Below are 144,179 nucleotides of genomic sequence, written 5' to 3' on the forward strand. Positions count from 1 at the left end.
CCAGAGTCCGCATGGCCATTGTCATGAGTCATGTCAATGGAGGCTGCAACTCTCTACATCAAAGATATTTCCGCACTTAGCTGCGCCACCAATTAGTGATGGAGTTGGACTCCTCCATCCTATCCGCTATTGTGGAGAACGTGCGTGAGACCTTTTCCATTATCTCACAAATTTGGACCTGTACCTCGAACATTCTCACTCTCAATGATGTCCCTCGGGGTTCATCATCTGGGTCCAGCTGAGCAGAGCTTGAAGACGAGTGCGCCTTCTGATGTGGACTCTCCACAGCTGCCCCTGCCACCAGTATCTGCTCATGCACACTTGTGAGTGTTGAATCACCAGGTGACAACCCAACTATCTGCCTAACAGGACCCACCGAAGTGCGAGTATCTGCACTGGTGCACGGCTGGATGTGATGTGACGGTGCACCCTCAGAAGGAAAGGAGCTCCTCTGAGGAATCGCCCTCTTCCATGGTGCCTGCCTCATCATCAATCCTTGAAGGCCCTGGAAGAGAACATAAATCAATACTGAAAAATCATCGCAGAAGTTAGTTTGCAATGAGCATGCTGCGGTCTGCAACGGATCAATCATTGAAAACATCAATTTGTGATGTGTGTGGAGGATGTTAAAGTTCTGTCACCAGCCGTTTGTGGGTTGCCAGTCTTGTCATCTCCGACAGCCAGGCATGCAACCGTGTGACTGATTTCTAATGCCTCCTCCTCCGCATCTGTCAGGGCCACGATTTGCGGTGGGATCCCTCCACTTCTACTCCTCTCCCTTACATTTTGCGCTTTCTTCTCCTACAAAGGGAGAAAGAACAAACGTGTGAGTGAGTGAAGGTGACATATTCACCCGATGGATGCATTGCTTTGGGTGAGGCTTAAAATGAAGCAGGTGCATCAGAGGGTGACTATCAGACAGATTCGTCACATTGCATCAGGATTGGGGTGAGTGGGAGTGGTGGGTTCACAAATGGGGAGGGGAGGAAGTGCACGGAAAGTGCAGGTAAGTTGATGTGAGGAGTGATGTGATGGAGTAGGCTTGGCAAGACAGAGTGAGGGGGGAGGTTAATGTACACCACAGGATGTAGGTGAATCAGTTACTGTACTCACTTTACCTGACCTGGTTAGGTCATTAAAACGCTCCCTGCATTGCATCCGTGACCTTGCCACCGTGCTCCTGCTGCTAATCTCCTCCGCCACCTCCAGTCAGGCCTTCTTGGTGGCAGAAGCAGGGCACTTCCTCCGGTCAGCCAGGTATAGTATCTCCCTCCCGCTCTTGACACCAGCCAGTAGCAACTCAAGAGAGGAGTCGCTAAAATGGGGTGCTGCCTTAGACCCGTGATGCTGCATTTTTCAATTTTCCTCCTTTCTCCTTCAAAGTCCATGGTTGCAATGGCCCTTTAAATCCTCCAGTTCACAGCACGTCATTCGCACGCGCAGTACGCCCGCTGCGCAGCTTGGAGATGCGAAACCCGGAAGCAACATTAAGGGCCTTCAATTTAGTCGCGATCGCTCGAGCCGACGCGCAGAAAAATGTTCCGGGTTTCCCACGCGGCTGCACACCCACCCGCTGACTTCCCTCCGCCATGTTAAAATCATGCCCATTGACTCCACCGGTGTCTGGAAGTCCATTCCATGTATTGATTGCTCCTTTTATGAAGAACTTCGTACAAGAATCTCAGTCTTAAATTTACCTTTCACTAGTTTGAACCCGTGACCCTTGTCCTACTTTCACAATTTAATTTAAAGTAATTTTCTGGATTTACTTTTATCCAGACCCTTAACTATCTTACATACACTTCATTGATTTCAATAACTTGTGGTCATAACCACTGCTCCCATTTTTTTGGACAGCGGGTGTCGGTAATGGTTCTGCTGTTGCCATTTATAGCTCCTCTAGACCCATCTTTTGTTTCTTTACTTGTCCCATTATCACCCTCCTTGCCTTGCAACATCATCACTTAATTACTTCTGCCCTCCACCCTATCAGAGACCTTCCCTTTTGTTCTTTCCCCGTTCTCTCCCCCCCACCCCCCATTTCCCTGGCTCTCTGTAGTTGCTTAAAAACTGTTCAATCTTTAACTTCTTCCAGTTCTGAAGAAAGGTCATCGCCCTGAAACCTTATCTCTGTTTCTCTCTCTCCACAGATGCTGCCTGACTTGCTGAGTGGTTCCAGCATTTTCTGTCTTTATTAAAGAAAAGAAAGACTTGCATTCATATAACGCCTTTCACATTGGTTGGATGCATTGGTTATGATCTTCCAAAACTCTCTAGATTCTGGAACGGTTCCAGTGGACTGGAAAGTAGCAAATGTTACCCCGCTATTCAAGAAAGGAGGGAGAGAGAAAACAGGGAACTACAGGCCAGTTAGCCTGACATCAGTCGTCGGGAAAATGCTGGAATCCATTATTAAGGAAGTAGTAACAGGGCACTTAGAAAATCATAATATGATTAGGCAGAGTCAACGTGGTTTTATGAAAGGGAAATCATGTTTGACAAATTTATTAGAGTTTTTTGAGGACGTAGCTAGCAGGGTAGATAAAGGGGAACCAGTGGATGTCGTATATTTGGATTTTCAAAAGATATTCGATAAGCTGCCACATAAAAGGTTGTTACACAAGGTCAGGGCTCATGGAGTTGGGTTAATATATTAGCATGGATAGAGGATTGGTTAAAGGACAGAAAGCAGAGAGTAGGATAAACGGGTCATTCTCAGGTTGGCAGGCTGTAACTAATGGGGTGCTGCAAGGATCTGTGCTTGGGCCTCAGTTATTTACAATCTACATTAATGACTTAGATGAAGGGACCAAGTGTAATGTATCCAAGTTTGCTAACGATACAAAGCTAGGTGGGCAAGTAAGCTGTGAGGAGAACAAAGATTCTGCAAAGGGATATAGACAGATTAAGTGAGTGGGCAAGAAGGTGGCAGATGGAGTATCATGTGGGAAAATGTGAAGTTATTATATTCACTTTGGTAGGAAGAATAGAAAAACAGAATAATTTTTAAATGGTGAGAAACTATTAAATGTTGGTGTTCAGAGAGACAGGTATAGCAGGCAATTAGAAAAACAAATGGCATATTGGCCTTTATTGTATGGGGGTTGGAGTACAAGAGTAAGGAAGTCTTATTACAGTTGTGCAGGGCTTTAGTGAGACCTCACCTGGAGTACTGTGTACAGTTTTGGTCACCTTATCTAAGGAGGGATATACTTGCCTCAGAGGTGGTGCAACAAAGGTTCACTAGATTCATTCCTGGGATGAGAGGGTTGTCCTATGAAGAGAGGTTGAGTAGAATGGGCCTATACTCTCTGGAGTTTAGAAGGATGAGAGGTGATCTCGTTGAAACATATAAGATTCTGAGGGGGCTTGACAAGGTAGATGCTGAGAGATTGTTACCCCTGGCTGGAGAGTCTAGAACTAGGGGCCATAGTTGCAGGATAAGGCGGCGACCATTCAAGACTGAGATGAGGAGGAATTTCTTCACGCAGAGGGCTGTGAATCTTTGGAATTCTCTACCCCAGAGGGCTGTGAATCTTTGGAATTCTCTACCCCAGAGGGCTGTGGATGCTGAGTCATTGAATATATTCAAGACAGAGATCGATAAGATTTTTGGACTTCAGGGGAATCAAGGGATATGGGGATCGGGCGGGAAAGTGGAGTTGAGGTTGAAGATCAGCCATGATCTGATTGAATGGTGGAGCAGGATGGAGGGGCCGTATGGCCTACTCCTGCTCCTATTTCTTATGTTCTCATGTTCACGACCTCAGGAACATCCCAAAGGGCTTTACAGCCAATGAAGTACTTTTTGAAGTGTAGTCACTGTTGGGACGTTTTCACTACCTTAAAGGCGCTATATAAATGCAAGTTGTTGTAATGTAGGGAATGCGGCAGCCAAATTGCGCACAGCAAGATCCCACAAACAACAATGTGATAAAAGACCAGATAATCCGTCGATGAAATTGTATTCACACAGCATTAATTTCGAAGCCTGTGTAACATGCTCCCAGCTACCTTTTAATTGTTAAAACAATTGATACTGTGCGACAGAAAGGCACCCCATCCTTGCAGCGTCTGCAATGTGGCCTTTCGTAAGCTTCCCAACTAATGCCACACTGAACAGCGAAAGCAAAATCACATTCATTCTCTCGGCCATACAATCACATCCTTGTGCCACTCTTGTTCTTATCCACATTCCGGCAGTAATGGATTTGGGATATGCTGATAGCCCTGGGAAAATTAGACATTAGCGCGCCTGCAAGAAATGGGCTTCCAATAGCCCGTGACAACACTGGGGGGAGAAAAGTGGCCGAAAAAAACCTGAAATATATTACTTTTGATGCTTATGGGCAATGTTACAGTTTTTTTTTAAAAAAAAGCAATGACTGGAGTTGGACGCTTTTACCAAGATATTTGCACCTGTTGAAATTCCCATTGCATTTATAAAGAGTAATTTAACAAAAAAATAAGATTTATATCTCGCTCTCCTACCGGTGCCTTGCTATTTTCCCACTAACAGTGTATCTAAGGTGCATTGCCCTAATCTCCTAGATTAAGAACTGCTGAAAGATTCCCCTCCTTGTATATTGTCTTGCGCGCTTTATCTCCAAATCAAATATTTTTGTTTTAAAGAAAGGACACAAGCTTCGTGTGTTTCAAGCCAATTTCTGATCTGCAATCTATTACATATTCACTAGCAATCGCAATTCTGTCTTGAGATAGACCAGAAAATAAAAACAAACGAAATTCTGAATGAAAGTCGTACCGCTTTCTCACGCTTGTTTTTAATCTACCGCCGTCTTATATCTTAAAAAGGTTTATTTATGTTTTATTTATTTATTCACCGGCGGGCCTGACTTTCGATTGAAATGGATAAACTGACAGCGAATTGTTGAGGCTAAAACCGTTCTATTTCAGAGCACGGGCGTTTATATATCTCCGCACGATTTTTGCAATAATGAAAAAAAGTGATAATAGACACATTTTATTTCCCAGTCTGATCTAAAGAGACAATTTGTACTTGTAACGATTTCTAAAGGCGTGTTGGGCTCTGGAATTATGTCACTGCCGCTGAACTCGTCTGGAGTCTCGGGGCTTTCACACTTCTCCCATGCAGCAGGGCAGCTTCATCAAGAATTAGTCCCTATTGTGTGTGAGAAAAAAAAAATTCAAGCACACTTCTCCCGGAGATGGAGAGCGTGAAGGAGTTATTCCAATCGAGGAGCAATTTAGGCTGTTAATTCATGCAAAATGTGTAGACACCAGATAATCTTTTGTTAAAAGCATTTTATTTTCTCTTCAACACAAACATGTCCAATCTCTCAAAGGTCCCTAATAACGGTTTGCATAAACCGCGGATATTTATTCCGAATTGTTAACTGCATGTTAATGCGTTTTTAATCGAATGTTGAAATTGCAACCTAACCTCTTTGTAAATAAATAACATTTAAGGAAAGAAAGAAGTTGCATTTATATAGCGCCTTTCACGACCTCCCAAAACATTTACAGCCAATGTTGTAATGTCGGAAAGGCCACAGGCAAGTTGCGTACAGCAAGATCCCACAAGACAGCACTGTAATAATGACCAGATAATCTGTTGTTTTTAGCCATACTGTTTGAGAGATAAATATTAACTCAGAGTATCTGGAGTGGGGCTCGAACACATAATCTTCTAGGCTCAAAGGCGAGAGTGCTACCAATGAGCCACGGCTGACATGCAGCAGATAAAATACACATCAGAATGAAGTTGTATGACTGCAATTATTTGCCTAGTAGAAACTTTGTTTTCTGTTCACTGGGATCACGTCCAGATACGTTGACAATTCAATTTATTATTTCTGGGTCACATTGTTGTAAAACACCTACATCTTTCAGACTTGTTATACAACCCAGGTACAGGCTATTACTTAAACGGTATAGCTGGAGGGAAAAAAAAATACAACTCAGGCACAATATAATGTAAGGACCGCTGGGGACTGCCTACAACCCACTCCCAAAGTGGAATCTGCTGAAGCAAAAAAAGGACCTTTGTTTTCCTTTCTCCTGCCTGACAACGCGCAAAATCCAAGACAAAGCTTGCAAAATGTCCTCACGGCAGAATCTCTGGTCCCTCTTGGCTCGTTTACAATCGGCCCCTTCTCGTGACTATTTGGAAATGTCCTTGCATGAAAACCTTAAAATCTTAAGTCAATTCCTTCCTCCTATAAAGTGATGCCAACTTGACCACTGGCTGCAGTACATAGTTAGGAACCTAAAGGTGTCACTCTGTCTATATAGATAGACCCACTAAATCCTCTGCATCAAAAATATACTCTCATACACCAAAATGGATCGCAAGACATTCCTTTTTTGTGTGCTTTTCACAGTCCATTGCTTCCCTTTTTCTCAACTCATTTTCTTTTTGGGTTTCTGTTTATTCCATAATTTATTTCTATTACCTTATGACTGAATGCGTGCATTTGGAAAAAAAATAATAAGCACAAGCAAATGAATCATTTAATTGAATGCCGATCTATCTATCCATCTATCTATCCATCAGTAAGACAAGATGTTTTGACTTTCATTATGGTAATTATCTCGAGCTGACTTCTGAGCAGTAAAGCAGCCACCCACACATTAAGAGCTTAATTACTTCTGACTGCAACTTTCCCAATGAAATGTTGACTCGTTTCAGGCACAAACGCGGAGTGTTGAAACCATCTCACTCCAGACGTGTTTTCTGAATAGAAAGGCCGACATCAGGTGTAGTCTTTGAGAAACGCAGCTAATGCTAGATCCTAGGCGAGACACCGAAGGACTGGTTTATATACGAAGCGCGTTATCCAGAATATCGTGATGAATTTTAACCCATTGTATTTAAAAAATGCATTGTGTGTGTGATTGTTTTGGCTTTGTAATTTTTTTTTATTCGTTCACGGGATGTGGGCGTCGCTGGCAAGGCCGGCATTTATTGCCCATCCCTAATTGCCCTCGAGAAGGTGGTGGTGAGCCGCCTTCTTGAACCGCTGCAGTCCGTGTGGTGACGGTTCTCCCACAGTGCTGTTAGGAAGGGAGTTCCAGGATTTTGACCCAGCGACAATGAAGGAACGGCGATATATTTCCAAGTCGGGATGGTGTGTGACTTGGAGGGGAACGTGCAGGTGGTGTTGTTCCCATGCGCCTGCTGCCCTTGTCCTTCTAGGTGGTAGAGGTCGCGGGTTTGGGAGGTGCTGTCGAAGAAGCCTTGGCGAGTTGCTGCAGTGCATCCTGTGGATGGTACACACTGCAGCCACAGTGCGCCGGTGGTGAAGGGAGTGAATGTTTAGGGTGGTGGATGGGGTGCCAATCAAGCGGGCTGCTTTATCTTGGATGGTGTCGAGCTTCTTGAGTGTTGTTAGAAACAAGATGTTAAATTTACAGCTGGTACTGTTATACCAATGCTGAATGGGTTTGTACCAATTCCACCCCCGTATCTGCTATTTTTAACATAGCTCTTAACCCTTCAAAAATAATTATGGAAGGGTTGAGAATACATTTACAAATACAGAACCACAGTTATGTGATACCAGTAAACTTTGGGATGATACGTGTTTGTTAATGACACTGACGTCACCATTTAGGTAGGTGCAATGCAATTTTATTCTTTTATAAATCAAACGTGCAATTATCATTAAATATCTGGGCCTTTGTTAATTTCGCTGGTTGGCAGGAATTTCGCGATCAGGTGAATTGCAATGGTCCATTTTCAGTATCTAGGATTGGATTTGCAGACGTCACCGAGAATGTAAAAGGCAATTTAATATCACAATATTGTGTGTTTGATGTCGTGTCTGGGTCTGTTGTATACTAATTGATAGAGATTGATTACTATGATTAGTCAACAACTCCTTTATCGTTGTTTCATGCCACTACCAGGATGGTAGAAGGCAAATTGGATGGACCATGGACTTTTTTCGTCTAGCGATTCCTATGTTCTCATGTTGATACTGAAAGTTTGGGATTAAAATTCCTCTTAACGAGAAACAGAACAGTGACTGCTTGCCTCTGTAATTAACCTCCTGCTGCTAACATCACAGGGATTTTTTTGAGGGGGGGGGGGACTTTGAAAGGTGTAATTTCTCGGAGTGGGATTCATTGCTGGTTTGCTAATTACAGGGTGAAACGAGAGTTCTGCTTTTCGTTAAAAGAGGAATCTCACCCATCTAAAGCCACCCTTCTGAGTTGTTCTTCCCTGTGAGTCTGGGAGCGGTCTGGGCCTCTCATTGTGTGTCTGTAATTTCGCACTGACCAAAATCACTCACAAACTGAAGTCACGGAACAAGTTAGTCGGGAGGTAAAGGCATGGGGCAGTGGAACATTGGATTAGGACCCTGACAAGCTGCAATGTAAAATTGCTCATGAAAGCTTGCACTGACTTCCCAGATAGTGACAAAAAGAACGACTTCAGGGGGGACAAATGTAAAGAATCTTACAACACCAGGTTATAGTCCAACAATTTTATTTGAAAATCAGGGGGGGTGGGTGTCAAGGGGGCTGTTTTCTCTGTCCCAGTCTGATCTTCTCCCTAAGTCCAGCTTCTTTCTCTTCCTACACATCAGAACAACTCTCTCCTTATGTGTTGGAGTTTCTCTCTCTTTGTCCGACTGTTTCTATCCCCCTGTGTGTCTGAACTTTTTCTCTTTTTCTGCACTTCTTTCTCCCTTGCCTGTATTTCTGTCACTCCGGCTAGAACTTCTCTCTCCTTACCTGCCAGAACCTTTCCTTTGCTCTTTGCCTGCTCTTCTTTCTCCTTCTCCCTCTGTGGATCTCAACTTTTTTTCCGTTTGTCTGAATTCTCTCCCGTGTGAAAATAACCGCACAGGAGCAGTGGCAGAGATTTACATTCAATAGCGTGACAAAGTAGAGTTGGTTTCTGACTCAATCCGCATAGAAATAGTCTCAAGTGACCTGAGTGACAAATCAGCGATGGCAGCAGCAGCAGAGGTCAGGAACAGTTGGCCGAAAACCTGACAGTAAAGCATGCCGCTGTGCAATATGTTTGACATGTAACATATCAAAGACATCCGTCTTTCGGATGAGACGTTAAACCAAGGCCCCGTCCGCCCTTTCAAGTGGACGTTAAAGATCCCATGGCATTATTTTGAAGAAGAGCAGGGTAGTTTTCCCCTGTGTCCTGGCCAATATTTTTATCCCTCAACCAACATCGCTAAAAAACAGATTATCTGCTCGTTATCACATTGCTGTTTGTGCGACCTTGCTGTGCGCAAATTAGGTGCCGCGTTCCCTACATTACAATAGTGACTACACTTCAAAAGTGCTTCACTAGCTGTAGAGCGCTTTGGGACGTCCTGGGGTCGAGGAAGGCCCTATATGAATGCAAGTTAAATCAAGTCCTTGTCATGACTGCTTAGATGGATGTACAAAGTCTCATGGCAGGGAGTTCTTCTGGTGTCTCAGCCAACATTCCTCCCTCAACCAACAACATCATAAACAGATGAACTGGTCATTCGTCTCATGTAGAACCTTGCTGTGTGCAATTTTGGCTGCTGCATTTCCCAACAGAATGACCGTGACGTGACTGCATTTCAATTGTACTTCATTGATTGTAAAGGGCTTTGGGACATCCTGAAGATGTGAAAGGCACTGTATAAAAACAACAACAACGTGAATTTATATAGTGCCTATAATGTAGAAAAACGTTACAAGGCATTTCACAGGAGCGTAATCAAACAAAATTTGACACCAAGCCACATGATGAGATATTAGGACAGCTGGCCTAAAGCTTGGTCGAAGAGGAAGGTTTTAAGGAGCTCCTTAAAGGAGGAGAGAGAGGTAGAGAAGCAGAGAGGTTTAGAAACATAGAAACATAGAAAATAGGAGCAGGAGTAGGCCATTCGGCCCTTCGAGCCTGCTCTGCCATTCAATATAATCATGGCTGATCCTCTATCTCAATACCATATGCCCGCTCTCTCCCAATACCCCTTGATGCCTTTTGTGTCTAGAAATCTATCTAGCTCCTTCTTAAATATATTCAGTGACATGGCCTCCACAGCCTTCTGTGGTAGAGAATTCCACAGGTACACCGCCCTCTGAGTGAAGAAATTTCTCCTCATCTCAGTCCTAAATGTCCTACCCCATATCCTGAGTCTGTGACCCTTCGTTTTGGACCCCCCAGCCAGAGGAAACATCCTTCCTGCATCTAGTCTGTCTAGCCCTGTCAGAATTTTATATGTTTCGATGAGATGTTCCCTCCAATGTTTAGGGAGGGAATTCCAGAGCTTAGGGCCTAGGCAGCTGAAGGTACGGCCGCCAATGGTGGAGCAAAGAAAATCAGGGATGTGCAAGAGGCCAGAATTGGAGAAGTGCAGAGATCTCGGAGGGTTGTAGGGCTGGCGGAGGTTACAGAGATAAGGAGGGGTGAGGCCATGGAGGTTATTGAAAACAAGGATGAGAATTTTAAAATCGAGGCATCGCTGGACTGGGAGCCAATGTAGGTCAGCAAGAAATGCAAGGTCTACTCACTTGGTAAAGCTTCTTTACAACCTACCTCTTGACAACACTTTTATCCACTTCCCCTAATTGTCCCTCTCCCACTCTTGTTTGGGTCTGATGCCCACTGAAGCGCCCTGAGAAGTTTCGCCATGTTAAAGGCGCTATTTAAATGTACATTCCTGTTGCTCAATATACTTTAAGATCTATTTGAACAGTCTGACAGGAACTCGTTTTATCATCTTATTCAAAGGGTGGACTCTCCTGACAGTGCAGCACTCACTCAGGATTACACTGGAGGTAACTGTTGGGTGGTTAGAAGGTTTATGTATAGACGTTTAGGGTCTTCCTTTTTGCTAGCATGTTAGTAGAAATAATCTGTACTGAACCAAATAGGGAAGAGATTTAAAAAACATTTTTTTTCCCAGGGAATTAATATACCTTTTAGGAAAATCATCAGTGCTCAAGTTCAGTTTGTCAGTAAGTTAAATGGATTCAGACCCTCCCTATCTCTGTAACCTCCTCCAGCCCTACAACCCCCCAAGATCTCTGCACTCCTCCAATTCTGGCCTCTTGCGCATCCCCGATTTTCCTCACTCCGCCATTGGCGGCCGTGCCTTCAGCTGCCTAGGCTCTAAGCTCTGGAATTCCCTCCCTAAATCTCTCTACCTCTCTCTCCTCCTTTAAGATGCTTCTTAAAACCTACCTCTTTGACCATGCTTTTGGTCACTTGTCCTAATATCTCTTTATGTGGCTGAGTGTCAATTTTTGTCTGGTAACGCCCATGTGAAGTGCCTTGGGATGTTTTTACTATGTTGAAGGCGCTATATTTAATATAAATGCAAGTTGCTGTGGTGATGCTTTGCCATTTGGTGAAGCATTTGTGGTTACAAGTGCTTCCACAAGTGGGATAATGGTTGGCTTATCAATATGTCATGAAGTGCTACGGCATGTGCACTATGCCCCTTACGCACTGAGTGCCCAATCTTGGTCAGGCTGTTTGTGAGGCATGCTGAGCATTTAAGCACCCAATGGGCTGTTTATTTTGAATGGATTATCACCCCCTACTAAAATAGCAGACAGACCAATGTCACACAAACGCATTGATCCACTAATGTTGCCAACAGTAACCTTTAGGCTAATCCGTCATTTTCTTGTGTCACTCTGCAGTGATGCGAAAGTGACGGTATAACTGCAGTCTTAATTTAAGGGCGCGTCTGTCTCATTACGTTTTTCTATATTTCGAATCATGGAATGATACAGCACAGAAGGAGGCCATTCGGCCCATCGTGTCTGTGCCATTTGTTATGGGAGCTTGGAACTCAGTGGTAATGAGAGAACTCGTACAACGAGAGGGCTCGCCATCTGTGAGCTTAAGTCAATGTTTATTTGAATCGATTATTAGTTCGGCGGGGGTAAAATTGGTCTTTGACGATAGTGCACAAAGCAGGCGCTAGCAGGCCGGCGGGGGTAAAGAAAATCGGGCAGTGCTTCCGATTCGCTTTGGCCCGTTTTGCGCTATCATTGAAAACCAATTTCACCCCTTGTGCGCTTACATATTTAATGCAGTGGGCGGAGGGGTGGGGGGGCAGGGGGAGTTGACAGGCTGAGAGGCGACTTGTTCATCCAGACTTAGAGTGATTGTCATAGAAACTAGAGAAGACTGACTGCTTTTGATTTAAAAGTTAGATTTCTCTTTTTATATTTTCAGTGAATTCTGTGACAGTGATAGATGAGGGGTGTCAGTCCCGGGGTATGGAATATTTTTTACTCTGCAAAACAGTGTGGACGTCAATCACTCCTGGGTCATGAGGTTAGATGTAGTTCATAGGCCCCTCTAGACCGCCCCCAATGGTGACTTTTAACCCGAAGCTCAGAAGAGCTCACAGGAGCACCTTCCACTACATCAATGTGATAATATCTGTGTCTCGCACTAGCCATCTTTATGGCTTCCTCCTGACCGAGATTGACAAATTAGTGCCAATTAATGCTGAACTACGGGCCGGACTGCAGTCTTTACCTCCACTGGGAATCTCAGATGACTGAAGCTAATGCTACTTAGGAACATCCATCAGAAAAGTGACTTTCATCTTATCCACCTGGGCTGGCTTTGAACCCTTGTTGCCGAGGTGAAAGGGCAGTGCTCTAAATAAGGCTGATTTGAACTCAGTGCATTTTCCCGAGGCCTTCCCCCACTCTCTCAAGCTATCAGGCTTAGAGATTATGCCTCGGAACTCAAAGAAATTGCTGCGATTGTAGCCCGTAAGTAGGTGTATTAACAAAATGGGTGGCTGAAACTGTGCTTAGTAACTGAGGCATTCATACAGTCAGGTGAAATTCCTCCCTTTGTCATTTGCTGAAGCCACTATATTTTCAACGGATTAACAAGCTTTTGTTAAAATAGCAGACAGAGGAACTTCATCCAGACCTGTTAGTGGTTTTGTTGCTAATGTTGCACTGCACGGTTTCAGCCGACAAATCTCACAGTCATTTCTGCAGGCGATCCTCCGATCTTCCAATTTACCTTACATTGAATTTACAGCACAGAAACAGGCCAATCAGCCCAATAGGTCTATGCTCCACATGAGCCCCCTCCCTCCCTACTTCATCTAACCCTATCAGCACACCCTTCTATTCCTTTCTCCCTCATGTACTTATCTAGCTTCCCCTTAAATGCATCGCTTCTATTCGCCTCAACTACTCCATGTGGTAGCAAGTTCCACATTCTGACCACTCTCTGGGTAAAGAAGTTTCTCCTGAATTCCCTATTTGATTTATTAGTGACTATTTTATATTTATGACCTCTAGTTTTGGACTCCCCCATAAGTGGAAACATTTTCTCTACGGTCTGCCCTATCAAACCTCTTCATAATTTTGAAGACCTCTATCAGGTCACCCCTCAGTCTTCTCTTTTCTATGCAAAAGAGCCCCTTCCTGTTCAATCTTTCCCGATAGTTCTATCCTCTCAGTTCCGACATCATCCTTGTAAACCGTTTTTGCACCTTCTCCAGTGCCTTTTTGTAATATGGAGACCGGAACTATGCACAGAACTTGAGCAGAAACCCAGGAGGAACAGTGTAAATAAAGAAAGACCTTGCGGTTAGCGTTCTATTAATTCCATCTATCAATCTCAACGGATGGGAAATCTTGCAAGGGCCGTGAATTTTGGACTGGCTGGCTTCCCCCTGCACCCCCCACCCACCCCCCAACTCCCGTTAAGCATCCCGTCATGAGTGGCTCTGTGTTGGAGCTCTGATTCATAAAATCTACCACTGAGTTTATTTAGTGCACTGGTACAAGAAAGAATGTACTTCTGTGTGATACTCTTAATTTATCACCTAGAATTACATAGAATCTGCAGCACAGAAACAGGTCATTCGGCCTAACTGGTCTATACCGGTGTTTATACTCCACACGAGCCTCCTCCCACCCTAATTATTGATTCCCGTCCTGCTTATATCGGCCAAAAAGCGATAACCAATAGCCATTTGCATTGACGCTAATTTTAAAGTTGCCAGCTATAACGTCTTAAACGCCCCGTTTATTTTGGGCAGAATCAGCTGCGTTTACTCACTTTTTCTCATTAAAGTTTAAGAGGAAGGATCAATTTCTGCTTCCCAACCGGGCTCGATTTACTGGGTTATCTTTGTGGCAATCTTTTCATGTGTCGGCCTGCTCTTTGAGAAGGATTATTTACTAGCTAAGCTCCACTGTGTAATCCAGAGACCTGGTTACAGACAGGCTGTACCTGCACCTCCTGCGTTAAGCTTGGGCGACGAGACCCACTTGATCTGATGGCGAACTCACAGACCCCCATTTTCCTGGGTCTACGTGCCCTCTGTTCTCTGCAGTTCGGTTTATTATTTACCACGCACTTATATGAGCAGCAAGGCAGAATGTGTGCTGTGGGTTACAGTCCTTTTAAAGAAAGAAAGATCTTGCATTTATATAGCGCCTTTCACAACCTCAGGACGTCCCAAAGCGCTTCACAACCAATGAAGTACATTTTTGAAGTGCAGACACTGTTGTAAATGTAGGAAAGGCGGCAGCCAATTTGTGCACAGCAAGATCCCACAAACAGCACTGTGGGACTGATAATCACCAGATATTCTGGTTTTAGTGATGTTGGTTGAGGGATAAATATTGGCCAGGACATCGTGGAGAACGCCACTGCTCTTCTTTGAAATAATGCTGCGGGATCTTTTACGTCCAACAGAGGGGCAGACGGGGCCTCGATTTAACATCTCATCTGATGTTAAAATATACTACTGCATACAAAACCTATTGTGCCACTGAGAAGTTTCCAAAAAATGTAGGCACTGCAACTGAAATTATTTTTAATTTTATTAACACTACCGCATTATACCAGCTTATAGCGGGCAAATCGTGTTCGCACAAATGCGCCCACTACAAGTGATGGGGACCGTGTTACCCCGAGGCTGTGGGACATGGTTATAAGACCAAGCGTAAGAGATTTAGGGCAGAGAGCAGGAGAAATGCTTTTACATGGAGGATTGTGAGGCTGTGGAATGCATTACCCAAGTTAGTTATTGAAAGAAAGAAAGAAAGACTTGCATTTATATAGCGCCTTTCATGGCCTCGGGACATCACAAAGCCAATGAAGTGCTTATGTAGTCACTGTTGTAATGTAGAAAACACGGCAGCCAATTTGTGCACAGCAAGATCCCACAAACAGCAATGAATCAAATGACCAGATAATCTGTTTTAAGATTTTGGTTGAGGGATAAATATTGGCCAGGACACCGGCGAGAACTCACCTGCTCTTCTTCGAATAGTGCCGTGGGATCTTTAAAATCCACCTGAGAGGGAAGACTAGGCCTCGGTTTAACGTCTCATCCTAAATACGGATTGAAGCAGAGTCTGTGGCCGGGAATGTTATCGGAGCTGCTCCCGCTGTGACTGGGCTGGAAGTGCGGAGGAGACTCCATTTACCCGCAGAAAGTGGGTTTCCACTGCACTTCCGGTGAAATTATGGCAATGGAACAGGAACAGCTCCAAAGAGAAATTCTCGGCCGATGTCAACATTTAAGAATAGGTTAGATTGGTGGTTGACGGAAAGGGGAATAAAGGATACGGAACAGGGCGGGCACATCAGGGTTGCCAACTCTGGTTGGACGTATTCCTGAAGGTCTCATCACATGGCCTCCCACCTCCAACCGCCCCCACACTCCCACCATCGGTCGCCCAACACACCCATCCTCGCAATGCACCACCTTTCCATACCAAGTGCAAAGTGAACAGACTCTTTGTTACTCAATTAGATGATTCTTGACTGTCAGTCAAACAGCCAATTTTCTCATCTCCAATATTTTTACAACTAATAAATGAAAGTGCTCAAAGAAAATGAAAACAACATACAATTTCTTTTAATGCCCCTATGATTTTTCTCCCGGGTTTGCTCGCAGTAGTGTCCTGAAGATTAATTTTTAATTCCTGGAGACTCCAGGCCAATCCTGGAGGGTTGGCAACCATAGGGCGCACGGGATTAGGATGGCTGCTGATGTGGAGGATAAACAACGTGGACTGGATGGGCTGAACGGCCTGTATCTGTGTTGTAACTTCCATATCAAATTGAACATTGAAGGACTCAAATAATTTCCCAAACAATAGATGCCTTCAGCTGGAGAACATGGATTATTACGTCGAATTACATAGAATGTACAGCACAGAAACAGGCCATTCGGCCCAACAGGCCTGTGCCGGTGTTTATGCTCCACATGAGCCTCCTCCCACCGCTCTTCATCTAACCCTGTCAGCATAACCTGCTAAGATAACATACATAAGACAACAGGAACTGTTTTATTTAACATCAATATGGTTTATATAGCAACATATTTTAAAACAACAGGTAACCAGGTGTAATTTTTCAGTAAAACTATTCCTATCAGCAGACACTATTATAAATATATATTATATTATAATTAATTAATATATTATAATATAGTGACAATGTGAGTTTAAATCGGCTGACCTTGAATGAACTCTGACTTGACCTGGTGTTAATTCTGCTCAGTGTCACACGGCCTTCCCTGACAACAGCCAGACTGACACGTAACTCATTAATATAAAAAAGAAAAACAAACAGCGCGACTGCCGACCAGAAATAATCAGACAAACAGCAACAGACCGCATTAAAAAACACAAGAGACGTTGAGAAAAAAACAAAGTCTGATGGAATATTCATAATGATGTCTGCAGACTGAGTGGGGGGGAAGGCTGCATTGACAAGAGATTACACCACTCAACACTATCCAAGATTCCTGCTGCAATTGTCTACACCACAGGATACAAAAGCTGATAAATTTAAAGACCTAGCCACCATTTTGGAAACAAATAAAAAAGTAATTGCGGTTTCTTGCTCCAACTTCCTCCCCGTCTCTCCTGCCTCATGTGGTACAGTCCCTGAACTTCACCAAAGTGGCCATTTTTCGTATGTGAGGCCTGGTCAGTGAATATGGCAGATATTCGACCATGGAGTCTTCACAGTCAAATCTAATGCTGCCTTCACTTGGTGCAGCAATGATAGCTGGGATGCCGATGACAATTGTGGTGCCCATGTTAACTCAGGGATCAGTTTCCATGGATTGCAACACAGGTCATTTTGGTCTGTATGGCTCAGTAAAGAAAGACTTGCATTTATATAGCACCTTTCGCAACCTCCAGGACGTCCCAAAGTCACAGCCAATGCAGTATTTTTGAAGTGTAGTCACTGTTGTAATGTAGGAAACGTGGCAGCCAAATTGTGCACAGCAAGGTCCCACAAACAGCAATGTGATAATCTGTTATAGTGGTGTTGGTTGAGGGATAAATATTGGCCAGGACACCGGGGAGAACTCAGTTGTTAGCACTCTCACCTCTTAGTCAGAAGGTTGTGGGTTCAAGTCCCACCCTAGAGACTTGAGCACAAAATCTAGGTTGACGCTCCCAGAGCAGTGCTGAGGGAGCGCTGCACTGTTGGAGGCGCTGGCTTTTGGATGAGACCTTAAACCGAGGTCCCGTCTGCCCTCTGAAGTGGGAGTAAAAGATCCCATGGCAGTATTTCGAAGAAGAGCAGGGGAGTTCTCCCTGGTGTCCTGGCCAATATTTATCCCTCAACCGACATCACTAAAAACAGATTATCTGGTCATTATCTCATTTCTGTTTGTGGGTCCTTGCTGTGCACAAATTGGCTGCTGCTTTTCCTACATTACAACAGTGACTACACCTCAAACATTTTTAATTGACTATAAAGCACTTTGGGATGTCCTGAGGTCGTGAAAGATGCTCTTTAAGTGCATGTCTTTCTTCCAGGAGACCAAGGTGACTGGGAGACACATCCACCCATACCGCACCTGCCTTCTATATGTTGGCCACACTGAGGAACCCGTCCCTTTCGAACGTTCGAACGCCTCTTTCCGCGCCGTAATGCTCTGCGATTTTAATGCACGCAGGAATCCCACTCACAAGTAAACGCAAATGAAAAGCTGAAGGCAAATCTAACCAGGGCTGCCTGCGGAATTCAAAAAGGCGGAGGAGCTGCCAGCACAAAGTCTTCCAGATACAAGAGGTATTGACAGAACTCGATGTTGAAGTAGGAAATCAAAACGTGGCAAAAATAGCTAAAGAGGCGGCTGTGAAAGATGCGGAGTTTTTTTGTAAGATGTACATGCCAACATTATTTGATAAACATGTTCAGGTGCCAGCGTCAGAACTATACCAGGCTTTTGTTTCCCACAAATGTAAAAGAGATATAGGGAAAAGCTTGAACCGCCAGTGTCACAATCTACATTTCAAAGCACAGACAGGCGCCCATTCAAAGGCAACGAGCTGCTCAAACTGACTACAAATGGCAGACAAATTCACAAAAGCAACAGTGAATGAGGGAGGAGAAAGAAGCAAACGACTGGAGATGATATTGCCGATAATGGAAATAATATTTCAAAAGGGATAAATTCCATTCAATTTACTAAAAGAAGTTACAACTTTAGGCATAAGGAGAGACTAAAATCGCAGAACCTTAGCAGATGTGCAACTAAATAATGGGATAGATGAATATCCAGAATACATCACAAGGCAAGCAATAGCAAACAGGAGAGAATAATGAGGTGGAAGAGTAATGAAGCTAGGATTCTGAGACAAGGAAAATCATCCATTGATAATGTACAATATGTGCAAACGGTGAGACAGTGATGGAGTCACGACTTTACCTCATAAGAAAGAATATCAAACATAAGTGACTTAAAATAAAAGTAATGGGATTGACATATCTCCTCATGAAAAGGAAAAAGCAGACAATTAACTTGACAACTCCGTATACAACACTCCAGGCTATACCCGGATCCCAATGTTTGATGGGTTTCTGGATCATCTATTAATAGACACAAGACTTTTCAGTTTCCTTTCCGGTCTAAAGGGTGTTGGAAGTCATCTTGCCTTCAAATCAAAATGGCCATGATGCCAAAATTGTAGCCATGACCAGCGGAGTTTAGAAGCAGGGACCATTTTTTTCCCCTGGTTCTTGCCTTGGTTGTCTGAAAGATCTCAGCTCTGTGTGTGGTAGAGCACAAATGGAGTTGGATAGAGTTCCTCAAAGCATGGAAGTAATTTTGGCAAGTGCAAAAGTCGGGCTGCAAGCAGGCACAGCAATGTGCTGAAGGCTATGGTGCAGATTATCGTTTTTTAAATGGCAGCTGCAATGTGGCCTTCACAGCCCGGCTTGGATCCTTAATGTCTCTACGAGCTGACCTCCTGTACCTGTCAATCAATCATTGGATGTAGGGTAGAAAGAGAAGAAGAGTCAGGGATGAGAAAAGGCGCTAGGTCATAGGAGCTCAACTTGGATGAACTGTGAAAAAAAAACACCCAGCTGTATAATTATAGATTGTGTCCTTCCGAACTCAGGCTCTGTCTGGAGAAAGCTTTTTGAGTTGTACAACACTCGGGTAATGTGCTGATGGTTACACTTTTGTCATTGGTAGTGGTAATGGTGGACGTAATTTGAGATGATGAACTAAGATTATCGCGGAAGCATATTGTACAACATTGCTGCCTGATGGATTTTTCCCTGTTGTGCATTAATACCAGAACACTAAATAAGCTTGGTGTCAACTTCGTAACACTCCTCTGAGTCAGAAGGTCGTGGGTGCACGTTCCACTCCAGAGATTTGAGTGCATAATTCAGGCTGACACCTCAGTGCAGTATTGAGGGAGTTATGCACTGTCAGAGGTGCCGTCTTTCAGATAAGACATTAAACCTCTGCCCTCTCGGGTAGACGTAAAAGATCCTACGACACTATTCGAAGAACAGCGGTGGATTTCTTCCGGTGTCATGGTCAAAATTTATCCCTCAACCAACACCAGCAAAACAGATTATCTGATCATTTATCTCATTGTTGTTTGTGAGAGCTTGTTGTGTGCAAATGAGCTGTTGCGTTTCCCTACACCACAACAGTGACAAGACTTCAAAATACTTCATTGGCTGTGAAACTCTTTGGGATGTCCTGAGGTCACAAAAGCCACTATATAAATCAAGTTGACTGCCCTTGATTATCCCATGCATTTCTGGGCACCGTACTTTAGGAAGGATATCAAGGATATAGAGAGGGTGCAGAAGAGATTTACTAAAATGGTACCAGGGATGAGGGACTTCAGTTACACGAAGAGACTGGAGAAGCTGGGGTTGTTCTCCTTAGAGCAGAGAAGGTTAAGAGGAGATTTAATAAAAGTGTTCAAAATCATGAAGAGTTTTGATAGAGTAAATAAGGAAAAACTGTTTCCAGTGGCAGTAGGGTCAGCAACCAGAGGGCACAGATTTAAGGTGATTGTCAAAAGAGGCAGAGGCGACATGAGGAAACACTTTTTTGCCCAGCGAGTTGTAATGATCTGGAATGCGCTGCCTGAAAGGGTGGTGGAAGCAGATACATTAGTAGCTTTCAAAAGGGAATTAGATAAATACTTGAAGGGAAAACATTTACAGGACTATGGGGAAAGAGCAAGGGAGTGGAACTAATTGGATAGCTCTTTCAAAGATCCGGCACTGGCACGATGGGCCGAATGGCCTCTTTCTGCACTGTACCATACTATAAAACTATGATACTATAAATGCTTACTGATTTGATCTCAAATTATGTATTTTAAAAGTTTGCCAACAATTTGCATATCCACGGAGATTGAATAATCGTGATTAAAAACTGTTAACTCCTGGTGACTTCCTTCAGCAGTTTCGGGTTTATGCAATCAGCCTGTTTACTTATCCACTATGAGTTCTGGTAATTTTTTTTCAGTTCAATTCCTTTCCTATAATTATCTCTGCCAACTGTTCCATATCCTCCAGTACACTTCTCACTTCCACCCTCATTTGTAAAAACTGCTGCAAAATATTTATTTTACATCTGTCATCCCTTCATCCTTTATAGCTAGTTTCCTCACCTTTATCCCTGAGCAATTCTACCCTCTCTTCCTGCATTTACTTTTAAAATGCTTTCTTTCTTTATTTCACACCTTCCCCCGTAAAGACAAGCACAGATAACCGCCACAGAAGACAGTTGTTACAATACTGACAAGCTAAAAATCCTAATTAAAAAAAAATAATATATATATATACAAGGTATAGATTCTTCTGATTGGTCCCACTCCTTGCCTGCCCCTGTCCTTTCTTCCTCTAAACAATCTTCAGGCCTTTAAAACCCAGCTTGCTGCCACTTAATCACTAATTCCTAATTCACCTCGTCATAGAATCATAGAATGAGACAGCACAGAAGGAGGCCATTCAGCCCATCGTGCCTGTGCCTGCTTTTTGAACCAGGCTATCCAATCAGTCCCCACTCCCCTGCTGTTCTCCCATTGCTCTGCAAATGTCTCCCCTTCAAGTTTTTATCCCATTCCCTTTTGAAAGCCACGATTGAATCTGCTTCCACCATTCTTTCAGGCAGCGCATTCCAGATCATAAAAACTCGCTGCGTAAAAATCTTTTCCCTCATGTCACCTCTGGTTTTTATTCTATTCAACCTTTTGCTGCCTTTTGTAATGGTCAATTGGCCCTTCCCCTCACTTTCTCGATGTACAGAAGATATTTCATTTGTGAATGACCTGCACGACTTATTCATTTGCGAGGGTTCTGAGGATATTTTGTACAGTAAGGCCTTAGGATAATTACTGACATTTTATATATAAAGACATCAGACTTTAGTATTTAATGAATCATTTGTAAGCATTATAAGGGGCAGCACTCTCCTATATTCAGGTGGGTCCTTAATAGGCACAGCACACAGCATAATATTAATGAAAAGGGATTAACTTTTTTATGAGATAAACTTAGATCAATCCATTTTTTTAGTGCGGCTAAGGCCGCCGGGCTAATGGTATAATGTGTAGATAAAATACTCGCTTGAAAGTGAAATTCATTCATTGCCAGGGTTTAGCTGCAAATCATGAAACATGCCTGCGGAATTTTTTTTTACACTAAAACTGGTTCAAATTAATCTGTTTTTCTGTCTCAAAGTTTATTTTCCTTAGTCCAGGAGGAGTGAATTACCCATTGAAGGGTTGCAGCTGCCTGGCACATACACAATGCTTAAGAATTTGAAAGAAAAAACTGGTTCGAATTTTCCCCCTCACGTTTAGCTCCCTCTTGCCATCATAGTTACTTCTTCCAGTCCGGGAGGCAGGGCGAGGCCGGGACTGCGGAATTACCCATGGCTGTTGTCATTGTCATATCTTGATCCACCGTAGGTGGTGTGCGACGAGAGGAAGGGGTTAGTCCTGTCAGCTCTTCTTTCTTCCCTCTGCAACATGCAACGCTCTGCTGTCGCACAATGTTCCATTTCAAAGTTTGATTGTTAGTTTTTTTTTTGGTTGAGAATCTTAAGCCACAATACAGAACACCATCGAGGTTCAACAAGGTAGAAGAGAAAGAAAGACTCGCATTTATATGGCACCTTTCACAACCTCAGGACGTCCCAAGGCGCTTTACAGCCGATAAAGTACTTTTGAAGTATTGTCACTGTTGTAATGTAGGAAGCGCGGCAGCCAAATTGCGCACAGCAAGATCCCACAAACAGCAATGAAATAAATGACCAGATCATCTGTTTTAGATGTTGGTTGAGGGATAAATGTTGGCCAGGACAGCGGGTGAACTCCCCTGCTCTTCTTCGAATTGTGCCGTGTGAGCTTTTACGTCCACGTGAGAGGGCAGACCGGGCCTCGGTTTAATGTCCCATCCGGAAGACGGCACCTCCAATGGTGCAGCACTTCCCTCAGCACTGCACTGGAGTGTCAGCCTAGATTACGTGCTCAAGTCTCTGGGTTCAAGACAAGTTGAAGTAGTGTTAAGTTGACACCAAGCTTGGCTTTTAAAAAAAATCGAAGGTAGCAGGAGAAGGAAAAGATTGAGTGAAGTCAAATTTGCAGGGCTATGGTGACAGAGCAGTAAAGTGGGACTAATTAGATAGCTCTTACAAAGAGCCGGCACAGGCACGATGAGCCGAATGGCCTCATTCTGTGCTGTATCATTCTATGGTTCTATGTGATGATTTCCACTGTTTTGAGGTCCTAGGAAAGAAAGTTTTGGAAGAAGAAACAATGTAAATTCAGTGCTGCTATGCTCCCAATAGAGATAGGCACTAGAAGGGAGTGGGGGTCAGAGGATCAGTGACATGGTTCTGTAGTCCTATTGCTGACCCAAACTCCCTTTCACTAAATGTGCGAGTTGTGTCTTGATTTCAATGTGTTGAGATGAAGGAAACAGGAAAGAGTATATTGGATGGTTCATGTGCAGCTCGGGAGAAGTAAGAGGAAAGTTTAGAGGAGCATTGACCAAAGACCAAAGTATCTCCTTGAAACATATAAGATTCTGAGGGGGCTTGACAAGGCAGATACTGAGAGGCTGTTTCCCCTGGCTGGAGAGTCGAGAACTAGGAGGCATAGTCTCAGGATAAGGAGTCTGCCATTTAAGACTGAGATGAGAAGGAATTTCTTCACTCAGATGGTTGTGAATCTTTGGAATTCTCTGCCCCTGAGGGCTGTGGATGCTGAGTCATTGATAGATAGATAGATAGATTTTTGGGCTCTAGGGGAATCAAGGGATATGGGGATCGGGCGGGAAAGTGGAGTTGAGGTCGAAGATCAGCCATGATCTTATTGAATGGCAGAGGAGGCTCGAGGGGTCGTATGGCCTACTCCTGCTCCTATTTCTTATGTTCTTATAATGGATAAATAGAAAGAGACAAGAAAGGTTTGCAATAGAGAGAGAGAAAGAAAGAAAAAAATTAATTGGAGGCTGGAGGCAAATGTTGGTATTCAACTGATGGCTCACCAGCTCCGAGATCCACTCTCTATTTACAAAAGTGCCAGGGTGTCAGCACATTCTAACATTGTGTTGTGACTTTGGACAAAGAGGCCCATGAATTCGGGCAGACTCTTTTTTGGACGTGCAGGGTGGCAGGGTTGGGGAGCAGGATAAATCTCCTGTGCCTGAATTGTGAGGCCCAAGGTTCTCCAGATAACGGGCCTTGGGGATCAATATAATGGAGTTGGTGCGGCGATCAGAGAGGGGGCCAGGGATCGCGGGGCCAGGGATCGCGGGGCCAGGGATCGCGGGGCCAGGGATCGCGGGGCCAGGGATCGCGGGGCCAGGGATCGCGGGGCCAGGGATCACGGGACCAGGGATCGCGGGGCCAGGGGTCGCGGGGCCAGGGATCGCGGGACCAGGGATCGCGGGGCCAGGGATCGCGGGGCCAGGGATCGCGGGGCCAGGGATCACAGGACCAGGGATCACAGGGCCAGGGATCACGGGGCCAGGGGTCGTGGGACCAGGGATCACGGGACCCGGGATCACAGGGCCAGGGATCGCGGGGCCAGGGGTCGCGGGGCCAGGGATCACGGGACCAGGGATCACAGGGCCAGGGATCACGGGGCCAGGGGTCGTGGGACCAGGGATCGCGGGGCCAGGGATTGCGGGGCCAGGGATCGCGGAGCCAGGGATCGCCGGGCCAGGGATCACAGGACCAGGGATCACGGGACCAGGGATCGCGGGGCCAGGGGTCGCGGGGCCAGGGATCGCGGGACCAGGGATCGCGGGACCAGGGGTCACGGGGCCAGGAATCACGGGGCCAGGAATCACGGGGCCAGGGATCGCGGGGCCAGGGGTCACGGGGCCAGGGGTCACGGGGCCAGGGATCACGGGGCCAGGGGTCGTGGGACCAGGGATCGCGGGGCCAGGGATTGCGGGGCCAGGGATCGCGGAGCCAGGGATCGCCGGGCCAGGGATCACAGGACCAGGGATCACGGGACCAGGGATCGCGGGGCCAGGGGTCGCGGGGCCAGGGATCGCGGGACCAGGGATCGCGGGACCAGGGGTCACGGGGCCAGGAATCACGGGGCCAGGAATCACGGGGCCAGGGATCGCGGGGCCAGGGGTCACGGGGCCAGGGGTCACGGGGCCAGGAATCTTGGGGCTAGGAATCACGGGGCCAGGGATCGTGGGGCCAGGAATCACGGGGCCAGGAATCACAGGGCCAGGAATCACAGGGCCAGGAATCGCGGGGTCAGGGATCACGAGGCTAGAGATCTCAGGGGGTGGAGATTGGGGTGAGGTGGCGGGGAGCGGGGGTGGCAGGGACCGTGGGGGACGGGGACCAGGGGGGACGGGGATCACGGGGGGTGGGAATCATGTGGGGTGAGCATCATGTGGGGCAGGGAGCATGGGGAGAGGGGATTACAAGGGGCGGGGTTCACAAGGGACGGGGTTCGCGGGTGTCAGGGATCGGAGGGCCGCGGATCACGCCTTTAACGTAGCAAAATGTCCCAAGTCACTTCACAGGAGCGTTATCAGACCAAATTTGAGACTGAGGCACGCAAAGAAATATTAGGACAGATGACAAAAAGCTTGGTCAAAGAGGTAGGTTTTAAGGAGAGTCTCAGGAGGAGAGAGAGATAGCGAGGCGGAGAGGTTTAGGGAGCGAATTCCGAAGCTTAGGGCTTAGGCAGCTGAAGGCAAGGCCAGCAATAGTGGAGTGATTAAAATCGGGGATGCGCGAGAGGCCAGAATTGGAGGAGCGCAGAGTTCTCAGAGGGTTGTAGGGCTGGAGGAGATTACAGAGATAGGGAGGGGTGAGGCCACGGTGAAATTTGAAAATAAGGATGAGAGTTTTAAAATCGAGGCGTTGCTGGACCGGGAGCCAATATGGGTCAGCGAGCACAGGGGTGATGGGTGAACGGGACTTGGTGTGGGTTAGGAAACGGGCAGCAGAGTTTTGGATGAGCTCAAGTTCGCGTGCTGACTCTTCAATTTTCTTACTTTTAAAATTACTTCAAAAATGTGCCACGATTGTTCGATAAGAGATCTGCTCCAGTCACCTTAATTACCAATTCCTGGCACTACGCAATCATTACGGATTATTTGAGCTGTTAAAAAAAATCATCAATTCGATGCGAACGTCAGTAAAAGTTGTAATTGAGGGGCAAATTCGGTATCAATTTTAATATCTGATGTAAATAATTAGACAATAAGATCTGTACTATCAATTTTAGGGTGCATCATTTTACATTGGAAAATAGGTCTGAGATCCAGGTGCAGGGCTAAGCAAAGTGCGTATCATATGCAAAATAATATTGTAATGACTGGATATCTCATGACATTTCTCGAGGTAATCTCTCATTTCGAACTCAAAGCAGATTTACAGGAACAATAGCTAATTAGAAAGGTATTTACTGCAATTTTACATCCTAATCCCTTCCAGGCCTCTGAGTGACACCTTTTCCAATGACATTTCAAAGGCAAATTCCTTCTTGTTTTTAACACTTTCACTGGTCCCATTTGGTAGACTACGAGCTGCTTCAGTATTGTGTCAGCATGCTCCTGACACTTGGGTCTTGTACAGCTGACAGCAGTGTCAAATAGGAACAGGAGTAGGCCATTCAGCCCCGCGAGCCTGTTCCGCCCTTCAATTAGATCATGGCTAATCTGTATCTTAACTCCGTCTACCCGCTTTGGTTCCGTAACCCTTAATATCCTTGCCTAACAAAAATCTCAGTTTTGAAATTTTCAATTGACCCCCCAGCCTCAACAGCTTTTTGGGGGAGAAAGTTCCAGATTTCCACTCCCCTTTGTGTGAAGAAATGCTTCCTGACATGACCCCTGAACGGCCCAGCTCTAATTTTAAGGTTATGCCCCCCACTGTTCTGGACTCCCCCACCAGAGGAAATAGTTTCTATCTGCCCTATCAAATCCTTTAATCACCTTAAAAATCCTTTAATCAACAGGGTTGCCAACTCAGGTCGGACGTATTCCTGGAGGTTTCATCACATGCCCTCCCGTCTCCAACAGCCCCGCCCTGTCAAATAGCCTTTTTCTCCCATCTCCCATAATTTTATAATTAATCAACAAAACTGTTCAAAGACAATGAAAAAAACCCACATCATTTGAAAAAAAATAATTCCGCTATAATTTTCCTCCCGAGATGCTTGCAACAGTTTCCAGAAGATTAATCTTCAATTCCTGGAGACTCCAGGCCAGTCCTGGAGGGTTGGCAACCCTAGTGGCAAAATACGCTTGCTTGATTCACTAAGACCGGAGGTCGGGAAGACTTGTTTTTTTTTACCTTTAACGCTGTCACCAGCAGCATGAGACCGGCACATCCAGTGGAGCTACAAAAGCAGCTTTTAAAAAAAAGTATTCCCTAGATGCGGGCAACACTGTCAAGGCCACATTTATTGCCCATCCCCAGTTGTCCTGAGGAGGTGGTGGTGGGTCCTCCTCCAATTCTATTGAGTGGCTTGTATAGGCCAATTCAAAAGGCTCTCACCAGAGGTGCCAGCAACAGGATGGCATTGAAGGCACCTGAAACAGCAATTGGTACCCTAAGCAGCTTCTTATCTTTCTCAGCTGAAGGAGGTTTGTGTCATGATAAGTTGGTCACTTAGAAAATAGAATAGGAATTTTAAAAAAAGTAGTCATATTGCGACTGAACGTGTTGGGACCGATTATCCTCCTTTTTGCTCCCAGGGTTTCAAGAGGCAGAGTATCGTGTCAAGCCTCCACCCCACTTTGTGTTGCTCAGGGGTTTCCTGGGCATTCCCTGGAGAGGATTGGGGCGGTGGGGGGTTGGTGGGGAACAGAGGGGTTACACTCCAAGCAGATGCAACCATGTCAATTTCCCTGTTGGATTGGTGGTGGGTTCCCATTTGGATGGGCGTCCAGGGAGTATCGGTCCATAGGCTCCGTGTCCAGCCCTGCTCAGAATGGAGAACCTGAGAGCATCAATGCCAAGGAATCTGAAAGGGCGAGTGGAGTCTTTTTCACAAGGCCGGCAGATCTTCCAAGGCTGGAGACCTTCTGTTAGACGTTAGCTGTGGCTCAGTGGGTAGCACTCTCGCCTCTAAGTCAGAAAGTAGCGGGTTCATGGTCCCACTCCAGAGACTTGAGCACCATCATCTAGGCTGACACTTCAGTGCAGTACTGAGGGAGTGCTGCTCTGTCGGAGGTGCTGTTTTTCTGATGTGCTGTTAAACCGAGGCCCTGTCTGCCCTCTCAGATGGACCTAAAAGATCCCATGGCACTATTTTGAAGAAGAGCAGGGGAGTTCTCCCTGGTGTCCTGGCCAATACTTATCCCTCAACCAACATCCCTAAAAAAAGATTATGTGGTCATTATCACACTGCTGTTTGTGGGGTCTTGCTGTGCGCAATTTGGCTGCCGTGTTTCCTACATTACAACAGTGACTACACTTCAAAAAAGTACCCCTTTGGATGTACAGCGATTTGGGAGATCCTGAGGTTGTGAAAGGTGCTATATAAATGCAAGTTCTTTGTGTTGTTTGTGAGCAGCAGGGAGAAGGCCCTGAAGGAAATAACGATGACTGCTGCTGAAGGCCTGCACTAGCAGTTGGAGTTCTGCCTCCAGTCCATGGCACGAGGCCCAGCCAAGGGATGAGCCTGCATCTGGTGTGCATTGGGCCTAAGCTAATGGACTCACACCTGAAACTATCAGGATGTTTGGGCTAGGTCAGTTGGCGAACACTTCCAGTGTGCGCCACCTAACTGGTGCCGAGGCGTCTGGGGAGTGGGGAGGAAAATTGGACCCATTGTGAGAGTCATCCACTCTTATAGGTGGCCTTGTAGGTGACACCTCTCTGTCTGCTCACTGTGATTGCCTTGGCAACGGGCAGTAATCACCAGGCATTGTTCTGTGATTTATAAATGCGTAGGATTCGAAGATTTCATTTCCACAACATTCACCTGAGGAAGGAGGAAGCCTCCGAAAGCTTGTGAAATTTAAAATAAATTTGTTGGACTATAACTTGGTGTTTTAAAATTGTTTACAATTGTCAACCCCAGTCCATCACCGGCATCTCCACATCTTATAGGAAACACATACCACAGGAAACAATTGGGAAGAAATGGTGAAAACAACTTCATGAAAGGGGTTTGGCCCTTAAAAGAGCTAAAGTATTCTTTAACTCAAGTGAGCACAGTTGCCACAGAGAAGTCCAGAGTAACATTATCCTTCTCCTCAAATAATTATTTGACTAAGAATGAGATGGGGAAAGGGATCGATCAGAGGGAAGCTATGAAAGATAAGAGGAACGATTTTTTTAAAAAAAATGGTATAAATAGAAGTAGATGATTAAAAGGAACAACCAGCCATGGTAAATTCATGACCACTGCCTCTCAAGCCAGTCAGCTTCCCCAGCGGAACACCGTTCTGCTGCTCCCTCCCTCCAGACCGAAACTTCAGTCTGAAACTTCTCCCGGTTCCACTTTAGTTCAGAAAATGCTATTGGCGTTCTCGGAGATGCATCTACTAATTTATTCTCAGTGGAAGCTGCTGATTGACATGACAGATACAACGTTACAAAAAGAATAACGTATGGACAGAAGATGGCAGGCATTTCACCAATGAATAATGCATAATATGCTCGGAGCCCAATTTATGAACACTCAACAAATTAATCATTCATTTTGTGACCTCTGCCTTATGCAAAAATACTCAAACCTATCGTCGAACAAAAAAACAATATCTACATCAGTTTTCCAGATTGATGTTAAATCGCTTTCAGTGAAGTCAGCTCTCGAGGCTACTATTGTCTGCTCAACTTTTCTGACCAAACTTTTTTTTTTAATGAATGCACATATCAAACAAAGAGAATATTGAATTCCTCACTTGCAGTTTTAATGAGCTGAGATTTCTTAGACAGGGGATTACTATGGGTGTTAGAACTTTTCTTTTTTTCCCCCATTCTGCTGCTCCTCGGCGGCAAAATACAAGTTGAAATATATTCAACTCTCTCGTACATAACTGAAGGTTTCTGTGTCTGGAATTTATCTATTCCCAGTAAAAGTGCGTTGGTTCCACAATGAAACAGACTGATTAATATATTGCTAAGAGGAACATGCAAAGCAGGAAAGCGCATTGCTGGAAAAGGTCAGTAAGGGTGAGGGAACTTAGGGGTGGGGAATGGGTGAATTGTTCAAATGACGCCCTTTCTACCCTGGGATTCTTTGTCGACTTTAAGCCTTGTCGCTACTGATGAGGAGGGGGAATTGTGTTCCAGTGAATAATGCTTCAGGAGGGGTCAGTCCCACAAGACAGCTCCACTTTAACAATGACGGCTTCCCCCTATTCAGCCCGTTTCATTCATCACCACATTTTTTTAAAACAAAATTTCAACCATTTCCATTTCAAAATTCACCTTCCAACTGAACATTAAAAAATAATGTCACCTCTGTGTTTCATAAAAGGAGAGAAACAAAAAGATGGCTTCACTATTACTGTGAAACATATAAGATTGTGAAGGGACTTGATCGGGTGGATGCGGTAAGGATGTTCCCAAGGATGGGTGAAACTAGAACTAGGGGGCATAATCTTAGAATAAGGGGCTGCTCTTTCAAAACTGAGATGAGGAGAAACTTCTTCACTCAGAGGGTAGTAGGTCTGTGGAATTTGCTGCCCCAGGAAGCTGTGGAAGCTACATCATTAAATAAATTAAAAACAGAAATAGACAGTTTCCTAGAAGTAAAGGGAATTAGGGGTTACGGGGAGTGGGCAGGAAATTGGACATGAATTTCGATTTGAGGTTCGGATCAGATCAGCCATGATCTTATTGAATGGCGGAGCAGGCTCGAGGGGCCGATTGGCCGACTCCTACTCCGATTTCTTATGATGTTCTTATTACGCGGACAAAATCAGACACAGTTTTGCAGTGCAGGCTCAGAAAGCAAAAAAAAAGGGAATTAAAGACTTTGGCCTGGAAATTCAGGGGCGCACATTATTGGGGGGGGGGGGGTGTGCAGGAGGCTGTGCCTGAATGGAGAGGCCCGAGATGCACCCGATATTGGTCTTCGGGCCTCATTTCCATCAAGCCGCAGCAGGCAGGTGGTCAGCAAAGCGACACTGAAGAACGGGCTGCAGTGAGGCCAGCAACGGCCCTCGGGTAAGTGAGGAAGAGGGGCGACCGGGAAGGCAGGGGTGGCCACCGGGAAGGGAACGATAGGGTTGGGAAGGAAGCAGTGGCCGGGCGGGGGTGGGGGGGGGGGGGGCGGGGTTTGAGGGGCAGCGTTGGGGGGGGGAGGGTGGGTTGCTCCACCCAGCTCTACATTCAGGTAAGTATATTTTAAAACCTTACCTTGTTGGTTGCGGCCTGCAGCGGTCCCTTTTAGAACCGCGTGTACACCTGATTTTCCTGGCGCAGGTGCCAAAGGGGCCTTAAACAGATGTTAGGCCCAATATTTGCATATGCCTGTTTCAGGTGTGAGCACTGCACGCCGATTATTTGGCATTTACCAATATGGCAGGTGTAAAGAGCTGTGCTTCCTGCCTGCCATATTGGAGGGATTAGGAGGTCACTTAGCGCTCGAAAATCGAGGGCTGCACCATCGAGTTTCTCAGCCTTTTGCCTCGGCCTCACACTTTGAGATACTAATGTACAAACCGCCTGTTATGTTCGTCTGAATTGTCTCTCTTGGCTTTTCTTAGCAGAGACGATAACCTGGTTATAATAAATGGACGAATGCCTCCACTAATATAGCAGGGAGGAGAAATTCAGATGAAAGCGTTGACCATTTATTTATTAATTATCCCGCAGTGTGATTTCAGAACCTTGGCGTTTGATTCCAGTTGCGATCTCATTCGCGTGCCAAAGAGTATCCGACGGTACTAGCAAAACCCGTTAGAACTGAGCATTGGAATCGAACTCCAAGCACGGTCGCAGTTGATAAAAAGGGGCCCCCTGAAAATCCTTTGGGGGGGGGTTCTGCCAGACCTCCCGCCATATCTCAGGTGGGAATACAGCGGAAGCCACCGGAAAACAGCAGGGGACCCCATTGCTCGGGACCTCTATCGTGTGTGGATTAGGGCCCGCAAAAGCAGCAGAAGCGATCCGCGTTGATGGGGGAAACCATGACTCGCGATCAAAACGTTGCTGCGGCTGCTTTTCCAAAATCTCACCAGCGGCACACAACCGACAGACGAGAACGTCTAACCCTACACGGGAGGCTGCTCATTGACAACTAGATTCATTCCATTAAGCTGGCTTATGTAATGATCCTGCTGATTCAGCTGGGAGAGGCAGCATGTAGCTGCGCCAACAAGACCAGGAGCAAGCTCAACTTCTGTTTTTAGCTTATCTCAGCCTAGTGGGCAGAACTTAAGAACCCAACAAAAGTCAAGCTCAACAACAACAACAACAACAACAACAACAACAACAACAACTCGCATTTATATAGCGCCTTTAACGTAGTAAAAAGTCCCAAGGTGCTTCTCAGGAGTGTTATCAGGAAAAAATTGACACCAAGACACTTAAGGAGATATCAGGACAGGTTGGTTCACCGAGGTAGATTTTAAGGAGCATCTTAAAGGAGGATAGAGAGGTAGAGAGGTGGAGAGGTTTAAGGAGGGAATTCCAGAGATTAGGGCTTAGGCAGCTGAAGGCACGGCCGGCAATGGTGGAGCGATGAAAATCGGGGATGCGCAAGAGGCCAGAATTGGAGGAACGCAGAGTTATCGGAGGGTTGTTGGGTTGGAGGAGGTTACAGAGATAGGGAGGGGCGAGGCCATGGAGGGATTTGAAAACAAGGATAAGAATTGTAAATTAGAGGCGATGCCGGACGAGGAGCCAATGTAGGTCTGCGAGCTACATTTCACGAAAAGATTGCTTGGGCTGTAATGTAGGAAACACGACAATCATGATAGGGTTCCACAAACAGCTATGTGATAATGACCAGATTATCTTTTTTTTAGTGATGTGGGTTGAAGGATAACATTGGCTAGTAGTGTAAACAGCGGCTCAGTTGGTAGCACTCTCACTTCTGAGCTTATGGAGGTTGTGGGTTCAATCCCCACTCCAGAGACTTTGAGCACAAAATCTAGGCTGACACTCCAGTGCAGCTCTGAGGGAGTGCTGCACTGTCGGAGGCGCCGTCTTTCAGATGAGACGTTAAACCGAGGCCCCGTCTGCTGCCTCAGGTGGATGTAAAAGATCCCACGGCACTATTTCGAAGAAGAGCAGAGGAGTTATTCCTGGTGTCCTAGCCAATATTTATCCCTAAAACAAATTATCTGGTCATTATCAAAATTGCTGCTGTGGGAGCTTGCCGTGTGCAAATTGGCTGTTGTGTTTCCTACATTACAACAGTGACTACACTTCAAAAGTACTTCATTGGCTGTAAAGTGCTTTAGGATGTCCTTAGGTTGTGAAAGGTGCTATATAAATGCAAGTCTTTCTTTCCAGACAGACCACTCCACAGCACAATGCAATGTTAAATGAACCCTCCCCCTTCAGGTAGTTAAAGGACTGAACATGTACTCATTGCAGATCAAGCCCTGTCATTATTAATCTCTTCAAGGAGGCCCATTAAAAAAAAATCAAGTAAGTCACTCACGGATGACTTGAAATTCAAAACCTCTACATGAAATAAGAGAATCAATGATTTTTTAAAAAAAAGTGGAGACATTTCTATATTAGTTCTGTGAGGATAATGTGACAGTCTTTCACAGAGGGCAAGTTATTTTATGAAAATGGAGGGAAACAAGATATAGAACACGACTGAAACCAAAAATGGAGAAAAAGCCACTAGCAGGCCTCTTCTAACAACACCTGCAGTATATTAATCAGAAAGAAAAGACGTTTCACAAATACAACTGAAAGGAAAACACATTCCACCGGCCACATTCCCTGAAATCTGGAGCAATTTATGGAAAATATAAACAGAAAAGTGAGCCATTAAAGGCACATTATCATCTTCTGGATGTTTATTGAATCTCGTCCATTTATTCCGGTGAATGTTAATAATCCCGTAGAACGGCTCGGAAAAAGATAAGGGAGTTCTCCTGATGTCCTGGCGAATCGGGGTTGCCAACTCTAGTCGGACATATTCCTGGAGGTTTCATCACATGACCGCCCGCCTCCAACCGGCCTGCCCAGTCAAATAAACTTGTTTCTTCCCAGCTCCAATATTTTTCTAATTAATAAACAAAAGCATTCAAAGAAAATGGAAAAAAAGCCCACAATTTTTTTTTTAACGACCCAATGATTTTCCTCCCTGGTTTGCTCGCAGCAGTGTCCAGGAGATTAACCGTCAATTCCTGGAGACTCCAGGGCAATCCTGGAGGGTTGGTAACCCTATGACCAAAGCTGCCTCCCTCAGCCTATGATCTCCCCCAAAAAATAAGATGAACTCAGATTCATGTCATTTCTCTTTGTGGGATGTTAGTTTGTGTAGAATGACTGCCGTGTTTGCTACAAAATAACAGTCACTGCACTTCAAGCCCAAGTCACTTTGAGACATTTGAGTGACATGATCAGGTACTACATCAATGCAATACATCTTTACCCAAAAAGTGGTGAGAATGTGGAACTACATGGAGTGGTTGAGGCAAATAGCATAGATGCATTTAAAGGGAAGCTAGATAAACACATGAGGGAGAAAAGAATAGAAGGATATGCTGATAGGGTTAGATGAAGAGGGGTGGGAGAGGGCGTGTGTGGAGCACAAACACCGGCATAGACCTGTTGGGCTGAATGGCCTGTTTTTGTGCTGTACGCTTTATGTAATATGTAATGTAACTGTTTCTGTTGTTGTGCTTTATTCAGTTCTTGGAACAGCTTACGCTGAAACTCTGGCATGAAATCAGCCTGTATGACAGTGAAGAATTGCCTTTTTTTAGTTAATCCATAAGGATGACACCAAGTTGCCCCAGTGTCATCAACAGGACAAACAAATTTACCCGTGCCCTCCCCCTTTTTTCAAAGGGGCACAACTAATAAAGGAACTTAACCATAAAAAATACTTCCAACAATACAGAAGGAAACTTATACAGTTAAATCATAATATTATCGCTTGTGTCAATTAGACACTTCATACCCTGCGGTGCCCATCAGTCGCAGAAGGCCTCAAGGGTTACCGGCAGGCACCCTCTCCAGGGCCAGCTGGGCATGGGCAAGGCCACAGAAGACAGGCAGGCAGCCAGCCAAAGCAACCCCTCAATGAGCCGTGTCCACGGATGGCCACGCTCAGGAGCGGACTCAGAAGAAGGTCCTCCAACTTTACCCCGCCCCCGGAGGTGGTCTTCCATCCAAGTTACTAAACAAGCCTAACTCTGCTTAGCTTCTAAGATCAAATGGGAGCGGGCAGTTTCAGTGCAATGTGGAAGGCAGCCAGGGAGGTATAGCCAGGAGACAAGTGGCTCATTTCACTTAGGACCCGATACAGCTGGCAGAGAGAAGGCTTTCACCCCCATCAGTCTGGGCGAGATCTTCAGCCAAGGTGTTTAACCTTATTGGAAGTTTAGAGAATTTATAGGGGCGTATACCACCACCGATGTTATCAGTGCACACTGACAACATCTCAGCCTAAACTCATGCTTAGCAACCCGGAACACAGAAATGCCCCTTTAACGGAGTATTCTGTGATGTTTTCATACGTCAATATTATAATTAATTATTTAACCATTCTTTTTCCTGCCTTTCTCCAAACAAACGAAATCCTAATATAAAGCCTGCTATAAAAAAAGAAAAAAAGGAATCAATTGTTTGGCTTTCCAACTACGTCTTCCTGGTGTGGTTGGGCATCTTCTGAATTTTTCAGGCCTGTTCTCTCCCACATGGCCTTTACCTTATTTAATTATGCAGGAGGACAGGAAATGCTACTGCAAACATTGAGGCTAACTCGACAGCGGCATTATAAAGAAGGATGGACAGCAACTGCAGATTCATCTCTTCATAAAAAGTTAATCTCAAAGTTTGGTCTAAAATACCAGAAAGTCATCCTTCAAAGGCTACCCAGTGTGATACAGGTGGTGCGGAACTCAGATGCACAGAGGCTCTTGCACTCTTCTCCTATGTTTAGTGAATTCCTGATCTCAGCTGTGGTAGCTACAGGGAAGGGAAGTCAACCAATGTTGACTAGAGCTCATCCCAAACTTTGCTGCCCGTATCCTAACTCGCACCAAGTCCCGTTCACCCATCACCCCTGTGCTCGCTGACCTGCATTGGCTCCCGGTCTGGGAACGCCTCGATTTTAAAATTCTCATCCTTGTTTTCAAATCCCTCCGTGGCCTCGCCCCTCCCTATCTCTGTAACCTCCTCCAGCCCTACAACCCTCTGAGATCTCTGTGCTCCTCTAATTCTGGCCTCTTGCGCATCCCAGATTTTAATCGTTCCACCATTGGCGGTTGCGCCTTCAGCTGCCTAGGCCCTAAGCTCTGGAATTCCCTCCCTAAACCTCTCCGCCTCTCCACCTCTCTCTCCTTCTTTAAGACGCTCCTTAAAACCTACTACTTTGCCGTGATATCTCCTTATGAGGCTCGGTGTCAAATTTTGTTCACTAATTGCTCCTGTGAAGTGCCTTGGGATGTTTTACTCCGTTAACAGTGCTATATCAATGCAAGTTGTTGTTGTATGTTATCCTCATGACTTGCACACTGTTAGGCCAAAGCCAACCCAATAAACCTGTAAGAGCAACTCTAGCCGAGTAGTGATGGTTTGTGAGATTAGTATATTAACTAGCTCCATATCTGAACGGAGTAGCTAACCCGTTTATTTTAAATGGATTAATACTTCCGCTAAAAAAAAGCAGATGAAGGGACATCACATAAATGCATTAAGCATCCGTGAGCTAAAGTCATAATTTTTAGGTTTATAAGGCCAGCAGGAAAGGGGTTATGTTAGAAAGTGTGGATTTTTAAAAAATGTGGATCTGCACATTTGGTGTCCTTTTTTTGGGCAATGGCAAAGTGTGAAAATATACACTCTGAAATGAAGCTGTGGGAGACCAGTGCATTAGATGCAAGTTGCTGGTGTATGAATGATCAAAGTGCTCGTCTGAAACATCTTCCCTGCTCTTTAAGGCTCTTTATGTAGAGCCTTTCACACCCTCAGAACATCCCAAAGCGGTTTACAGCCAATGACGTACTTTTTTGAAGTGTAGTCACTGTTGTACTGTAGGAAACGCAGCAGCCAATTTGCACACAGCAAGGTCCCGCAAACAGCAATGGGATAATGACCAGAATAATCTGAGTTAGTGGTGTTACATAGAAACATAGAAAATAGAAGCAGGAGTAGGCCATTCGGCCCTTCGAGCCTGCTCCGCCATTCAATACGATCATGGCTGATCCTCTATCTCAATACCATATTCCCGCTCTCTCCCCATACCCCTTGATGCCTTTTGTGTCTAGAAATCTATCTAGCTCCTTCTTTAATATATTCAGTGACTTGGCCTCCACAGCCTTCTGTGGTAGAGAATTCCACAGGTTCACCACCCTCTGAGTGAAGAAATTTCTCCTCATCTCAGCCCTAAATGTCCTACCCCGTATCTTGAGACTGTGACCCCTCGTTTTGGACCCCCCAACCAGGGGAAACATCCTCCCTGCATCCAGTCTGTCTAGCCCTGTCAGAATTTTATATGTTTCAATGAGATACCCTCTCATTCTTCTAAACTGTAGTGAATACAGGCTGAGTCGACCCAATCTCTCCTCATACGACAGTCCTGCCATCCCAGGGATTAGTCTGGTAAACCTCCGCTGCACTTCTTCTATGGCAAGTATATCCTTTCTTAGGTAAGAAGACCAAAACTGCACACAATACTCCAGGTGTGGTCTCACCAAGGCCCTGTATAACTGCAGTAAGACATCCTTGCTCCTGTACTCAAATCCTCTCGCAATGAAGGCCAACATACCATTTGCCTTCCTAACTGCTTGCTGCACCTGCATGTTTGCTTTCAGTGACTGGTGTACAAGGACAGCCCAGGTCCCTTTGTACATCAACATTTCTCAATCTATCACCATTTAAATAATACCCTACCTTTCTGTGTTGGTTGAGGGATAAATACGCCTGGAGAACTCCCCCCGCTGTTCTTTGAAATAGCACCATGGGATCTTTTACATCCATCTGAGAGAACAGATGGGGCCTCGGTTGAATGTCTCATCTGAAAGACAGCACCTCCGACAATGCAGCAGTCCCTCTGTACTGCACTAAAGTGTCAGCCTAGATTATGTAGTCAAGTCTCTGGAGTGGGGCTTGAACCCACGACCTCCTAACTCAGAGATAAGAGTGCTACCCACTGAGACATGGCTGAAAAGTCAAAGAAATTAGAAAAGGTTGACCATATTGGGTCGCTCAAAGTCTCTGCTGTTTTGGCAAAGGCGTTGACCTGTTTAAAATCAATGGCTCTTCTAAAATAGCAAGGAAGGAGTTTCAGATAGATGCGTTAAGTACTCATGTATTAGTATCCCATTGTATAATTTCAGGGCTATAAATTTGTGAAGCCTTTAATATCCTTGAAATAACACATAGACCTTTTTAAAGGTTGCACATGTAGGGGGTGAGAGAAAGAAAGTCCATATGAAAGCAAATCTTTTACCTGTATGAATTTAAGTCTAACATATGCTTCTACTTATATAGGAATTATACTTACTCACTTTTCTCCTAACTCAAAGTCACTATTCTTGATCCTACCCTCCAAAGCGTCTGTAAGAATATTGCACTAAAATAGCACAGAGCCAGTTGAGGGAGGGACCTGACCTGACTGGAGGCTTCTACGAAGATGCCACACAGAGAGAGTTGACTTGGGGCTTTCTTTGCTCTCGGACAGCACAGCTATCACCAAGGCTCAGACTATACTAAGTTAACAAGTCTGGGTTTACCAAACAGGGGATTAACTGTAAATTAGCAAGCAGAGTTCTGTATGAAAAGAGAACGGGACCTGTGTGGTCACCAAACCAGCAATAAACTTTCATAATCTCAAAGGTGTTGTAGATTTGCTGCAAACCATTCTGACTCCTTGAACAGATCAAGCTGGGACCTAGTCAATCAACACTTACGTCAGTCAGACAGAAGTTTAAAATGTCATTCTATGACCATCTGGACTAACGCTGACAGCATTTCTGAGCGAAACATTCTTTTTCATTTAGTGATGTAAAATGCAATTTAGTGCCACCGAATGTCAGGTATAAAATATATAAGGATATGGTAGACTCATGGTTATGGTATCGATGAGTTCAAATCCTATCATAGCAAGTTCTGAAACTGAACCAGAACACTATTCCTTCCCAGAAGCGAATCTACTGTCCCCTTCCTGGTCTGGTCTACATGTAAGTCCGGGCCCATGCTATTTGCCCCTCAGCCAGTGTCATCCACATCTCAATTACAAGTGGAAAAATATATACCTTCTATCACCTACTTCTCTTCATTGCTCTCTCCACAACCCCTCCCCCCGGAAGGAGAGTCACTAGTTGAGGGATTCTGAAAGGCACAGAGTTGTACGAGAGGTTGGATTTGGGTACATTTCTGGAGACTCCACTTGCACGCTGGAGTCTCACTCGACTCATGGATCGGAGAATCACCAGAAAATCAAGAGCGTCACTGTGTCCCACTTGCAACGCTCCTGATTTTCTGGTCATTAAAATTAATGAAAATGTATCCCATGAAGTGAGTAGGAAATGGGCTTGGAGACGGGGGTGGTGGGACTGGGGGGGTGCAATGAGGGAAAATGGCCCATCCCATTGGGTCTACAGTACTTTTAAAATTGAGAAAAATCATCGGCGACTTGCTAGGAGCAGCAAGTGCCTCTTCACAACTCTACAAAAATCAAATGCAAACCAAGATAGAATAATCTATAAATGACAAGGGTCACTTAATATCTACCACTACTTGCATTTATATATCTCACCTAAAGTAGAACATCTCTGAGCGTTTATGGGATGGGCGGTGGGGGGGGGGGGGGGGGCGCGGGGAGGGTGCGTAGGTAAGGCAGTGAACACCAAGCAGGTGTTTGGAAAGATAGCCGGACGGAGTGAAAGCATGAGCCAAGGGAGAGGTTCTTAAGAGGCCTTTGATGAAAGACAGAGAGGTAACAAGGTGAAGTACTTCGGGGGACGTGGTAGGTTTGACCAACAGGAACTCCCAGTGTAGAGCTTTGTGTGGTGGGATTCATGTCGGGAATTTGGGCCTTTGAACAATTTTGATGGTTGGACATTCGTGTGGCGCCTGCTTTGTGCTTCCGCTACACGGAACTGAAGGTAGCACCATTGGCGATGTCCCAAAGCCCTATCACTGCCATTGAAGTACTAATGAATTGTAGTCACTTTTGTACTGTAGGGAAATGCGGCAGCCAATTTCAGCAGAGCAAGATCCCACAAATAGCAACGAGATAATTGACCAGCTGATCTGTTTTTAGTGGTGTTGGTTGAAGAATAAATATCGGCCAGAATGTCAGAACTCCCCTGCTCTTCTTCGAAAAGTGCCATGCGATCTTTGACCTGCGGGGGCAGACGGGGCCTTGGTTTAATGTCTCATGTGATAGGCGGCACCTCCGATGGTGCAGCTCTCCCTCAGTATTGCACTGGAGAGTTTTTTTTTTATTCGTTCACAGGATGTGGGCGTCGCTGGCAAGGCCGGCATTTATTGCCCATCCCTAGCGAGATTTTTACAACTGAGTGGCTTGCTAGGCCATTTCAGAGGGCAATTAAGAATCAACCACATTGCTGTGGGTCTGGAGTCACATATAGGCCAGACCGGGTAAGGACAGCAGGTTTCCTTCCCTAAAGGACATTAGTGAACCAGATGGGTTTTTACGACAATCTGGTAGTTTCATGGCTATCATTACTGATACTAGTATTTTAATTCCAGATTTTTATTAAATTAATTGAATTTAAATTCGCCAGCCGCCGTGGCGGGATTTGAACTCGTGACTCTGGATTTTAGTCCAGGCCTCTGGATTACTAGCCCAGTAACATAACCACTACGCTACCGTACCCTGGATTATGCGCTCAGATCTATGGGGTGGGACTTGAACCTTCTGACTCAGAGACAAGCGTGCTACCCACTGAGCCAAGACTGACACCCCACTCTATGCAGTGAGTGCTAAATTATAACATCTACCCCAGAGTGCCAAAGAGAACAGGGGCATAATGAGGAAAGGCTCAGTTACCAATGCTGGAGAGAAGAGAGTGACGAACAAGCAGTAGTCCACGGGCCGGGTTGGTGGGGGGGGGGGGGGTGGGGGGGGTGGTGGATTTTAATTCCCCTGCTGGGCGGGAATGGTGCGGGCGAGCAGTTAGAATCGAGCGGCTCCATTTCCCGCTTTGTTCCCGCCGATCTCCGATTTTAATGGCGCCGATTTTGGCGGTGGACGAGTTGTCCATCAGACTCAGGAGGGAACCTCGTGCATAACTGCCAACCGGGGACCTACGACATCAATAGGACCCCGATGGCATTTTAACCGGGGCCCGAGCAGCGAAGTCGCCCGGACTCTCCCACCGGGCTGAAGCAGGTGGGCAATTGGCGGGAAGGACGAAGAGGCCGCTTCGGGCACGTGAAAACATTTCGTTTGTGGAGCCAGAAGGACCACAAGGAAAGTCGCGGCCTCCCTTGCCCTGGACTTCCCTTGCTTTCTGCGAGACCCCCTTCTCCCCACCTCACCTAGAAGCTGGGTGGGGGTCATCCAAGATCCTGCCAGCTGAAGCTCAGTGCCCTCTTCCCATCCGTTCTGGATGGGAAATGGACCGGTGGCTTTCAAATGAGGCCCGAGAGTTAAAATACCCCAGGCCTGAAAGTTAGGCCAGCAAGTGCGTTCCACACACGTTCTACCCACTCGCCCGTCCGAAACCCGCTCTGCGTTCAAATCGACCCCCTGGAGGAGCAGAGGCCACAGGCTGGGATAAGCGGCTGGAGAGGATCATTCGGGCAATGTGGGGATGGGAGGGGGAACAGGTCCATCCTCTAGGAATTTTGTCTACTCCTCTCCATCCATGAGACAGGTGGTGATTATGTGTGTGAGACAGAGAGTGAGAGCAAGGCAGAGAGTGAGAACGGAGTGATATACAAAGGGGATAGAGATGTGGAAGGAAATAATGTAGTCAGGGGGCCATCTGTTCCGAAACCAGAATATTAGGCCGGTCTGAAACATAATGTAACCATTGTCACAATGATTGCAAAGCTTCAGTCAAAAGATAGATAGTATCGCGTTGGGTAATGGTGAAATTCTTTAACCTTGGGGGGAAAAAAAAACCTTCAGAAATCACTTGTGAAAGAGCAGACTTAAAGCTTTGGTGCGGTTTGAAATTCCTTTATGTAATCTCGCACAGTCAGACGTTTCTCAAAGAGAACAAGAAGTTGATTATTCTGCCAGTTCATTGACAAAGTAACAATTATGCCTGTACAAAGCTCTATCCTCAGCTCCCATACAATGCTAACTGCACAATATTCATGGCATTCCGTTGAGGCTGCTATAGATATTGCTGCAGTGATTTCGCATCAAATCTTAGCAGCGTTAAGTACTTGCAGTGGAAAAAACAAAATCAATGATGTTCCACAGACAAGATTGTCTACATAATGCCTTCTTAACATTAATCCCAAATAACATTTCTCTTCAAAATGTTTCATATTCAAGATCCTGTGCATAATACCTTTCCAACATAAATCCCTAAAACCTTTCCCCTTTTTTTATAAACACTGATGGCTCTGTGCTCGCATGATTTGCCATCTGTTAGAAATTTATTGCCTCTGTTGCTCAAATGTTTGGTGGTTTTTAATTTTATGCAGAAAAAACATACAGCGAGTCTCGTTTGGACACCCATTGGCCTTCTTCGGGAAGGAAACTGAGCAATATCAATGGGGGTGGTGCAATGGAAAGTTACAGAATTAATTTCCTTCAGACACATTATAACTCTGATTTACGTTCCAGAATCATTTGCAAACACAGCGGAGGTAATGGCCGGGGAAGGGGTGGGGTTTCCAGAGAAAGGCTGAAATCAACTCTTGTTGGGTGAGTCACATCACGCTCTGGGGGAGAGCGGAAAACCCCGTGGGATTGGTCTGGGTCAGGTAACATATCTATAAAGGAGTGGGAAATGCAGCAGAGGTTCGGGGTTATAAAAATACAGGGATAACGACCACTGGCGGGTTAAAGCAAAGATTCCATGCATCTGCAAGGAGTAAGACATACAAATTAACAAAATTGACGGGCAGGAAAAGGCCAGCTGGTCCATCAAGCCTGCCCCACACACCATGATGGCTGGACCATCATGACGAAACACTTCTTCCCTCCCCCCACCCTCGCCGCCCTCCTTGGAAATCTTGGAAAACTCCTCTCCGACTCCCTCAGGCGATCGAAATCAGCTTAGGATGAGCTGATCAGCTGATAACCAAGTGTCACCAGCAACTTTGTGCTAGTGTCCCCTACTCTGATCCTTGTTGTCCTCTTCCCCATCTGTACCTTTTGTTATTTTGAAGACCGCTATCATGTTACTCATGGTCTTCAGTGTTAGTTTACCTCCATGACAATAGTCACTGCATCTCAAAGTAATTCATTGTAAGTGAAGTGCTTTCAGACATTTCTGTGAGACAGGATACTGGTACTTCTACGACGTGCTCCCCCAGTGGCTGCGACAGGGTTGATGGAAGTCTGCTGATGCTCTTATGAGGTCCTTGAGATGCTCATGGTTGGCGACCTCAAGCATCTCGGACCCCTTGAGGGGCTGGCTGGAGAAGGTCACATCACGGCTGGCCCTTGCTGCTTTTCACGCACCATTGCGGGCACTGTTTCAGTGGGTGGTGTGGGTTTGGGTTCCTCTTTCTATTGTTGTATGCCATCATCTCCTGCAGAAAGTTAGCAACCTTATGCGCTTGTTGTAACCTGCAGTTCAGCTGTGTGAGGCATCGCCATCTAGACAGCACGCTGAGAAGGGGAGAAGCAGCGAGTTTGTAGGAGGACGGGGAGGTGCTTTTGTGCAAGAGCGTGGCGGCAGGGAGGAGAGGTGGAAGGTGACGTGAGGATGAACTTTCCTACGCAGCGAGTAGTTATGATCTAGAATGCGCTGCTTGAAAGGGCGGTGGAAGCAGATTCAATCGTGGCTTTCAAAAAGGAATTGGATAAATATTTGAAGAGAAAAAATTTGCAGGGCTACGGGGAAAGAGCGGGGGAATGGGACTAACTGGAATGCTCTTACAAAGAGCCGGCACAGGTTCGATGGGCCGAATGGCCTCCTTCTGTGCTGTAATGATTCTATGATTCTATGAATTAGCAGAAGTGTTGAAAGGCCCTTCAGCCGTGAGCTGGTGAACCCAGGGTGCGGTTTGTGGCTCTCATAGAGGGCATGAACAGGTGGTCTCTATGGGGGTGGGTCAGGGGGTAGCAGGGTGAAGTGTGCATGGGGCGGGGACGGGTGGGGTAGCAAAAAACAGCTGTGAAAAGGTGTGACTCATAGTGACCCCCCAAAGCCTTTCCATCATCTACAAGACACAAGTCAGGAGTATGATGGAATACTCTCCACTTGCCTGAGTGAGTGCAGCTCCAACAACACTCAAGAAGCTCCACACCATCCAGAACAAAGCAGCCGGCTTGATTGGCACCCCATCCACCACCCTAAACATTCACTCCCTTCACCACCGGCTCACAGTGGCTGCAGTGTGTACCATCCACAGGATGCACTGCAGCAACTCGCCAAGGCTTCTTCGACAGCACCTCCCAAACCCGCGACCTCTACCACCTAGAAAGACAAGTGAAGCAGGCACATGGGAACAACACCACCTGCACGTTCCCCTCCAAGTCACACACCATCCCGACTTGGAAATATATCACCGTTCCTTCATCGTCGCTGGGTCAAAATCCTGGAACTCCCTTCCTAACAGCACTGTGGGAGAACCGTCACCACACGGACTGCAGCGGTTCAAGAAGGCAGCTCACCACCACCTTCTCAATGGCAATTAGGGATGGGCAATAAATGCCGGCCTCGTCAGCGACGCCCACATCCGAGGAATGAATAAAAAAATATATATAAATGGAGAACGGAAAACCGGCATCTCACGTGTGCTGTCCTGGCGAGGTCTTTGAACCTCTTCCCACACTCCAGCCATGTCCTTGGGGTGATACTGCGGGCACTTGCCACCTCAGCAACCTCCCTCCTGGACTGCCACTGGATGCGTCTGGGCACCCTGGTTTCATCCTTTGGGCAAGGGGATGTGCCTCCTCTCCCGCACCTGCTCCACCAATACTTCCACTGCGACGCCATTGAAGCGTGGAGCTCCTGCTCTTGACATTCTGCAGATGCTGCAGATAAGTGGAGCAACTACAGATCTTACACTATCGAGGGCCGCAGAACAAACAGCTAACGTTCAAAAAAGACAAGAACAACAGAACTTCTCGGGCCCACTAGCAATTGCTCAGAAATCGCCTCAAGTCCGCAGTGAACACTTCTGTCAGGGCGAATGGCCTCCTTCCGTGCTGTAACCATTCGATGATTCCGTGATCACCTCTCATTCTTCTAAACTCCAGAGAGTATCGGCCCATTTTACTCAATCTCTCATCGTAGGACAACCCTCTCATCCCAGGAATCAATCTAGTGAACCTTTGTTGCACCGCCACTAAGGCAAGTATATCCTTCCTTAGATGAGGAGGCCGAAACTGTACTAACAAAAGTGCAGTAAACACTTTTGTCAGGGCGACTGTACACCTCTCTTTAAGAGGTGCGTTCACCCTTTAAATACTGGCGATTCTCCGGGCTCCCACCTTCCACCCTCCGTAAACTTGAGCTCATCCAAAACTCTGCTGCCTGTTTCCTAACTATGCAGCAGGTCCCTAGATAAGCATAATATTTTTTAAATGCTGAGAAACTATTAAATATTGGTGTTCAGAGAGATTTGGGTGTCCTCGTACAAGAAACACAGAAAGTTAACATGCAGCTACAGCAAGCTATTAGGTAAGCAAATGGCATGTCCGGTCTTTATTACAAGAGTAAAGAAGCCTTGCTACAACTGTACGTGGCTTTGGTGAGACCACACCTGGAGTACTGCGTACAGTTTCAGTCTCCTCATCTAAGGAAGGATATACTTGCCTGAGTGGTGGTGCAACGAAGGTTCACTAGATTGATTCCTGGGCTGAAAGGGTTGTCCTACGATGAGAGATTGAGTAGAATGGGCTGATACTCTCTAGAATTTAGAAGACTGAGAGGTAGAATCATAGAATCATAGAATGGTTACAGCACGGAAGGAGGTCATTCGGCCCGTCGAGTCCGTGCCGGCTCTCTGCAAGACCAATCCAGCTAATCCCACTCCCCCACCTTATCCCTGTAGCCATGCAAATTTTTTCCCTTCAAGTGCTTACCAAATTCCCTTTTGAAATCCATGACTGAATCTGCCTCCAACACCCCCTCAGGCCGTGCATTCCAGATCACAACCACTCACTGTGTAAAAAACTTTTTTCTGATGTCGCCTTCGGTTCTTTTGCCAATTGCCTTAAGCCTACGTCCTCCGGTTCTTGACCCCTCCTCCAATGGGAACAGTTTCTCTCTATCTACTCTGTCCAGACTCTTCATGATTTTGAACACCTCGATCAAATCTCCTCTCAACCTTCTCTGTTCCAAGGAAAACAACCCCAACTTCTCCAATCTATGCACGTAACTGAAATCCTTCATCCTGGGAATCACTCTAGTAAATCTCTTCTGCACCATTTCTAAGGCCTTCTCATGCTTCTTAAAGTGCGGTGCCCAGAACTGGACACAATATTCCAGTTGTGGCTGAACCAGTGTTTTATAAAGGTTCATCATAACCTCCTTGCTTTTGTACACTATGCCTCCATTTATAAAGCCCAGGACCCTGTATGCTTTATTAACCGCTTTTTCGACCTGTCCTGCCACCATCAACGATTTGTGCACATGTACCCCCAGATCTCTCTGTTCCTGTGCCCCTTTTAGAATTGTACCCTTTAGTTTATATTGCCTCTCCTCGTTCTTCCTACCGAAATGTATCACTTTGCATTTTTCTGCGTTAAATTTCATTTGCCACGTGTCCGCCCATTCCACCAGCCTGTCCATATCCTCTTGAAGTCTATCACTATACTCCTCACTGTTCACTACCCTTCCAAGTTTTGTGTCATCTGCAAATTTTGAAATTGTGCCCTGTACACCCAAGTCCAAGTCATTAATATATATCAAAAAAAGCAGTGGTCCTAGTACCGACCCCGGGGAACACCACTGTATACCTCCCTCCAGTCCGAAAAACAACCGTTCACCACTACTCTCTGTTACCTATTACATAGCCAATTTCTTATGCATGCTGCCACTGCCTTCTTTTATCCCTTGTGCTTCAACTTTGATGAAAAGCCTATTATGCGGCACTTTATCAAACGCCTTTTGGCCTGATCTCATTGAAACATACAAGATTCTGAGGGGGCTTGACAGGGTAGAGGCTGGAGAGTCTATAACTGGGGGGCATAGTCTCAGGATAAGGGGTCGGCCATTTAAGACTGAGATGAGGAGGAATTTCTTCACTCAGAGGGTTGTGAATCTTTGGAATTCTCTATCCCAAAGGGCTGTGGATGCTCAGTCATTGAGTTTATTCAAGGCTAAAATAGATAGATTATTGAGGATTAAAAGACTCATTTGCAGTATGTTTTCCCCAGTTTTTAATTATAGGCTTTTTTCTTTTGCTGTGTCCATGACGAAGCACAGTGCTTTAATTTTGGTTTGTCGAGTGTCTGTCACTCAGAGAAGCGTATTGCTTACGAGTTTCAAAGCGAAAAGTCTGATAAATCCACCTAAGTAGAGTTTCTGCTCTCCCGATATGGAGGGCACACTCTCTCCCTATAGGATCACGCTCCACTTACCTAAGCCCATAAAAACGTAGGTGGAAGTTGACAAGGGCCAAGGCCTAAGGAGGCCTCAAGTGGGGTATTACGTTTGCCTACATAACAACAGTGATTCCACTTCAAAAGTAATTAATGGGCTGTGAAGTGCTTTGGGATATCCTGAAAACGTGAATGGTGCCATAGAAATACAACCTCTTTCTTTACTGCTGGAGTTTAACCACTTCAAGTCTGCAGAGTTTACCAACACTGTTAGGCTTCTTGCTGTTTGAACAGCTAGGACCACCTTGCCCATAAGGGAATTAATTTACGGGTTTACCTGGAGCTGAGTGAGAAGAATGCCATCACCCGCCCCCACCCAGTGACAGGCCCATAGCCCTACACGTTCCATCAGTAAGCCAGACTCGCTGGTCAATTGCCAAACGAGCTCTGGAATACTGTAGACTCGCTTGCTCAGCTCACTCAAACCTTCCAGGAGGATCAATTTAGTTCCACTCTTCCATCTTCAGGCAGGCCATTTTGGAGCCAGAGATGCTGAAAACCCTGAGATGGTGGTGGAAGCAGATTCAACAATAACTTTCAAGAGGAAACCGGATATATACTTGAAAAGGAGAAATTTACAGGGCTATGGAGAAAGAAGAGGGGGAGTGGGACTATTTGGATAGTTCTTTCAAAGAGCCGGCAGAGGCACGATGGGCCGAATGGCCTTCTTCTGTGCTGTATGATTCTAGGCTTTCACTCTACTCCTCCCCCCAGGCAGTGGATAGTCACTAGTTGGTCATTAGACATAAGGGGGTGAATTTCCACTGGGGTTCTCCACTCGTCCGCTTTACCTCAGAGGGTGGTGAACCTGTGGAATTCTCTACCACAGAAGGCTGTGGAGGCCAAGTCGCTGAATATATTTAAGAAGGAGCTAGATAGATTTCTAGACACAGAAGGCATCAAGGGGTATGGGGGGAGAGCGGGAATATGTTATTGAGATAGAGGATCAACCATGATCTAATTGAATGGCGGAGCAGGCTCGAAGGGCCGAATGGCCCACTCCTGCTCCTATTTTCTGTGTTTCTATGGTTACCTCTGGTGGAAGAACCGTGGAAAGCCTCCAAACACGGCGTAAACATAGTTTTTTCCGCGTTTCCGCAGCTCTTCCATCGAGGTTACGGCGGAGGGGCCGGAGAATCCCCATGGAAATTCACACCCTAGGTGTCAGCCTTGGCTCGGCGGTAGCACCTTAACTTCAAAGTCAGAAGGTCAAAGCTTCAAGTCCCACTCCAGAGACTTGAGCACATATTCCAGGCCAATGCAACTCCAATGCAGTAATGAGGGAGCCCTGCACTGTGGGAGATGCCGTCTTTTGGATAAGGCGTTAAATTGAGGGCCCCGTCTGCCCTCTCAGGTGGATGTAAAAGAGCGGGAGAATTCCTTCCCGGTGCCCTGGTCAACATTTATCCCTCAACCTACGTCACTAAAACGGATAATCTGATCATGATCTCATTGCGGTCTGTGGGACCCCGCGTTTATCTACATTACAGCAGTGACTACTCTTTAAAAGGAATTCATTGGCTGTAAAACGCTTGGGGGTGGTCGGAGATTGTGAAAGGCGCTGTCTAATTGCAAGTTTGTTCATTCGTCGGCAGCTGACAAGTGCAGATTTGAGCCCTCGCCACGTGGATTGAAGTATTAAGAGTTCTTCTTCTTCATGGGCAATATTGTTGGCAGCACAACTCAGCATAAAATGTGGGCGGACTACCACCATCCAGCTACAATCATTAGTCATCAGGTACAATCATTAATAACCATCTAGCATTGGTTTTCAAACTGGGGTCCCCAGATCCTTGAGAGTCTGCGAGGCAAACCCAGGGCGGTCAGCAGATTCCTGTATTTTGCTGTACTTGCACTTTGCTGTGTTCTGTTATTTCTGTTGCTGTATAAAAGAAAGTTTTTGTGCAGCAATAGCAATGTCTACTCTTAGGCAGCCGATACTGTCCTTCAGAAGTTACAACAGGGGTTCCCAGGGAGAACGACAGTAATTGCAGTGACCTCTGGGAACGTGTGGATATTTATGGAAGTCCCTTGCGAGTGTGTCACCATTTGTAGAGGGTCCCCGGGAGCATGTCACTATTTTCAGGGAACTTGCAGCAGTTGTGCAGTTGTGTCAATGTTTGCCGGGATGGTATCCAGGGAAATGTTAATATTTGCAGGGCATTCCCAAGAATATGTCAGTATTTGCAGAGGGGGTCCCTGGAATTATGTCAATATTTATAGAGGGTCCCTGGGAATGTGTCATAATTTGTAGAGGGTCTCCAGGCGTGCGTCAATATTTGCAGCAGATCCCTAGGAGTATATTAATAATATATCAATGCAAGTCTATCCTTTTGATGTGGGTATGGTGGCCTTGTGGTTATGGAGCTAGACCAGGAAACCAGAAGCTATGAGTTCAAATCACACCACAGAATCATGGAATGAAACAGCACAAAAGGAGGCCATTTGGCCCATTGTGCCTCTGCCAGCTCTTTTAAAAATCTATCCAACTAGTCCCTTTCTCCATAGCCCTGCAAATTTTTCTCCTTCAAGTATTTATCCAATTCCCTTTTGAAAGTTATTATTGAATCTGGCTCCACCACCCTTTCAGGCAGAGCTTTCCAAATCATCACTGCATAAAAATCAAATTCTTCTCATCTCGCCTCTGGTTCTATTGCCATGCCAAGTTCTGAAATTTGAATTTAATAAATCTGATAACTTGTGGCTTGGTACCAGAAAATACAACCATGAAAACTGCCAGGTTATTGTAAAAACCTAAATGACTTACTAATGTCTTTCAGGGAAGGGAATCGGCTGGCCTAACCTACACTAAATGGTTGACTCTTAATACCCTCAAGGCAATTAGGTTTGGGCAATAAATGTGGTCTTGCCAGGTGTTGTCCACATCTCAAGAACAAATGATAATAATTTAAAAAATAAATGTGTTAATATTTGCACCCACACAAGGCGACTGACCATAAGACCATAAGAGATAGGAGCAGGAGTAGGCCATTCGGCCCCTTGAGCCTGCTCCGCCATTCAATGAGATCATGGCTGATCTGATTTTTTACCTCAACTCCACTTTCCCGCCTTTTCCCTATATCCTTTGACTCCCTTGCTGATCAAAAATTTGTCTAACTCAGCCTTGAATGTATTCAATGACTCAGCCTCCACAGCTTTTTGGGGTAAAGAATTCCAAGGATTCACGACCCTCTGGGAGAAGAAATTCCTCCTAATTTCCGTCTTAAACGGGTGACCCCTTATTTTGAGACTATGCCCCCTAGTTTTAGATACCCCCATGAGGGGTAACATCCTCTCAGCATCTACCCTATCGAGTCCCCTCAGAATCTTGTATGTTTCAATAAGATCTCCTCTCATTCTTCTAAACTCCAATGAGTATAGACCCAACCTGTTCAATCTTTCCTCATAAGACAGCCCTTCCATACCTGGAATCAACCTAGTGAACCTTCTCTGAACTGCCTCCAATGCAAGTATGTCCTTCCTTAAATAAGGGCACCAGAACTGTACGCAGTACTCCAGGTGTGGTCTCACCAGCACCCTGTACAGTTGTAGCATGACTTCCCTGCTTTTATACTCCATCCCCCTAGAAATAAAGACCAATATTCCGTTTGCCTTCCGGATTACCTGCTGCACCTGTATGTTGACTTCTTGTGTTTCATGTATGAGGACACCCAGATCCCTCTGTACCGCAGCATTTTGTAGTATTTCTCCATTCAAATAATATTTTGCTTTTTTATCTTTCCTCCCAAAGTGGATTTTCCCACATTATATTCCATCTGTCAAATTTTTGCCCATTCGCTTAACCTGTCAATATCCCTTTGCAGACACTTTGTGTCCTCATCGCAACTTGCTTTTCCACCTATCTTTGTATCATCAGCAAATTTGGCCACAAGACACTCTGTTCCTTCATCCAAGTCATTGATATATATTGTAAATAGTTGAGGCCCCAGCACTGATCCCTGCGGCACCCCACTAGTTACAGATTGCCATTTTGAAAATGACCCTTTTATCCCAACTCTTTGTTTTCTGTTAGTTAGCCAATCCTCTATCCATGCCAGTATATTACCCCCAACACCATGAGCTCTTATCTTGTGCAGTAATCTTTTATGTGGCACCTTATTGAATGCCTTTTGGAAATCCAAATATACTGCATCCATTGGTTCCCCCTTATCCACCCTGCCCGTTACTTCCTCAAAGAATTCTAATAAATTTGTCAGACATGATTTCCCCTTCATAAAACCATGTTGGCTCTCCTTGATTGTATTATGAGTCTCCAAATGCCTTGCTACTACTTCCTTAATAATGGATTCTAGCATTTTCCCAATGACAGATGTTAGGCTAACTGGTCTATAGTTACCTGCTTTCTGTCTCACTCCCTTCTTGAATAGGGGTGTTACATACGCGGTTTTCCAATCCGCTGGGGCCTTTCCAGAATCTTGTGAATTCTGGAAGATTACAACCAATGCATCCACTATTTCTGAAGCCACTTCCTTTAAGACCCTCGGATGCAAACCATCAGGTCCAGGGGACTTGTCAGCCTTTAGACCCATTAGTTTACCTATACTTTTTCTTTAGTGATAGTGATTGTTTTTAGTTCCTCCCTCCCCTTTGCCCCTTGATTTTCTACTATTATTGGTATATTATTAGTGTCTTCTACTATGAAGATAGATACAAAATATCTGTTCAATTCCTCTGCCATTTCCTTGTTTTCCATTATTATTTCCCCAGTCTCATCTTCTAAGGGACTAATGTTTACTTTAGCTACCCTCTTCCTTTTTATATACTTGTAGAAGCTTTTACTGTCAGTTTTTATATTTCTTGCTAGTTTACTCTCATAATTTATTTTTTCCCTCTTTATTATTCTTTTAGTCATCCTTTGCTGGTTTTTAAAGTTTTCCCAATCTTCGGGCTTACCAGTAATCTTTGTATGCTTTTTCTTTTAACCTGATACTATCCTTTACTTCCTTAGTTAGCCATGGTTGCGAGTCATAAAATATCTTTTTAAATGTTTGCCACTGCTTATCCACCATCATACCATCTAATCTGTTTACCCAGTCCACTTTAGCCAATTCCACCCTCATTCCTTTATAATTGCCCTTATTTAAGTTTGATACAATAGTTTCAGACCCAAGATCCTCACTCTCAACTGGATGTGAAATTCTATCATGTTATGATCACTGCTTCCCAAGGGATCCTTTACTTTGAGATCATTAATTAATCCTGTTTCGTTACCCATTACCAGATCCAAAATGGCCTGTTCCCTGGTTGGTTCCCTGACGTATTGGTCTAAGAAACAGTCCCTAATACACTCTATGAACTCCTCCTCAGGGCTCTTTTTGCCAATTTGATTTGTCCAATCTATGTGAAAGTTAAAATCGCCCATGATTATTGCATTACCTTTTTTACAAGCCCCCCTTTATTTCCTGATTAATATTTTGCCCTACAGTGTAGCTACTGTTAGGGGGCCTATATACTACTCCCACCAGTGATTTCTTTCCCTTGCTATTTCTTACCTCCACCCAAATTGATTCGACATCTTGATCTTCTGAGCCAAGATCATTTCTCACTATTACACCAATTTCATCCTTTATCAACAGAGCTACCCCACCACCTTTACCTTTTCTCCTATCCTTCCGAAATGTTAAATAACCCTGAATATTTAGCTCCCAACCTTGGTCACCTTGCAACCACGTCTCTGTAATGGCCACGAGATCATACCCATTTGTTTCTATTTGTGCCGTCAAATCATCTATCTTATTACGAATGCTGCGCGCATTCAGATAAAGAACCTTTAATTTTGTCTTTTTACCATTCTTTCCTACCCCGGCCCCATTTGCTAGTGCACTCTTATGTTTGTACGCTCTGTCCCTTCCTGACACACTCTGTTAATCATTACCCCCATCACTTTCCTGTACTACTTCCTTGTCTTTTCTCTTTATCAATCTAAACTTCGCTCCACCTGACTCTCCCCCCTGGTATTTAGTTTAAAGCCTTCTCTACCGTCCTAGTTATTCGGTTTGCCAGAACACTGGTCCCAGCATGGTTCAGGTGAAGCCCGTCCCAACGGAACAGCTCCCTCTTTCCCCAGTACTGGTGCCAGTGCCCCATGAATCGAAACCCACTTCTCCCACACCAATCTTTGAGCCATACATTCATCTCTCTGATCTGATTCACCCTGTGCCAATTTGCTCGTGGCTCAGGTAATAATCCGAGATTATCACCTTTGTGGTTCTGCTTTTTAATTTAGTCCCTAGCTGCTCAAACTCCCTCAGCAGAACCTCTTTCTTAGTCCTACCTATTTCGTTGGTACCTACGTGGACCACGACAACTGGATCCTCCCCTTCCCACTCCAAATTTCTCTCCAGCCCTGAGGAGATGTCCTTAACCCTGGCACCGGGTAGGCAACACAGCCTTCGGGACTCTCGCTCTTGGCTGCAGAGAACAGTATCCATCCCTCTAACTATACTGTCGCCTACTACAACCACATTCCTTTTTACTCCCCCCACTTGAATGGCCCCCTGAACCACGGTGCCGTGGCCAGTTTGCTCATCCTCCCTGCAATCCCTGCGCTCGTCCACAAGGGCTGCAAGAACCTCGTATCTATTGGACAGGTGCAGAGGCTGAGGCGCCTGCAATGCTACCTCCTGGATCCCCGTACCTGCCTCACTCGCAGTCACACCCTCCTGACCCTCACCACGTGCCAATTCTACAGTATTTAGTCGAAGGGGCGTGACTGCCTCCTGGATCAAAGTGTCCAGGTAACTTTCTCCCTCCCTGATGCCTTGCAACGTCTGCTACTGACCTAGGCTTTCATAGCGAAAGCATTATCCTCGACGTGTCATGAAACACTCTTCCAGAGATAAAATGAGACACCTCACGAGAATGAATAAATGACACAAAGTCTGATTGTACTATTTTTTGATGACCTGCAGTGGGATATTTTGAATAAAGGTATTTTTAAAACTTGAATGTGCTGTTGAAAAGAAATACAGAATGGCTTTTATTCATGCCCAAGAAATGAACTCTCTATAAAACCCTGGAAGTGAAATTCCTCATGGTGCATTCTCAGTCAAGGTTGAAAAGTCATGGGCCTCGATATTAACCCCCCCCCACGACGGGTGGGAGAGGGTCAGGGGGTGGGTTAGAAATTAAAAATCAGAGAGCGCTTCCCAAACCCGCCGTGTATGCGCCTGCCGCCATTTTGGCGGGTAGCGTGCTGTGCGTGTGTCCCACCTTGGAGAAGCGGGACACTTCATTAACATATTTAAATCAGGCTCCCACTCTGCAATTGGGAGCCTGATTTAAATTTAACAGTTGCCGGCTGGATTTCCCAGAGCTTGGGAAACCCGGCTGTAAAATGGAGGCTGGAGCTGCCAGCTCAAGATGGTGAATGCTTTTTAGAGCACTCTTTGTGGGCTAGGAGTGCTCCCCCCGGCCCTCCAAGGAAGCCTTCGGTCTCCCCTCTTCCGATTGTGGCCTCTCTCTCACCCCTGTCGCGATCAACGACCTCCCCCCAATTAGGCCCCGATCTCTCTTTCTCTCCTTCCCGCTCCCTCCCTCCTCCTCAAGCCCCGATCTCTCTCTTCCTCCTCCCCGCTCCCTCCCTCCTGCCCTCCCTTCCCCCTCCCCGATCTCTCGTTCCCTCCTCCCTGCTCCCTCCCTCCTGCTCCCTCCCTTCCCCCTCCCCAATCTCTCTCTCACTCCCTCCTGCTCCCCCGTCCCATGATGGCCTCCGTCCCCCCTCCCCAAGCCCCGATCTCTCTCCCTCCCTCCTCCCTCCCCAAGCCCCGATCTCTCTCCCTCCCTCTCCCCTCCCCAAGCCCCGATCTCTCTCCCTCCCTCTCCCCTCTCCAAGCCCCGATCTCCCTCCCTCCCCCCTCCCCAAGCCACGATCTCTCTCCCTCCCTCCCCCCTCCCCAAGCCCCGATCTCTCTCCCTCCCTCCCCCCTCCCCAAGCCCCGATCTCTCTCCCTCCCTTCCCCTCCCCAAGCCCCGATCTCTCTCCCTCCCTCTCCCCTCCCCAAGCCCCGATCTCTCTCCCTCCCCTCTCCAAGCCCCGATCTCCCTCCCTCTCCCCTCCCCAAGCCCCGATCTCTCTCCCTCCCTCCCCCCTCCCCAAGCCCCGATCTCTCTCCCTCCCTCTCCCCTCCCCAAGCCCCGATCTCTCTCCCTCCCTCTCCCCTCCCCAAGCCCCGATCTCCCTCCCTCCTCCCTCCCCAAGCCCCGATCTCTCTCCCTCCCTCCCCCCTCCCCAAGCCCCGATCTCTCTCCCTCCCTCTCTCCTCCCCAAACCCCGATCTCTCTCCCTCCCTTCCCCCTCCCCAAGCCCCGATGGGATTGATCTCTGAAAAAAGGACGAGCTTGACCACAGTAAAAATTCTTCTGTTTTTATTAACAAAAAGCATTCCAGAACTTGTGAGAAATATAAACTTGAATGCACACGGGGTGAGTTGGGGTATCTCACCACTGCCAGCCACTCCCGATTAAACATAAAGACCGCCACGATTTACCTGCGCCCTCGGAGCCGGTGAGCTGAGGGTCCCTTATGCAGCATGTTTTTGTGATACAACGACTGCCTGCATGTAATTACCACAGTCCTTTCATTTAATACACACTGGCAGCAACTGGCGATGTCTCGTAAGCAAAAAAAGCTCCAGCCACGCTGATGTCCTGGGGTAACAGATATACCTTGGGCAACGGTTAAAGCAGATTTAACAACTTCAACATAAAAGCTGACTGGTAGGTCAGTAAATTTTACTGCAATGCAAGACCTGTCTGAAAACTTCAGTAAAATTTCACCCGTAATAAAAAAATATGCCGTCTGAACATGCTGATGTCAGGAGTTGTTAGTAAATTTTACCATGCTAAATTTACTGCCACAGGAACACGACTTAAATACATTAGAGAGCCTCTAACTGATGACCAAGGCAGTGCCTCTAAGGAGTACAGGGAGCACTGCAATCACACCTGCTGTTATAATCATTCCTGAAATAATAAAAAGAAAATGCATAAATAAAAAATAACGATTGCAAGTATGAAGTGCTGAAATGCATCTGCAGTCATTTTATTTCAGGTTATTATTCACTATTCCCGTCATTAACAGGGACCACCGATGGCATAAGTTTAATCCGAGAGCCACTCTTAACAGTTTTTCTTCTTTGGGAATCAGTATGTTTCCTCTTATGGCTTATGTGACTTTATCATAATGAATAGCATTGACTGTTTATGAAGCACCTTCAACAGTCTTAGCTTAGTACAAGTGGTTTCAGACAAACAAATGAAACCCAACTACAAAAATGTTCCCAGCCATTTCCGACAGAAGCTTCCCCTTTTGCATTACTTTCTACTGAAAGCACTCGTTTATACTTTTCCCTGTGCATCATTACTTCACCCAAATGCACTGTTCTGGTCTCCATATTATGAAAAGGAGATAGAGGCATTGGAGAGGGTGCAAGAATGATTCACAAGGATAATACCAGAACTGAGATGATATCCTTATCAGGAAAGGTTGAACAGCCTGGGGCTCTTTTCTCTGGAAAAGAGAAGGCTGAGGGGTGACCCGATAGAGGTCTTTAAGATTAACCTGATAGAGTTTTTGATGAGGTAACAGAGAGGGTAGATGAGGGCAATGCAGTTGATGTGATGTATATGGACTTTCAAAAGGTGTTTGATAAAGTGTCGCACGGTAGGCTTATCATCAAGATTGCGGCCCTTGTATTATAGGGGGCAGTAGCAACATGGATACAGAATTGGCTAAGGGACAGGAAACAGAGAGTAGTGGTGAACGGTTGTTTTTCAGACTGGAGGGAGGTGCACAGTGGTGTTCCCCAGGGCTTGTTGCTGGGACCACTGCTTTTTTTGATATATATTAATGACATGGACTTGGGTGTACAGGGCACAATTTCAAAATATGCAGATGACACAAAACTTGGAAGGGTAGTAAACAGTGAGGAGGATAGTGATAGACTTCAAGAGGATATAGACAGGCTGGTGGCATGGGCGGACACGTGGCAGATGAAATTTAATGCAGAAAAATGCGAAGTGATACATTTCGGTAGGAAGAACAAGGAGAGGCAACATAAACTAAAGGGCACAACTCTAAAAGGGGTGCAGGAACAGAGAGATCTGGGGGTATATGTGCACAAATCATTGAAGGTGGCAGGGCAGGTTGAGAAAGTGGTTAAAAAAGCATACGGAATCCTGGGCTTTATAAATAGAGGCATAGAGTACAAAAGTACGGAAGCCATGATGAATCTTTATAAAACACTGATTCGGCCACAACTGGAGTATTGTGTCCAGTTCTGGGCACCGCACTTCAGGAAAGATGTGAAGGCTTTAGAAAGGGTGCAGAAGAGATTTACTAGAATGATTCCAGGGATGGGGGACTTTAGTTATGTGGATAGACTGGAGAAGCTGGGGTTGTTCTCCTTGGAACAGAGACGGTTGCGAGGAAATTTGATAGAGGTATTTAAAATCATGAAGGTTCTAGACAGAGTAGATAGAGAGAAACTGTTCCCATTGGAGGAAGGGTCAAGAACCAGAGGACATAGATTTAAGTTGATTGTCAAAAGAACCAAAGGTGATATGAGGAAAAACTTTTTTACACAGTGAGTGGTTAGGATCTGGAATGCAGGGCCTGAGGGAGTGGTGGAGGCAGATTCAATCATGGCCTTCAAAAGGGAACTGGATAAGTACTTGATAGGAAAAAATTCGGATGGTTACGTGGAAAGGGCGGGGGAATGGGACTAGATGGATTGCTCTTGCATAGGGCCGGCATGGACTTGATGGGCCAAATGGCCTCCTTCCGTGCTGTAACCTTTCTATGATTCTACGATTCTATGATTCTAATGAAAGGGTTCGATAGGGTAGATGTAAAGAAAATGTTTCCACTTGTGGGGGAGTCCAAAACTGGAGGTCATAAATATAAAATAGTCACTAATAAATCCAATAGGGAATTCAGGAGAAGCTTCTTTATCCAAAGAGTGGTGAGAATGTGGAACTCGCTACCACAAGGAGTAGTTGAGGCGAATAGTACAGATACATTTAAGGGGAAGCTAGATAAACACATGGGGGAGAAAGGAATAGAAGGATATACTGATATGGTGAGATGAAGTAGGGAGGGAGGAGGCTCGTGTGGAGCATAAACGCCAGCATAGACCAATTGGGCCGAATGGCCTGTTTCTGTGCTTTGGTTTTGACGTAACTTGATGTAAGTGGCCATGCTTGAATTTAGACGATAAGTGTGAGTGGGGATAAGTACAACAACAACAACAAGTTTCATTAATATATTGCCTTTACAATAGAAAAAATATCCCAAGGTGCTTAAATGCCCCAAGGTGTCCCATCTGCTCTCACTGGCGGACATAAACGATCCCATGGCACTATTTTGAAGAAGAGCAGGTGAGTTCTCCCCGGTGTCCTGGGCAATTTTTATCCCTCAATCAACATCACTGAAAACAGAGTATCTGGTCACTATCACATTGCTGTTTTGTGGGGCCTTGCTGGCTGCCATGTTTCCTACATTACAACAGTGACTACACTTCAAAAGTACTTCATTGGCGATAAAGCGCTTTGGAACGTCCCAAGGTCGTGAAATGCACGATAAAAATGCAAGTCTTTCTTTCTTCTTTCTTTAACAGAGCATGAGGAATAAATGAAGGTGCGCGCCAAGGAAGGAGACATTGGAGGAGAAAATCGACACGGGCGCAAAGTCGGCGGAGCGACCGCACTGCACTGTGCCGGGTCGATGCCCAAGCCAAATTTGGGTTTGGACCTCATTTAAACGCCACCGGCGAGCTGCAGACGCTGGTGGGGAGGGCAGGAAATCGGCCAGCCCTCTTACACGGAGGTCGAGTCTGGGGAGTAGGGGTGATGGAAGCGATCCTGGAATCTGGATAAAGGAAATTATTTTTGCTAACGGGCAGTTTCATTTCTCATTTATCGCATGAACAATCCACAGCCTTGGACACAAATGTATCTGTTCGAAGCTCAAGAGTTCACTCATGGAGAAAAGAATCGTCCCCCAAAGACACCGTTGGCAAATGCACTGCATGGTGTTGTTCGAAGACATTTAAACCAGGAAGATTTCAGGTTTAATCCCTGGTCATTAAATTAGTACTTCAACCAGTACATTTGGGAACTGGAGCTGCACTCACACACTACTAGTCAGCCAGTGTAATCTGCTGAAAACTTAAGAATAAGCACATTTGGTAATACTGTCACACAACTTTTTGAAGTTCTGTGGACCGATTAGACACAAACCAAACCAACTGAAAGATTGACGCTCCATCCTACAAACAGACTTGGATTTACCTTCTTTCAGAAGAACACAGGACAGATAAAGAAAAACTTTAAATTACAAGAATTTAATCAAATCTTCACATTCAACTAAATTCTCTGCTTTCAAGGTTGCCACATGCTTCAGCCTGAAAGGGAATCTGCCCAAATCAGACAGTGACGCATTCCCCATTTAGTTTCCATTGCAAACCAAATACAAGTATTAAATACTTGGAACTCTTAAGCACAATCTTTGCTCACTGAGATTGAACAGACTGGTCAAACGATCAGTCTGTCAACAGCTCCCCACCCTTACAACATTCCCTTTACACAATTATCATTGCGCAGATTATACAACAGAGCAGAGATTGGGGTAAATGGGGGCGATTTTAAACCCCGAGAATGGGTGGGTTGGGGAGGCGGGCGGGAGTTGAAAATTGTTTTTTTTTGGGTCGCAACTGCAAAGTTTTTCGGACTTTGTATTCCCGTTGGGAAGCCTGTACTTTTATGCACCAACGTTAAACCCGGAAATAAAGCCGGATTGCGGTCGTGGCCCAAAAAACAACTATGTTTAACTCCCACCTGCCCCCAACCCACCCGATCTTGGGGTTTAAAATCACCCCCAATATATTTTGAGAGTGTGGGCGCATTCAAAATTTAACAGCTGGAAGTGGAGCTCTGTATATGAGTGTAATTATGCTGTCTTAAGGTGGCAGGAGTGCAGATTTGTGGTTAGGATTTTGGAAGGAATTGATAGGGTAGATAGAGAGAAACTTTTTCCACTGGTGGGGGAGTCGAGGACAAGGGGACACAACCTTAAAATCAGAGCCAGGCCATTCAGGAGCGAAGTCAGGAAACACTTCTTCACGCAAAGGGTGGTGGAAGTGTGGAACTCTCTCCCACAAAAAGCAGTAGATGCTCGCTCAATTAATCATTTTAAATCTGAGATCGATAGATTTTTGCTGGCCAAAGGTATGAAGGGATATGGAGCCAGGGCGGGTGGATGGAGTTAGTATACAGATCAGCCATTGAATGGCAGAACAGGTTCGAGGGGCTGAATGGCCTACTCCTGTTCCTATGTTCCTACAAGCTGCCCGCAGTATAACTCCGGTTCTGCCTGCCGCTCTCTGCAGCTACTGTCCTCGGATTGGTAAGCGAGTTACAACCGGAGCCTCAATCCGCTCCCTGCCCCCAGCCCCCATTCTCTTTATGATCAACAATGTTTATTTCCCTCAGTGTACAGAACATACATCAAACAAAGCCCACAAGGGTACCGTTCTCCCTGCTGCAGTCTGCTCTTGAAGCAGATTTACCAGTATGGTGAATATCTAACATCATCATTAATGTCTGCAGATGAACAGCAACAGGGGCCCCTCAGTGCCACTTGACAATTTTGGAAATGTTTTACAAACGCCATTCATAAACGTGCGGTTTTGTTGTCATAATGCTTGTTTCCCGCTCATTCTGTCTAACTGCTGCTTTTCAAATGATTGAAATAATTCACGCCATTATATATCACAGTATTTATGCAGCATAAGAATAGGTTATTACCTTGAAGGGCGTTCTGGGACTGAGTGTGGAAGTAGGATTGAGTACAACAAAGATTCTTCTATTATCCACTCTCAGGTTCTAAAGAAACTTCCATCCTCAGGATGTCCCAAAGGACTTCCCTGGCAATGAATTACTTTTGAAGTACAGTTATCGTTGCTTCAACAACACTCAAGAAGCTCGACACCATCCAGGACAAAGCAGCCCGCTTGATTGGCATCCCATCCACCACCCTAAACATTCACTCCCTTCACCACCGGCGCACTGTGGCTGCAGTGTGTACCATCCACAGGATGCACTGCAGCAACTCGCCAAGGCTTCTTCGACAGCACCTCCCAAACCCGTGACCTCTACCACCTAGAAGGACAAGGGCAGCAGGCACATGGGAACAACACCACCTGCACATTCCCCTCCAAGTCACACACCATCCCGACTTGGAAATATATCACCGTTCCTTCATCGTCACTGGGTCAAAATCCTGGAACTCCCTTCCTAACAGCACTGTGGGAGAACCTTCACCACACGGACTGCAGCGGCTCAAGAAGGCGGCTCACCACCACCTTCTCAAGGGCAATTAGGGATGGGCAATAAATGCTGGCCTTGCCAGCGACGCCCACATCCCATGAACGAATAAAAAAAAATGTAGGCAAATATTGTAGCCAATTTGCACACAGCAAAGTCCTACAAAAAAAAGCAAATGAATTAATGCCTGGATAACCTATTCTTAGTGGTGTTGGTTGAGGGAGTAATGGAGGCCAAGACATTGGATGAACTCTCTACTTTTACATCTACCTGCACAAGCAGACAGGTTAACGTTTCATCCGACAGACGGTGCCTCCAACAATGCAGCACTCCCTCAGTACTGCTCTGAAAGGTCAGCCTAGATTAGATGCTGAACTCTGCAGCAGGGCTTGAACTCGTGACCTTCTGACCCATAACACATGAATAAAGTTGATATTTTCTCATTTATTTTCGCTGCAGCTTTACCATGGTTTGTGCCACATTACAACAGCGACTACACTTCAGAAAAGTACTTAATTGACTGTAAAGCGCTTTGGGACATCCTGAGGTTGTGAAAGGAGTTATATAAACACAAGTTCTTCCCCCCGCTCCTCCCCCTCGGCCCCCTCCTTATTGAAGTTCATTATTGCAGTTTTTACTATTTTTTTCCTGAGAATTATTTTATCTATCACACGCTGAGCTCTATGTAGAGCCCGTCTCACCTCAGCCGCACAGTTCCCTGTGTTTAAAGCCGCTGTGACATCCTCAATTAATCTCAGATGCGGTCAATTGGAAATGGAGGATAGCCAAGGACCTTTAAAGTGGATTTTTATTGCCAATTTAACAAGCTGTTTTTTTTTCTCCAGATTTTATTTTTAGTGTTAGAAAAACAACCAGGAGAAAATCAGTGAAAAAAAAAATTTGGACCCCCCCCCAAAATCTACGCAAATTCAGAGAAAAATCAGTAAAAACAATTTTTATTTTTGAACGTCGTTAAAACTCAAGAAAACAAGCAAGGGACTGAAAGAAAAAGTACACCACTTTTATGGGGCTCAGCACTAGTCCCTTGATAATCTTTTAAACAAGTAAAATTAAAGTTAAAAACGTTGTCCTGGAATTCCATTGGTGTTCTACAGGTCTCCTGCTGTAATTCCAGTGGAAAACTCGGAGAAACCCCTCGGGAAATGGATGAGTCTCTGGTATTTTCCTCGTTGACTCGTAAGGGGCGAAACCTCTGTCCGCAAACGATGGGCTGGCCGGGGAAGGTTTGGACTCCCCAAGGTCTTTATTCAGGAACTGGCATTTGTGTGGACACCGAGTGAGTGGAGGCGTAATGGCCTGCCAGAGCACGTGTGCACCCCACCGGTGGGATCCAGGCCAGACAAGTGACCTAGATCCCTAACGACTTAAATTTCCATCAGATCGACGCCCTTGCTCAGAGATGTACTCGTAGTGGCACTTGTGCCCACTTGCCCCATGCTAATTGAGGTGTCCTCCCACTGACCCGCCCCTCCAAACTCCAGCAGGGTCAGCGTTAGAGGGCACCATTGGTCACGATCCCCGTGTGACCGCCGGGGTCATGACCTGAGGAATTCCAGGCTTCGGGAGAGAATTCCTGTGGGTTCCGTCTAATCGTAGAAAGAATCATAGAAAATTTACGGTGCAGAAGGAGGCTATTAGGCCCATTGTGTCCGCACCGGCCAAAAATGAGCCACCCAGCCTAATCCCACTTTCCAGCTCTTGGTTAGTAGCCTTGTAGGTCACGGCACCTTAGGTACACATCCAGATACTTTTTAAATGAGTTGAGGGTTTCTGCCTCTACCACTCTTTCAGACAGTGAGTTCCAGACCCCCACCACCCTCTGGGTGATAAAAAATGTCCTCAGCTCCCCTCTAATCCTTCTACCAATCACTTTAATTCTATGCCCCCTGGTTATTCACCCCTCTGCTGGGGAAATAGGTCCTTCCTATCCACTCTATCTCGGCCTCTCAATTAAATAACCCCTCAGCCTACTCTGTTCCAAAGAGAACAATCCCAGCCTATCTACTCTTTCCTCATAGCTAAAATTCTCCAGTCCTGGCAACATCATCGTAAATCTCCTCTGTATCCTCTCTAGTGCAATTACATCCTTCCTGTAATGTGGTCACCAGAACTGTACACAGTTCTCAAGCTGTGGCCTAACCAGTGTTTGATACAGTTCCAGCATAACCTCCCTGCTCTTATATTCTATGCCTCGGCTAATAAAGGAAAGTATTCCATATGCCTTCTTAACCACCTTATCTACCGGTCTGCTACCTTCACTGATCTGTAGATATGCACTCCAAGGTCCCTCACATCCTCTACACCTTTCAGTATCCTTCCATTTATTGTGTACTCCCTTGCCTTGTTTGCCCTCCCCAAATGCATTACGTCACACTTCTCTGGATTGAATTCCATTTGCCACTTTTCTGCCCACCTGACCAGTCCATTGATATCTTCCTACAGTCTACAGCTTTCCACCTCACTATCAACCACACAGCCAATTTTTGTATCGTCTGCAAACTTCTTAATCATGCCCCCTACATTTAAGTCCAAGTCATCAATATATATCACAAAAAGCAAGGGACCTGGTACTGAGCCCTGCGGAACCCCACTGGAAACAGCCTTGCACTCACAAAAACACCCGTCGATCCATTACCCTTTGCTTCCTGCCACTGAGCCAATTTTGGATCCAACTAGCCACTTTCCCTTGGATCCCATGGGCATGTACGTTTTTGACCAGTCTGCCATGTGAGACCTTGTCAAAAGACTTGCTAAAATCCATGTAGACTACATCAAATGCACTATCCTCATCGACCTTCCTTGTTACCTCCTCAAAAAATTCAATCAAGTTAGTCAGACACGACCTTCCCTTAACAAACGCCCGTGAAAATTCCAGGTGCCTCATGTTTATTGGCGATTATGCATGGGGTCGGTGAGGGGGGAGGAACAGTTGCGATCTTGCTTTCAATAAACAATGCTTTGTGCGTGTGAGCTCAATCAGCCTTTGGTTGATGACCTCAGTCTTCAGGGGACCATCATAGAATGGTTACAGCACGGAAGGAGGCCATTCAGCCCATCGAGTCCGCGCCAGCTCTCTGCAAGAGCAATCCAGCTAGTCCCACTCCCCTGCCCTATCCCCGTATGTCCTGCAAATTTTTTCCCTTCAAGTACTTAACCAAGTCCTTTTTGAAAGCCATGATTGAATGTGCCTCCACCACCCCCTTAGGCAGTGCGATAACTTTTAAGTGCACTGCTCCATACCCAGCTAGGAATGAAAGACTGACGTTTGCTGCAGTATAAAGATACAGTCCTCACAGCACTATTTAAGGAGGATCCAGGTCTCCTTGAAAAACTCCAAATTGTGGCTTAAAGTTTCTTCTTGAAGTTGCACCCGAAAATTGGGCCTGAAGTTATGCCCATCGCGCCAATGTCAAGTTACACCCAAGTGGCAGATGGAGTTTAATTTAGATAAATGTGAGGTGATGCATTTTGGTAGATCGAATCGGGCCAGGACCTATTCCGTTAATGGTAGGGCGTTGGGGAGAGTTATAGAACAAAGAGATCTAGGAGTACAGGTTCATAGCTCCTTGAAAGTGGAGTCACAGGTGGATAGGGTGGTGAAGAAGGCATTCAGCATGCTTGGTTTCATTGGTCAGAACATTGAATACAGGAGTTGGGATGTCTTGTTGAAGTTGTACAAGACATTAGTAAGGCCACACTTGGAATACTGTGTACAGTTCTGGTCACCCTATTATAGAAAGGATATTATTAAACTAGAAAGAGTGCAGAAAAGATTTACTAGGATGCTACCAGGACTTGATGGTTTGACTTACAGGGAGAGGTTGGATAGACTGAGACTTTTTTCCCTGGAGAGTAGGAGGTTTAGGGGTGATCTTATAGAAGTCTATAAAATAATGAGGGGCATAGATAAGGTAGATAGTCAAAATCTTTTCCCAAAGGTAGGGGAGTCTATAACGAGGGAACATAGATTTAAGGTGAGAGGGGAGAGATACAAAAGTGTCCAGAGGGGCAATTTTTTCACTCAAAGGGTGGTGAGTGTCTGGAACGAGCTGCCAGAGGCAGTAGTAGAGGCGGGTACAATTTTGTCTTTTAAAAAGCATTTGGACAGTTACATGGGTAAGATGGGTATAGAGGGATATGGGCCAAATGCAGGCAATTGGGACTAGCTTAGTGGTATAAACTGGGCGACATGGACATGTTGGGCCGAAGGGCCTGTTTCCATGTTGTAAACTTCTATGATTCTATGATTCTATCCTCCCAATCTCATTAGAATACGCCTGAACTTAAAATGAGCATAAATCAGTGCAAACAATCGGGGCCCAAGGAAACACCAAACCCATGGCAGCATAGTTCTTCTTTGAGTCTTGCAAATAAAAGTTTCAACTCATTTCACCATCATTCGTGCACATCGGGCACAGCAAGTTTAAGAATCTGCAATCGGGGAAGCTTTCCAATTTTTAATGTGACTTTAATACTTTGCCATAAAAATGCATTCAAAGAAAGAGATAACACAGAGCAGGTCTCGAAGAGGATAATTTTTTTTTGTAAATGCTCAAAAAATTGCAATTAACAGTCCAGAAGAATGGCTTTTGTTTCCTGTTGTCCCTGAAAATCTGCTCGCAATGCTGAGAGACCCCTGAGCAAGCGCAATTGGAGGAAACTCGCATTTGAGAGTCTTGGGGGGGGCGGGGGTTGGGGTGTGGTTCGTTTTCTGGGCGGAGATTCATTCAGACAGAGGGTTTGACGGACGGGTGTAAAAGATGGAGGAGACTCGGGTGTATTATAGTTAAGGGCGTAACTCACTTTTGTCCAAAATTCTGTGATCTTTTAAGCCATGTAATTGGTTCTTGCCCAGATTACGCACGTACGTATCCGGGCGCGAATGCGGAGGAAATTTCAGTCCTGATTAGCCTTTTTTTCTCTTCCTTACGGAAAAATCGGCTACAGGGATGCATGCCCATCGGATGAGCGAGCTCAGGATGGCATTCACAGCACGCAGTGTATGTGGTCGCGATGCATGTGCATCTCTGGATCGGATTTTGATAAGAAAGCAATGGGAAACCATATTTTTTTTCTCTAATTCAGGAGGAAATCTATTTTTATCAATTCTCCAGGCCCGAAAAATAGAAATCCAGGAGTTTATTATTGGAAATTTGTTAAAACTGACTTTAAAATTCCCTCAGGAATTGACTTCAGCCAATCAGGCTTTCAGCTGCTCCCTCAGGTATGACTCAATGATTAATATAACTTTGACTGTGGAAAAAATATTTTTTATTGGAGAACTATAATGCATATGCAGTGAATGCATGGAAGGTTTAAAAGAACATCTTGTTTTTTGCTTCAGCACCCAGCACTAGATCATACCGACACAATGACATTCACCACTTAACATTTGATGTCTGCATTGGCACTGCATACTTTACTGATCAGAGGCAATAATAAACTATACAAACATGCACCATCCATTTCTCCCTTTATTTCTTAAAGCCATCATAATGTTTAAGAGCCTCCAGTTCAAGCCACTGAGAAATCTACAGCCAACGGTAGGGTTTCTGTGTGTCCAAGGTGTCAGGTGGTAGTACACTTGCTTCTTTGCCAGAAGGTTGTGGGTTCAAACCCCACTTCAGTGACTTAAGCACAAATCTAGGCTAACACTCCAGCACTGCTATATTTCAGATGAGATGTTACAAACAGCAATGTGATAATGACCAGATAGTCTGATTTTCTTTTTAAGTGATGTTTGAGGGATAAATATTGGCCAGGACACAGGGGAGAACTCCCCTGCTCTTCTTTGAGATAGTGCCATGGGAACTTTTACATCCACCTGAGAGGGCAGACATGGCCTTCGGTTTAACATCTCATCTGAAAGACAGCACCTGCAGCATTCCCTCAGTAAGGCACTGGGAGTGTCAGCATAGATTTTATCCTCAAGTCTCTGGAGTGGGACTTGAACCCACAACCGTCTGACCCTGAGGAGGGGAGTGATACCCACTGAGACACGGCTGACGCTGTGGAGAAGAGGGGGGGGGGGATGGAGGAATTGGTTGAAAGATCCATGGTATTGCATCAAAGCTGTATTTTCTTCCCATTATTTTCAAAAACTTCGTAGAAAAGTCTCCGAAAAATGCTGCCTTGCAGAAAGTCATCACGTTAATATCTACCAATGGATCAAATCCACCATTTTAATTGTAGCTGTAACTGTGCCAGGATAAGCACAAGCAAATATGACTGAGTGGAGCTCCCAATGCTGCTACAAGGCAAATTTTCTCTGTGGAGGAAATGGACTTCCTCATTAAGGAAGTCATGTAGAATGGAGAAAAGCTGCCTTGGAAGGGGAATGTTACCCGGGGGCTAGAGATAAAATCTACCAGGAGATTATCAATAAAGGAAATACTGTCTTTCTGTTCACAGAGACATCCCAGAGTTTCGGAAAAAGCATTCATCTCAAGAGAAGAAGGCCAGATCCCCTCAGGGTACAAGGTCGGGTTGAAGGCAGAACCCAGAAGAATGTTACTGCAATACAGCAAAGCATCTCATGGGAGCATCAGCCAGAGTGTCAGTCATGATCTGGGGGAGTGGGGGGTGGAGTGTCAGTCCTGAATGACACTCTTCCCCAGTCATGAATGAGGGAAGGGGTAGAAAAGTGTCAGTCATAAAAGGGGGCAGGGAGAAGAGGTCAGTCATGAATGGGGGATGGGGAGGAGTGTCACTCGTGAATGGGGGATGGGGAGGAGTATCACTCGTGAATGGGGGATGGGGAGGAGTGTCACTCATGAATGGGGGATGGGGAGGAGTGTCACTCGTGAATGGGGGATGGGGAGGAGTGTCACTCATGAATGGGGGATGGGGAGGAGTGTCACTCATGAATGGGGGATGGGGAGGAGTGTCACTCATGAATGGGGGATGGGGAGGAGTGTCACTCATGAATGGGGGAGGGAGGAGTGTCACTCATGAATGGGGGATGGGGAGGAGTGTCACTCATGAATGGGGGATGGGGAGGAGTGTCACTCATGAATGGGGGATGGGGAGGAGTGTCACTCATGAATGGGGGATGGGGAGGAGTGTCACTCATGAATGGGGGATGGGGAGGAGTGTCACTCATGAATGGGGGATGGGGAGGAGTGTCACTCATGAATGGGGGATGGGGAGGAGTGTCAGTCATGAATGGGGGATGGGGAGGAGTGTCACTCATGAATGGGGGATGGGGAGGAGTGTCACTCATGAATGGGGGATGGGGAGGAGTGTCAGTCATGAATGGGGGATGGGGAGGAGTGTCAGTCATGAATAGGGGATGGGGAGGAGTGTCAGTCATGAATGGGGGATGGGGAGGAGTGTCACTCATGAATGGGGGATGGGGAGGAGTGTCAGTCATGAATGGGGGATGGGGAGGAGTGTCACTCATGAATGGGGGATGGGGAGGAGTGTCAGTCATGAATGGGGGATGGGGAGGAGTGTCAGTCATGAATGGGGGAGGGGAGAAGAGTGTCACTCATGAATGGGGGATGGGGAGGAGTGTCAGTCATGAATGGGGGATGGGGAGGAGTGTCACTCATGAATGGGGGGATGGGGAGGAGTGTCAGTCATGAATGGGGGATGGGGAGGAGTGTCACTCATGAATGGGGGATGGGGAGGAGTGTCACTCATGAATGGGGGAGGGGGAGGAGTGTCAGTCATGAATGGGGGATGGGGAGGAGTGTCACTCATGAATGGGGGATGGGGAGGAGTGTCACTCGTGAATGGGGGATGGGGAGGAGTGTCAGTCATGAATGGGGGATGGGGAGGAGTGTCACTCATGAATGGGGGATGGGGAGGAGTGTCACTCATGAATGGGGGATGGGGAGGAGTGTCACTCATGAATGGGGGATGGGGAGGAGTGTCACTCATGAATGGGGGATGGGGAGGAGTGTCAGTCATGAATGGGGGATGGGGAGGAGTGTCAGTCATGAATGGGGGATGGGGAGGAGTGTCAGTCATGAATGGGGGATGGGGAGGAGTGTCACTCATGAATGGGGGATGGGGAGGAGTGTCAGTCATGAATGGGGGATGGGGAGGAGTGTCACTCATGAATGGGGGATGGGGAGGAGTGTCAGTCATGAATGGGGGATGGGGAGGAGTGTCACTCATGAATGGGGGAGGGAAGAGTGTCAGTCATGAATGGGGGATGGGGAGGAGTGTCACTCATGAATGGGGGATGGGGAGGAGTGTCACTCATGAATGGGGGATGGGGAGGAGTGTCACTCATGAATGGGGGATGGGGAGGAGTGTCACTCATGAATGGGGGATGGGGAGGAGTGTCACTCATGAATGGGGGATGGGGAGGAGTGTCACTCATGAATGGGGGATGGGGAGGAGTGTCACTCATGAATGGGGGATGGGGAGGAGTGTCACTCATGAATGGGGGATGGGGAGGAGTGTCACTCATGAATGGGGGAGGGAGGAGTGTCACTCATGAATGGGGGATGGGGAGGAGTGTCAGTCATGAATGGGGGATGGGGAGGAGTGTCACTCATGAATGGGGGAGGGAGGAGTGTCACTCATGAATGGGGGATGGGGAGGAGTGTCACTCGTGAATGGGGGATGGGGAGGAGTGTCACTCATGAATGGGGGATGGGGAGGAGTGTCACTCATGAATGGGGGATGGGGAGGAGTGTCACTCATGAATGGGGAATGGGGAGGAGTGTCACTCATGAATGGGGGAGGGAGGAGTGGCAGTCATGAATTGGGGGGGGTGGGAGAGTGTCAGCCATGAATGGGGGAGGGGAGAAGAGTGTCAGTCATGAATGGGGGAGGGGGTAAAAGAGTGTCAGTCATGACTGGCGGAGGGGGAGGAGTGCCGGTCATAGATGGGGGAGGGGGTGGAGTGTTAGTCATGAATGTGGATTGGGGGGGAAAAGAGGTCAGTCATGAATGGGGGAGGGGAGGTGTGCCGGTCATGAATGGGGGAGGGGGAGAAGAGTATCAGTCATGAATGGGGGAGGGGGAGAAGAGTGCCGGTCATGAGTGGGGGAGGGGGAGGAGTGCGGTCATGAATGGGGGAGGGGGAGGAGTGCGGTCATGAATGGGGGAGGGGGAGGAGTGCGGTCATGAATGGGGGAGGGGGAGGAGTGCGGTCATCAACTGGGGGAGGGGGAGAAGAGTATCAGCCATGAACTAGGGGAGGGGGAGGAGTGCGGTCACGAACTGGGGGAGGGGGAGGAGTGCGGTCACGAACTGGGGGAGGGGGAGGAGTGCGGTCACGAACTGGGGGAGGGGGAGGAGTGCGGTCACGAACTGGGGGAGGGGGAGGAGTGCGGTCACGAACTGGGGGAGGGGGAGGAGTGCGGTCACGAACTGGGGGAGGGGGAGGAGTGCGGTCACGAACTGGGGGAGGGGGAGGAGTGCCAGTATGAATACGGATAGGGTGATGAGAGCCAGCAAGAACTATTTGAGAGGTAAGGAGAAATGTGCCTCTGTGAACTTTATGGGATTAGAGTAGACAGGGCTGATGGCCGGCGCGGACACGATGGGCCGAAGGGCCTCTATCCGTGCTGTATAACTCTATGACTCTATAACTTGGAAAAGGAGTTGAAAGATCCTTTATGTCAGTGTGACAACTGTACAAAAAAAATATTAATCAGACTTAGCAACAGGTGTCGGACTTAGCTCTGTGGTAGCCTTCTCGTCTTTGAGTCAGAAGGTTGTGGGTTCAATCTTAACTGGAGGATTTGAGCACTTAATCTAGATTAACACATTAGTGTTGTACTGTGGGAGTGCAGCATTGTCAGAGGTGCCGTCTTTTGGATGAGGCGTTACACCTACATTAAACTTGTCTGCCTGTTCAGGTGGATATAAAAGATCGCATGGCACTGTTTTTTTTTGAAGAAGAGGAGGGAGGTTCTCCTAGCATCTTGGCCAGCATTCATCCCAACGGCACCAAAACGGATTAACTGGTCGTCCATCTCATTGCTGCATGTGGGACCTTACTGTGCGCAATTGACAACAGTGACTTCAGTTCAAAAGTAGTTAATTAGTTGTGGAGCATTTGAAAGTCACTAAATAAATGCAACTGATTGCTTTCAGGTGTCAGCCGTAGCTCAGTGATAGCACTCTTACCTCTGAGTCAGAAGATTGTGGGCTCAAGCCCCACTCTAGGGAGTTGAGCACATAATTCAGTACAGTACTGAGGGAGTGCTGCAATGTCGGAGGTGCCTTCTTTTGGATGAGACGTTAAACCGAGGCCCTGTCTGCCCCCTCAGGTGGACGTAAGAGATCCCATGGCACTTTTCAAAGAAGAGAAGGGGAGTTCTCCCCGGTGTCCTGGCCAATATTTATCCCTCAACCAACCTCACGAAAACTGATTATCTGGTCATTATCTCGTTGCTGTTTGTGGGATCTTGCTGTGCGTAAGTTGGCTGCTGCGTTTCCTATATTACAACAGTGACTACACTTCAAAAGTACTTCATTGGCTGTAAAGCGCTTTGGGACGTCCTGAGGTTGTGAATTTCTTTCTCTTCCTTCCTTTCTTTCTCTCTGTTGTTAGCTCTCACATAACTAAAACTGAAGGACTAACCTGTATTCAGTATTGAAACATGTCCCTCTACCCAGCCTATGCCTGCTCACCTTTAACTCCACCTCCTCCCTTAAAACGATCTATTCTGCGCTTTGAGCTAAAACCAGTAATGCTACTCCGAAGCACATAAATCCTGCCCGATTATTTCATAAATATATCTTGCCACCAGCTAATGAGTTGGGTACTTCTGTTCTTTTTGAGCACCAGTTCTAATAAAACAGCCAGCACGATGTCAAATTCACAATTTTAAAAAACAATTTGCTCGGAGGGCACGTTTAGAATGGGGGGGGGGGGACGGGGGGGGGCGAGGGGTGCAGAGAAGGTCATCAGCATAAATCCTATCAGAAAAATTACACATCCTTAAGATTTATGTCTTTAATATTTTGTTTTTGCAGCCTGCAATTTTTTTCCAAGGAGAGTTGTTCATAACCCTGAAACCCTCAGTGGTTTTGATCAGACAGTGTACTCTTTGGGACTGCATTAAGTCATTTGAAGAACAACACCCGTACAATGTTCAGACGCAGCACTGCATGAACTGCTTTTTTTGGACGATACTCAAAATATATTTGTGCTGGATGGCGTGATAATATGCAAAGCAGTAACAACAGCTGCACCGCAATCTAGTTGGAAACTGGTGCTGCACGGCATTGCCATTCTTCACCGGGTGGCCAGTTCTTTACTTTGTGGTTGTGGAGTAGTCCATCCTGAGGAAGCGGGCGGGGGTGCAGAGCTATTGACACTGCCCATCTTCAACTGCGCCTCCTATTGACTGAGATCTCTCAGCTGCATGGGCGTGATGACACGAGGAGGAACGTCATGTTTTTAAAAATTCACTTCGGAGGATATGGGCATCGCTGGCGAGGCCGGCATTTATTACCCATCCCTAATTGCCCTTGAGAAGGTGGTGGTGAGCCGCCTTCTTGAACCGCTGCAGTCCGTGTGGTGAAGGTTCGCCCACAGTGCTGTTAAGAAGGGAGTTCCAGGATTTTGACCCAGCGACCATGAAGGAACGGCCAATATATTTCCAAGTCAGGATGGTGTGTGACTTGGAGGGGAACATGGGAGGTGATGATGTTCCCATCCACCTGCTGTCCTTGTCCTACTAGGTGGTGGAAGTCATGGATTTGGTACTAGTGGGCTGGATTTTGCTGTAAAAATTACGGTGAGGCTAACAGCACTCCAAAAGCTATGTGAAAACGGCATCTGGCCATCTGGCTCACCATTCAAATGTCTTAAATGGCGTGAAGTTCCTGCACTTCATAGATATGGACTCACCTCGCCAAAAAAATCCATTCCAGTGTAAGTACCCTTTTAACAGTGTGGTAGGTCTTAGTTACTACCAACCAACCTCTCTGGCACTGAAAATGAACTTTTACAAGCATGGATTTCATTCCTTCAGCTTTTAATTAGTGTTGGATGTTTTAAAAAAAATTAAATGACATTTTTCTTTCTGTCTCTTTTATCTCTGTCTCTTCATCCAATTTTTTTCCCCCTCTCTTTATTTTGCTTTCTGCACCTGATTTGACATCGAATTCACTATTCTAACTTACACTTCCTGATTCATACTCTGCGCTGTTCATTAGTCTGATTGATTAAGGAGACACACAGTTGCTTGCCCTGTTCACACAGGTCCCAGATGCCCTGTCGAGGGCGCCGCACCATTTGGCTGTCCCATTGATGGCAACTTGCCGTGCAAAACCCCATAGGAAGTCTATGGGCTAATGCAAGTCTAATGAACGGCTGGCGCTGCTCGTTTGCCACTCATGGCAAAGTCCGGCCCATGCAGGCTAGAAATTGTGGCTGGTCATATCAGCACCTTGATATATTCATATAAGATTCTTTCGCTAATAGCTCAGTTAAAATGGATAGTGGAACGTCACATCATTGAGTTAAGTGTTTGTCTGCTAATATTGGCAACATTAATTTCAAGCTTATAGCCTCATAATGATAGAAATACAACCGAATCTAAACTGAGGTTATTAGTAGCAACAGTGTGCTTGATTTCCAAGAATGTAAAGACTGATCAGGCTGGGGTTCTTTTCTCTAGAAAAGAGAAGACTGAGAGGTGACCTGATAGAGGTGAAGGGTTTCAACAGGGTGGACCGAGGGAAGATGTTTCCACTTGCGGAGAAGTTCAAAACTAGGGGGCCATAAATATAAGATAGTCACCAATAAATCCAATAAGGTATGCAGGAGAAGCTTCTTTATTCAGAGAGTGGTGAGAATGTGGAATTCAGTGGTACCACATGGAGTAGTTGAGGCGAAAAGCATAGATGCATTTAAGGGGAAGCCAGATAAACACACGAGGGAAGAAAGGAATGTTGATGGGGTGAGATGAAGCAGGGTGCGAGGAGGCTCGTGCGGAGTATAAACACCAGCATAGACCAGTTGGGCCGAATGGCCTGTTTCTGTGCTTTTAAATTCTATGTAATTCTATGTGACCCAGCGCAGTATAAAGGGGGATTATAACCAATGTTTTTGCAGTGGACGCGCAGCCCTATGCATTAATATCCTCGTTCGAGCAGGATCTCCACGCTGAATTTACAGCCCCACGTGTCGGAGCTTTCTACCACCTCAGTCGCTGTGCCTTCAGCAAGTGGATCATCTCCGGGAGAAACTGGGCCGAGTCAGCCCAGTTCCTGGCACACAGCACTGTGAAAAAAGATCAAATCTGAATTTAACGAATAACCAGCATGCTATCACAGTGCCATGACCCATGCTGTAAAAGTGCCAGATGTACTTACCATTGTTGATATGACCAGCTCTCCCCTCGCCTTCTGCAAGGGGGCTGCTGATTCATGCCGTTAGGTAGATTTAAGTGCGTGCAGCCCTGGGAAGCAAGTAACACGTGCTGTTGGAGCTATTGTGCGTATAGGGCCACCTAAGCGTAACATTATGTGCGGTGGCACTGCCAGCGTCGGGGAAAACTAGAGCGTTATTTACTGCTGCCCAGTTTAAATCTGCGGGTGCAAGGTGGGGTGGCAATATTTAAAGCACTTCACTGCCCCAGAACCCTTAATATAGAGTCATAAAGTCATAGAGTCATACAGCACGGATAGAGGCCCTTCGGCCCATCGTGTCCGCGCTGGCCATCAGCCCTGTCTACTCTAATCCCATATTCCAGCATTTGGTCCGTAGCCTTGTATGCTATGGCATTTCAAGTGCTCATCCAAATGCTTCTTATAAGATGACTTTACACACTTTTGCCCATTAATTGGCCGCAAACAAATCGAATCTTTGTCACGATAGGCTTTATGTAGTTTTAGAAGGGCACAGAGACCATCCGCCTAGTGTGGTTGAGAGTCACGTGTAGGTCCAACCAGGTAGGGATGGCTGTGGGGCATTAATTAATTTTTAAGACTATTTAATTCATAACTTGCCATGGTAGGACTTGAACGCATAATCTGTGGGTTGTTAGGTCACTACCATAACCTCTACAGCATCACACCTCTTTACTCAAGCTTGATGAAGCTGCAACTCGCCAAGGCTTCTTCGGAAGCTCCTCCGTACCCGCAACCTCCACCACCTAGAAGGGCAAGGGCAGCGGGCACATGGGAACAACACCACCTCCAAGTTTCCATCTAACTCACACACCATCCTGATTTGGACGTATATCGCCGTTCCTTCATTGTCGCTCGGTCAAAATCCTGGAACTTCCTACACCTCAAGGCGGTGGCTCACCAGCACCTTCTCGAGGGCAACTAGGGATGGGCATTTAATGCTGGTTTTGCTAGCGACGCCCACATCCCAAAATTGAATTAAAAAAACATTTTTAAAAAATCTCATCATCAGAAGGAAAAAAATGCGTAAAATGGTTTTCTTTCATCAGCTCATCAGCTTTCTCACTCACATTTGGCCTCAAAGTAAGGAAGAAGCTCCATTACACAAGCCTACGTTATGATATTCTTAAGGAGGAAAAATTTGTAGAACTGAAAGATACTGTTGGTGTAGAGGTCCATAGAATGAAAAGCTGACATAGTAGACTGACATTTTAAGAGATTGTAAACTCCACACACACAATGTCTTAAATCAAATCAAGGCGCAAAAATATAAATGCCTTATGTTCTATAGTTGTTTATTACCTTTGCTTTTTGTAGTTGTTTAATTGTAATTAGATTGGATTAGTGACTTCAGCCCATATGAAGTGGGCCTAGGAGTTTGATATTTTCCATCTTCCATTCTGACATGAGGCATATGACTAGATGTCAGCCATGGCTCAGTGGGTAGCACTCTTTGCCTCTGAATCAGCCAGATCATGGGTTCAGGTCCCACTCCAGAGACTTGAGCACAAAATCTAGGCTGACACTCCCATGCAGTACTGAGGGAGTGTCGGAGGTGCCATCTTTCAGAGGAGATATCAAACAGAGGCCCTGTCTGCCCTCTCTGGTGGACCTAAAAGATCCCTTGGCACTATTTTGAGGAAGAGTGAGGTAGTTCTCCCTAATGCCCTGACCAATATTTATCCCTCAGCCAACATCACTAAAACAGATGATCTGGTCATTCTCACGTTGCTGTTTGTGAGACCTTGCTGTGCGTAAATTGGTTGCTGCGTTTCCTACATTACAACAGTGACTACACTTCAAAAAGTACTTCATTGGCTGCAAAGCGCCTAGGGAAATTCTGAGGCAGTGAAAGGTGCTATGTAAATGAAAGTTCATTCTTTTTTTTATTAAGGTAAATTCAGCAACCCCGCATTCCCAGCAAGGAACTGCGCATGAAAGAAGGGAGGGTCAGGGAATTGTCCACCACTGTGTTATGTCCCTAATTCCGGTCCATGTTCCATTGGATCTCGTCGCCCGACTGGGAGCCCTGAATTCACCTCACCGTGCGAACTCCTGCGCGCAAGTGTTATTGTTAATTGTTAGTCCTGGGCAACATAATCCAAGACATATGCTCTCAATTCATAAGGGGGCTGTATGGGCTGCTTGGTACAGCTATTAAAAGAAAAACAGTATCGATCAAACCTGAACAGTAACAAGACCTTTATGCCTGCATAACAGATCCCTCCTAATTTGTGAAATATAATCTATTCTTAAGCAAAGCCAGAAAAAAAATGGTTGCCTCCTTGTCACAATAATTATGACTGCTTTTGGATTTATTTTATTGTCTGGTATTAAAGTTTGTTTCAGTATTTATGCTTCAAGGCTCTTTTTACTGAAACGCAAGTTAATTGGTAGTAATTTACTGCATATGCCCAGTTTGGAATGCATAATATTCAATCGGCCCTGTTGCCAATTTGCCAGCTCCTCGCTCTTTTTAGAAAGTGTAATAGCCTCCGTTTGATTGCAAGTCTATGGAATCTTTGCTCGACGTTAAGCTGACCCAAAATAAATTTAGAAAGCCACTTAATGTTTTTTACAGAGCCTTGAACGCCCAAGGTAATTTCATTTTGCCTGTAAAAATGATAGAAACCTCTTGTTTTGTTCTGTCAAAGTATCTGGGTTCAAGCCCAGAGTCACACCTTACACCGATCCGTCAAACAGGATGGAATTAAGAGTTCCGCCATTTTAGCTAAAGTGATAATGTTCCCAGGTGAAAATTGTTGAAGCCTGTTTATTCATTAATACTGAGAAAAAACATGAAAGACTCAGTGCCACATTTGATTTTTGATGAATGCTTACCTATGAGTTTCATTCTGGTTTGAAGCATTAGCAGAATAAAAGTTAAATACTCAACTCAGAGCCAGAATTCTTCTCCCGAAACTTCACATCGAGCCGCTCCCCAATTGTCCACATTCCGTCTCTCCCCGACTTCCCGCACTCCCCCAATCCTCCACATCGTGCCCTTCCCCGAATTCCCGTACTCCCCCAATCCTCCACACCGCCCCCCCTCCCCAACTTTCCGTATTCCCCCACACAGCGGTCCTCCCTAACGACCAATACCAACCACCCCCAACTCTCCGTAACAAATCACGTCCCTCCATAACTCTCCACAACACACCATGTCCCTCCCTAACTCTCCGCTCCTACACCATGTCCCTCCCTAACTCTCCGCTCCTACACCATGTCCCTCCATAACTCTCCACAACACACCATGTCCCTCCCTAACTCTCCGCCCCTACACCATGTCCCTCCCTAACTCTCCGCTCCTACACCATGTCCCTCCCTAACTCTCCGCTCCAACACCATGTCCCTCCATAACTCTCCGCCCCAACACCATGTCCCTCCCTAACTCTCCGCCCCTACACCATGTCCCTCCCTAACTCTCCGCCCCTACACCATGTCCCTCCCTAACTCTCCGCTCCTACACCATGTCCCTCCCTAACTCTCCGCCCCTACACCATGTCCCTCCTTAACTCTCCGCTCCTACACCATGTCCCTCCCTAACTCTCCGCCCCTACACCATGTCCCTCCCTAACTCTCCGCCCCTACACCATGTCCCTCCCTAACTCTCCGCTCCTACACCATGTCCCTCCCTAACTCTCCGCTCCTACACCATGTCCCTCCCTAACTCTCCGCTCCTACACCATGTCCCTCCCTAACTCTCCGCCCCTACACCATGTCCCTCCCTAACTCTCCGCCCCTACACCATGTCCCTCCCTAACTCTCCGCCCCTACACCATGTCCCTCCCTAACTCTCCGCCCCTACACCATGTCCCTCCCGAACTCTCCGCTCCTACACCATGTCCCTCCCTAACTCTCCGCTCCTACACCATGTCCCTCCCTAACTCTCCGCCCCTACACCATGTCCCTCCTTAACTCTCCGCTCCTACACCATGTCCCTCCCTAACTCTCCGCCCCTACACCATGTCCCTCCCTAACTCTCCGCTCCTACACCATGTCCCTCCCTAACTCTCCGCTCCTACACCATGTCCCTCCCTAACTCTCCGCCCCTACACCATGTCCCTCCCTAACTCTCCGCCCCTACACCATGTCCCTCCCTAACTCTACACTCCTACACCATGTCCCTCCCTAACTCTCCGCTCCTACACCATGTCCCTCCCTAACTCTCCGCCCCTACACCATGTCCCTCCCTAACTCTCCGCCCCTACACCATGTCCCTCCCTAACTCTCCACAACACACCATGTCCCTCCCTAACTCTCCACAACACACCATGTCCCTCCCTAACTCTCCGCCCCTACACCATGTCCCTCCCTAACTCTCTGCCCCTACACCATGTCCCTCCCTAACTCTCCGCCCCGACACCATGTCCCTCCCTAAGTCTCCGCTCCTACACCATGTCCCTCCCTAACTCTCCGCCTCTACAGCATGTCCCTCCCTAACTCTCCGCTCCTACACCATGTCCCTCCCTAACTCTCCGCTCCTACACCATGTCCCTCCCGAACTCTCCACTCCTACACCATGTCCCTCCCTAACTCTCCGCCCTACACCATGTCCCTCCCTAACTCTCCGCCCCTACACCATGTCCCTCCCTAACTCTCGACTCCTACACCATGTCCCTCCCTAACTCACCGCCCTTACACCATGTCCCTCCCTAACTCTCCGCCCCTACACCATGTCCCTCCCTAACTCTCCGCTCCTACACCATGTCCCTCCCTAACTCTCCGCCCCTACACCATGTCCCTCCCTAACTCTCCACTCCTCCACCATGTCCCTCCTTAACTCTCCGCCCCTACACCATGTCCCTCCCTAACTCTCCGCTCCTACACCATGTCCCTCCCTAACTCTCCGCTCCTACACCATGTCCCTCCCTAACTCTCCGCTCCTACACCATGTCCCTCCCTAACTCTCCGCTCCTACACCATGTCCCTCCCTAACTCTCCGCCCCTACACCATGTCCCTCCCTAACTCTCCGCTCCTACACCATGTCCCTCCCTAACTCTCCGCTCCTACACCATGTCCCTCCCTAACTCTCCGCCCCTGCACCATGTCCTTCCTTAACTCTCCGCTCCTACACCATTTCCCTCCCTAACTCTCCGCTCCTACACCATGTCCCTCCCTAACTCTCCGCCCTTACAACATGTCCCTCCCTAACTCTCCGCTCCGACACCATTTCCCTCCCTAACTCTCCGCTCCTACACCATGTCCCTCCCTAACTCTCCACTCCTACACCATGTCCCTCCCTAACTCTCCGCTCCTACACCATGTCCCTCCCTCACTCTCCGCTCCTACACCATGTCCCTCCTTAAGTCTCCACTCCTACACCATGTCCCTCCCTAACTCTCCACTCCTACACCATGTCCCTCCCTAACTCTCCGCTCCTACACCATGTCCCTCCCTAACTCTCCGCCCCTACACCATGTCCCTCCCTAAATCTCCACTCCTACACCATGTCCCTCCCTAACTCTCTGCTCCTACACCATGTCCCTCCCTAACTCTCCGCCCCGACACCATGTCCCTCCCTAACTCTCCACTCCTACACCATGTCCCTCCCTAACTCTCCGCTCCTACACCATGTCCCTCCCTAACTCTCCGCCCCTACACCATGTCCCTCCCTAACTCTCCGCTCCTACACCATGTCCCTCCCTAACTCTCCGCTCCTACACCATGTCCCTCCCTAACTCTCCGGCCCTACACCATGTCCCTCCCTAACTCTCCGCTCCTACACCATGTCCCTCCCTAACTCTCTGCTCCTACACCATGTCCCTCCCTAACTCTCCGCTCCTACACCATGTCCCTCCCTAACTCTCCGCCCCTACACCATGTCCCTCCCTAACTCTCCACTCCTACACCATGTCCCTCCTTAACTCTCCGCTCCTACACCATTTCCCTCCCTAACTCTCCGCTCCTACACCATGTCCCTCCTCAACTCTCCGCCCCGACACCATGTCCCTCACTAACTCTCCACTCCTACACCATTTCCCTCCCTAACTCTCCGCCCCTACACCATGTCCCTCCCTAACTCTCCACTCCTACACCATGTCCCTCCCTAACTCTCTGATCCTACACCATTTCCCTCCCTAACTCTCCGCCCCTACACCATGTACCTCCCTAACTCTCCACTCCTACACCATGTCCCTCCCTAACTCTCTGCTCCTACACCATGTCCCTCCTTAACTCTCCGCTCCTACAACATTTCCCTCCCAAACTCTCCGCTCCTACACCATGTCCCTCCTTAACTCTCCGCCCCTACACCATGTCCCTCCTTAACTCTCCGCTCCTACACCATTTCCCTCCTTAACTCTCCGCCCCTACACCATGTCCCTCCTTCACTCTCCACTCCTACACCATGTCCCTCCCTAACTCTCCGCCCCAACACCATGTCCCTCCCTAACTCTCCACTCACACCATTTCCCTCCCTAACTCTCCGCCCCTACACCATGTCCCTCCCTAACTCTCCACTCCTACACCATGTCCCACCTTAACTCTCCGCTCCTACACCATGTCCCTCACGAACTCTCCGCTCCTACACCATGTCCCTCCCTAACTCTCCGCTCCTACACCATGTCCCTCCCTAACTCTCCGCCCCTACACCATGTCCCTCCCTAACTCTCCGCTCCGACACCATGTCCCTCCCTAACTCTCCGCCCCGACACCATGTCCCTCCCTAACTCTCCACTCCTACACCATGTCCCTCCTTAACTCTCCACTCCTACACCATGTCCCTCCCTAACTCTCCGCTCCTACACCATGTCCCTCCCTAACTCTCCGCCCCTACACCATGTCCCTCCCTAACTCTCCACTCCTACACCATGTCCCTCCCTAACTCTCCGCCCCGACACCATGTCCCTCCCTAACTCTCCACTCCTACACCATGTCCCTCCTTAACTCTCCACTCCTACACCATGTCCCTCCCTAACTCTCCGCTCCTACACCATGTCCCTCCCTAACTCTCCGCCCCTACACCATGTCCCTCCCTAACTCTCCTCTCCTACACCATGTCCCTCCCTAACTCTCCGCTCCTACACCATGTCCCTCCTTAACTCTCCACTCCTACACCATGTCCCTCCCTAACTCTCCACTCCTACAGAATGTCCCTCCCTAACTCTCCGCACCTACACCATGTCCCTCCCTAATTCTCCGCTCCTACACCATGTCCCTCCCTAACTCTCCGCCCCTACACCATGTCCCTCCCTAACTCTCCGCTCCTACACCATGTCCCTCCTTCACTCTCCACTCCTACACCATGTCCCTCCCTAACTCTCCACTCCTACACAATGTCCCTCCCTAACTCTCCGCTCCTACACCATGTCCCTCCCTAACTCTCCACTCCTACACCATGTCCCTCCCTAACTCTCCGCTCCTACACCATGTCCCTCCTTAACTCTCCGCCCCTACACCATGTCCCTCCCTAACTCTCCACTCCTACACCATGTCCCTCCCTAACTCTCCACTCCTACACAATGTCCCTCCCTAACTCTCCGCTCCTACACCATGTCCCTCCCTAACTCTCCACTCCTACACAATGTCCCTCCCTAACTCTCCGCTCCTACACCATGTCCCTCCCTAACTCTCCACTCCTACACCATGTCCCTCCTTAACTCTCCACTCCTACACCATGTCCCTCCCTAACTCTCCACTCCTACACCATGTCGCTCCCTAACTCTCCGCCCTGACACCATGTCCCTCCCTAACTCTCCGCCCGAACACCATGTCCCTCCCGAACTCTCTGCTCCTACACCATGTCCCTCCCTAACTCTCCGCTCCTACACCATGTCCCTCTCTAACTCTCCGCCCCTACACCATGTCCCTCCCTAACTCTCCGCTCCTACACCATGTCCCTCCCTAACTCTCCGCTCCTACACCATGTCCCTCCCTAACTCTCCGCTCCTACACCATGTCCCTCCCTAACTCTCCACTCCTACACCATGTCCCTCCTTAACTCTCCACTCCTACACCATGTCCCTCCCTAACTCTCCGCTCCTACACCATGTCCCTCCCTAACTCTCCGCCCCTACACCATGTCCCTCCCTAACTCTCCACTCCTACACCATGTCCCTCCCTAACTCTCCGCCCCGACACCATGTCCCTCCCTAACTCTCCGCTCCTACACCATGTCCCTCCTTAACTCTCCACTCCTACACCATGTCCCTCCCTAACTCTCCGCTCCTACACCATGTCCCTCCCTAACTCTCCGCCCCTACACCATGTCCCTCCCTAACTCTCCTCTCCTACACCATGTCCCTCCCTAACTCTCCGCCCCTACACCATGTCCCTCCCTAACTCTCCGCTCCTACACCATGTCCCTCCTTAACTCTCCACTCCTACACCATGTCCCTCCCTAACTCTCCACTCCTACACAATGTCCCTCCCTAACTCTCCGCACCTACACCATGTCCCTCCCTAATTCTCCGCTCCTACACCATGTCCCTCCCTAACTCTCCGCCCCTACACCATGTCCCTCCCTAACTCTCCGCTCCTACACCATGTCCCTCCTTAACTCTCCACTCCTACACCATGTCCCTCCCTAACTCTCCACTCCTACACAATGTCCCTCCCTAACTCTCCGCTCCTACACCATGTCCCTCCCTAACTCTCCACTCCTACACAATGTCCCTCCCTAACTCTCCGCTCCTACACCATGTCCCTCCCTAACTCTCCACTCCTACACCATGTCCCTCCCTAACTCTCCACTCCTACACCATGTCCCTCCCTAACTCTCCACTCCTACACAATGTCCCTCCCTAACTCTCCACTCCTACACAATGTCCCTCCCTAACTCTCCACTCCTACACCATGTCCCTCCCTAACTCTCCACTCCTACACCATGTCCCTCCCTAACTCTCCACTCCTACACAATGTCCCTCCCTAACTCTCCACTCCTACACAATGTCCCTCCCTAACTCTCCGCCCCTACACAATGTCCCTCCCTAACTCTCCGCCCCTACACCATGTCCCTCCCTAACTCTCCACTCCTACACAATGTCCCTCCCTAACTCTCCGCCCCTACACCATGTCCCTCCCTAACTCTCCGCTCCTACACCATGTCCCTCCCTAACTCTCCGCTCCTACACCATGTCCCTCCCTAACTCTCCACTCCTACACCATGTCCCTCCCTAACTCTCCGCCCCTACACCATGTCCCTCCCTAACTCTCTGCCCCGACACCATGTCCCTCCCTAACTCTCCGCTCCTACACCATGTCCCTCCCTAACTCTCCACTCCTACACCATGTCCCTCCCTAACTCTCCGCTCCTACACCATGTCCCTCCCTAACTCTCCGCTCCGACACCGTGTCCCTCCTTAACTCTCCGCTCCTACACCATGTCCCTCCCTAACTCTCCACTCCTACACCATGTCCCTCCCTAACTCTCCGCCCTTACACCATGTCCCTCCCTAACTCTCCGCCCTTACACCATGTCCCTCCCTAACTCTCCGCCCCTACACCATGTCCCTCCCTAACTCTCCACTCCTACACCGTGTCCCTCCTTAACTCTCCGCCCATACACCGTGTCCCTCCCTAACTCTCCACTCCTACACCATGTCCCTCCCTAACTCTCCACTCCGACACCATGTCCCTCACTAACTCTCCACTCCTACACCGTGTCCCTCCCTAACTCTCCGCCCCAACACCATGTCCCTCCCTAACTCTCCGCTCCTACACCATGTCCCTCCCTAACTCTCCACTCCTACACCATGTCCCTCACTAACTCTCCACTCCTACACCGTGTCCCTCCCTAACTCTCCGCCCCAACACCATGTCCCTCCTTAACTCTCCACTCCTACACCATGACACTCCCTAACTCTCCGCTCCTACACCATGTCCCTCCCTAACTCTCCGCTCCTACACCATGTCCCTCCCTAACTCTCCGCCCCAACACCATGTCCCTCCCTAACTCTCCACTCCTACACCGTGTCCCTCCTTAACTCTCCTCCCATACACCGTGTCCCTCCCTAACTCTCCACTCCTACACCATGTCCCTCACTCACTCTGCACTCCTACACCATGTCCCTCCCTAACTCTCCACTCCTACACCATGTCCCTCCCTAACTCTCCACTCCTACACCGTGTCCCTCCTTAACTCTCCACTCCTACACCATGTCCCTCCCTAACTCTCCGCTCCTACACCATGTCCCTCCCTAACTCTCCGCCCTTACACCATGTCCCTCCCTAACTCTCCGCCCTAACACCATGTCCCTCCCGAACTCTCTGCTCCTACACCATGTCCCTCCCTAACTCTCGGCTCCTACACCATGGCCCTCCCTAACTCTCCACTCCTACACCGTGTCCCTCCCTAACTCTCCGCCCCTACACCATGTCCCTCCCTAACTCTCCGCCCCTACACCATGTCCCTCCTTAAATCTCCGCTCCTGCACCATGTCCCTCCTTAACTCTCCACTCCTACACCATGTCCCTCCCTAACTCTCCGCCCCGACACCATGTCCCTCCCTAACTCTCCACTCCTACACCATTTCCCTCCCTAACTCTCCGCTCCGACACCATGTCCCTCCCTAACTCTCCACTCCTACACCATGTCCCTCCCTAACTCTCCACTCCTACACCATTTCCCTCCCTAACTCTCCACTCCTACACCATGTCACTCCCTAACTCTCCGCCCCTACACCATGTCCCTCCCTAACTCTCCGCCCCTACACCATGTCCCTCCCTAACTCTCCTCCCCAACACCATGTCCCTCCCTAACTCTCCGCCCCTACACCATGTCCCTCCCTAACTCTCCGCCCCTACACCATGTCCCTCCCTAACTCTCCGCCCCTACACCATGTCCCTCCCTAACTCTCCGCCCCTACACCATGTCCCTCCCTAACTCTCCACTCCTACACCATGTCCCTCCCTAACTCTCCGCTCCTACACCATGTCCCTCCCTAACTCTCAGCTCCTACACCATGTCCCTTCTTAACTCTCCGCTCCGACACCATGTCCCTCCCAAACTCTCCGCTCCTACACCATGTCCCTCCCTAACTCTCCGCTCCTACTCCATGTCCCTCCCTAACTCTCCGCCCCGACACCATGTCCCTCCCTAACTCTCCGCTCCTACACCATGTCCCTCCCTAACTCTCCGCTCCTACACCATGTCCCTCCCTAACTCTCCACTCCTGCACCATGTCCCTCCTTAACTCTCCGCTCCGGCACCATGTCCCTCCCTAACTCTCCGCCCCTACACCATGTCCCTCCCTAACTCTCCGCTCCTACACCATGTCCCTCCCTAACTCTCCGCCCCTACACCATGTCCCTCCCTAACTCTCCGCCCCTACACCATGTCCCTCCCTAACTCTCCGCCCCTACACCATGTCCCTCCCTAACTCTCCGCTCCTACACCATTTCCCTCCCTCACTCTCCGCTCCTACACCATGTCCCTCCCTAACTCTCCGCCCCTACACCATGTCCCTCCCTAACTCTCCGCCCCTACACCATGTCCCTCCCTAACTCTCCGCTCCTACACCATGTCCCTCCCTAACTCTCCGCTCCTACACCATGTCCCTCCCTAACTCTCCGCCCCTACACCATGTCCCTCCCTAACTCTCCGCTCCTACACCATGTCCCTCCCTAACTCTCCGCCCCAACACCATGTCCCTCCCTAACTCACCGCCCTTACACCATGTCCCTCCCTAACTCTCCACTCCTACACCATGTCCCTCCCTAACTCTCCACTCCTACACCATGTCCCTCCCTAACTCTCCTCCCCAACACCATGTCCCTCCCTAACTCTCCTCCCCAACACCATGTCCCTCCCTAACTCTCCGCTCCTACACCATGTCCCTCCCTAACTCTCCGCTCCTACACCATGTACCTCCCTAACTCTCCGCCCCTACACCATGTCCCTCCCTAACTCTCCGCTCCTACACCATGTCCCTCCCTAACTCTCCGCCCCTACACCATGTCCCTCCTTAACTCTCCGCTCCTACACCATGTCCCTCCCTAACTCACCGACCTTACACCATGTCCCTCCCTAACTCTCCACTCCTACACCATGTCCCTCCCTAACTCTCCGCCCCTGCACCATGTCCCTCCCTAACTCTCCACTCCTACACCATGTCCCTCCCTAACTCACCGCCCTTACACCATGTCCCTCCCTAACTCTCCACTCCTACACCATGTCCCTCCCTAACTCTCCGCTCCTACACCATGTCCCTCCCTAACTCTCCGCCCCTACACCATGTCCCTCCTTAACTCTCCGCTCCTACACCATGTCCCTCCCTAACTCACCGCCCTTACACCATGTCCCTCCCTAACTCTCCACTCCTACACAATGTCCCTCCCTAACTCACCGCCCTTACACCATGTCCCTCCCTAACTCTCCACTCCTACACCATGTCCCTCCCTAACTCTCCACTCCTACACCATGTCCCTCCCTAACTCTCCGCTCCTACACCATGTCCCTCCCTAACTCTCCGCCCCTACACCATGTCCCTCCCTAACTCTCCACTCCTACACCATGTCCCTCCCTAACTCTCCGCCCCTACACCATGTCCCTCCTTAACTCTCCGCTCCTACACCATGTCCCTCCCTAACTCACCGCCCTTACACCATGTCCCTCCCTAACTCTCCGCCCCTACACCATGTCCCTCCCTAACTCTCCGCCCCTACACCATGTCCCTCCCTAACTCTCCGCCCCAACACCATGTCCCTCCCTAACTCTCCACTCCGACACCATGTCCCTCCCTAACTCTCCACCCCTACACCATGTCCCTCCCTAACTCTCCGCCCCTACACCATGTCCCTCCCTAACTCTCCGCCCCTACACCATGTCCCTCCCTAACTCTCCGCCCCAACACCATGTCCCTCCCTAACTCTCCACTCCGACACCATGTCCCTCCCTAACTCTCCGCCTCTACACCATGTCCCTCCCTAACTCTCCGCCCCTACACCATGTCCCTCCCTAACTCTCCGCCCCTACACCATGTCCCTCCTTAACTCTCCGCTCCTACACCGTGTCCCTCCCTAACTCTCCGCCCCTACACCATGTCCCTCCCTAACTCTCCGCCCCTACACCATGTCCCTCCCTAACTCTCCGCCCCAACACCATTTCCCTCCCTAACTCTCCACTCCGACACCATGTCCCTCCCTAACTCTCCACTCCGACACCATGTCCCTCCCTAACTCTCCGCCCCTACACCATGTCCCTCCCTAACTCTCCGCCCCAACACCATGTCCCTCCCTAACTCTCCACTCCGACACCATGTCCCTCCCTAACTCTCCGCCCCTACACCATGTCCCTCCCTAACTCTCCGCCCCTACACCATGTCCCTCCTTAACTCTCCGCTCCTACACCATGTCCCTCCCTAACTCACCGCCCTTACACCATGTCCCTCCCTAACTCTCCGCCCCTACACCATGTCCCTCCCGAACTCTCCGCCCCTACACCATGTCCCTCCCTAACTCTCCGCCCCAACACCATGTCCCTCCCTAACTCTCCACTCCGACACCATGTCCCTCCCTAACTCTCCACCCCGACACCATGTCCCTCCCTAACTCTCCGCCCCTACACCATGTCCCTCCCTAACTCTCCGCCCCTACACCATGTCCCTCCCTAACTCTCCGCCCCAACACCATGTCCCTCCCTAACTCTCCACTCCGACACCATGTCCCTCCCTAACTCTCCGCCTCTACACCATGTCCCTCCCTAACTCTCCGCCCCTACACCATGTCCCTCCCTAACTCTCCGCCCCTACACCATGTCCCTCCTTAACTCTCCGCTCCTACACCGTGTCCCTCCCTAACTCTCCGCCCCTACACCATGTCCCTCCCTAAATCTCCGCCCCTACACCATGTCCCTCCCTAACTCTCCGCCCCAACACCATGTCCCTCCCTAACTCTCCACTCCGACACCATGTCCCTCCCTAACTCTCCACTCCGACACCATGTCCCTCCCTAACTCTACGCCCCTACACCATGTCCCTCCCTAACTCTCCGCCCCAACACCATGTCCCTCCCTAACTCTCCACTCCGACACCATGTCCCTCCCTAACTCTCCGCCCCTACACCATGTCCCTCCCTCACTCTCCGCCCCTACACCATGTCCCTCCCTAACTCTCCACTCCTACACCATGTCCCTCCCTAACTCTCCACCCCTACACCGTGTCCCTCCCTAACTCTCCACCCCTACACCATGTCCCTCCCTAACTCTCCGCCCCTACACCATGTCCCTCCCTAACTCTCCGCCCCAACACCATGTCCCTCCCTCACTCTCCACTCCTACACCATGTCCCTCCCTAACTCTCCACCCCAACACCATGTCCCTCCCTAACTCTCCGCCCCTACACCGTGTCCCTCCCTAACTCTCCGCCCCTACACCATGTCCTTCCCTAACTCTCCACTCCTACACCATTTCCCTCCCTAACTCTCCGCTCCGACACCATGTCCCTCCCTAACTCTCCACTCCTACACCATGTCCCTCCCTAACTCTCCACTCCTACACCATTTCCCTCCCTAACTCTCCACTCCTACACCATGTCACTCCCTAACTCTCCGCCCCTACACCATGTCCCTCCCTAACTCTCCGCCCCTACACCATGTCCCTCCCTAACTCTCCTCCCCAACACCATGTCCCTCCCTAACTCTCCGCCCCTACACCATGTCCCTCCCTAACTCTCCGCCCCTACACCATGTCCCTCCCTAACTCTCCGCCCCTACACCATGTCCCTCCCTAACTCTCCGCCCCTACACCATGTCCCTCCCTAACTCTCCACTCCTACACCATGTCCCTCCCTAACTCTCAGCTCCTACACCATGTCCCTCCCTAACTCTCCGCTCCGACACCATGTCCCTCCCTAACTCTCCGCTCCTACACCATGTCCCTCCCTAATTCTCCGCTCCTACTCCATGTCCCTCCCTAACTCTCCGCCCCGACACCATGTCCCTCCCTAACTCTCCGCTCCTACACCATGTCCCTCCCTCACTCTCCGCTCCTACACCTTGTCCCTCCCTAACTCTCCGCTCCTACACCATGTCCCTCCCTCACTCTCCGCTCCTACACCATGTCCCTCCCTAACTCTCCGCTCCTACACCATGTCCCTCCCTAACTCTCCGCTCCTACACCATGTCCCTCCCTAACTCTCCGCTCCTACACCATGTCCCTCCCTAACTCTCCGCCCCTACACCATGTCCCTCCCTAACTCTCCGCTCCTACACCATGTCCCTCCCTAACTCTCCGCTCCTACACCATGTCCCTCCCTAACTCTCCGCCCCTGCACCATGTCCTTCCTTAACTCTCCGCTCCTACACCATGTCCCTCCCTCACTCTCCGCTCCTACACCATGTCCCTCCCTAACTCTCCGCTCCTACACCATGTCCCTCCCTATCTCTCCGCTCCTACACCATGTCCCTCCCTAACTCTCCGCCCCTACACCATGTCCCTCCCTAACTCTCCGCCCCTACACCATGTCCCTCCCTAACTCTCCGCTCCTACACCATGTCCCGCCCTAACTCTCCGCCCCTACACCATGTCCCTCCCTAACTCTCCGCTCCTACACCATGTCCCTCCCTCACTCTCCGCTCCTACACCATGTCCCTCCCTAACTCTCCGCCCCTACACCATGTCCCTCCCTAACTCTCCGCCCCTACACCATGTCCCTCCCTAACTCTCCGCCCCTACACCATGTCCCTCCCTAACTCTCCACTCCTACACCATGTCCCTCCCTAACTCTCCGCTCCTACACCATGTCCCTCCCGAACTCTCCGCTCCTACACCATGTCCCTCCCTAACTCTCCGCCCCAACACCATGTCCCTCCCTAACTCACCGCCCTTACACCATGTCCCTCCCTAACTCTCCACTCCTACACCATGTCCCTCCCTAACTCTCCACTCCTACACCATGTCCCTCCCTAACTCTCCTCCCCAACACCATGTCCCTCCCTAACTCTCCTCCCCAACACCATGTCCCTCCCTAACTCTCCGCTCCTACACCATGTCCCTCCCTAACTCTCCGCTCCTACACCATGTACCTCCCTAACTCTCCGCCCCTACACCATGTCCCTCCCTAACTCTCCGCTCCTACACCATGTCCCTCCCTAACTCTCCGCCCCTACACCATGTCCCTCCTTAACTCTCCACTCCTACACCATGTCCCTCCCTAACTCACCGCCCTTACACCATGTCCCTCCCTAACTCTCCACTCCTACACCATGTCCCTCCCTAACTCTCCGCCCCTGCACCATGTCCCTCCCTAACTCTCCACTCCTACACCATGTCCCTCCCTAACTCACCGCCCTTACACCATGTCCCTCCCTAACTCTCCACTCCTACACCATGTCCCTCCCTAACTCTCCGCTCCTACACCATGTCCCTCCCTAACTCTCCGCCCCTACACCATGTCCCTCCTTAACTCTCCGCTCCTACACCATGTCCCTCCCTAACTCTCCGCTCCTACACCATGTCCCTCCCTAACTCTCCGCTCCTACACCATGTCCCTCCCTAACTCACCGCCCTTACACCATGTCCCTCCCTAACTCTCCGCTCCTACACCATGTCCCTCCCTAACTCTCCGCCCCTACACCATGTCCCTCCTTAACTCTCCGCTCCTACACCATGTCCCTCCCTAACTCACCGCCCTTACACCATGTCCCTCGCTAACTCTCCACTCCTACACCATGTCCCTCCCTAACTCACCGCCCTTACACCATGTCCCTCCCTAACTCTCCACTCCTACACCATGTCCCTCCCTAACTCTCCACTCCTACACCATGTCCCTCCCTAACTCTCCACTCCTACACCATGTCCCTCCCTAACTCTCCGCCCCTACACCATGTCCCTCCTTAACTCTCCGCTCCTACACCATGTCCCTCCCTAACTCACCGCCCTTACACCATGTCCCTCCCTAACTCTGCGCCCCTACACCATGTCCCTCCCTAACTCTCCGCCCCTACACCATGTCCCTCCCTAACTCTCCGCCCCAACACCATGTCCCTCCCTAACTCTCCACTCCGACACCATGTCCCTCCCTAACTCTCCACCCCTACACCATGTCCCTCCCTAACTCTCCGCCCCTACACCATGTCCCTCCCTAACTCTCCGCCCCTACACCATGTCCCTCCCTAACTCTCCGCCCCAACACCATGTCCCTCCCTAACTCTCCACTCCGACACCATGTCCCTCCCTAACTCTCCGCCCCTACACCATGTCCTTCCCTAACTCTCCGCCCCTACACCATGTCCCTCCCTAACTCTCCGCCCCGACACCATGTCCCTTCTTAACTCTCCGCTCCTACACCGTGTCCCTCCCTAACTCTCCGCCCCTACACCATGTCCCTCCCTAACTCTCCGCCCCTACACCATGTCCCTCCCTAACTCTCCGCCCCACCACCATGTCCCTCCCTAACTCTCCACTCCGACACCATGTCCCTCCCTAACTCTCCACTCCGACACCATGTCCCTCCCTAACTCTCCGCCCTTACACCATGTCCCTCCCTAACTCTCCGCCCCAACACCATGTCCCTCCCTAACTCTCCACTCCGACACCATGTCCCTCCCTAACTCTCCGCCCCTACACCATGTCCCTCCCTAACTCTCCGCCCCAACACCATGTCCCTCCCTAACTCTCCACTCCTACACCATGTCCCTCCCTAACTCTCCACTCCTACACCATGTCCCTCCCTAACTCACCGCCCTTACACCATGTCCCTCCCAAACTCTCCGCCCCAACACCATGTCCCTCCCTAACTCACCGCCCTTACACTATGTCCCTCCCTTACTCTCCGCCCCTACACCATGTCCCTCCCTAACTCTCCGCTCCTACACCATGTCCCTCCCTAACTCTCCGCCCCTACACCATGTCCCTCCCTAACTCTCCACTCCTACATCATGTCCCTCCCTAACTCTCCGCCCCTACACCATGTCCCTCCCTAACTCTCCGCCCCTACACCATGTCCCTCCCTAACTCACCGCCCTTCCACCATGTCCCTCCCTAACTCTCCGCCCCAACACCATGTCCCTCCCTAACTCTCCGCCCCTACACCATGTCCCTCCCTAACTCTCCACTCCTGCACCATGTCCCTCCCTATCTCTCCACTCCTACACCATGTCCCTCCCTAACTCTCCGCTCCTACACCATGTCCCTCCCTAACTCTCCACTCCTACACCATGTCCCTCCCTAACTCTCCACTCCTACACCATGTCCCTCCCTATCTCTCCTCTCCTACACCATGTCCCTCCCTAACTCTCCACTCCTGCACCATGACCCTCCCTAACTCTCCGCCCCTCCACCATGTCCCTCCTTAACTCTCCACTCCTACACCATGTCCCTCCCTAACTCTCCGCTCCGACACCATGTCCCTCCCTAACTCTCCACTCCTACACCATGTCCCTCCCTAACTCTCCACTCCTACACCATGTCCCTCCCTAACTCTCCACTCCTACACCATGTCCCTCCCTAACTCTCCGCCCCTACACCATGTCCCTCCCTAACTCTCCACTCCGACACCATGTCCCTCCCTCACTCTCCGCCCCTACACCATGTCCCTCCCTAACTCTCCGCCCCTACACCATGTCCCTCCCTAACTCACCGCCCTTACACCATGTCCCTCCCTAACTCTCCGCCCCTACACCATGTCCCTCCCTAACTCTCCGCCCCTACACCATGTCCCTCCCTAACTCTCCGCCCCTACACCCTGTCCGTCCCTAACTCTCCGCCCCAACACCATGTCCCTCCCTAACTCTCTGCCCCTACACCATGTCCCTCCCTAACTCTCCACTCCTACACCATGTCCCTCCCTAACTCTCCGCTCCTACACCATGTCCCTCCCTAACTCTCCGCTCCTACACCATGTCCCTCCCTAACTCTCCGCCCCTACACCATGTCCCTCCCTAACTCTCCGCCCCTACACCATGTCCCTCCCTAACTCTCCGCTCCTACACCATGTCCCTCCCTAACTCTCCGCTCCTACACCATGTCCCTCCCTAACTCTCCGCTCCTACACCATGTCCCTCCCTAACTCTCCGCTCCTACACCATGTCCCTCCCTAACTCTCCGCCCCTGCACCATGTCCCTCCCTAACTCTCCGCCCCAACACCATGTCCCTCCCTAACTCTCCGCCCCTACACCATGTCCCTCCCTAACTCTCCGCCCCTACACCTTGTCCCTCCCTAACTCTCCGCCCCTACACCTTGTCCCTCCCTAACTCTCCGCCCCAACACCATGTCCCTCCCTAACTCTCCGCTCCTACACCATGTCCGTCCCTAACTCTCCACTCCTACACAATGTCCCTCCCTAACTCTCCACTCCTACATCATGTCCCTCCCTAACTCTCCGCCCCTACACCATGTCCCTCCCTAACTCTCCGTTCCTACACCATGTCCCTCCCTAACTCTCCGCTCCTACACCATGTCCCTCCCTAACTCTCCACTCCTACACCATGTCCCTCCCTAACTCTCCGCCCCTACACCATGTCCCTCCCTAACTCTCCGCCCCTACACCATGTCCCTCCCTAACTCTCCTCCCCAACACCATGTCCCTCCTTTACTCTCCGCTCCTACACCATGTCCCTCCCTAACTCTCCGCCCCAACACCATGTCCCTCCCTCACTCTCTGCCCCTACACCATGTCCCTCCCTAACTCTCTGCCCCTACACCATGTCCCTCCCTAACTCTCCACTCCTACACCATGTCCCTCCCTCACTCTCCGCCCCTACACCATGTCCCTCCCTAACTCTCCTCCCCAACACCATGTCCCTCCTTAATTCTCCGCTCCTACACCATGTCCCTCCCTAACTCTCCGCCCCAACACCATGTCCCTCCCTAACTCTCTGCCCCTACACCATGTCCCTCCCTAACTCTCCGCCCCGACACCATGTCCCTCCCTAACTCTCCGCCCCAACACCATGTCCCTCCCTAACTCTCCTCCCCAACACCATGTCCCTCCCTAAATCTCCGCCCCTACACCATGTCCCTCCCTAACTCTCCTCCCCAACACCATGTCCCTCCCTAACTCTCCGCCCCTACACCATGTCCCTCCCTAACTCTCCGCCCCTACACCATGTCCCTCCCTAACTCTCCTCCCCAACACCATGTCCCTCCCTAACTCTCCGCTCCTACACCATGTCCCTCCTTAACTCTCCGCTCCTACACCATGTCCCTCCCTAACTCTCCACTCCTACACCGTGTCCCTCCCTAACTCTCCGCCCCTACACCATGTCCCTCCCTAACTCTCCGCCCCTATACCATGTCCCTCCCTAACTCTCCTCCCCAACACCATGTCCCTCCCTAACTCTCCGCCCCTACACCATGTCCCTCCTTAACTCTCCGCTCCTACACCATGTCCCTCCCTAACTCTCCACTCCTACACCGTGTCCCTCCCTAACTCTCCGCTCCTACACCATGTCCCTCCCTAACTCTCCACTCCTACACCATGTCACTCCCTAACTCTCCGCCCCAACACCATGTCCCTCCCTAACTCTCCGCCCCTACACCACGTCCCTCCCTAACTCTCCGCCCCTACACCATGTCCCTCCCTAACTCTCCACACCTACACCATGTCCCTCCCTAACTCTCCGCTCCTACACCATGTCCCTCCCTAACTCTCCGCCCCTACACCATGTCCCTCCCTAACTCTCCGCCCCTACACCATGTCCCTCCCTAACTCTCCTCCCCAACACCATGTCCCTCCTTAACTCTCCGCTCCTACACCGTGTCCCTCCCTAACTCTCCGCTCCTACACCATGTCCCTCCCTAACTCTCTGCCCCTACACCATGTCCCTCCCTAACTCTCAGCCCCTACACCATGTCCCTCCCTAACTCTCCACCCCAACACCATGTCCCTCCCTAACTCTCCGCTCCTACACCATGTCCCTCCCTAACTCTCTGCCCCTACACCATGTCCCTCCCTAACTCTCTGCCCCTACACCATGTCCCTCCCTAACTCTCCACCCCAACACCATGTCCCTCCCTAACTCTCCTCCCCAACACCATGTCCCTCCTTAACTCTCCGCTCCTGCACCATGTCCCTCCCTAACTCTCTGCCCCTACACCATGTCCCTCCCTAACTCTCCGCCCCTACACCATGTCCCTCCCTAACTCTCTGCCCCTACACCATGTCCCTCCCTAACTCTCCTCCCCAACACCATGTCCCTCCCTAACTCTCTGCCCCTACACCATGTCCCTCCCTAACTCTCCGCCCCTACACCATGTCCCTCCCTAACTCTCTGCCCCTACACCATGTCCCTCCCTAACTCTCCTCCCCTACACCATGTCCCTCCTTAACTCTCCGCTCCTACACCATGTCCCTCCCTAACTCTCCGCCCCAACACCATGTCCCTCCCTAACTCTCTGCCCCAACACCATGTCCCTCCTTAACTCTCCGCTCCTACACCATGTCCCTCCCTAACTCTCCACTCCGACACCATGTCCCTCCCTAACTCTCCACTCCTACACCATGTCCCTCCCTCACACTCCGCTCCTACACCATGTCCCTCCCTAACTCTCCGCTCCTACACCATGTCCCTCCCTAACTCTCCGCCCCTACACCATGTCCCTCCCTAACTCTCCGCTCCTACACCATGTCCCTCCCTAACTCTCCGCTCCTACACCATGTCCCTCCCTAACTCTCCGCCCCTACACCATGTCCCTCCCTAACTCTCCGCTCCTACACCATGTCCCTCCCCAACTCTCCGCCCCAACACCATGTCCCTCCCTAACTCTCCGCCCCTATACCATGTCCCTCCCTAACTCTCCGCCCCTACACCATGTCCCTCCCTAACTCTCCGCCCCTACACCATGTCCCTCCCTAACTCTCCGCTCCTACACCATGTCCCTCCCTAACTCTCCGCCCCTACACCATGTCCCTCCCTAACTCTCTGCTCCTCCACCGTGTCCCTCCCTAACTCTCCGCCCCAACACCATGTCCCTCCCTAACTCTCCGTCCCTACACCATGTCCCTCCCTAACTCTCCGCCCCTACACCGTGTCCCTCCCTAACTCTCCGCCCCAACACCATGTCCCTCCCTAACTCTCCGTCCCTACACCATGTCCCTCCCTAACTCTCCGCTCCTACACCATGTCCCTCCCTAACTCTCCGCCCCTACACCATGTCCCTCCCTAACTCTCCGCCCCTACACCGTGTCCCTCCCTAACTCTCCGCCCCAACACCATGTCCCTCCCTAACTCTCCGTCCCTACACCATGTCCCTCACTAACTCTCCGCCCCAACACCGTGTCCCTCCCTAACTCTCCACTCCAACACCGTGTCCCTCCCTAACTCTCCGCTCCTACACCATGTCCCTCCCTAACTCTCCGCCCCTACACCGTGTCCCTCCCTAACTCTCCGCCCCAACACCATGGCCCTCCCTAACTCTCCGTCCCTACACCATGTCCCTCACTAACTCTCCGCCCCAACACCGTGTCCCTCCCTAACTCTCCTCCCCAACACCATGTCCCTCCCTAACTCTCCGCCCCTACACCATGTCCCTCCCTAACTCTCCTCCCCAACACCATGTCCCTCCCTAACTCTCCGCCCCTACACCATGTCCCTCCCTAACTCTCCGCCCCTACACCATGTCCCTCCCTAACTCTCCTCCCCAACACCATGTCCCTCCCTAACTCTCCGCTCCTACACCATGTCCCTCCTTAACTCTCCGCTCCTACACCATGTCCCTCCCTAACTCTCCACTCCTACACCGTGTCCCTCCCTAACTCTCCGCCCCTACACCATGTCCCTCCCTAACTCTCCGCCCCTACACCATGTCCCTCCCTAACTCTCCTCCCCAACACCATGTCCCTCCCTAACTCTCCGCCCCTACACCATGTCCCTCCTTAACTCTCCGCTCCTACACCATGTCCCTCCCTAACTCTCCACTCCTACACCGTGTCCCTCCCTAACTCTCCGCCCCGACACCATGTCCCTCCCTAACTCTCCGCTCCTACACCATGTCCCTCCCTAACTCTCCACTCCTACACCATGTCCCTCCCTAACTCTCCGCCCCAACACCATGTCCCTCCCTAACTCTCCGCCCCAACACCACGTCCCTCCCTAACTCTCCGCCCCTACACCATGTCCCTCCCTAACTCTCCACACCTACACCATGTCCCTCCCTAACTCTCCACCCCTACACCATGTCCCTCCCTAACTCTCCGCCCCTACACCATGTCCCTCCCTAACTCTCCTCCCCAACACCATGTCCCTCCTTAACTCTCCGCTCCTGCACCGTGTCCCTCCCTAACTCTCCGCTCCTACACCATGTCCCTCCCTAACTCTCTGCCCCTACACCATGTCCCTCCCTAACTCTCTGCCCCTACACCATGTCCCTCCCTAACTCTCCACCCCAACACCATGTCCCTTCCTAACTCTCCGCTCCTGCACCATGTCCCTCCCTAACTCTCTGCCCCTACACCATGTCCCTCCCTAACTCTCTGCCCCTACACCATGTCCCTCCTTAACTCTCCGCTCCTACACCATGTCCCTCCCTAACTCTCTGCCCCTACACCATGTCCCTCCCTAACTCTCCACCCCAACACCATGTCCCTCCCTAACTCTCCTCCCCAACACCATGTCCCTCCTTAACTCTCCGCTCCTGCAGCATGTCCCTCCCTAACTCTCTGCCCCTACACCATGTCCCTCCCTAACTCTCCGCCCCTACACCATGTCCCTCCCTAACTCTCTGCCCCTACACCATGTCCCTCCCTAACTCTCCTCCCCAACACCATGTCCCTCCTTAACTCTCCGCTCCTACACCATGTCCCTCCCTAACTCTCCGCCCCAACACCATGTCCCTCCCTAACTCTCTGCCCCAACACCATGTCCCTCCTTAACTCTCCGCTCCTACACCATGTCCCTCCCTAACTCTCCACTCCTACACCATGTCCCTCCCTAACTCTCCGCTCCTACACCATGTCCCTCCCTAACTCTCCGCTCCTACACCATGTCCCTCCCTAACTCTCCGCTCCTACACCATGTCCCTCCCTAACTCTCCGCCCCTACACCATGTCCCTCCCTAACTCTCCGCTCCTACACCATGTCCCTCCCTAACTCTCCGCCCCAACACCATGTCCCTCCCTAACTCTCCACCCCTACACCATGTCCCTCCCTAACTCTCCGCCCCTACACCATGTCCCTCCCTAACTCTCCGCCCCTACACCATGTCCCTCCCTAACTCTCCGCTCCTACACCATGTCCCTCCCTAACTCTCCGCCCCTACACCATGTCCCTCCCTAACTCTCCGCTCCTCCACCGTGTCCCTCCCTAACTCTCCGCCCCAACACCATGTCCCTCCCTAACTCTCCGTCCCTACACCATGTCCCTCCCTAACTCTCCGCCCCTACACCGTGTCCCTCCCTAACTCTCCGCCCCAACACCATGTCCCTCCCTAACTCTCCGTCCCTACACCATGTCCCTCCCTAACTCTCCGCTCCTACACCATGTCCCTCCCTAACTCTCCGCCCCAACACCGTGTCCCTCCCTAACTCTCCACTCCTACACCGTGTCCCTCCCTAACTCTCCGCTCCTACACCATGTCCCTCCCTAACTCTCCGCCCCTACACCGTGTCCCTCCCTAACTCTCCGCCCCAACACCATGTCCCTCCCTAACTCTCCGTCCCTACACCATGTCCCTCACTAACTCTCCGCCCCAACACCGTGTCCCTCCCTAACTCTCCACTCCAACACCGTGTCCCTCCCTAACTCTCCACTCCTACACCATGTCCCTCCCTAACTCTCCGCCCCTACACCATGTCCCTCCCTAACTCTCCACCCCTACACCATGTCCCTCCCTAACTCTCCACCCCTACACCATGTCCCTCCCTAACTCTCCGCCCCAACACCATGTCCCTCCCTAACTATCCGCCCCTACACCATGTCCCTCCCTAACTCTCCACTCCTACACCATGTCCCTCCCTAACTCTCCACTCCTACACCATGTCCCTCCCTAACTCTCCACTCCTACACCATGTCCCTCCCTAACTTTCCACTCCTACACCGTGTCCCTCCCTAACTCTCCGCCCCAACACCATGTCCCTCCCTAACTCTCCGCCCCTACACCATGTCCCTCCCTAACTCTCCGCCCCAACACCATGTCCCTCCCTAACTCTCCGCTCCTACACCATGTCCCTCCCTATCTCTCCGCTCCTACACCATGTCCCTCCCTAACTCTCCGCTCCTACACCATGTCCATCCCTAACTCTCCGCCCCTACACCATGTCCCTCCATAACTCTCCGCCCCTACACCGTGTCCCTCCCTAACTCTCCACTCCTACACCATGTCCCTCCCTAACTCTCCGCCCCTACACCATGTCCCTCCCTAACTCTCCGCCCCTACACCATGTCCCTCCCTAACTCTCCGCCCCTACACCATGTCCCTCCATAACTCTCCGCCCCTACACCATGTCCCTCCCTAACTCTCTGCCCCAACACCATGTCCCTCCCTAACTCTCCGCCCTTACACCATGTCCCTCCCTAACTCTCCGCCCTTACACCATGTCCCTCCCTAACTCTGGGGTCCTACACCATGTCCCTCCATAACCCTCCGCTCCTACACCATGTCCCTTCATAACCCTCTGCTCCTGCACCATGTCCCTCCCTAACTCTCTGCTCCTACACCATGTCGCTCCCTAACTCTCCGCCCCAACACCATGTCCCTCCCTAACTCTCTGGTCCTACACCATGTCCCTCCCTAACCCTCCGCTCCTACACCATGTCCCTTCATAACCCTCTGCTCCTGCACCATGTCCCTCCCTAACTCTCCGCTCCTACACCATGTCCCTCCCTAACTCTCCGCTCCTACACCATGTCCCTTCATAACCCTCTGCTCCTACACCACGTCCCTCCCTAACTCTCCGCCCTTACACCATGTCCCTCCCTAACTCTCCGCCCTTACACCATGTCCCTCCCTAACTCTCCGCCCCTACACCATATCCCTCCCCAATACACCATGTTGCTTCCCAACTCTCCCCATGCTAGAGCAGTACATGTAAAGATAAAAAGAGAGGAGAGGATTGGGTTTGATTGTGGCGGCCTGCTGATTGTCATTGACCAGAGTCATCACCATGAATAGGTGAGTTACTGCAGTGCTGAATAAATCACATCCATTTGGAGAGGATGAAAAAAATTGGGTAAAAAATGGATCGACATTGGGGAAGAAAATAAAACACATAAGTAGCCCTAATTCTTGTCGGCTTCCCTTTTCTTTGGGTCTGGCCAAGGTTGACTTTGAAGCCTCACTTTATCTTCATTTGGAATCCTTTGGTTGAGGATTGGCTCCTGGTATTCATGGTTTACGTAATGCCTGTGAGCACTGAAGTTGTACGTTGAAGGAAGATAATGTAGACTTAGGTGACATGTCCAATGACAAGGTGTGCAATATGCCGATCGCATTACTGGTAACTGCACACATTATTTAAGTATTTTCCCCCTTGTTTATTGAATCTCAAATACATTCAAAATGAAAGTTCATGTCCTGAGCTGTATGACCATCATTGATCTTCTGAATCAGCGTTGTCCAAAACAAAGTCAGCAGGCCAGATCCAGCCCGTGAGCTCCCACTATCTGGCCCTCGAGTTCCCAAACTGGTTATTTTCCATTTGCACATTGTGTCTTCCCTTGCCTTGTTTGCCCTCCCCAAATGCATTACCTAACACTTCTCTGGATTGAATTCCATTTGCCCACCTGACCAGTCCATTGATATCTTTCTGCAGTCTACAGCTTTCCTCCTCACTATCAACCACATGGCCAATTTTTGTATCATCTGCAAACATCTGAATCATGGCCCCTACATTTAAATCTAACTCATTGATATAGGCCGCAAAAAGCAAGGGACCTAGTACTGGGCCCTGTGGACCCCCACTGGAAACAGCCTTCGAATCACAAAAGCACCCTTTGCTTCCTGCCACTGAGTCAATTTTGGATCCAACTTGTCACTTTCCCTTGGAGCCCATGGGCTTTTATTTTTTTGACCAGTCTGCCATGTGGGACCTTGTCAAAAGCCTTGCTAAAATCCATTTAGACTACATCAAACGTGCTATTCCCATCGAACTTCCTTGTTACCTTCTCAAAAAATTCAATCAAGTTAGTCAGACACGACCATCCCTTAACAAATCCATGCTGATTGTCCTTGATTAATCCATGCCTTTCTGAATGAGGATTAATACTGTCCCTCAGAATCGTTTCCAATAATTTGCCCACCACCGAGGTTAAGCTGACTGGCCTGTAATTAGGCCTGTCTATCCCTTTCTCTCTTTTTAAACAACAGTACAATGTTAGTAGTCCTCCAACCCTCCGGCACCACGCCTGTAGCCAGGGAGGATTGGAAAATGATGGTCAGAGCCTCCGCTATTTCCTCCCTTGCTTTTCTTAACAGCCTGGGATACATTTCATCCAGGCCTGGCGATTTATCTATTTTCAAAAATGCTAATCCCCTTAATACTTCCTCCCTCACTATGTTTATCCCATCCAATATTTCAGACTCTTCCTCCTTAACCACAATGTCTGCATCGTCCTCCTCTTTTGTGAAGACAGACGCAAAGTATTCATTAAGAATCATACCCATGTCTTCTGCCTCCACACACAGGTTACCTTTTTGGTCTCTAATTGGCCCTATTCTTTCCTTAGTTATCCTCTTGCTCTTTATGTATTTATAAAACATCTTTGAGTTTTCCTTAATTTTACTTGCCAATATTTTTTCATGCCCTCTCTTTGCTTTCCTAATTTCCTTTTTAATTTCACCCCTGCACTTTCTATACTCCTCTAGGCTTTCTGCAGTATTGAGTTCTTGGTATCTGACATAAGCTTCCCTTTTTTGCCTTATCTTACCTTGTATGCTCCTTGACATCCAGGGGGCTCTAGATTTGGGAGTGCCACCCTTTTTCTCTGTGGGAACATGTTTGCTCCGAATCCTCACTATCTCCTCCTTGAATGGCTCCCACTGTTCTGACACTGATTTACCTTCAAGTAGCTGTTTCCAGTCCACTTTTGCTAAATCACTTCTCAGCTTAGTAAAATTGGCCTTTCCCCAATTGAAAACTTTTACTCCTGTTCTATCTTTGTCCTTTTCCATAACTACTCTAAATCTAACTGAATTACGATCACTACCACCAAAATGCTCGCCCACTGATATTCCTTCCACCTGCCCAACTTCATTCCCTAAAACTAAATCCAGAACTGCTCCCTCTCTTCTATGGCTTGCTACATACTGGCTAAAAATGTTTTCCTAAATGAATTTTAAGAATTCCGCACCCTCGATACCTTTTACACTGATTCTATCCCAGTTAATATTCGGGTAGTTGAAATCCCCTACTATTACTGCCCTACTGTTTTTGCACTTCTCAGAAATTTGCCTACATATTTGCTCTTCTATCTCCCTCTGACTGTTTGGGGGTCTATAGTACACTCCCAGCAGCGTGATTGCCCCTTTTTTGTTCTTTAGCTCAACCCATATGGCCTCATTTGAGGATCCTTCTAACATATCATCCCTCCTCATGGCTGTAATTGTTTCTTTAACCAATATTGCAATCCCCCCTTCTTTTTTATCCCCCTCTCTATCTCATCTGAACACCCTGTAACCAGAAATGTTGCGCTGCCATTCCTGCCCCTCTAAGCCATGTTTCAGTAATAGCTAAGATATCGTACTTGCAAGTGTCTGTCTGTGCCCTTAGCTCATTAGCCTCATTCACTAGACTCTTTGCATTGAAGTATATACCATTAAGCATTGCCAAACTCTTTTGTTGTCTATTGTCTGACCTTTGTTTCTTCTGCCTTCCAAACTCGCTTACTAATTTTATGCCTTCCATTTTCAGCTCTGCTTCTCTCTCTTCTGAATCTACGCTCTGGTTCCCATCCCCCTGCCAAGTTAGTTTAAACCCTCCCCCACAGCACTAGCGAACCTCCCCGCGAGGATATTGGTCCCGGCCCTGTTGGGGTGCAACCCGCAACCTTGTGCAGGTCCCACCTTCCCCAGAACTGGTCCCAATGCCCCAGGAATCCAAAGCCCTCCCTCCTGCACCATCTCTGCAGCCACGCATTCATCTGCTCTATCCTCCTATTTCTATTCTCGCTAGCGCTTGGCACCGGGAGTAATCCGGAGATTACTACCTTTGAGGTCCTGCTTTTATCTTTCCTATCTCCTTAAGATCTGCCTGCAGGACCTCATTCCCCTTTATACCTATGTCATTTGGTGCCGATATGGACCATAACCCCTGGTTGTTCACCCTCCGCCCTCAGAATGTTTTGGGTGTTTTTTTTTATTCGTTCATGGGATGTGGGCATCACTGGCAAGGCCAGCATTTATTGCCCATCCCTAGTTGGCCTTGAGAAGGTGGTGGTGAGCCGCCTTCTTGAACCGCTGCAGTCCGTGTGGTGACGGTTCTCCCTCAGTGCTGTCAGGAAGGGAGTTCCAGGATTTTGACCCAGCGACGATGAGGGAACAGCGATATATTTCCAAGTCGGGCTGATGTGTGACTTGGAGGGGAACGTGCAGGTGGTGTTGTTCCCATGTGCCTGCTGCCCTTGTCCTTCTAGGTGGTAGACGCCGCGGTTCTGGGAGGTGCTGTCGAAGAAGTTTGTTTTTATATGTGGGATCATTGGAATTTTTTAAAATTTCAGTGCCAAAGGGGAACAACACAAGCAGTGTTGCCAACAATCAAATCCTGCGATTTTATTTTCCCAAGTATTTTCATTAAACGCTCGTGAGTCACACGGGAAATTAAAAACATAAGGGGAGGTCTGCCAATTGTGTGCTCCATGCACAAAGGTTCACCCACTGGGAGTACGTATTGGGAAATCACAGGCTGCATGCATGATTTTCCCCAATATGCACTCCTGGGGTGGAGAAGGGAGAGGATGTTCTGTGCAGGAGTAAGTTTAGCCTGTAATACAGCCCACTCACTGGTTGTGATGTATGGATCCAGCTACCTGCTCCAAAAGTTTGACTACACACCCCCCCCGCCCCACCTCCATGTACCCCCCTGCCCCCCCGCAGTTCTGGATAACCGAGACAAGCTTCAAGACAATCGAGGCGTTGCTTCAGCCAGAGAAAGACACGGCTGAGCAAAGAGCCTTAACACCAAATAGCAAACTTCATTCCGAGAAGTAACTTCCACATCTACCTGGGGAAAGCAGCGAAGAAAAATCTTTCGATAAAGATAACATTTTTTTTTTGTAAAGGTCTGAATCACGGATTGTCGTAAGTTTGAAAAAAACAAAGACTGATGAATATTTTCAGTGCACAGAATGGGAGACAATGCTGGGAATGGTAGCATTGGGATAATACAGAAACTACAGAAGGACTTCCAGAATGAGGCCCTTTCTTCAGGGCAAGAATGAAAAGATCATGAGAGCCAAGGCCTTGAAACTGTGCTGTGTTGGGCTGAAATTCCTTTATCTGTTATTTGAATCCGTTTAAGACAAATTCACACTGCATAATTTCAAGGACTAATACTCTTAGAAGGGACGGTTTTCTCTTATTGTGATAGCTGATTATCCTACTGTATGCGCAGAATGAAAAGATATGATAATTATACGTGGTGTATCTGCAGTCTGATGACTGCACGTTGAGCTCCATGGACACTGTAGAGAGTAACGGGCAGAAACATCAGTGTTCATGGTTCTGATTCTGTTTTCTCTGCTTTGTAAACTGATCAACAATCAATCTGCAGAGTAACAAACAAGGCTGTCCCTTTTAATAACTGTGCTGAACTTTCTTCAAGTCATAAACCTCTGATTTGCTAATTCTATTTATTTTCCGCTATGGCTGATGGACACAAATTGCCCGTTAGTTGATCCGCATATTATGGAGAATCAGTGATGAGTCACGTCTGTCTCATTTAGTCATTGCTCCCCACAGAGGCAATACAAAAGATGCTTCTGTGCATCCATACCCGAAATGGTGCAAAATAGAAGATGGACTTGAATACATCTTAGGATCTTGATTTACAAGTATTCATGAAGCGCCCGCCTGAATCAGGCAGGTGCCTCAAATGACCCACAAAAACAGCGGCGTTAAAATGGCCGTGGGGCAGTAAGTGCACCACTTGGATTTGAACTCAGTTTCCACTGGGCGGAGGGAGTTAAAATTGCCCCTGTACTGCCTTTCATGTCCTCAGGACATTCTAAAGTTCTTTACAGCCGTTGAAGTACTTTTGAAGTGTCGTCACTGTTGTAATGTAACAAACACGGCAGCCATTTTGTGCACAGCTAGCTCCTACAGAGAAATGAGATGAATAACCAGATAATCTGTTTTGATGATGTTGATTGAGAGCTAAACATTGGCCTGGACACTAGGAGAACTCCTTTGCTCTTCTTTGAATAGTGCCATGGGATCTCTTACGTCCGCCAGACCAGGCTTCAGAATAACGTCTCATCCAACGGACAACACCTCCAACAATGCAGCACTCCCTCAGTACTGCACTGAAGTGTCAGCCTAGATCATGTGCTCAAATCTCTGGAGTGGGGCTTGAACCCATGACCTTCTGATTCCGAAGGAAGGGTGCTACCAGTGAGTCACAATTGATGCTGTTATACCTTCTTGCACTTTATCACACCTGTCAAAAACATCTCAAAGTCCTTCACATACAATGCATCATTTTGAAGCGTAGCAGCTGTTTTGCACACAGCAAGATCCCACAATCAGCGATGAGAATGGCCAGTTAATCTTTTTTTTGGTGGTGTTGGTTGAGGGATGAATATTGGCCAGGGCACCAGGGGAATTCCTTACCCTTCCTCAAATAGTGCCATGGGATCTTTAAATATACAATTGAATAGGTGGACAGAACTTTAGTTTAACATATCCTCTGAATGATGTCTCTTTTGGCAAAGTCTAAGCCTGCACATGCAAAAGTCACATCATGTGGAAATTAACAGTAAAACCTTGATTGTAAAAGTCTTGTATACCATTTCATCTGAATGGAACACAGTTCACTTTGCCTTCAATGACAGTACAAAGCATTGGGTAATAATTTCTTTTCATTGGTAGCTGTCAAGGTATTTGTGTTTATCAGTGAAATGCGGGAAGTTGTTGCTCATTGTACAACTGTTACAGCTGCGACAGTCTGTTGTTGCTGTGCCAGCCCAGTTAATGAAGTAATTTCTATTCAGTGGGGCGTATCCAGAAGATGTTAATAATTTAATAACAGTGACAGAAATTGTAAACACCAGACACCCATGTGGACAATGGCTAACCTGAGCTGAAATTACAAGATGTAACTGCTCCAAGAAGCAGTCAACTTGTAGACAAAAGCTAAAAAGGGAAGGGTAGGCCAGGAGGAATACATTTTGTACTTTGTTCTGCCCAATTTTATAGTGCACAAATCTTGTTGCAAAACACTTGGCTTGACATTTGTTTTTAACCAAAGTAAACTTTCCAGGTCTGTTATGTTGGGTCACCCAAGCTTTGAGGCCAATCTAGCCCATCACTAACACGAACAACAACAAAAATTTGTATTTACATAGTGCCTTTAATATAGTAAAACATCTCAAGGTGCTTCACAGGAGCGTTGTCAAACAAAATTTGATACTGAGCCACATAAGGCGATATTAGGACAGGTGATCAAAAGCTTGGTCAAAGAGGTAGGTTTTAAGGAGCGTCTTAAAGGAGGAGAGAGAGGCAGAGAGGAGGAGAGGTTTATGGAGGGAATTCCAGGGCTTAGAGCCTAGGTAGTCGACGGCACGGCTGCCAATGGTGGAGCGATTAAAATTGGGGGTGTGCACAAGGCCAGAACTGGAGGAGCGCAGAGATCTCGGAGGGTTGTAGAGCTGGAGGAGGTTACAGAGATTAGAGAGGGGCGAGGGCCTCAGCACAAGGATGAGAATTTTAAAATCGAGGGAGCTTAACTGAAAACAGCAGGGATCGTGGCTTCAGACAGGTCTGGAGCTGCCCCACTGCAGGAAGTCTCTGCATTACCTGGACCGCATCAGTATTGCCAGCTGATAGGGTGGTGTACCAGATTGTGTGGCTCGAACAACTGCGAGGATGGTTTAAAGTTGCAGCTCGTCCTGCTTTCAACCGAGACATTCTGGGATGCACATTGGAGGCTCAGAGTCCGTGACGTTATTGAGCAGCCGAGTGACAAGAGACATGTGACCTAGCATTCTCTAAGCTTGTAAGAAAATGGATATGCTTTATATATCGATTTTTGTAACTATATTTTCTTTCACGATAAAATGGGAGAGTACGTTGGATTAAAAAGTGCTGCCCTCGACTTTCCTTCCCCTTTGAGCAGCTGAAGCAAAATGTATCTGCTAGCATTTAGTGAACCCATTATTCTCAAGGCTATACCCAGAGCCCTCCCAAGAGTGTTGGCCTCTTTATGTTGGTTTGCAGCATTCTTAGGGTAGAATACTGTAACATCTGGTGCCTATATGTCACCTTGGCTCAGTTGGTAGCACTCTAAGCCAGAAGGTTGTGGGTTTAAGTTCCACTCCAGTGCTTGAGTAATTAATCCAGGCTGACAATCTGAGAGAGTGTTGCTTTGTTGGAGAGGCCATCCTTTAGATGGGATGTTAAGTTGAGACTCTGGGCCCGATATTAGGAGGGCGGCAGGTTGGCAGCGGGGGGGGGGGGGGGGTCGACTGGGTGAGGGCGGACTGTGCATGCGCATCATAGGCTGTCAGCTGGAGGAGCCCTATTTAAAGGGACAGTCCTCCACTGACTGATGCTGCAGAAAATAGGCAAAATTACAGCATGGAGCAGCCCAGGGGGAAGGCTGCTCCCTGTTTAATGATGCCTCACTCCAGGTCTTATTGGATGGGGTGAGGAGGAGGGGGAGGACAGAGATCGTCCCCCCAGCGGGCGGGAGGAAGTGGCCTGCCTCTGCCACCAGGAAGGCCTGGCTCGAGGTGGCAGAGGAGGTCACCAGCACCACCAACATATCGCCCACCTGCATACAGTGCTGGAGGCGCTGCAATGACCTAAGTAGGTCAGCCGAAGTGAGTACACTTACTCATTCCCCTACACTCCGTCTGCCACATCACCGCCCCCACCCCACATCTCCTTCTGCACAGCCAACACTACTCTGTCACATCACTCCTCACACCCACTCAAACCTCATCCTCATCTTACCTGCACCTACTCACCTCGCCAGTACTCATCCCGCCACTACCACTCAACCCAATCCTCATACAATCTCATGGCTCTGTCTCATACTCACCCTCTCATGCATCTCTTTCACGGCCAGCCTCACTCAACTTGCCACTACCTGTGCTGCAGCCACAGGGCATGCATCACATATGTGCAGTAGGAGGCATAAGGCAAACGTATCGTGAGCATGAAGGGGATGCACAAGGGTGCTTGAGGGTTTGTCATGGTTTTTACTTCTATTGATTTCTGACCAACTCACATTACATATTATATTGGCACCACTACTGCCACGTCTTTGCAAATCTTGTCTGGTTTGTGCAATAATGCCCTTTCCTGAGGATCACTATGAAGACCCACACCTGATGCCACCCATTGTGTCACTGCAGAGTGGGTGTAGGTGTATTTGCAGGGCTCTTTTGTGCAGACGATTGAGAGACGTCAGCGATGTCCCCAGTGGCACCCTGGAAGGATGCAGAGGAGAAGTTGTTGAGGGCAGTGGTGACTTTGACAGTGACAGGTAAGAAGATGGTGCTCAGGCCGGCCGGGAGCAGCTCGGCATGAAGGAGGCTGCAGATGTCCACGACTACATGTTGAGTGACTCTGAGCCTCCATGTGCACTGCTGCTCAGAGAGGTCCAGGAAGCTGAGCCTCGGTCTGTGGACCCTGTGGCGAGGGTAGTGCCTTCTGCGACGCATCTCTCTCTGCTGTTGCCCTCCCTCCTGCTGTGCAGGTGGATGTGTCACAGCACTCTGTTGTGGAGCTCCACGTGTCAGAGGTGGACGGCATGGCCGGCGAGGCTGGTGATGCTGTTCGCCCTCCGAGGAGGTCATGACTACAGCAATGGCGGCCCCCATCTGGAAGATGTACGTTTGAGGGGGTCCGCAAGGTAGGTAAATGTGTCTGGACACCGGGGTAAGTGTGCAAGTTTGTGAATTTGATTGTTAGGAGGAGGGTGGAGGAGGCCAAAATTTGTCCAAAGTGACAGAGTGGCCTCCTGCAATGAGTGAGGGTCTTCCCCACCCCCCACCCCACCTGTCAAATGGACCATTGCAGCTGCCACAGGCTGGTGGCTGCAACGTGTCCATTTCAATTGGGAGTGTTTCCCCCAGTACGGGAAACAGTCCCAGTTGACTTGAAAATCCCACCCCTCCTAAAATATCAGGTCAATCAGGTCTGTAAACGACCCGAAGTACCCAGTTAATTACTTTAAGTGGCACCCCGCCGGCAATACATGCGGGGGCAGCGCGCGGATGTAGGCGCGTCACTGGGGAACCCAGAAGTGGGCGGGTTGGAGCCGGGCTCCGGACCCGCCCCGGGAATCCCCGATTTTCGGAGCCCCCCCCCCACCCCCCCCCCGCCACGAACGCACCCGCTCGGGGGGTGCGAAAATCGAGCCCTCTGTCTTCCTGTTCCTGGGTTCAGGTGGATGGTATTATTTGACGGAGAGCAGGAGGGTTCTCAAGGCCAACATTTCCATTTCCCAAAAACATCTCGCTGTGCGCAAAATGGCTTCTGCGATTGTCTCCAAACATGCAGTGTATTGGAAAAGCAATTTATTGTATGTGGAGTACTTTGAGACATTTGCGAGACATGCTATGTAAATGCTGTTTACATTCGAACAGAGGTGATTAAGGAGTAATGTGATAGAGTTATTTCAAATTGTGAAGGGGTGGGATGGAGTAGATGGAAACAAACTGTTTCCATTGATTGACGGGTGTAGAACAAGGCGACATGGATAGAAGATTAAATGGAAGACAATTAGGACAGGGAGCAGGAGAAATGTTTTTACACGGAGGATTGTGAGGCTGTGGAATGCATTATCGGAGTTAGTGATTTGAAGCAGAGACCATGTCAACATTTAGGAATAGGTGAGAGAGGTGGTTGAAGCCAAGTTTATGCAGCTTGTCCTCATAATTTAACCCTCAAGCCCTGGTATTATTCTGGTGAATCTGCGCCGCACCCCCTCCCATGGACAATATATCTTTCCCGTTGTTTGGTGCCCCTAAACTGAACGCAAAACTCCACATGGAGTCTGACCAAGGCTCTGTACAACTGAAGCATCACTTCATCGCTTTTGAATTCCAACCCTCTTGAGATAAAGACCAACATTCCATTAGCCTTTTGGCTTATTTTTTGTACCTGTGCACTAGCTTTTAGTGATGTGTGTACATGGACACATAAATCCCTTTGCTCCTCCACAGCTCCTAGTCTCTCACCATTAAGAAAGCATTCCGATTTATCTTTCTCAAATCCAAAGTGGATGACCTCACACTTCTCCACATTGAACTCCATCTGCCATAGCTTTGCGTCCTCACTTAGTCTGTCTGTGCCTCTTAGTAACATGAGATGACTGAAGATTTGGTTTGAAGCATTCGGAAAAGAAATGGAATTAATAAGCAGTAGAAGGATGCTGCCTCAGAGGCAGGGTAGTAGGGAGATGAAAGTGGCCTGAGATTGTCTTGTACATGGACTGGATGGGTGAAATGGCATTTGCCCACTCCTAGCTTCTTATACTGTGGGCCCGATAATAACGCAGAGGCAGGTTCTGCCCGGGGGGCGCAATAGTGGGCGCGAAACCCGGAAGAAGTTTCGACGCTTCAGAATGTTCGATTTCAACATGGCTACCTAATTATAATTTTACTTCTGGGTTTTGCATCTCCAATGCGTGACAGCAGGCGTGATGCGCACCCGCATGACGCGATCTCAACTCGACTATTTGAAGGGCCAATTCAAAGATGGAATTTGGAGGAGTTGGGAGGTTGTATAGAGAGATGACAAACATTAAAGGTCAAAGGTTGCGCCCCGGTTTAATGACGCATCACTTTATGTACTGCTGGGTGCGGTAAGGAGCAGGAAAGAGATGAACTTCCCCAGCAATGGGAGGGAGAAACTTGCTGCTGTCACCAAGAAGGCGTGGTTGGAGGTGGCTGAGCAGGTCAGCAGCAGGAGCATTGTGCCCTGTACCTGGATCCAGTGCAGAATGCGCTTCAATGACCTAACCAGGCCAGGAAAGGTGAGTACAGTTGCACATTACCTAATTCCTGTTATGCAACCCCCTCTTCTCATTCTGTCTTGTCAAGCCTATTCCATCACATCACTCCTCACACCCACTTAAGTTTCAAGAGTACCCACCATTCACTTTCTATGCACATTCTCACCTCCCCATTTATCCATCCACCACTGCCACTCACCCCAAAGCTTATCCAATGTGATGCATCTGTCTGATAGTCACTGTCACTCAATGCGCTGCATCCATCGGGTGAAGACATGCCTTACAAACACTCATAGGTCTGTTGTTCCCCCTTTGCAGGAGAAGCGAGCACAAAACACAAGGGGGAGGGAGAGGACTGGGGGTGGCCCGCCACAGATAGTGCGGCTGACATCAGCAGAGGAAGAGGCTATGGAGATCAGTGGCTTATCTGCATCCCTGACCATCGGAGATGGAGAGACTGGGACTTCGCAGTTGCCTGGTGACAGAATTAGAATCATAGAAAGGTTACAGCCGGAAGGAGGCATTCAGCCCATTGAGTCCGTGCTGGCTCTATGCAAGAGCAATCCAGCTAGTCCCACACCCCCGCCCTAACCCCATAGCCCTGCAATTTTTTTCATTTTGAGTACTTATCCAATTCCCTTTTGAAAGCCATGATTGAATCTGCCTCCACCACCCGCTCTGGCAGTGCATTCCCGATCATAACCACTCGCTGCGTAAAAAAGTTTTTACTTATGTCGCTTTTGGTTCTTTTGCCAATCGCCTTAAATCTGTGTCCTCTGATTCTTGATCCTTCCTCCAATGGGAACAGTTTCTCTCTATCTACTCTGTTTAGACCCTTCATGATTTTGAATTCCTCTATCAAATCTCCTCGCAACCTTCTCTGTTTCAAAGAGAACAACCCCAGCTTATCCTATCTATCCATGTAACTGAAGTCCCTCATCCCTGGAATCATTCTAGTAAATCTCTTCTGCACCCTCTCTAAGGCCTTCACATCTTTCCTAAAGTGCGTTGCCCAGAGCTGGACACAATACTCCAGCTTTTCTACTCTATGCCTCTATTTATAAAGCCCAGGATCCCGTATGCTTTTTTAACCCCTTTCTCAAACTGCCCTGCCACCTTCAACGATTTGTGCACATATACCCCCAGATCTCTCTGTTCCTGTACTCCTTTTAGAATTGTGCCCTCTAGTTTATATTGCCTTTCCTCATTCTTTCTGCCAAAATATATCATTTCGCACTTCTCTGCGTTAAATTTCATCTGCCACGTGTCCGCCCATCCCACCAGCCTGTCTATATCCCCTTGAAGTCTATCACTATCCTCCTCACTGTTCACTACACTTCCAAGTTTTGTGTCATCTGCAAATTTGGAAATTGTGCGCTGTACAGTCAAGTCCAAGTCATTAATATAGATCAAGAAAAGCAGTGGTTCTAGTACCAACCCCTGGGGAACAACACTGTACACCTCCCTCCAGTCTGAAAAATGACCGTTCACCACTACTCTCTGTTTCCTGTTACTTAGCCAATTCTATATCCATGCTGCTACTGCCCCTTTTATTCCATGGGTTTAAGTCTTGCTGTCAAGCCTATTATGTGGCACTTTATCAAACGCCTTTTGAAAGTTCAAATACACCACATCAACTGCATTGCCCTCATCGACCCTTTCTGTTAACGGATCAAAAAACTCTATCAAGTTTGTTAAACCCGATTTGCCTTTAACAAATCCCTGCTGGCTTTCCCTAATCAATCCACACTTGTCCAAGTGACTGCTAGTTCTGTCCCGGATTATCGTTTCTAAAAATTTCCCCACCACCGAGGTTAAACTGACTGGCCTGTAGATGCTGGGTTTATCCTTACACCCTTTTTTGAATAAGGATGCAACATTTGCAATTCTCCAGTCCTCTGGCACCACTCCCGTATCTAAGGATGTTTGGAAGATTAGAGGGATATGGGCCAAGTGCAGGCAATTGGGACTAGCTTAGTGGTATAAACTGGGCGACATGGACATGTTGGGCCGAAGGGCCTGTTTCCATGTTGTAACTTCGATGATTCTATGATTCTATGATTATGGGCAGTACCTCTGCAATTTCCACCCTTACTTCCCTCAGCAACCTAGGATGCATCCCATCCAGACCGGGTGACTTATCTACTTTAAGTACAGCTAGCCTTTCTAGTATCTCCTCTTTAACAATTTTTAGCCCATCCAGTATCTCAACTACATCTTCCTTGACTGAGACTCTGGCAGCATCTTCTTCCTTGGTAAAGACAGATGCAAAGTATTCATTTAGTACCTCAGCCGTCCCCTCTGCCTCCATGAGTAGATCTCCTTTTTAGTCCCTAGTCGGTCCCACATCTCCTCTTACAACCGTTTGCTGTTTACATGCCTATAGAAGACTTTTGGATTCCCTTTTATGTTGGCCGCCAGTCTATTCTTATACTCTCTCTTTGCCCCTCTTATTTCCTTTTTCACTTCCCCTCTGAATTTTCTATCTTCAGCCTGGTTCTCACTTGTGTTATCAACCTGACATCTGTCAGACGCCCCTTTGTTCTGCTTCTTCTTACTCTCTATCGCTTTTGTGATCCAGGGAACTCTGGCTTTAATTGCCCTACTTTTCTCCCTTGAGGGAATGTACAGAGACTGTACCTGAACCATCTCCTCCTTAAAGGCTGCCCATTATTTAATTGCAGTTTTGCCTGCCAATCTTTGATTCCAATGTACCCGGGCCAGATCTGTTCTCATCCCACTGAAATTGGCCCTCCTCCAATTGAATATTTTTACTTTAGAGTGTTCCATGTATTTTTCCATAGCCATTCTAAACTTTATGCCATTATGATCACTGTTACCTAAATGTTTCCCTACTGACACTTGCTCCACTTGGCCTGCCTCATTCCGCAGAACCAAATCCAGCAATGCCTCCTTCCTCATTGGGCTGGAAACGTACTGGTCAAGAAAGTTCTTCTGAACACACTTCAAAAATTCATCCCCCTCTTTGCCCCTCATATTATTACTATCCCAGTCTATATTTGGGTAGTTAAAGTCCCCCGTTATCACTACTCTATGGCTTTTTCACCTCTCTGTAATTTCCCTGCAAATTTGCTCCTGAATATCCTTCCCACTAGTTGGTGGCCTATAGAATACACCCAGTAGTGTAATGGCACCTCTGTTGTTTATTAACTCTCACCGAATAGATTCTGTCCTTGATCATTCCAGGACAACCTCTCTCTCCAGTACTGCAATATTCTCCTTAATCAATACTGCCACCCACCCCCTCCACCCCTTCTTTCTTTCCTTCTCTATCTTTCCTGAACACCTTGTATCCAGGAATATTTAGTACCCAATCCTGCCCTTTCTTGAGCCAGGTCTCCGTTATCTCCACGGCATTGTATTCCCATGTGGCTATTTGCGCCTGCAGCTCACCAACCTTGTTTACCATGCTTTGTGCGTTTACACACATGCACTCTAAACCTCTCTTAGACCTTCTTGTATTCTCTCTTAGTGTGATCCTGCCTAATACCGTACTATTTCTTATTCCACTGCTATCTTTCTCTCCCAATCCTTTGTGCACCTTGTTTCTCCTTTCCAATGCTACAACCTGGTGCCCATCCCCCTGCCAAATTAGTTTAAACCCCCCCCCCACCTCCCCACAACACTAGCGAACCTCCCCACGAGGACATTGGTCCCAGCTCTGTTGAGGTGCAACCCGTCAGGCCTGTACAGGTCCCACCTCCCCCAGAACTGGTCCCAATGCCCCAGGAATCTAAAACCCTCCCTCCTGCGCCATCTCTCCGAGCCACGTCTCATACAAGACTCAGTCATGTTGACTTGATTTCAGCAAGGAGTGAAATGTGATAAGCGTAATTATGCTGAGTGGCTACATTTTTGCATTACCAATACTAATTCATATCCGTCTCTTCTCTCCTCCAGGGTCTCCATGCGTAGAACAGCACTTCGGTGGGTCCTGTTGGACAGCTAGTTAGGCTTTCACCTGGTGAGTCACAAGTGAGCATGAGGAGGCACTGGTGGCAGGAACAGCTGTGGAGTGTCCGCACCAGAGGTTAAATTCCTCTCCAGGCTCTGCTCAGCTCGACAGAGATGCTGATCGGCGTAGGCCATCAACATAAAGGAAAATCATCGAGGGACCATAGCAAATTTGTGAGGTACTGGCAGACGTGCCGCGTGCACTCTCCATAATAGCAGAGAGGATGGAGGAGTCCAGCTCCAACATTTGTGCATTGATGCCGCAGGCCATTGCGAGAATATCTGCCGTGGAGAGAGTGGCCGCCTCCTTGGAACTTCAATCGCAGCTATCAAACCAGTCCATGCAGGCCATGACCATGGCCGTGCAGACTTTGGATGCCAGCATGTCTGCCGCCTTAAACAGGATGACAGATACCTCATCCATGCCCTTACGAGGGGGTCCACGACCGCCATTTATTGAGGTAATGTTGCTGAGGAAATAGACAATTTTGCTAGGAGCCCTCAAAATAGCCAGTAAAATATGCTGAAGCAATCCTTTATTACTTTCCAGCCTTGCTGAATTACATGTTCCTTTTCCCCAGAGGCCAATAATGGGTTGATGCCAGTGATAGACATCCCGATTTTGATGGTGTGAGAGGACAGAATTAGATAGAATTGCGTAGAATGTACAGCACAGAAACAGGCCATTCGGCCCGACTGGTCCATGCCGGTGTTTATGCTCCACACGGGCCTCCTCCCTCCCCTTTTCATCGAACCCTAATCAGCATAACCTTCTATTCCTTTCTCCCACGTCTGTTTATCTAGCTTCCCCCTTAAATGCGTCTAACAGTGACAAGTTAAAGAGAAAAGGATCAAAAAGGGGAGACAATGACAGAAGACTGAGCTGAGGAGGGATGGACGAGAGAAACAAAGGAACCAAGGAAGCGAGTGAGAGAACCATATACCTCGACCACCTAGAAGGACAAGGGCAGCAGGCGCATGGGAACAACACCACCTGCACGTTCCCCTCCAAGTCACGCACCATCCCGACTTGGAAATATATCGCCGTTCCTTCATCGTCGCTGGGTCAAAATCCTGGAGCTCCCTTCCTAACAGCACTGTGGGAGAACCGTCACCACACGGACTGCAGCGGTTCAAGAAGGCGGCTCACCACCACCTTCTCGAGGGCAATTAGGGATGAGCAATAAATGCCAGCCTTGCCAGCGACGCCCACATCCCGTGAACGAATAAAAAAAAAAATATCTGGGGCGCTTAAATTAATTAAAATCACTGAAAATATTTTCATGCTTTTTGTTCAGATTTTTCAAGGTGAACTCAACTTTCTAAACTCCAACTCACGGAACAAATGCCACAGTAATTGTTCTGTTCAGTATGATGTTCTCTGCAATTGTACTTTCGTCATGAATAATACCTTAATGGACAATTAACACACAGAACATTAGATTTTATTCATGAAGTGCAAACGGAATGATTTTGTGCGTCTGAGAAGGGCGACTGAAGATGAAATTGTCAAAATTTATATCTTGTTTTGAATTGGATTTGCGAAGTCTAATTTTCAAAATGAATAGCAATTACTTAATGTAACAGGACCATCTGATTTGTACACTAATTAATTGTATAATACGACCTCGGCTTAGTAGCGAACCCAAACGATTGGCACTCCTTCCTCTTCTTTTCTTGAAAGATTTTGCTTACTGTTCATTCTAGATTCACTGGGGGGAGATTTTCATCTCGCTACTGTCCTGTTTATGTTAAACTTGTGAAGAATCTTGGTTAGACCACACTTAGAGTACTATGGACAGTCCACATTACAAAAAGGATATAGAGACACTGGAGAAAGTGCAAAAAAGATTTACAGGAATGATACCAGAACTGAGAGGTTATAACTATCAGGAAAGAAAGAGCAGGCTGGGGCTCTCTTCTCTAGAGAAGAGAAGGCTGAGGGGTGACCTGATAGAGGTCTTTAAGGGGTTTGACAAGGTAAAAAGAAAGACTTGCATTTATATAACGCCTTACACGACCTCAGGACGTCCCAAAGCGCTTTACAAGCAATGAAGTACTTTTGAAGTGTAGTCACCGTTATAATGTAGATAGATGTAGAGAAGATGTTTTCATTTGTGGGGGAGACTGAAAGTAAGGACCATAAATATAAGATAGTCACTAATAAATGCAATAAGGAATTCAGAAGAAACTTCTTTACCCAGAGAGTGGTTAGAATGTGGAACTCGCTACCACAAGGAGTAGTTGAGGCAACTAGCATAGATGCATTTAAAAGGAAGCTGGATAAACACTTGAGGGAGAAAGGCATAGAAGAATATGTCGATAGGGTGAGATAAAGTAAGTTGGGAGGAGGCTCATGTGGAGCACAAACTCTGGCACAGACCTGTTGGGTTGAATGGACTGTTTCTACGCTGTAAATTCTATGTAAAAATGGGGTGAAAGCAAGACCAAAATGGCATAGGTGAACTGGCACACTGACTTACTCCTGGAGGTCTGCCTGTTCCGATTTTCGAGCAAACCTCGATTTAAGCGACTAGAGCTCCTGTCGGAAGCAGGTGGGGGCCTCATTAATTTTTGCAAATTGTGGGGTCACATCGCGCAATTAAGACCTGTTGCCATTTTGTCTCTACCTGAATTGCTAACGCCAGCCCCTCAACCTGCTTAAAAACTATGAAAACATATGTATACACATTGAAACCTGTATAAACTGTCAACGCAAGGCTCTGGGAATGAATGCTTGCTCTATCTTCTGTCCCGAAGATAGAGCAGTTTCTCTACCGCTATGGATGCTGGGTAAAGAACTCCCCATTCCACAAAAGCCGGGAACTGTACAGGGCAACATCACCTCTCACTCCACCGTACATCAGGTACTGATGAGCTGCTAACACCCCCTGCCGGCACTTCAAACATTAGCAGCTGCAGCACACGGAGGGAGGGGGTCCCAGACAGGGGTCTGCAGGACATTAATCCCCCCAATTTGTTTGGGATCTCCCAGGCACTCTAGTCCGACAGCAGCCACCTTGCAATGTGCAGGCTGCCAACGTAACAGATCCCAGGATCAGGACATCTCTCCCTCAATGGAAAAGGACCCCAGGACGGCAATGAATTGGGAAACCCAATGAACAGAAAATAGAACTGAAATCACATCCCGTTAGACACGGTCCCAGGTGAGGGTGAAAGAAAAGGAGGAACGCTGCAGGAGATACAGCCAATCCCAGGATATTTGGCTCATCTGGATTACTGTACACACAAATGACCATTTTGAAAATAAGGACACCTCCAAATAAAGGACACCTGACACAAGTCCCTTAGTGCATGACGTGGAATAAAAGATTGTTTTTTGGATTTGCTTTTATTTGGCAAAATATTAAAGAGGAATATTAAATAGAAAGCCTTAGAGGTAAATGAGGTGGAAAGGATGGTGTCATTTAAAACAATTTCTATTACGACATTCCCTTTCCACCTAATCTGAGGGGTAGCCTAGTTCATGGTGAATATAGAGACTAGTAATGAAATGGTTACTAAAAACTGGATGACAACTGGACATGAGGGTGAAATTCTCGCTCTCCGTAAGACTTGATTTTAAAATTATCATCTTTGTGTTCAAATCCCTCCATGGACTCGCCCCTCCCTATCTCTGTAATCTCCTCTGGCCCTACAACCCTCCGAGAACTCTGTGTTTCTCCAATTCTGGCCTCTTGTGCATCCATGACTTCCTTCACCCCACCATTAGCGGCCGTGCCTTCAGTTGTCCAGGTCTTATCTCTGGAATTCCCTCCCTAAACCTCTCCAACTCTCACTCTCCTTTAAGACGCTACTTAAAACCAACCTCTTTGACCAAGCATTTTGGTCACCTGTCCTAAAGTCTCCTTCTTTGGCTTGGTGTCAATTTTTGTCTAATTATACTCCTGTGAAAAGCGTCTTGGGATGTTTTACTACGTTAAAGGCGCTATATAAATGCAGGTCGTTGTTGTAGAAATAGGGTAAATGTTTGGAATTTTTCACAGTTCATTAAATAAAGGTGGGTACCTGAGAATGGAAAATAACTAATGTTCCAGACCTTATTAAAAAAAAGCAAAAGGCGAGAAACTTCAGCTTGACATGTATAGTGGAAAAGCAGTCACATCTGTTATAAAGAAAGTAATGAAACTAGTCAAGTCAATGTAACAGGAGCGGAGGCAATAATTCTGTGCCAAGTTATGTTATGAAACGCAGGTTACTCCAAACAATATTATTGAAATTCTTTGAATGTAACAGAATAATGGATGGTGGCAATATGATAGACGTGTTGATTTTCATAAGTATTCGGCAAAAAGTCTGACAAGAAACTTGTGGCAGCTTTTGGGATAAAGCAATTGGTAGCACAATGGATAATAATTTGACTAATAGAGGAAGAGGGTATCGATCAACCATGGTACCTCTAGTTTTATGGCTGTGACTAGCAAAATTCCCTCAGAATTCATTCATGGATCTTGCTGCTCCCAATATTCATATATTGATCTTGATGAAGGCATTCAGTATCAAATTTAGTGAAGCACCTTGGGACGTTTTACTACTTTAAAGGCACTATATAAATGCAAGTAGTAGTTGTTGTTGTTGTTTTTATTCAAAGTAGAACATCCAAGTTTGCAGATGACACCTAGTTGTGTGGGAAAACAGGATGCCGAGAAAGATAAAATTCAAAGAAACCTACAATTGAAAATATTAATCACAAATGAGATTTAATATGAAAGAACATAAAGTAAAATATATTGATAACAAAAATAGCAAATAGGGGAACAAAATTGCTCTGGTTATTATGTGAGGTGACACCATAAATGTATTCAAAAATAATCCTTTTTTTTTAGACACGAACAGACCAGAGCAATTCTTACATAAATGAAAACCACCCTCGGCTCGACTAATACTGCCAGAACTCATTTTATTTGCTACTTTATAATTCTCCGGCTGAGTTAATCTTCCCAATAACATTACCTTGGACCTGAATTCAACCCAGAAGCTCCATTATTATCGTTGCATGACTGATTCAAGTTGGGACACCTCATTAAAAGTGGAGCAGCGCAAACCAGTCACGTCAGCAAACTATTTTGCTACACAAGAAATGCCTGTCTACCAAAAAAAAAGATGTTTGTTAGTGTATTTGGGGTAATGTATGTGCTGTTCTAAACCCAACCAGCTGACTCTAGTATAGACTCCGCTCTTTTGGGACACTACATAGTTCACTATTCTTTCCTTGTTAACATATTACATTGAATTACATAGGGGGTAATTTTAACCCCCAGGAACGGGTGGGTTGGAGGCGGGCGGGAGTTGAAAATAGTTGTTTTTTGGGCCGCGACCGCAACCCGGCTTCACTTCCGGATTTAACGTGGGCGCGTTAAAGTACAGGCTTCCCACCGGGAATGCAAAGTCCAAAAATGTTGTGGTTGTGGCCCAAAAGAACAACTATTTTCACCTCCTACCCACCCGTTCCCGGGGGTTAAAATCACCTCCAAAAAGTCTACAGCACAGAGACAGGCCATTCGGCCCAGCCGGTTTATGCCGGTGTTTATGCTCCACATGAGCCCCCTCCCACCTCTCTTCATCTAACCATATCAGCATGTCATTCTATTCCTTTCTCCCTCATGTGTTTATCTAGCTTCCTGTTAAATGCATCTATGCTATTCGCCTCAACTACTCCATGTGATAGCGAGTTCTATGTTCTTACAACTCTTTGGGTAAAGAAGTTTCTCCTGAATTCCCTATTAGATTTACTGGTGACTATCTTATATTTATGGCCCCTAGTTTTGGACTCCCCCACAAATGGAAACATCTTCTCTACCTCTACCCTATCAAATCCTTTCACAATCTTAAAGACCTCTATCAGGTCACCCCTCAGCTTTCTATTTTCCAGAGAAAAGAGCCCCAGCCTGAGGAACCTTTCCTGTTACGTATATTGTCTCAGTTCTGTTTCTGTAGCTTGTGATATTTGTTCTAGCAACAAAGTTTACCTGGTTGCATGGTCCTCTTTGCGGAAAGTATCTGTGGTTCTCATAAACCCACTTTGTCTCTAAAACAAACGTGTCTGAATAGGAGATAGGAACATAGGAATATAGGAACAGGAGTAGGCCATTCAGCCCCTCAAGCCTGCTCTGCCATTTGATAAGATCATGGTTGATCTGTGATCTAACTCCATATACCTGCCTTTGGCCCATATCCCTTAATATCTTTGGTTGGCAAAAAGCTATCTATCTCAGATCTAAATTTAACAATTGAGCTAGCATCAATTGCCGTTTGTGGAAGAGAGTTCCAAACTTCTACCACCCTTTGTGTGTAGAAATGTTTTCTAATCTCGCTCCTGAAAGGTCTGGTTCTAATTTTTTGACTGTGCCCCCTACTCCTAGAATCCCCAACCAGCGGAAATAGTTTCTCTCTATCCATCCTATCTGTTCCCCTGAATATCTTATAAACTTCGATCAGTTCACCCCTTAACCTTCTAAACTCTAGAGAATACAACCCCAATTTGTGTAATCTCTCCTCGTAACTTAACCCTTGAAGTCCGGGTATTATTCTAGTAAACCTACGCTGCACTACCTCCAAGGTCAATATGTCCTTCTGAAGGGGCGGTGCCCAGAACTGCTCACAGTACTCCAGGTGCGGTCTAACCAGGGTTTTGTATCGCTGTTATTTTGGCTTTGGACGATTGTGGAAAACGGGGCGATATCGGAAGGACAGTCCTTTAAACACCTCTCCTGACTTTCGTTTCCATTTGAAGTCAATAGAAATGAAAATTTGGATGAGGTGTTCAATTGGTGGCCGAGCCGATATTGCCCGTTTCACATTATCGATCAAAGTCAAAATTACCCCCATTCACACGATTCCATTTTCCCACAGTGGCCATGGAGGAGGTTATTTAAGTTGCCCGTGAAGACTTGATAATGGATAATTGTCACACCACCATCAGTTAACGGTTTCCCTGTTGCCCTGAGTTTTTATTTGGCACATTCCAAAAAGCACTGAGAATCATTTTCCGAGGTCTCCGGTTAACTGCATCCAAATGTATCCAGTGGAGGGTTGAATAGTCTTCGCAGGGCAATGCATTTCTCCCCCATGAAATCTCTTCCTTTGTCTCATTAATTTTAATGGAAAATCGTTGGGGTTGAGGGTGGTGGGGGGAGGGGGGAGGGGAGTCGGAGGGTGGGTGGAGAACAGGGAATGCTCAAGTTCCTGATATGTGCTTTGATATACTGGAGGTGAGAATTTACCCGCAGATACCAATACTGAGGTATAGCAGCCCCCCCAATGCCCACATTTTCTGGCCGTTAACCTCATGTGAACTGATGGAATGTTGAACAGTCAAGAGCTGCTGTTTCCTGGATAAGCAGCACTTGATGCCAGCAAGCCATGTGTTTCTTCAGAATGCAATAATTGAAATCTATTTTACTCACAGATGTCGGTGGGAGGGAGTTTAACACCAGTAATTTTTCAGATTGGCTATAATTCAACACTGGTGCCTCGTCCAAGGCAGATGTCTCATATTGCATTAAAAGAACAGTAGGGAGAATTTTATTCCAATGCTCTCCTGCCTGGTCTCCCACTTTGCACCCTCCATAAACTTGAGCTCATCCGAAACTCTGCTGTCTGTATCCTAACTCACACCAAGTCCTGTTCACCCATCACCCATGTGCTCGCTGACCTACATTGGCTCCCAGTCCGGCAAAGCCTCGATTTTAAAATTCTCATCCTTGTTTTCAAATCCCTGCCTGGCCTCACCCTTCCCTATCTCTGTAACCTCCTCTAGCCCCACAACCCTCCGAGATCTCTGTGCTCCTCCAAATCTGGCCTCTTGCACATCCCCGATTTGCATCGCTCCACCATTGACGTCCATGCCATCAGCTGCCGAGGTCCCAAGCTCTGGAGATCCCTCCCTAAACCTCTCTGCCTCTCTACCTCTCTCTCTTCCTTTAAGAGCCTCCTTAAAACCTCTCTCTTTGACCAAGCTTTTGGTCACCAGTCCAAATATCTCCTTATTTGGCTCGGTGTCAATTTTTGGCTTGTTGTTTGATAATCGCTCCTGTGGAGCGCCTAAGGCCATTTTACTACGTTAAAGGTACTATATAAATGCAAGTTATTGTTGTTGTTGTTGTTGTGCAACGTGGGTGTTAAAGCAGCAGGGCCATGGGGCAGAGGGCTTAGCACACACCGATACCGCGCTGGGCTAAATCCAGAGGTTGACCCTAATTACTTATTCATGATGAGCTTCCGGCCCATACTTGAAAGTGTCACGCATGCAAAGTCTGAGGCACCTTTGCATCCGATCAGCTTAAATATCACATTCACGAAATAACAAGAAATGCATTTCCTAAAAAAAAAGGCATGATTAAAGGAGAAGGAGCGCGAGTTATTTCGAAGAGTGAATTAAACACATCACACTTTACATCCAAAATTATTCATCTTTCACTAGTGTCTTCCTCGGCAAGACACTATCATTGTCCTATCAGCTCGGGAACCATCACCTGCCGCACAGCATTCAGTATCTTAACTGCACTTGTCCTCCCATCCCTCAATCCTAATCCTAACAGCTAATAAGTTACTAATTGATGGGTAATTAGCTGCTTTCGTCAGAATGTATTCCACATATTTGCCACGGAATAGAATAAAGATTGATAAAGGGGGGAACCTTGTCTCTCCAATGATTACCAGCTTTGAAATCCCATAAAGAACTATTCAAAACATGGAGTGACGGATTCCTATGGTTCATTTTCCTCAGATGCTTAGCACAGGAAATTGGGGAAGAGACCCGTGACGCTGGGTTTCCACTTCCTTATGTTGTCTGGAATTTCCGGAGTTTCCTGAGGGAGATACAGTGGCGTCCCCCAGGGGCCAGTATACTACGTTAAAGGCACTATATAAATGCAAGTTTGTTGGTATTAGGACCACTACTGTTTTTGATAAGAGCATAAGAAATAGGAGCAGGTGTAGGCCAAATGGCACCTCAAGCCTGCTCTGCCATTCAATAAGATCATGGCTGCTTTTCTACCTCAACTCCACTTTCCCACCCTATCCCCATATATTAATGACCTGGACTTGGGTATACAGGGCACTATTTCAAAATTTGCTGATAACACAAAACTTGGAAAAGTAGTAAACAATGAGGAGGATAACAGCAAACTTCAGGAGGACATAGATATATTGATGAAATGAGCAGATACAAGGCAGATGAAATTTAATGCAGAGAAGTGTTAAGTGATACACTTTGGGAGGAAGAATGGGGAGAGATAATATAAATTAATTTTAAAGGGGGTGCAGGAACAGAGAGACCTGAGGGTTCACGTACACAAATCTTTGAAGAAGGCAGGACAAGTTGATAAAGCTTACGGGATCTTTGGCTTTATAAATAGAGGCATAGAGTACAAAAGCAAGGAAGTTATGCTAAACCGTTATAAATCACTGCTTAGGCCTCAGCTGGAGTATTGTGTCCAATTTTAGGCACCACACTTTAGGAAGGATGTCAAGGCCTTGAAGAGGGTGCAGAGGAGGTTGGCCAGAATTACACCAGAGACGGAGGCTCCAATTATGTGGAGAAGCTACAGGAGCTGAGATTGTTCTCCCTAGGCTCAATGATAGCACTCTTTCCTCTGAGTCAGAAGGTTGTGGGTTCAAGCCCCACTCCAGAGACAAAAATCTGGCCTGACACTCCTGTGCAGTGCTGAGGGAGTGTTGCACAGTCGGAGGTGCCGTCTTTCGGATGAGACGTTAAACCAAGCCTCTGCCCTCTCAGTTGGATGTAAAGGATCCCAAGGCACTATTTTGAAGAAGAGCAGGGGAGTTCTCCTGACCAATATTCATCCCTCAATCAACATCATTAAAACATCTGGTCATTATCACATTGCTGTTTATGGGACCTTGCTGTGCATAAAATAGCTGCCGTGTTTCCTACATTACAGCAGTGACTACACTTCAAATGTACTTCATTGGCTGTAAAGGTCTCTGGGACGTTCTGAAGTCGTGAAAGGCGCTATATAAATGTAAGTCTTTCTTTTTTCTTCTTTAGAGCAGAGAAGGTAAAGGGGAGATTTAATAGAGGTGTTCAAAATTATGAAAGATTTTGGTAGAGTAAATAAGGAGAAACTGTTCCCAATGGTGGGTGGATCAATAACCAGAGGACACAGATTTATGATAATTGGCAAAAGAACCAGGAGAATTTTTTTTACGCAGCGAGTTGTTGTGATCTGGAATGCACTGCCTGAAAGGGTAGTGGAAGCAGATTCAATAGTAACTTTCACAGGGGAATTGCATATGTACTTGAAAAGGAAACATTTTCAGGGCTATGGGAAAGAGCAGGGGAATTAGACTAATTGGATAACTCTTTCAAGGAGCCGGCACAATGGGCCAAATGGTCTCCTTCTGTACTGTAAGATTCTGTGATTCTATGAACTACATAAATGACCTGAGTACCAATACTAACTGCAACCTCATCCAATTTGATGATAATACAAAAGTAGGAGGAACACTAGAGATGGAAGATGAGACAAAAATTAATTTAAATTAGTTGTGCACCTGGATAAGCACATAGCAAACAAAATTTAACATTCATAAATGCAAAGTATTAAACATAAGATGAAAAGATGAAAAATGTGGGGTCGACATATAGAATGAATGGAATTGCAATAGAACAGCGAGAAAGGGATCTGGGAGTAATAGCAGCCTCATCACTTTCAATGTACAGACAATGTAGTGAAGTAATTGAAAAGCTGAAAGAATGCCAAGCTGGATAGCCAGAACGGTAAAATATAGATGGATTTTATCAACTTATGCTCCAAGTGTAGAGTTCCAAATGGATGGGAAATCCTGCAGGACCTGGTGACCTCCCTGCCCAAATTCCTGATACACGTTCCCGATTATGTGAAACTCTGCACCGACTGTGTGAATTTGTAAAGACCACCCTTATAAGGCTCCAGAAGTTACGCAAAAGAACTCAGTCATAGCACTCTCACCTTGGAGATAGAAGATTGTGGGTTTAAACCCCATCGCAGGACTTGAGCACAAATTCTAAGCTGGCATTTTGGTGCAGTACTGAATCAGAGGTGCCACCTTTTGGATAAGATGTTAAACCAAGGGCCCGTCTGCCTTTTTAGGTGGGTGCGAACGACTCTGCTGTGCCTTTTTGAAGAAGAGCAGATGTCCTGGCCAACTTTCCTCGCTCAACCTACATCACCAAAACAACTGAACTTATCATTTACCTCACTGCTGTTTGTGGGACCTCGCTGTGCCCAAATTGGCTGCTGTGTTTGCCTCCATTACAACAGTGACTGCATTTCAAAAAATAATTCATTGCAAAGTGCTTTGGGATGTCCTTAGATCATGTAAGGTGCTATATAGGAACAAGTTCTTTGTTTTCTTTTCTGTGTTCAGTTCTGGGCACCAGGCCAGAAAAAAAAATTGCTTGCACTGGAAAGGGTGCAGAAAAGAGTAACAAGACCAATCTCAAGTGTAAAGGGAATGAGCAGTGAGGAAAAAATGAGAAAAGTTTAAGCCTCACAGTCTATAAAGAAGATGGTTAAGCAGGAATCTCACTGAAGGATATGAAATATTAAATGGAATATAGGAGGTGCAGCCACAGCCTTACTTCAAAGTACGGCAGAAAGTAAGACCAGAGACATAAATAGTAATAAGTAAATGTCTTTACTCAAAGTAATGGATTTTTTGGAATAATTTAAGATATCTTGCATTTTGGAATTTTCTTCCTAAATCCCACCACTTAACTCCACCTCCATTAAAATAGTGGTGGGAGAGAAATTTGATACGTTGGAATTAAGTATTCGTCTGACAACAACACTCAAAGTAACTTAAAACCTTATCAATAAAATAAGACTTAAAAACTTGAGGTCCAGAGATGAAAGTGAAACTAGAATTAAAATTATTTCTAGAACTTCAACAGCACTCGTCCTCATGTTTCATGGCTTCTAATCCAATATGTATGAATTTACACTTAGCCCCATTAAAATTCATCTGACACTCATGCAATATACATTGAATCATCTTCCTTTGTTGTGGTTTGTTTGTCCCTTTAGATTAACTGTGCTTCAGACATCATTACCAGACACTTGTCTGAGAAGTATTTTTTTTTGTGTGTGTGATCATTCTTTAAGGTTTATTCCACATGCTGATGATTTTAAGACCTCCAGGATTCTTCTATGACATGTACAAATTACATTATTAAAATCATATAGCCGATCTGAGAATAGGTTATGTGCTTCCTGATTAGTTCACAGTTTCTTTTGTTTTGTAATTCGTACAGAAGTACGCACAAGCGCTTGCTGTTCAACTTCCCCAACGCAACTATTCTGACTCTTTGAGAAGCAGTGATCCCTTTAGATTGGCAAGGTCATTCAAATATTCACAAAACAGCAATAAGAGGCGCTGAGAAAAAGAGAATTCATGATTAAAATATGCAACACTCTGTCCCGAAGGAGTGCTAGTCACAATAGAGAGAAACCCTGTTATTGTCACTTTCTTTTCCGGCTTAACAAATTGTAAGTAATAATCAAAGGGCTTTGCGGTTGGACTGAATTCACTTTCTCATACATGTCAAATTAATTTAATCCCTCAGCTGGTGATAGGTTCCCACACTGTGCTTCATAGATGAAGATTACTTTGGAAGTTCGAAGGAAGCATTGCACAAGGGAAATCAAATGTAGATGCTTCGAGAAAAATATAAAGCGAGATGCAATGCTGGTGGAATCTAAGTAACTCGGTGGTCCCGATTTTTAACCCTGCCCGACCAGTGGGAACGTGGTGGGTGAACGGTTAAAATCAGGGCGGAATCCACTCGCTGCCCCGTTCCGGCCGCCGACCGACGGATCGCGATTTTCCGTTTGGAACCGTCGGAAAGCGAACTGGTGCCTGTTGAATGTACTTAAACCGGGGTTCTCCCCAGCGGCCAGCCCGTTCAGTAATACCTCGTGGGATTGGCCTCAGGTACCGACTGACGCGACTGGAGCGCAAATTTAAAGGGCCACTCACCGGCACTCGTTTGGATTCATAGGATCGACGTGCTTTTCTGACGAGTTCATTGCTGAGGCATTCCAGAGTTCGGAGATTGCTTCTCTTTGATTTGTTTGCCTCACTCACCCTGACTAAGCATTTTCAGCTTAACATGGGCTGCTCATATTACACTCCTTTATTCTGTATGGATGAACGATTGGATGGATAAAGCCCCCCCCCCTGTATCTCAAGGGGGCTGGAATGCAAAGGGGTGGAAATTATGTTACAGTTACATAAAGCTCTGGTTAGATCCCCATTTAGAGTACTGGTTCTGGGCACCGCACCTCAGGAAGGACATATTGGCCTTGGAGGGAGTGCAGCGCAGATTCACCAGAATGATTAAAAGGGTTAAATTAAAAGGACAGGCTGCATGGACTGGGCCTTGAATGTAGAAGATGAAAGGGTGAGTTAATTGTCACTTTCCTGGACATCTCAGAGGAGGCTGTGCTTCTCCCGGCAGGCTGTTACAGATCTGTGCAGACTCCTGCTGCCTACTTGACCAGGAGGCCATGCTTTGCCGCTGGCTGTGAAAGTCCCACGCCCCTGAACTTTTTTTTTTGCCTCCGGCTCCTTCTAGGCTGCTGCAGGAGACATCAGCTGCATCTCTCGGTCTGCAGCCTGCAGCTGTATTAGGCAGATTACCATAGGACCAGAGGAATTGTTAGATGAAAAAAAAACCCAAGGTCCAGCTAGTTCGCGTTCTACCATCCTGGTAGTCGCATGATACAACGACGGTGGAGTTGTTGACTAATCGTAGCAATCAATCTCTATCAATAATTCTACAACAGACCCAGACACGAGGCGAGTAAAACTCCAGTGGTGGGGAGCTTTGGGAACCATAGGTCCAAAGTCACTTGCTCCTCCCAAGCCTGCTAAGCTTACCATATGTCATGTCTCAAATTACTCATATGCTTTATCCGAGAATATTATTTTCTGAAAGAAATCCATCCAGTTTGCATTTGAATGAATCAACACTTTCAGCTTCCACTATCTCCCTAGGGAGCCTGTTCAATGGATTTACCACTTGCTCACGGAAATAATTTTCCGCAGATTTGTTTTGCATTTAATCCCCTTCAAGCGTAGGCCGTGTCCTCTGGTTCTGCTGTTCTGGACAAGATTACATAGAATTACATAGAATGTACAGCACAGAAACAGGCCATTCGGCCCAACAGGTCCACGCGGTGTTTATGCTCCACACGAGCCCCTTCCCACCCTTCTTCATCTAACCCTATTAACATATCCTTCTATTCCTTTCTCCCTCATGTGCTTATCTAGCTTTCCCTTAAATGCATCTATGTTATTCACCTCAATTACTCCCTGTGGTAGCGCATTCCACATTCTAACTGCCCTCTGGGTAAAGAAGTTTCACCTGAATTCCCTATTGGATTTATTAGTGACTATCTTATATTTATGGGCCCTGGTTCAGGTCTCCCCCGCAAGTGGAAATATCTTCTCTACGTCTACCCTATCAAACTCTTTCATAATCTTAAAGACCTCTATCAGGTCACCCCTCAGTCTTTTTGTTCCGAGAGAAAAGAGCCCCAGCCTGTTCAATCTTTCCTGATAGGTATAACCTCTCAGTTCTGGTATCATAAGAACATAAGAACATAAGAAATAGGAGCAGGAGTAGGCCAATCGGCCCCTCGAGCCTGCTCCGCCATTCAATAAGATCATGGCTGATCTGATCTGAACCTCAAATCGAAATTCATGTCCAATTTCCTGCCCGCTCCCCGTAACCCCTAATTCCCTTTACTTCTAGGAAACTGTCGATTTCTGTTTTAAATTTATTTAATGATGTAGCTTCCACAGCTTCCTGGGGCAGCAAATTCCACAGACCTACCACCCTCTGAGTGAAGAAGTTTCTCCTCATCTCAGTTTTGAAAGAGCAGCCCCTTATTCTAAGATTATGCCCCCTAGTTCTAGTTTCACCCATCCTTGGGAACATCCTTACCGCATCCACCCGATCAAGCCCCTTCATAATCTTATATGTTTCAATAAGATCGCCTCTCATTCTTCTGAACTCCAATGAGTAGAGTCCCAATCTACTCAACCTCTCCTCATATGTCCACCCCCTCATCCCCGGGATTAACCGAGTGAACCTTCTTTGTACTGACTCGAGAGCAAGTATGTCTTTTCTTAAGTATGGAGACCAAAACTGTATGCAGTATTCCAGGTGCGGTCTCACCAATACCTTACATAACTAGTATCATTCTAGTAAATCTTTTTTGCAACTTCTCCAGTGCCTCTGTATCCTTTATATGGAGACCAGAACTGTGCACAGTATTCCAAGTGTGGTCTAACCAAGGTTCTATACAAGTTTAACATAACTTCTCTGCTTTTCAATACTATCCCTCTAGAAATGAACCCCAGTGTTTTGTTTGCATTTTTTATGGCCTTATTAACCTGCGTTGCTACTTTTAATGATTTGTGTATCTGTACCCCCAGATCTCTCTGCTCCTTTACCCCATTTAGACTCTTATTTTCCCAGGAGTATGTGATCTCCTTATTCTTCCTACCAAAATGTACCTGCTCACACTTATCTATATTAAAATTCATTTGCCAATTACATGCCAATTCTGCAAGTTTATTAATGTCTTCCTGTATTTTGTCGCAGTCCTCCTCAGTATTAACTATACCCCCCAATTTGGTGTCATCCGCAAATTTTGAAATTGTTCTTCCGTTTCCTAAGTCCAAATCGTTTATGTAAATGGTGAACAACAGTGGTCCCAGTACCAATCCTTGTCGAACACAACTTCCCACCTATTGCCAGTCTGAGTAACTACTTTTAACCCTTACTCTCTGTTTTCTGTTTTGTAGCCAGCTTGCTATCCATTCTGTGACCTGTCCCCTGACTCCACATGCTCTGACCTTAGTACCTTATCGAAGGCCTTTTGAAAATCCAAATATATCACATATATTACCCTTGTCTACCCTGTTACTACCAAAGAATTCAATAAGGTCGGTCAAGCATGACCTTCCCTTTTGAAATCTGTGCTGACTATTCTTTATCATATTTTCAGTTTCTAGGTGTTTTTCTATTACATCTTTGAGTAAGGATTCCATTATCTTTCCTACCACCAACGGTAAGCTGACTGGCCTATCGTTCCCTGGACTTGTTCTATCTCCCTTATTAAATATAGAAATCACATTAGCTGTCCGCCAGTCCTTTGGGACTATTCCCTTTTCTAATGAATTTTTATATATATGTAATAGTGCCTCTGCTATCTCTTCCCTAACTTCTTTTAAGCTGAAACATCTTGTTGTGGTTTGCATTACCTAGTCCCTTTAGAATCCTAAAAACAACAATCATATCACCTCTCAACCTACTTTTTTCCAATGAGAACATGCCAAATTTACATAATCATTCCTAATAATCCAATCTCTCAATCATTCTGGTTGCTCTGTCCAATATCCTTTCAATGACTGCAATATTCTTTTTGTACCATGATGACCAGAACTGTACATAGTATTCTAAGTGCAGTAGCACCAATGGTTTATAAAGTGGAAGAATTACCTCACTATTTTGGCTCAATATTGACTTTTTAATACACCCGAACATCTGATTTGCTTTACTCACTGCCACTGAGCTTTGTTGCGATAGCTTCAATTTATTGTAATTCAGGACCTCCAGGTCACTTTCACTTTCCATAGACATTACTTTCTCTCCATTTAAGTAATAATTCCTTTCTGAATTTTTTTTTGTCCCCACGTGAAGCACTTTGCATTTCTCCTCAGTGAATTTCATCTGCCACCTGTCTGCCCAATTCCCAAGTGTATTCAAACCCTCCCATAGCTTATGGCCTCTTAACCAGAGCCATTCAGTACATTGCTTTCCCAATGGACAGCAACAGCCAGAGCGAGAGAGCTGTGGGATTTGCAGCAGTGGCCGGCTTCCCTTGTGTGCAGGGCCCCATTGACCACACGCGTGTAGTTATTAGGACGCCAGAGGATAAGCAAGGAGCTTTTCTAAACAGGAAGGGCTATCATTCCACTGCCGTGTGATCACCGCCAGAGGATCAAGCAAGCCTTTGCCAGTTTCGCTGGCAGGTGCCATGATACTTTCACCCTGAGACATTCATCCACCGCCGCCCCCCCCCCCACCATTCCACCCCTCTAGGAATGTCAGAAGATAGCTGGGAAGGGACAAGGGCTAACCTCTCCAGACCTAATTGATGATATCCCTCGGCAACCCCACCTGAGCAGTAGAGGTACAATTATAGCCATTGGAACACCAGGAACATCATTGAATATATCCATTGGCATCTTGAAGCTAAGGTTCCGGTGCCTTGATTAGTTTGGGGGCTCCCTTCAAGATAGCCCAGAGAAAGTGGGTTTTATCATAGTAACATGCTGCATTCTGAACAACATGGCTATGCGATGAGGATTGGAGTTGGAAGAGGCATCATCCGATGAGGAAGAATTGGGTGAAGGGGAACTGGGAGGAGGAGGGACAGCATAGCCCCTGCCTCAGCAAATATGCTGCTGAACCCCTCAACCATGCCTTTGTTACCTCTAGACTTGACTATGCCAATGCTCTCCAGGCTGGCCTCCCATCTTCCACCCTCCTTAGACTTGAGCTCATCCAAAGCTCTGCTGCCCGTATCCTGACTCGTACCGAGTCCCGTTCACCCATCACCGCTGTGCTCGCTGACCTACATTGGCTCCCGGACCAGCAACGCCTCGATTTTAAAATTCTCATCCCTGTTTTCAAATCCGTCCATGGCCTCGGCCCCTCCCTATCTCTGTAACCTCCTCCAGGCCTAAATCCCATCGAGATCTCTGTGGTCCTCCATTTCTGGCCTCTTGTGCATCCCCTTTTTTAACCACTGCACCATTGGCGACCACGCCTTCAGCTGCCTAGGCCCTAAGCTCTGGAAATCCCCCCCCTCACCCTCCCTGCCACCCCACCTATAACCTCTCCACGTCTCTACCTCTCTCTCCTCTTTTAAGACGCTCCTTAAAACCTACCTCTTTGACCAAGCTTTTGGTCATCTGTCCTAATATCTCCTCATATAGCTCGGTGTCAAATTTTGCTTGATAACGCTCCTGTGAAGCACCTTGGGGCATTTTACTACTTCAAAGGCACTATATAAACACAAGTTGTCCTAGTTGTCGTTGTTGACCTCTCACCTCTCGTTGATCTGCTCTCTCCACTCACCTGAAAAGTGACAAGAAGCCCCTCTGCATTAACAGTTCTTGTTACCCCCTTCACTACTCCCTTCAATCTGCATTAAAGAACAGTCAAACCATTCAGCCAACCTCTATATCACTAACATTCTGACAAAGCAGACAAAACTAACTGCAATGAAAAGAGACCTTACACCCAACTCCCAAATGTGAAAAAAACGATGAATTTATTTACAAACAGAAGCTTGAACTAAAATCTCTTGACACCCAAATGCTCAACCCTCTGTGCATTTCTTAACAGAAGGTTTTTCTCACTCTACAACCCCTATGAGGAGTTTCCCTCAGCAGCTTCAGCGGAGCTGGTGGAAGGCTGGTGTTGCTCACATGGCAATCCTTGAGATGATCTTGGGTGCTCGAGCCCCAGAGGGCCTGACTACAGGCCGCAGTTCTTTCGGTTCTGTTGGGGCAGTCCGGCCCAGCTGGCTTTCTGGCACCATACAGGCTGTTGGTTGAGGGGTTAGTAAGGGAGCAAAAGGTGCTGACATCCTGAGAGAGAGGCCAACACCTGCCACTGCAGAAGGTGAGTGACTCCTTGAAAGCCTTTATCCACTTGCTCCTCCGATCTGTCCAAAAGGTGGACATCTGCCTCTCCATGGTGAACTTCTGTCAATCCAATATGGAGCACAGGTTTGAGCCCAGAGTCCACAGGGCAGCCATTTGAGGATCCATCAAAGCTGCAAAGGCTGTGAAGCATTGACTCCCGTTGTAAGGGCCTGACTGGAGTGCCTCTGGAAGGTAGACTGCGGAATGCTGGATGTCCTGGGAGACGACACCATACAGTCCGGAAGCAGACTCCTCTGCACCTTAGAAAGGATGTATTGGCCTTGGAAGGAGTGCAGTGCCGATTCACCAGAATGTTACCAGGGCTCCAAGGGTTAGATTATCATAGAATCATAGAAGTTACAACATGGAAACAGGCCCTTCGGCCCAACATGTCCATGTCGCCCAGTTTATACCACTAAGCTCGTCCCAATTGCCTGCACTTGGCCCATATCCCTCTATACCCATCTTACCCATGTAACTGTCCAAATGCTTTTTAAAAGACAAAATTGTACCCGCCTCTACTACTGCCTCTGGCAGCTCGTTCCAGACACTCACCACCCTTTGAGTGAAAAAATTGCCCCTCTGGACCCTTTTGTAGGGTCCAGAGGGGCAATTACATAAACTAGGTTTGTATTCCCTGGAAGATTGAAGGTTAAGGGATGATTTGATTGAGGTTTTTAGGATTTTGAAAGGAATTGATAGGATAGATAGAGAGAAACTTTATCCCCTGGTGGGGGAGTCTAGGATAAGGGGACATAACCTTAAAATCAGAGCCGAGCCATTCAGGAGAGAAGTTAGGAAACACTTCTTCACACATAAAGCAGTAGATGCTCGCTCAATTAATAATTTTAAATCTGAGATCGATAGATTTTTGCTGGCCAAGGGTTTTAAGGGATATGGAGCCAAGGCGGGTGGTTGGAAATAAGATACAGATCAGCCACGATCTCACTGAATGACGGAACCGGCTCGAGGGGCTGAATGGCCTGCTGTTGTTCCTATGTTCTTATGCTCCTATGTTCCTGCGGTGATGAAACTCCTTGGCAGGCCTTCCAATATCTGATATAACTGCTTGTGTGAAGAAAGCAGTTTTTTTCTCCTTGCTGGGCCCATGAGGTCCCCATCTTTGTCCTCCTCAGCAGAGCTGGGAGAGGGCCATGCCCTCCAGCGAACTGTCTCCTGGGCTGTCCCTGCCACTACTAACTACTGCTGTGCACTAGTGCTAAGTGCAGACCCGGCCACCTCACCCTCTAACACAGCTGCGGGTGCTTGGGAGCGATGGAGCATTTGATGTGCCTTCTCAGAAGACTCTCCTCCTCTGAAGTATCTTCTTCGGGGGGTGGGTGGGGGAGGGAAGGGGAGGCTCTGGCTATTGAGAAGGACCTCGAGGAAAGAGAAAAGGGAGAAGAGTTATGATGGCACTGGGAGGCTGCACAGTTGCAGAAGATAGGCATCACAATGTAATTTGATTTAGTCAAGCTGGCTGAATGTGCATCTATCCGGTGTTTAAAGAAAGGGGGACAAATAATTGCCAGATACCCTGTTCAGTGCAGCCCCCAACCTTGAAACGGCCGATGCGCGCAGCTCTGCCAAGCCCGCAAATTTCTAAGGCTTGGTGCTCCAGCCCGTTGAGGATCGTGAGGTTGGGTGGCCTTTCCCAAGTCTTGCTCCTCTCGCAGTTATTGTGTGCCATTTTGTCCTGCAGAAATAGAGGCTGAGAGTTAGTGAGTGGTTACTGAAAGCGGAGAGCCGGTGTGTGGGGTTTATGATGGAGGTATATGTGCTGAGAGGCAGATGAAGCAGGGTGAGAAGGTGTTAAATGGGAATCAAGTGCGCGGAGTGCGAAGTGAGGAAGGAATCCTGAGGGAAGTTGATGATTGGGAAAAGACTAGAAAGTGAGAGGAGAAGGTGGCGGCTGGTGTGAAGGGAGCAAGGAAGAGGTGAGTGTGTGCTTGTAATGAGAATGAGGGGTGGCGGAGTGTGGCACTGTGCTGGGTGGTGAAGGAAGAGATGGAGGGAAGGGAATTGTTGAGAGTGTTGGGGAGGGAGGGGGTTGAATGACTGCTGTCACATGTTGTAGATTGTAAACAATTTTACAACACCAAGTTATAGTCCAACAATTTTATTTGAAATTCACAAGCTTTCGGAGGCTTCCTCCTTCCTCAGGTGAATGTTGTGGAAAATCCACATTTTCCACAACATTCACCTGAGGAAGGAGGAAGCCTCCGAAAGCTTGTGAATTTCAAATAAAATTGTTGGACTATAACTTGGTGTTGTAAAATTGTTTACAATTGTCAACCCCAGTCCATCACCGGCATCTCCACATCATATGTTGTAGAGAAAGAGGGATAAATGAAGAGCCATAGTCACCTTTGCTACTCTAGTGAGGTCACTGAAGCTTCCTGCACTGTGTCCGGGTCCTAAGAACATAAGAAATAGGAGCAAGAGTAGGCCATACAGCCCCTCGAGCCTGCTCCGCCATTCAATAAGATCATGGCTGATCTTCGACCTCAACTCCACTTTCCTGCCCGATCCCCATATCCCTGATTCCCCTAGAGTCCAAAAATATATCCATCTTAGTCTTGAACATACTCAACGACTGAGCATCCACAGCCCTCTGGGGTAGAGAATTCCAAAGATTCACAATCTTCTGAGTGAAGAAATTCCTTTTCATCTCAGTCATAAATGGCCGACCTCTTATCTTGAGGCTATGCCCCCTAGTTCTAGACTCTCCAGCCTGGGGAAATCACCTCTCAGCATCTACCCTGTCAAGCCCCTGTCAAGTCCTGGGGGTGACATTCCCAGAGCTGGTGAGCTCTGAAATCTCCCTCCATGCCTGGTGGACATGGTCCTCGCACTGCTGGGGGACGGGAGACCTGTCCTCGTCCTCACCTCTTCCACAAGCACCTCTAGGGAGGCTTCCGAGAGGCTGGGGGCATTGCCTGCAACTCACTTCATAGAAGGATCGCCTTCCAGCCCCTCAGAAAAGAAAGAAGCCCCATGGAAAAGCAACCTCACTTCAAAAGGTGAATTGCCACTTTAAATAGGCCTCTGACTGACCCGCCGGAAATTGCAACCTGGAAGTGGGTGAGTGTCCGATCGATGCAGCCAATTCTGCCGGAATTATAATGAGGCCCGAGAGTAAAAATATCCCTGGTCTGTTTTTGACTGAAGTGGGTGAGTTTTAAACTGTAACAAAAACTCACCCGCCCAAAACTGACCTGGGGTTAAAAAGAGTTGAATCTTATCACTTTCCAGAATAGCAGGGCAGAAGTAGAAAAATACAATAGACCTTTACAACTATATCCCAGTCTTTATTATGAGCTATAGAAAAGGCACTGTCCTTACTCACCTACCGTCCCAGCACATTGATTTAAAAATCCTTCTCCTCAGTTATGATTCAGACCTTATTCTCCCTCTGGAACCTCTTCCACCCTTACATCCCAACCAGCACCCAACAGCTCTTCTGGTTTTGGTCTTGGGTGTCCCCTCGCAATGTCCCTTCACCACACCATTGGTGGCAGAGCCTTCACTTCTCATGCTCCTAAATTCTGGAATTCTCTCCTTAAAACTCTCTGCCTTGCGACATCCCTCTCCACCTTCAAAACCCTCTTTGACGATACTTTGGTCACATCTTGTAACTCTTCTCCTAATGTATGTTGCCTGCTCCCGTTGAGCTCCTCCAGATGTACATTGGCATCGTTGTATTGTGTGACCACCAGGATGGTAGAAGGCGAACTAGATGGACCTTAGTTGCTGGCAAAATAATGATAAGTTTAATGCGTGTGCCTTTATTAGTGTGTAAATCGTCCAGCCACTTGTGGCGAGGAAGAGATCTCCCGTCAGTTGTGAATCACCACAAATTGCTGGACGATTTGCGCTGCTCCGCCGTTAGCCTTGTGAAATGACAGCTCGCCCTCGACTTTCCCGTGAGTTTCAAGAAATTGCTGCATTTGTGCTGTAAATACGAATTGAACCCGCCGCAGGAATTTAGGGCTGGTACGTAACAGCGTAAGGACCCTTTTAATGATGGGATTTATGTTCCTGCAATGTCACTCAACCTCTCCGGCCCAGAACGGGAACAACTGAAACTGTGGAATCTCATTCCTGCAGGTATAAATTCTTCTTAGAGATTTTTAAAATTTTAATTTTTTTTTGTTACTTTTCCATTCTGTCTCTTTTTTTTTCTCTCTCTCTTAATCCAATCTTTCTTTCCCTCTTTTTATTTCTCTTTCTGTGCCTGATTTGCCTCTAATTCATCCTATCTCACTCTCCGGCATTCCTCTGTTTCTTTTTCTATCCTTAAATCTCACTGGTTAAGGAGATAGACTGTTGGTCCCATCGTTCACCAGGATCCCAGATGCCCCGTTGCCCCTCGTCGTTATCCGCTCGCACTTCCAGAAATTTGCGGCTCAAACATTTTTCGAGCTGAAGGGTGAGGGAAAAAGCCTATCTAACGAGGCGCGCTACAAGATGCCCCACTCCAGTAAACTCTGGGCCGGTAAGTATTGAACGACACGTTGAGGACTCACTTGCCCGAGCCACAATGGTTTACAGCCAACTGTCCGTTTTGACCATATATTGACTATAATCACAGAAAGACTTAAGAAGGGAGGAATAACGGGAGAGAATTGGTGATGCTATAGGTTAGTTCATTAAAACTTATTGGGGCTATTGAATGGGTTGGATACAGCAAATATGGGAAAATCCCTGCCTATATTAACCATGATGTGGAGATGCCGGTGATGGACTGGGGTTGACAATTGTAAACAATTTTACAACACCAAGTTATAGTCCAGCAATTTTATTTTAAATTCACAAGCTTTCGGAGGCTACCCCCTTCCTCAGGTGAACGATGTGGAAAAGTTCCAGGCCATCCAATAGCTTCAGATGCAGGGATATGAGAATCTGCTCCATTTTATCTTTACATTGAAGATGGTATCATTGGAAAAAGTTGGAATCGATCCCCAAAACTGGCACTTGGAAATAAGTGCTCCTTATTGCAAATGGCCTACAACATTAAGACAATAATGATCTTTTATTCCATTAAGTCTTATTTTGTGTACTAGAAGCAGCAACTATAATGATGATAATTTTGCTGCAGATGATTATAATGATGGCACAGCAGTGAGTTTAACAACAGCCCTAAACTCTGCTGAATAGATGATTCAAACACTGGCAACCGTCCTATTTCTGCAGATGTCTCTGGAGCTGCACAGCTCTGCTTGGCAATGCATAATTACGCTAAAGATTGATAACATGGCACTGACTAAACATTTTGATAAGTGAAAGAAGCATTCACAAATTCAATCCAGGCTGATTGTGCTTCCCTGATAATTGGCCTTTCAAAAGGTCTCATTTCTTTATCTCCTTTGAGAAAACATTGGAAGTTTTCATGTCAGATTTCACACAACGAAACTCTCCAGTTGAGAAACTCCTAAAGAACTATTAAGTGAGAAGTTAATTTGGACGCGTGCGCTGTTGTAAAAGGCATTTCACGTACCAATGAAATGGTGTCAATTATTCACTTTGCTCTGTATTACAGCTGAATCCTTCTCATTCATGTCCAATTATTAAATCCCTCCAACTCCTACGCTCTGTCTCACACCGATGCTGATTTCACTGGGCTTATAAGGCCTACTCAATCGAAATCAACTTCGGCTCTTTAGAAAAGAAGATTTGCTCGAAATGTATTTTTCTTCACTTTAACATATTTGCGAAAACTCAGTGGCATAATCGGGACTGCAGGGGAATGGGACTAATTGGATAGCTCTGTCAAAGAGCCGGCAAAGGCATGATGGGCCGAATGGCCTCCTCCTGTGCTGTACCTACTATGAAACTACGATACTATAACATTGGGAATGCAGGAAGGGAGGTCAGTGGTGCCCCCCCCACCCGCCCCACCTTGCTGGATTTTCCATCTGGCCTCTTTGACGGCACCCAATGTGGTCACTTGGGTCCCTATCAACTTGATGGCTTATAGGATTAGGAAAGGATTTCATATCATTACTGTGTAGGTACACTTCCCCTATCAGAACTGAGCCATGCAAATGAATGTGCAATACCCTTGGGAGAAGCCACCATACCTTCATTTGGTGGCAGTCCGATGTGTCACCGTTATTTGAAGGAGCAGGCGGCCTGGGCGGGCGGCTACTAAGGGACTAGGGTTACCCACTGGAGCCATGACTAATGACCCATTGACCCACAGAGGCAGACGATGAAGTTCATATTTGCACCCAAGTTCTGGTGGAACATAGCACTGACAGGCAGAAGCTCGGGGGGATTCAGGGGGCGGGGGAATGTTCTACAGATCAAACAAGGTCTCTTAAAGCACCTGCATTCGCTACATATTGCACAATTTCACCAGCCAGTGAGGATTAACCACAGAGTAAGAAAACCAGGAGGCGCAGCCTTAAACCTCGGCATAGGAGGTGGACGTGAAGGAGGAGGAAGAAAAATGGTTGAAGGTGAGGTGCAGCCAGGGAGACTCACGCATTGATTGACAGGGCTTTCACCTAAGTCTGCAATGCAAACCCTGCAAGAAGAGTTCTATCTTATTGAGTACAATAAAAAGGTCCTCCATTACAAACAATTCTACTTCAACATGCCCAAAACATGCCTTCTACCTTAAAATGCCCTTCTCTAAAGAACATTTTGGACTATGTTGAAATAAAGTGGAACCAGTTTATCTCCCTACCAATATTCTACGCTATTTCCCCGCTGCTTCCCCTCGGTGACAGTTTATGGCATATGTTTTGTCTAATTCAGAGCATCTTCTAACTGTTATCTCAGCGGTAGGAGTAAATGTGGTGCCAATCCGTTGCTCGTCGGTGGGATCTCATGGGGTTCCTGTTGCCATGCATCTCTTTGTACTGGGTCATGAGATAGGCCTGAAACCTTTGGCTGCACTTTGAACTCTGTGCTAGCTGACTGCTCCTGCCCCTCTACCTGGCAGTTCAGAAGCCCTTTGAGAGTACTGGCTGAGTGAGATAGATGTGGAGTACCCCTGACAGGGAGCTGCCTCAACCATGCCTCGTTCTATCATGACATGATTGTCGGAGATTCTTTCCAGATGACCAGGGGTCTGTGGGGGAAATGACAATTGGCCACCTTTGAGGAGGGTGAAGCCCATCATCAAGGTTTTCTCAAGCAGAACCCCTACCCTTCCCCGATCCAGAAGTGAGAGCCTCCTGTAAGTTAGAGCCCCGGATCTCAATAACCACAGTTACATTTCTCATGTGAGAAACAGTGTCTGTGCTTTGGACCTCTGTCCTCGGAGGCTCCCTTGCAGAAGGCCATGGAGTTGTCACCTGTTCCTATGATGGACTGCAGATTAGGAATCGCTCATGCGTTGCACAGAGATTTCAGAGTTACACTGGTGCAGAATCTTTGACATACTACGCAGAATGCCCTTGAACATTCTGCAAAGACCACAACAAGTGCATTTGGTCGTTAGTTAATGGTGTCAGCTGTGGTTCAGTGGGTAGCACTCTCGCCTGTGAGTCAGAAGGTTGTGGGTTCAAGTCCCTCCCCAGAGACTTGTGCACAAAATCAAGGCAGACACTCCAGTGCAATACTGAGGTAGTGCTGCACTGTTGGAGGTGCTGTCTTTCAGATGAGATGTTAAATAGAGGCCCCATCTGCCCTCTCCAGTGGATGTAAAAGATCCCGTGGCACTATTTTGAAGACAAGCAGGGGAGTGCTCCCTGGTGTCCTGGCCAAAATCTCTCTCACAAACAACATCACTAAAAAAAAAGATTATCACATTGCTGTTTGTGGGATCTTGCTGTGTGCAAATTGGCTGAAGCATTTCCCACATTACAACAGTGACTACTCTTCAAAAAAGGCTGTAAAGTGCTTTGGGACATCCTGAGGTCGTAAAATGTGCTATATAAATGTGACTCAGTCTTTCTTCTTCATTATTAATGAGCTCCCCACTAAAGGCAGCCCCTGCAACGTAAAAATCTGGGAAACCTGCAGTAGAGGAATATCATGGACTTGGCTTCCATTCAACTGGTTCCTGCTCCTCTGCTCCATTTGTTCCTCCTCACTTGTGTTGGGTGAATTCCCCAAGGTAGAAGTATCTGAGCTTGTGCTTGAGCAATCAGGAGTTTGTATATGGGCTGATAACCAGGAGCTATGGACCTTTACTTTCCCAACCTGTGCTCCCTGCAAGTACCAATCATCGGAAGCATTCGATTGGTGAAACAGCCTTCCTGTCACAAAACTTTCTAGGAACAGTAATAATTTTGCATTAAAATGTCAAAAGTAGGTTCACTATCAAAGGAATATAATGATTTGTACTTTAAAACGGTCTCTGAAATGTCCGTTTCGTCTCCGTACTTTCACTTGAAATTGAATCCCTTGCGTGAATTAGTGAGGTCACCAAGAACACTCTCTTCTCTTCAGAACCTCAGCGTTGAGAAAGTGCTATTTTAGATTCCTTCATAAAATCTGTTACTAAGATTTAAATTATTTTTTTAAAGTTTAGAACCCATCACAAGCTGTTAATCCCTTAAATTCTAGAGTCTATATTTTATGAGCATATTTAAGGGGCAATTTTGTGAGATTCCTGCTTGAATTTCCGCAGGGTTTTCCCCGATCGTCTGCTGTAACTCTTTATATATGTGAATAATAGGGCTTCTCAATGCCTGCCTATCATACGCCTTTTAACTAAGTGGACAGCTATTGTTATTCCTATATTTAAAAAGGGAGATAGAACAAGTCGAGGGAACTATAGACCAGTTAGCTTAACGTTAGTGGTAGGAAAGGTAATGGAATCTTTACTCAAAAGATGTAATAGGAAGACATCTAGAGAACGAAAATATAATAAAGAATAGTCAGCACGGATTTCAGAAGGGAAAGTCATGCTTGATCAACCTTATTGAATTCTTTGAAGAAGTAACAGAAAGAGTAGACAAGGTTAGTGCAGTAGATGTAATATATTTTGGATTTCCAAAAGGCCTTCAACACACGGTGCTGCATTGTAGACTCATGACTAAGGTCAGAGCATGTGGAGTCAGGGGACAGGTAGCAGAATGGATAGCAAGGTGGCTACAAAACAGAAAACAGAGAGTAGGGGTTAAGGGTAGCTACTCAGACTGGCAAAAAGTAGAAAGTGGTGTTCCACAGGGATTGGTGCTAGGACCACTGTTCACCATTTACATTAACAATTTGGAT

General features: G+C 47.6%; 1 protein-coding gene across 1 annotated transcript; it reads left to right on the forward strand.

The window, feature by feature from the left end:
* The first annotated feature begins 23,990 nt into the window (after window positions 1-23,990).
* On the forward strand, window positions 23,991-62,480 carry LOC137325651 (elastin-like). Its single transcript, XM_067990916.1, has 2 exons — window positions 23,991-25,053; window positions 62,386-62,480. Exons 1-2 carry the CDS (start codon window positions 23,991-23,993, stop codon window positions 62,478-62,480), a joined length of 1,158 nt encoding a protein of 385 aa, XP_067847017.1.
* The last annotated feature ends 81,699 nt before the right edge of the window (window positions 62,481-144,179 follow it).

Source organism: Heptranchias perlo, chromosome 9 (genome assembly GCF_035084215.1).
Source record: "Heptranchias perlo isolate sHepPer1 chromosome 9, sHepPer1.hap1, whole genome shotgun sequence".
Taxonomy (NCBI): Eukaryota; Metazoa; Chordata; class Chondrichthyes; order Hexanchiformes; family Hexanchidae; genus Heptranchias; species Heptranchias perlo.

Excerpts from the sequence above, each read along its gene's own strand:
- LOC137325651 (XM_067990916.1), top strand. The coding sequence starts at position 23,991 with ATGGAGTTGGTGCGGCGATCAGAGAGGGGGCCAGGGATCGCGGGGCCA. Across the intron at positions 25,054-62,385 it reads CTCAGGGGGTGGAGATTGGG|CTTTACCATGGTTTGTGCCA; the intron begins GTGAGGTGGCGG and ends TTTTCGCTGCAG.